Source organism: Cherax quadricarinatus, chromosome 58, assembly GCF_038502225.1.
Source record: "Cherax quadricarinatus isolate ZL_2023a chromosome 58, ASM3850222v1, whole genome shotgun sequence".
NCBI classification, from domain to species: Eukaryota; Metazoa; Arthropoda; class Malacostraca; order Decapoda; family Parastacidae; genus Cherax; species Cherax quadricarinatus.
The window spans coordinates 2,735,205-2,879,383 of record NC_091349.1 but is presented as its reverse complement, the minus strand read 5'-3'; the positions used below and the strand labels follow the sequence as shown (position 1 = coordinate 2,879,383).

General features: G+C 41.4%; 4 protein-coding genes and 1 non-coding gene across 15 annotated transcripts in view; 2 read left to right on the top strand and 3 right to left on the bottom strand.

Annotated features, from left to right (window-relative positions):
* The window catches only part of LOC128698057 (neuralized-like protein 2), a 77,110-nt gene extending 66,142 nt beyond the window's left edge, over positions 1–10,968 (bottom strand). For 2 of the 5 annotated variants that reach the window (XM_070097512.1, XM_070097514.1), the window contains exon 1: positions 10,826–10,968. In XM_070097512.1, coding sequence (XP_069953613.1) covers positions 10,826–10,844 — 19 coding nt within the window. In that variant the 5' untranslated portion in view covers positions 10,845–10,968. The other 3 variants (XM_070097515.1, XM_070097516.1, XM_070097517.1) reach the window with 3 other exon arrangements.
* Positions 10,969–33,313: 22,345 nt separating this feature from the next.
* LOC128698055 (trypsin-1) lies at positions 33,314–99,140 on the top strand. 2 transcript variants are annotated; one of them, XM_070097510.1, is made up of 8 exons: positions 33,318–33,524; positions 75,554–76,274; positions 79,873–87,325; positions 87,879–88,065; positions 94,079–94,196; positions 95,442–95,601; positions 96,682–96,839; positions 98,281–99,140. In XM_070097510.1, the coding sequence occupies exons 4-8, from the start codon at positions 87,935–87,937 to the stop codon at positions 98,464–98,466; spliced, it is 753 nt and encodes a 250-aa protein (XP_069953611.1). In that variant the 5' UTR covers positions 33,318–33,524; positions 75,554–76,274; positions 79,873–87,325; positions 87,879–87,934; the 3' UTR covers positions 98,467–99,140. The 2 variants fall into 2 exon arrangements, with proteins under 2 accessions (XP_053646092.2, XP_069953611.1); XM_053790117.2 differs by having other exon boundaries at positions 33,314–33,524; positions 79,873–88,065.
* LOC128697955 (uncharacterized) lies at positions 36,709–38,382 on the bottom strand. Its single transcript, XM_053789942.2, has 4 exons — positions 38,160–38,382; positions 37,487–37,796; positions 37,188–37,371; positions 36,709–37,106 (listed from the first exon to the last, which is right to left on the bottom strand). Exons 1-4 carry the CDS (start codon positions 38,220–38,222, stop codon positions 37,070–37,072), a joined length of 594 nt encoding a protein of 197 aa, XP_053645917.1. The 5' UTR covers positions 38,223–38,382; the 3' UTR covers positions 36,709–37,069.
* On the top strand, positions 70,737–70,808 carry TRNAQ-CUG (transfer RNA glutamine (anticodon CUG)). The gene has a single exon. It is a non-coding gene; the product is annotated as a tRNA-Gln (tRNA).
* LOC128698056 (mediator of RNA polymerase II transcription subunit 6) lies at positions 96,547–138,274 on the bottom strand. 6 transcript variants are annotated; one of them, XM_053790119.2, is made up of 7 exons: positions 134,455–134,573; positions 133,535–133,700; positions 131,641–131,815; positions 130,290–130,430; positions 125,058–125,280; positions 112,860–113,003; positions 96,547–99,503 (listed from the first exon to the last, which is right to left on the bottom strand). In XM_053790119.2, exons 1-6 carry the CDS (start codon positions 134,510–134,512, stop codon positions 112,867–112,869), a joined length of 900 nt encoding a protein of 299 aa, XP_053646094.1. In that variant the 5' UTR covers positions 134,513–134,573; the 3' UTR covers positions 96,547–99,503; positions 112,860–112,866. The 6 variants fall into 6 exon arrangements, with proteins under 6 accessions (XP_053646094.1, XP_053646096.1, XP_053646095.1 ...); XM_053790121.2 differs by lacking the exons at positions 96,547–99,503; positions 134,455–134,573 and adding an exon at positions 138,115–138,274 and having other exon boundaries at positions 107,070–113,003; positions 133,535–133,697; XM_053790120.2 differs by lacking the exons at positions 96,547–99,503; positions 134,455–134,573 and adding an exon at positions 138,115–138,268 and having other exon boundaries at positions 107,070–113,003.
* Between the last annotated feature and the right edge of the window lie 5,905 nt (positions 138,275–144,179).

Genomic DNA, 144,179 nt, shown 5'->3' with positions numbered 1-144,179 from the left:
GCCCATATGCTGCAGCAGTTATCTGGTTGACGTGTGCTTTCAAGGACATGATCGGTGTTATGCTCACCCCAAGAACTTTCTCCTTGAGTAAGTTCTTCAGTTCATCTAACACGGTTTTACCTAACACGGTGTTTTCAGGAATGTAACTACTATGTTAAATGACGGTCTACTGTATTAGATATTTAAGACTGTTTCCAAACAGCATGAAGTATGCTTTGTCTATGTTGAGAGTGGGTTTCTTGGTCATCATCCAAGTATATATTTTTAACAGCTCATTGTTTACAATATTTCTAAGTATAGCTGGGTTTGAGTGGAAGTAGACATACATAAGAACATAAGAAAGGAGGAATGCTGCAGGAGGCCTGCTGGCCCATACTAGGCAGGTCCTTTACAATTCATCCCACTAACAAAACATTTGCCCAACCCAATTTTCAATGCCACCCAAGAAATAAGCTCTGATGTGAAAGTCCCATTCAAATCCAACCCCTCCCACTCATGTACTTATCCAACCTAGATTTGAAACTACCCAAAGTCCCATCCTCAATAACCCAACTAGATAGACTGTTCCACTCATCAACTACCCTATTTCCAAACCAATACTTTCCTATGTCCTTTCTAAATCTAAACTTATCTAATTTAACTCCATTACTGCAGGAACTCTCTTGGAGAGACATCCTCAAGACCTTATTAATATCCCCTTTATTAATACCTATCTTCCACTTATACACTTCGATCAGGTCTCCCCTCATTCTTCGTCTAACAAGTGAATGTAACTTAAGAGTCTTCAATCTTTCTTCATAAGGAAGATTTCTAATGCTATGTATTAATTTAGTCATCCTACGCTGAATGTTTTCTAACGAATTTATGTCCATTTTGTAATACGGAGACCAGAACTGAGCTGCATAATCTAGGTGAGGCCTTACTAATGATGTATAAAGCTGCAGTATGACCTCTGGACTTCTGTTGCTTACACTTCTTGATATAAATCCCAGTAATCTATTTGCCTTATTACGTACGCTTAGGCATTGTTGTCTTGGTTTAAGGTTGCTGCTCACCATAACCCCCAAGTCCTTTTCGCTTGGGCACTCCCAAGCTTCAGAACCTTGCATTTATCTACATTGAACTGCATCTGCCACTTTTCTGACCAAGAATAGAGTTTGTTTAAATCCTCCTGAAGTTCCATAACATCTACGTTTGAATCAATTATCCTACCTATCTTTGTGTCATCGGCGAATTTGCTCATATCACTAGTAATTCCCTCATCAAGATCATTGATATATATTATAAACAACAACGGGCCCAAGACTGATCCCTGTGGAACGCCACTTGTTACAGATCCCCACTCGGACTTAACCCCATTTATGGACACTCTCTGCTTCCTGTCAGTGAGCCATGACTCGATCCACGAGAGCACTTTTCCCCCAATGCCATGAGCTGCCACTTTCTTTAACAGTCTATGGTGTGGAACTCTATCAAAAGCCTTACTAAAATCTAAGTAAATAATATCAAATTCTTTATTGTGGTCAACAGCCTCAAAAGCTTTACTGAAGAAAGTTAATAAATTAGTTAGACAAGACCGGCCTCTTGTGAATCCATGCTGAGTATCATTAATCAAGCTATGCTTATCGAGATGGCTTCTTATAATCTCAGCTATAATTGACTCTAGTAATTTGCCTACAATTGAGGTCAGGCTTATTGGGCGGTAATTTGACGGTAACGACTTGTCCCGTTTTAAAAATAGGAATTACATTAGCCATCTTCCACATATCAGACACTACACCTGTTTGAAGAGATAAATTAAAAATATTAGTTAATGGTTCACAGAGTTCCATTTTGCATTCCTTAAGAACCCTTGAAAAAACCTCATCAGGGCCCAGCGACTTATTTTGCTTCAGTCTGTCTATCTGCTTCACAACCATCTCACTAGTGACTGTGATGTTACATAATTTATCTTCTAGCCCACTGTAAAAATTAATTACTGGAATATTGTTAGTGTCTTCCTGTGTAAAAACTGAGAGAAAATAATTATTTAAAATCAAGCACATTTCATTCTCTTTGTCAGTAAGGTGCCCATAGTTATTTTTAAGGGGACCTATCTTATCTCTAACTTTTGTTCTATAGACCTGGAAAAAACTTTTTGGGTTAGTTTTAGAATCCCTAGCAACTTTAATTTCATAGTCCCTTTTAGCTTTTCTTATCCCCTTTTTAATGTCCCTCTTAATGTCAATATACTGATTCATAAGATGACCCTCACCTCTTTTGATACGCCTATAAATTCCTTTCTTATGCCCTAGTAGATATTTGAGCCTATTATTCATCCATTTTGGGTCATTTCTATTTGATCTAATTTCTTTATATGGGATAAACGCTTTTTGAGCAGCATGTATAGTGTTCAGAAAACTGTCATATTGATAGCTCTCTTCGTTACCCCAGTCAACAGATGATAAGTGTTCTCTAAGCCCATCGTAATCTGCTAAGCGAAAATCTGGGACTGTTACTGAGTTATCGCTACTATCGTACTTCCATTCAATGCTAAATGTAATTGATTTGTGGTCGCTAGCACCCAGTTCCTCTGAAATTTCTAAATTATTAACAAGGGATTCATTGTTTGCCATAACTAAGTCAAGCAGGTTAATAAGTAAGTCAAGCAGGTAATAACTAAGTCAAGCAGGTCATAACTAAGTCAGTGTCATCTGCAGTGTCATCTGTGTCATCTGCAAATATAAGTGGTTTAAGGAGTTGGGATGCATTGAGGAGATCATTTATGTAGATGAGAAAGAGGAGTGGGCCTAAGACACTACCCTGGGGCACTCCGACAGCTACGGGCAGATAGTGGAGTTGACTCCATTTGCATATACATGTACATATTGGTGTCTGTCGTTAAGATAAGATTTAAGGAAATCAAGGGAAATGTCCTCTGGTGCCGTAATGATTCAGTTTTAGGTGCAGGAGATTGTGGTCTACTGTATCCGATGCTTTTCTTAGGACAGTGAAGAGCCCCAAAGGATATTCATTTTTATCGAGGGCTGTATATACTAGTTCAAGCATTCGTATAGCACGATTCATAGTTTTTTTTTGGTCTAAACCCAAACTGGCAGGGGTTAAACATTGTTGCAATGGGTGGCAGCACATGTGCAGCTTTTTTTATATATGAATGGTGGCAAGTTATCTAGATCTCCTGCTCTGTCTTTTAATGATTTAATGATGAATGAGACTTCAGTATATACAGTGGACCCTCGAGTTTCGGCAGCCTCGACTTTCGTGAAATTCGACCTTCGGCAAGTTTTTTTGGAAAAATTTGGCCTAAAGTTTCGTGAAAAAACTCGTGTTTCGGCAACTGTCCAGTACCCGTCCGCCTCTCACCACACACACAAAGCCAGTCTCCCATGCCATTCATGCTCAGTATGCCATAGTTTACCAACACGTGACCATCACCCCGCGGGTTCATACGTAATAATCCATTGTTTTTTTGTGATTACAACTGCTAAATAAGTCACCATGAGCCAAAGGAAAGCTAGTGCAAGCCCTTTGGTAAAGAAAGTGAGGAACACGATCAAATTCAAGAAGGAAATCATTGAAAAATATGAGAGTGGAGTGCGTGTTACAGAACTTGCCAGGATGTATGGCAAGCCCCATCCAACCATCACTTCGATCGTGGTGAAAGGAAAGGAAATAAAGTGTGCTGTTGTTGCAAAAGGGGTGGATATGCTGACAAAAAGGAGATCACAAATCCTCGAAGAAGTGGAGAGGTTATTGTTGGTGTGGATTACCGAAAAACAGTTAGCAGGAAAGTCAGGGAAATCTTGAAGAAACGCCAGAAACAGACCTCTCTGGACAGATATTTTGTGCGACAGGGGTCCAGTGGCTCTCAAGCTGGTCCCAGTGGCATTAAAATAAGAAGGGAAGTAACCCCAGATATGGACTTCATACCTTTAGTCCTAATGGAAGGAGATTCTCCTTCCAAAAAATAGTGTACACCCTCCTATCCCCTCCTCCCGTCTTCCATCCACGCAAAGTCTTCAGTAGAGGTAAGTGTAATGTTATTATTATTTATTTTAAATGCATGTACTTGATTTCTGATTGTTTTCATTATGTAAATCTTTATTTAATTTGAAAAAAAATATTTTATTTTAATATTTTTGGGTTTCTGGAACGGATTAATTTTATTTCCATTATTTCTTATGGGGAAAATGGTTTCAAGTTTCGTGAATTTCGACCTTCGGTGGGCTCTCTGGAATGGATTAATCACAAAACTCGGGGGTCCACTGTATATATGTGTGTGTGTATATATATATACAGTGGACCCTCGGCATTCGATGGCATCGGTATACGTTAAATACAGTATACAATACATTTTAACGCAAAAATTTTTGCCTCGCCACTCGTTAAAAAACCCGCCACACGTTATTCGTCCGGGACGCGTCCACATGTGGCCTGAACTGCCCCGTGCGTGCCAGTGTTTACAAGCCAGCCAGTGTGCTCGCATCTAAGCATACATTCGGTATATTCCATATTATCTCAGTGTTTTTGGTGCTTGTTTCTGCAAAATAAGTCACCATGGGCCCCAAGAAAGTTTCTAGTGCCAACCCTGTGGTAAAAAGGGTGAGAATTAGTGTGGAAATTAAGAAAGATTTTGAAGGGTTTGGGGCTAACCCTGAGAAGCCTATACCAGTTGTGGAATCCATTGTGCCTACTTCAAAAATTAAGGAAACGTGTGCAAAGTGGGTTGAACTGCAAACCTTTATGGATGAAAATCACCCTAACACAGCTATTGCAAGCCGTGCTGGTGACTATTACAATGACAATGTTGTGGCCCATTTTAGACAAATCTTAAAGGAATGGGAGGTACAGACCTCTATGGACAGATTTGTTGTGAGACAGAGGTCCAGTGACTCTCAAGCTGGTCCTAGTGGCATTAAAAGAAAAAGGGAAGTAACTCCGGAAAAGGACTTACTACCTCAAGTCCTAATGGAAGGGGATTCCCCTTCTAAACATTAACAACTTCGACACTCTCCCCTCCTCCCATCCCATCAATCATCACCAGATCTTCATTAAAGGTAAGTGTCATGTATTCTATTGTTAGTAGAGTACTACAAACTGTGCATGTCTTGTTCAGTTTGTGTGCATTAAACTTAATATTTCATGTGTTAATTTTTTTTTTTTCATACTTTTGGGTGTCTTGCACGGATTAATTTGATTTCCATTATTTCTTATGGGGAAAATTTATTCGCTTTCCAATATTTTCGGTTTACGATGAGCTCTCGGGAACGGATTAATATCGCAAACCGGGGGTCCACTGTATATCTAACCGTATGAGAAAATTTTAGAAAGGACTTAATTTTAAACGAGTTCTTGCTAATTGACCAATTTTACCTATTCAGCAGGATTTGTTTTTATTATTAACACATCAGCCGATTCCCACCAAAGCAGGTTGGCCCGAAAAAGAAAAACTTTTATCATCATTCACTCTATCACTGTCTTGCCAGGTGCTTTACACTACAGTTATAAAACTGCAACATTAACACCCCTCCTTCAGAGTGTAGACACTGCACTTCAGCAGGATAAGTACATATACATACAGTGGAACCTCGGCTTACGAGTTTAATCCATTCCATGACCTTGCTCGTATCCCAATCTGCTCATATGCTGAGTCAATTTTCCTCATTTAAATTAATTGAAATTCCATTAATTCATTCCAGCGGAACTCCTGGGAGGCAGAAAAAAATACTTCAATATTATGCTAATATCAACTCTACGGCTTATTTATCTATCAAAATTCATCTATTATGACAAACAATATAAATAACATAGAAACCTGATATAGACTCTAGAATGAATAAAATAGTACGTCGTTATGTGACATATTATGTAGGGGTCGGCCTAGGAAAGGTTGAAGGGAGGGTGTAAAGGAGGTTTGGTGTGCGAGGGGCTTGGACTTCCAGCAAGAGTGCGTGAGCGTGTTAGACAGGAGCGAATGGAGACAAATGGCTTTTGGGACTTGATGTGCTGTTGGAGTGTAAGCAAGATAACATTTATGAAGGGATTCAGGGAAACCAGCAAGCCAAACTTGAGTCCTGGAGATGGGAAGTACAGTGTCTGCACTCTGAAGGAGGGGTGTTAATGTTGCAGTTTTATAACTATAGTGTAGGCATGCCTCTGGCAAGACAGTGATGGAGTGAATGATGATGAAAGCTTTTCTTTTTCAGGCCACCCTGCCTTGGTGGGAAACGGCCGATGTGTTAATAACAAAAAAAAAAAAATTATGTGACATGTGACGGCCATTCCCTGCCTTGTTATGGGTTAGCTGGGGAGACCTCCCACCATCCCCTGCCATCCCCCAACACTCACTCCCAACACCACCATCCCAGCTTCGTGAATACATGTTCAGTTCCACTTCTTTCCTACAAGCTAGCTGTGTTTGTGAATTGTGTTTTAATCTTTTAATTACCATATCTTGTATCTGCCAAGCAATCATGATACCCAGTAGGCATACCAGTGTTGCTGACTTACTGAATGACTTACAGACTTGACTGACTGACTGAATGACTTGACTGACTGAATAACTTGACTGACTTACTGAATGACTTAAAGTTAGACTTTTTCACTGAATAGGACTGAAACGGTGTCTAGAGCAGCTTATGCCTTACCGTCAGTTGTATAATGTGCTGCAGGGTATAATACTGTAGAACAGAAATCCATTACAGAATTTATACACACTTCAGTACAACCATCAACTTCAGTACCAGAACCTCTACCATCCACCTCAGCCCAGTAGGGCCACAACATAACTCTCCACTCTCTTCACAATCATCCACAAACACCAGCACCCACAATTTAAGGCAAGAAATACTATTATTTCTGTTGCAGTTATAGTCTTAAGCAGTAAAAACAACATAATACATCACAACAATGAACTACAATTATGTATTCACTTTTATTTTTTTTAAGATCTGGAGGTCTAAAAAAAAGTTGTTTGAGGGGAAGTTCGCATCCTGAATTTTTGCTCATATCCAGAAACAAAAAATCGACTGAGCGACTGCTCAGAAAGGTTTGTTCCTCAAGTTCCTCAAGTGAATTGCTGAATAGTAGTAAATCCTCAGTATAATATACTTTTAAAATACAGTAATAGGCAAAATCCATTGGGTAAATTGTACTTTTAACTCCCTTGTTTTCAGTGTTTATCACAATAGACAGTAACCTATCATTTAGTACACAATATATCAGAACATTTACACTACAAGATGATTGAGAACTTGAGGAATTTTTTCAATCACGACACTGTGATGCTCTTTTATGACAGTGTAAATTTAGGGAAATGCAGCTAAAAGTAGGTATAGCAAGGCTAATAACTGATAATTCAATTGTAACTACACATTTCTGTGCCTTTAACAAACATTCACTGACCCTAGGGGTATTTAAATACAAATGCAGAACATCAAAACACATCTTCCATGTCTCTGACCACAGTGCCAACCTATTCAGATCGCTCTGAATTACTCAGACAATATGCTTTGGAAGTTGTAATTTATCCTGACTTCCTGATGTTTGTAAATTTTGCTATTTTAGATTTTAGTCAGTTTATTAGGTAAAGGTACACAAATAGTTACACAATTATCATACATAGTAACATATGTGTAAATTACCTAGGATAACCAGAAAAAAAAGTCAAAATGACATTTCCATTGTAATGTTAGCCCTCTCTGAGATCATTTTCCTACAGTATGAAAGAAACTGGGCAAAAAACTAATTTCTGAGGAACTCTGCAATTAATATCTAGCCACTCAGACACCTCATGGTTCAGTGCCCCCCACCCCCTTCACTGTTTTCTATTGGTGAGGCAGTCAATAATAAATGCATAAAGTTTGTCTCCTACACCACATGTCTTTTATTTTTGCTAGCAATCCTTGAAGAAGTATTTTCTCAAATGCTTTTCAGAAATCGTAACATATTACATTTGCTGGGACTTTTTTTTATCACAGTTTTTGTACTGTAGGTACAGAATTTATGTATGTACATACAACATAATTAAAAAATTCCAGTTTGTCTGGGATGACCTTACAATATATTGTACTTCAAGGTTTAGTAAGGCTTTGCAAGCAGAACTATTCTGAGTACTAACTAACTTAATTTATTTTCAGTGAGGTTCATTTTACTTACTTATCTAAGATGTCACCCACTACAATTGACTAACACCTGGGTCTCTATTTACCATTACATCATATAAAGTAAACATTATAAGATTTGCCCAAATGTTCCAACTCATAGTGGGGTTTGATCCGACGTCATCTCAGGTGTGTTCAGTGTATCTTAGCCTTAAAGTGTGAACTGACAGGAGAACGAAGGTGTATACTAACTGGCAGTGCTATGAATGTGTGCATCTCTCAGCCACGTTAAACAGTGGTGAATCTGGCTAGTAATCAAATGAGTTGGACAAGCCTACCATGGACCAGACTAGCAACTGCATTGCTACTCTATTCAGGGCAATAGTTTACAACTACTACTTGGTGGAACTCAGTCATTAGTTCACTTTTTACAATACTGTGAATACAACCCATGTACACCATGGAATAAGTAAATATTTCTTGTGCAGATTGTTAATTTTGGAGATATTAAAATGTTACATTTACTTAGATGGTGCAGCTTGTCTGAGCCAATCAACACTATCACTCCATAACCTATGTCTAAGTCTGAGTATTCTGTAAGCATTAGAATTAGTCTTTCCAAAATGCTCATGCATGCTAGTGACTTTCTTTGTATTTAACAATGTTTTATTACTACACATCAACTACACACTATACTACACAAAGAAATAAAAATTTTGATTTTGATTTTTGATTTGTGTCATGTTCTTGTGGCAGAGGCTGAATGTACACAAAGACATATCTACCAATGGCAAAGTAAGGTTAAGTCAAATTGGGTTACTGTGGGTTGGGGTATACCTGGAGTTTACCTGGAGAGAGTTCCGGGGGTCAACGCCCCCGCGGCCCGGTCTGTGACCAGGCCTCCTGGTGGATCAGAGCCTGATCAACCAGGCTGTTGCTGCTGGCTGCATGCAAACCAACATACAAGCCACAGCCGGGCTGATCAGGAACTGACTTTAGGTGCTTGTCCAGTGCCAGCTTGAAGACTGCCAGGGGTCTGTTGGTAATCCCCCTTATGTGTGCTGGGAGGCAGTTGAACAGTCTCGGGCCCCTGACACTTATTGTATGGTCTCTTAACGTGCTAGTGACACCCCTGCTTTTCATTGGGGGATGGTGCATCGTCTGCCAAGTCTTTTGCTTTCGTAGTAAGTGATTTTCGTGTGAGGGTTTCATTAGCTTAGGTTAAGCTTTTACCATTTGTACATTACAATAATACCTCAAATGCAAAAACAACTTAATTTTGTACAATTCAAATCATAATTAATCACCAAAATCTACTAAGGAGAAGTTGTCTTATTACCAGGTTTATGGTTAAACTTTTACAGTGGTCTTATTATTATAGTTATAAACCCACAGGGGGTCATAGAGAGCCTCGGAATGGGAGGTAACCAGGTTCAATGCAAAGGATTAAGGATTTTATTCCTTTGCATAGTTTACAATGTGTAATTACAATTTTGATTTGCTAAGTACAAAGAAAGCTACTATCATGCTGGAGCATTTTGGGCAGACTAAATGTAATGCTTAACAGACTACTTAATACTAGGCATATATAACAGATGGTTTGAACGGCGAGGGCCTGGGTTCGATTCCCAGCCAGAGTAGAAACATTGGTGGCCCGGTGGCCTGGTGGCTAAAGCTCCCACTTCACACACGGAGGGCCCGGGTTCGATTCCCGGCGGGTGGAAACATTTCGACACGTTTCCTTACACCTGTTGTCCTGTTCACCTAGCAGTAAATAGGTACCTGGGTGTTAGTCGACTGGTGTGGGTCGCATCCTGGGGGACAAGATTGAGGACCCCAATGGAAATAAGTTAGACAGTCCTCGATGACGCACTGACTTTCTTGGGTTATCCTGGGTGGCTAACCCTCCGGGGTTAAAAATCCGAACAAAATCTTATCTTATCTTATATTTCAACAGAGGTAGTTGGTGGCTTAGCAGTAGTTGAATTTATAATTGAGATGAATTGATTAACATGTTACAGTATTATATTTTGGCACATTTTACAAAGGGAAGACAGGTCCAATTCTTGGATCACGAGCCCCTCACTAGCATCAATGTTTATAGCACACTACATAGAATCTACTCTGAGATAACCTAATAGTAAAAAAAAAAAAAGGTGACATTTCAATTTGGGTCTTTGATTTCCATTAGGATTCTGGAGTAGGTCTACTGGTCCATAGCAGTGCCCATGGTTTGTTCAGGGTGGACCCATGGTATATACAGAGTTGGCCCATGGTTTATACAGGGGTGGGCCCTATGGTATATACAGGGTGGGCCCTTTGTATAAACAGTGTGGGCCCCATGGTATATACAGGGGTGGGTCCATGATATATACAGGGTGGGCCCCATAGTTTGCTCACGGTAGGCTCATTTTTTCAGGGTAAGCACATGGATGGTTCAGGGTAGGCCCATAGATGGTTCTGGGTAGGCCCATGGCAGGCAGTAGTAACACTTTGCATGCCATTAAAGTTGTACCACAACATAACATTCAACAAAGCAACACAAACTAACAAAACTAAGATCTCAACAGCAGCCACTACCACTATGTGCACATCAAGGGCGCTACACAGGTGCTACATAGGTGCAGGCACTACTAACCAACACTTAGACCACAATGAAACGCTCATCTCAACGATTACTGACTCATCGGAGGAAGACAAATAATTAGGGAGTAATGTGATACCTGGGGACGTGTGAGCCATGAGTCCGTGAGTGAACTGTGTTGCTATTGTGCTGTGCTGGCCACCACTCACTCACTCAGTCAAGTGAGCGATGCGACCACTTACTCGGTCAAGTGAACGATGCGACCACTTACTCGGTCAAGCGAACGATGCGACCACTTACTTGGTCAAGTGAACGATGCGACCACTTACTTGGTCAAGTGAACGATGCGACCACTTACTCGGTCAAGTGAGCGATGCGACCACTTACTTGGTCAAGTGAGCGATGCGACCACTTACTTGGTCAAGTGAACGATGCGACCACTTGGTCAAGTGAACGATGCGACCACTTACTTGGTCAAGTGAACGATGCGACCACTTACTTGGTCAAGCGAACGATGCGACCACTTACTTGGTCAAGTGAACGATGCGACCACTTACTTGGTCAAGTGAACGATGCGACCACTTACTTGGTCAAGTGAACGATGCGACCACTTACTTGGTCAAGTGAACGATGCGACCACTTACTTGGTCAAGTGAACGATGCGACCACTTACTCGGTCATGTGAGCGATGCGACCACTTACTTGGTCAAGTGAGCGATGCGACCACTTACTCGGTCAAGTGAGCGATGCGACCACTTACTCGGTCAAGTGAACGATGCGACCACTTACTTGGTCAAGTGAGCGATGCGACCACTTACTTGGTCAAGTGAATGATGCGACCACTTACTTGGTCAAGTGAACGATGCGACCACTTACTCGGTCAAGGTCAAGTGAGCGATTACTTGGTCAAGACCGACCACTTACTTGGTCAAGTGAGCGATGCGACCACTTACTTGGTCAAGTGAATGATGCGACCACTTACTTGGTCAAGTGAACGATGCGACCACTTACTCGGTCAAGTGAGCGATGCGACCACTTACTTGGTCAAGTGAACGATGCGACCACTTACTCGGAATGATGCGAAGGTCAAGTGAACGATGCGACCACTTACTCGGTCAAGACGATGCACTTACTTGGTCAAGTGAACGATGCGACCACTTACTCGGTCAAGTGAGCGATGCGACCACTTGGTCAAGTGAACGATGCGACCACTTACTCGGTCAAGTGAGCGATGCGACCACTTACTTGGTCAAGTGAACGATGCGACCACTTACTCGGTCAAGTGAGCGATGTGACCACTTACTTGGTCAAGTGAACGATGCGACCACTTACTCGGTCAAGTGAGCAATGCAACCACTTACTTGGTCAAGTGAAAGATGCGACCACTTACTCGGTCAAGTAAGCGATGCGACCACTTACTTGGTCAAGTGAACGATGCGACCACTTACTCAGTCAAGTGAGCGATGCGACCGCTTACTTGGTCAAGTGAACGATGCGACCACTTACTCGGTCAAGTGAGCGATGCGACCACTTACTTGGTCAAGTGAATGATGCAACCACTTACTTGGTCAAGTGAACGATACAACCACTTACTTGGTCAAGTGAACGATGCGACCACTTACTCAGTCAAGTGAGCGATGCGACCACTTACTTGGTCAAGCGAACGATGCGACCACTTACTCGGTCAAGTGAACAATGCGACCACTTACTTGGTTAAGCGAACGATGCGACCACTTACTCGGTCAAGTGAACGATGCGACCACTTACTTGGTCAAGTGAACGATGCGACCACTTACTTGGTCAAGTGAACGATGCGACCACTTGGTCAAGTGAATGATCCGACCACTTACTCGGTCAAGTGAACGATGCGACCACTTACTTGGTCAAGCGAACGATGCGACCTCTTACTAGGTCAAGTGAACGATGCGACCACTTACTTGGACAAGTGAACGCTGCGACCACTTACTTGGTCAAGTGAACGACGTGACCACTTACTCGGTCAAGTGAATGATGCGACCACTTGGTCAAGTGAATGATGCGACCACTTACTTGGTCAAGTGAACGATGCGACCACTTGGTCAAGTGAATGATCCGACCACTTACTCGGTCAAGTGAACGATGCGACCACTTACTTGGTCAAGCGAACGATGCGACCTCTTACTAGGTCAAGTGAACGATGCGACCACTTACTTGGACAAGTGAACGCTGCGACCACTTACTTGGTCAAGTGAACGACGTGACCACTTACTCGGTCAAGTGAATGATGCGACCACTTGGTCAAGTGAATGATGCGACCACTTACTTGGTCAAGCGAACGATGCAACCACTTACTTGGTCAAGTGAACGACGCGACCACTTACTCGGTCAAGCGAACGATGCGACCTCTTGGTCAAGTGAACGATGCGACCACTTACTCGGTCAAGTGAATGACGCGACAACTCAGTGAACTACACGACCACTTACTCGGTCAAGTGAACGACGCGGCCTGTAGTTTACCTAGAGAGAGTTCCGGGGATCAACACCCCCGCGGCCCGGTCTGTGACCAGGCCTCATGGTGGATCAGGGCCTGGTCGACCAGGCTGTTACTGCTGGCTGCACGCAATCCAACGTACGAACCACAGCCCAGCTGGTCAGGTACCGACTTTAGGTACTTGTCCAGTGCCTGCTTGAAGACAGCCAGGGGTCTATTGGTAATCCCCCTTATGTATGCTGGGAGGCAGTTGAACAGTCTTGGGCCCCTGACACTTATTGTGTTGTCTCTGAACGTGCTAGTGGTACTCCTGCTTTTTCATTGGGGGGATGTTGCATCGTCTGCGGAGCCTTTTGCTTTTGTAGGGAGTGATTTTCGTGTGCAAGTTTCGTACTAGTCCCTCTAGGATTTTCCAGGAATATAAAATCATGTATATCTCCCGCCTGCGTTCCAGGGAGTACAAGTTCAGCAACGTCAAGCACTCCCAGTAATTGAGGTGTTTTATCTCAGTTATGCGCGCCGTGAAGGTTCTCAGTACATTTTCTAGGTCAGCAATTTCACCAGCCTTGAAAGGTGCTGTTAGTGTGCAGCAATATTCCAGCCTAGATAGAACAAACGACCTGAAGAGTGTCATCATGGGCTTGGCATCCCTAGTTTTGAAGGTTCTCATTATCTATCCTGTCATTTTTCTAGCAGATGCGATTGAAACAATGTTATGGTCCTTGAAGGTGAGATCCTCCGACATGATCACTCCCAGGTCTTTGACGTTAGTTTCTCGCTCTATTGTGTGGTTGAAATTTGTTTTATACTCTGATGAAGTTTTAATTTCCTCACGTTTATCATATCGGAGTAATTAAAATTTCTCATCGTTGAACTTCATATTGTTTTCCGCAGCCCATTGAAAGATTTGGTTAATGTCCGCCTGGAGCCTTGCAGTGTCTTCACTGGAAGACAGTGTCATGCAGATTCGGGTGTCATCTGCAAAGTAAGACACGGCACTGTGGCTTATATCCCTGTCTATGTCTGATATGAGAATGAGGAACAAGATCTGAGCGAGTACTGTGCCTTGTGGAACAGAGCTTTTCACCGTAGCCGCCTCAGACTTTACTCTGTTGACTACTACTCCTTTTTGTGTTCTATTTGTCAGGAAATTATAGATCCATCTACCAACTTTTCCTGTTATTCCTTTAGCACATATTTTGTGCGCTATTACGCCATGGTCACACTTGTCAACTCTTTTGCAAAGTCTGTGTATATTACGTCTGTATTCTTTTTGTCTTCTAGTGCATCCAGGACCTTGTCGTAGTGATCCAGTAGTTGGAACAGACAGGAGCTACCTACTCTAAACCCATGCTGCCCTAGGTTGTGTAATTGATGGGTATCTAGATGGGTGGCTCTCACCTTCAAGGACCATAACATGGTATCAGTCGCATCTGCTAGAAAAATGACAGGATGGACAATGAGAACCTTCAAAACTAGGGATGCCAAGCCCATGATGACACTCTTCAGGTCGCTTGTTCTATCTAGGCTGGAATATTGCTGCACACTAACAGCACCTTTCAAGGCAGGCGAAATTGCTCATCTAGAAAATGTACAGAGAATCTTCACGGTGCTCATAACGGAAATAAAACACCTCAATTACTGGGAGCGCTTGAAGTTCCTGAGCCTGTACTCTCTGGAACGCAGGCGGAAGGGATACATGATTATATACACCTGGAAAATCCTAGAGGGACTAGTACCGAACTTGCACACGAAAATCACTCACAACGAAAGCAAAAGACTCGGCAGACGATGCAACATCCCCCCAATGAAAAGCAGGGGTGTCACTAGCACGTTAAGAGACAATACAATAAGTGTTAGGGGCCCGAGACTGTTCAACTGCCTCCCAGCATACATAAAGGGGATTACCAAGAGACCCCTGGCTGTCTTCAAGCATTCACTGGACAAGCCCCTAAAGTCGGTACCTGACCAGCCGGGCTGTGGCTCGTACGTTGGTTTGCGTGCAGCCAGCAGTAACAGCCTGGTTGATCAGGCTCTGATCCACCATGAGGCCTGGTCACAGACCGGGCCTCGGGGGCCTTGACCCCCAGAACTCTCTCCAGGTAAACTCCAGGTATCGATCTGTAGTTCTTTGTTATTGCTTTACTGCCCCCTTTGTGGAGTGGGGCTATGTCTGTTGTTTTAAGAAACTGTGGAACGAACCCAGTGTCCATGCTCCCTCTCCATAGGACGTTAAAGGCACGTAATAGGGGCTTCTTGCAGTTCTTGATGAACACGGAGTTTCACGAGTCTGGCCCTGGGGCAGAGTGCATGGGTATGTCACTTATCGCCTGTTCGTTCATTTGGCGTCAGGATAACGTCAGATAGGCTTGTGTTTACCAAAATTCTGTGGCTCTCTCATAAAAAAATCATTTAGATCTTCGACTCTCAGTCATATTGGGACTCGAGTAGCTCATTCATTTCCTTGTAGGACCCATCTTGTTTAAGTAGGGGCCCAATACTGGATGTTGTTCTCGACTTTGATTTTCCTTAAGAAAAGAAATACTTTGGGTTTCTTTCGATTTCATTTATGACTTTTAGTTCTTCCCGCGATTTCTGACTCCTATAAGATTCCTTTAGCTTTAGTTCGATGTTTGCTATTTCTCTGACCATCGTCTCCCTACGCATTGCAGATATATTGGCCTCTTTTAGCCGCTCTGTTATTCTTTCCCTTCGCCTGTCTCTTTCTATTTTACATCTCTTTTTTCTTAAAGGAATATGCCTTGAGCATACATCGAGTGCCATAGAGTTAATCTGTTCTAGGCATAAGTTGGGGTCTGTGTTGATTAGGCTATCTTTCCAGCTTATATCATTTAGGACTTGGTTTACTTGGTCTCACTTTATGCTCTTGTTATTGAAGTTGAATTTGGTAAAGGGTCTCTCGTGACTGATCACATTTTGTCGGTCAAATAAACGACGCGACCACTTACCCGGTCGAGTGAACGACACTACTACTACTCAGTCAAGTGAACGATGCGACCACTTACTCGGTCAAGTGACTGACACGACCACTCAGTCAAGTGAACGATGCGACCACTTACTCGGTCAAGTGAATGATGCGACCACTTACTCGGTCAAGTGAATGGTGCGACCACTCAATCAAGTGAGCGATGCGACCACTTACCCGGTCAAGTGAACGATGCAACCATTCAGTCAAGTGAACGATGCGACAACTCAATCAAGTGAACGACACAACCACTTACTCGGTTAAGTGAACGATGCAACCACTCAGTCAAGTGAACGATGTGACCACTTACTCGCTCAATGAACGATGCGACCACTTACTCGCTCAATGAATGATGCGACCACTCAGTCAAGTGAACGATGCAACCACTTACTCGTGTGATGTAGCTACATCACACTCGGTCAATTAACGACGCGACCACTTACTCGGTCAATGAACGATGTGACCACTTACTCGGTCAATGAACGATGTGACCACTCAATCAAGTGAACGATGCGACCACTCAGTCACCAAAGGGCCACTATCTATAAATCAATTTAAAGCCCTACTTAGAAATTACCTCATCACCCAAAATTAACTAGACAAACACTTTACTTAATACGTACCAGTTACTCAATAATTACTCAAGCGAACTAAATAATTTAAGACTGCTCAACTATTTGATCCTTTACTTTAAACTCAAAATCTAAAATTAGCTATTAGGATGATTCACAGGGATGTAAGAAAATATTTCTTCAGCCTCAGTGAATAAAGAAGTGGAACAATCAGGGCAGCTAAGTGATACATGCAGGATCCATATATGCATTGCTTTAAGAATAGGTGTGAGAGAGCTCGTGAAGCCAGGAGAGAGTGAAACCAGTAGCAGTCTTCAAAGTGGGGCACAGAGCTGTGACACGACCCCTACAACCAGCCAAGCACATGTATACATAGAGGTGAGCACACAGGTGCATGCAGGTGACCTTGTGATCTCACACATCGGGGCTTCCCAGTTACCTCGTCAGTGTCAACAAATGATGTCATGTGTTCGCAATAAACAACCATAATAAAAATAATAAAGAAGTGAGATTTATCTCTTAACATTAATTTGTAAAGAAAAGTGGTGCATGTGTACTCACCTATATGTAACTGCAGGGGTCGATTCATAGTTCCTGGCCCAGCCTTTTAGTTAGACGCTACTAGGTCCACTCTCTCCCTGCTCCAAGCGCTTTATCGTACCTCTTCTCAAAGGTATGTAAGAATCCTGCGTGTGTACTTACCTATTTGTGGTTGAAGGGGTCAATATATAGCTCCTGGCCCCGCCTCTTCAATGACCGCTACTAGGTCTTCTCTCTTCTTGCTGCACGAGCTTTTCATACCCCGTCTTAAAACTATGTATGGTTTTCCTGCCTCCACTACATCACTTGCCAGACTGTTCCACTTTCTGACAACTCTTTTACTAAAGAAATACTTCCAAACATCTCTTTGACCCATCTGAGTCTGCAACTTCCAACTGTGACCCCTTGTTTCTGTGTCCCATCTCTGGAACATCCTGTCTCTGTCCACCTTGTCAACTGATCGCAGTATTTAATGTCGTTATTGTGTCTCTCCTAACCCTCCTGTCCTCCAGTGTCGTCAGGCCGATTTCCTTTAACCTTTCTTCATAGGACATTCCCCTTAGTTCTGGAATTAGCCTTGTTGCAAAACCTTTGCACCTTCTCTAATTTTTTGACGTGCTTGACCAGGTGTGGGTTCCAAACTGGTGTTGCATACTCCAGTACGGGCCTGACGTACACGGTGTACAGAGTCTTGAACGATTCTTTACTGAGGTACCGGAACGCTGTTCTCAGGTTTGTCAGGCGCCCCATATGCTGCAGCAGTTATTTGGTTGATGTGTGCATCAGATGTGCTCGGTATTATACTCACCCCAATATCTTTTTCCTTGAGGAGGTTTGTGTGTATGTGTGTGTGTTTAGTTTTTATGTGGTACCTACAAGGTCAGTGGAGAGGGTACAACAGAACTTGACCATCGTTGCTTCACCTGGTCATTTCCGGTCAACTATGACCAAAGAATGTACAGGTGGGATACGTAGAGGAGTGTGAGGACGAGTGGAAAAAGATGAAGGCGGAGTTGGGGGAGTGGAAGGATTTTTTTGTATTAAGTTGCATCATCATTGTTTCTCCGTACGTCTGGAGACCTGGAGTTTACCTGGAGAGAGTACGGGGGTCAACGCCCCCGCGGCCCGGTCTGTGACCAGGCCTCCTGGTGGATCAGAGCCTGATCAACCGGGCTGTTGCTGCTGGCTGCACGCAAACCAACGTACGAGCCACAGCCCAGCTGGTAAGGAACCGATTTTAGGTGCTTGTCCAGTGCCAGCTTGAAGACTGTCAGGGGTCTGTTGGTAATCCCCCTTATTCAATTCAATTCAAAGTTTATTCTCTATAAGGATTACAATGCTGAGTTTACAGAAATTCGGTTATTGTTTGGTTTACATGTAGTAAAATTGTGATTACAGAGTGTACCACTAGAACGCTTAGCATGGCTAGGCATTTCGGGCATACTTAGTTTTATTCTTAATTGTAAAATATTACAAATTATGAGGTAAGTTGGTATTATGGCTAAGTGACTAAATACTAGTTTGTGAGTTTAGCAATATGAATGCTTTTGTTTTGGCACAGTACATAGTTTCAGTATTGGAGTATCACAGGATTCATTATTTTAAGACTGAGATTAATATTTCTGTTTATGGTCAAATGAGTGAGTGAGTGTAAGTGTGAACCACCAGGTGGTATTCGTGTAGTTAGTTGATGGGGTGTATCAGGGAGATAAGATGTTTTCTAATGGTAGTTTTGAAGGTGATGAATGTGTCTGCAGTTCTAGAGTTCTCAGGTAGGGTATTCCAGATTTTAGGGCCTTTGACATACATTGAATTTTTGTAAAGGTTTAGTCGGACACGGGGAATGTCGTAGAGATGTTTGTGTCTGGTGTTATGCCTGTGGGTTCTGTCACAACTATCAAGAAAGCGTTTTAGGTCAAGGTTGATATTAGAGTTTAAGGCCCTGTAGATGTAGATTGCACAGTAGTAAGTGTGGATGTACTGAACTGGGAGTAAGTTTAGATCTATGAAGAGTGGGGGGGTGTGTTGCCAGGGATGGGATTTAGTGATTATTCTTACTGCAGCTTTTTGTTGGGTTATTATTGGCTTTAGGTGTGTTGCTGCAGTTGATCCCCAAGCACAAATAGCATAGGTGAGGTATGGATAAATAAGTGAGTGGTATAGTGTGAGAAGGGCATTTTGCGGCACGTAGTATCGTATCTTGGAGAGGATCCCAACCGTTTTGGATACTTTTTTGGCTATATGCTGGATATGGGTGCTGAAATTCAGGTTGTTGTCAAGGTATAAGCCTAGGAATTTTCCCCCATTATTTCTGGTAATTAGAGTGTTGTCAATCTTAATGTTAATTTGTGCATCTCCTGCTCTGCTACCAAACATAATATAGTAGGTTTTGTCAGTGTTAAGCGTAAGTTTATTGGCTGTCATCCAAGTCGATATTTTAATCAGCTCCTCATTCACAATGGTGTTGAGGGTGGCAAGATTAGGGTGAGAGATGACATAAGTCGTGTCATCAGCAAAGAGAATGGGTTTCAGGTGTTGGGATACATTTGGAAGGTCATTGATGTATATGAGGAAGAGCAGGGGACCAAGGACACTTCCCTGCGGAACTCCAGTATCAAGTGGCCGTGTTGCTGATGCTGTGTCTTTAATGGTGATGTACTGATACCTATTAGTAATGTAAGATTTGAAATAAGCAAGCGCATGGCCTCTTATACCATAGTGATCAAGTTTGTGGAGTAGGATGTCGTGGTCTACTGTGTCAAAAGCTTTTCTTAGGTCAATAAAAATTCCTAGTGGATATTCCTTATTTTCCAATGCTGTGTAAAGCAGATCTAGCATTTTTATGATTGCATCATTAGTGCTTTTATTTTTCCTGAATCCAAACTGGCAGGGGTTGAGTATGTTTTGAGCCGTTATAAATGAATACAGTCTCCTGTGCACGAGTTTCTCAAAGATTTTGGATAGCAATGGTAAGTTAGATATTGGCCTATAGTTGTTTAAGTCTGTAGGGTCACCACCTTTATGTATTGGTGTAACCCTTGCCATCTTGAGTAGTTTCGGGAAGGTGCTAGTCTCTATTGACTTGTTAAAAAGTAATGAAATAGCATGCGAAAGGACATGGGCCGCTCGCTTGTACAGTAATGGTGGGACATGAGACAGATTCCCTGAGTTATTTTTAAGTGACTTTATGATCTCAATGACTTCCGTGGGCTCAGTTGGTGCAAGATAGAAGGAATTAGGGAAATTTCCATCTAGGTAGTCCCCGGCATGGGCATTGGTATGTGGGATTTTACTGGCGAGATTAGATCCTATGTTTGAGAAGAAGTCGTTTATCTTGTTAGCTGTGTCAGTGGGATGTAGTGGTGTTTCATTAGGTTTAGTTAGGACAATATTCTTGGTTTTTCTAAGTTTGTGGGTCCCTAGAATCTGAGAGAGTGTTTTCCAGGTCTTTTTTATATCTCCTCTAGTGTCTGTGAATCTACTGGAGTAGTATAGTTGTTTGGCTTTTTTTATCACTTTGGTGAGAGCTGATGAATAGTGTTTAAGAGTATCTTTGTGTATTAAGCCCTGTCTATATTGCTTTTCATATTGGTGTTTCTTGTCAATGGATTTCAGAATGGTGCTGGTTAGCCATGGGCAACCAAGCCGTTTGTTTGTGATCTGTTTTGTTTTTATAGGACAATGTTTGTTGTATTACCTGGAGTTTACCTGGAGAGAGTTTCGGGGGTCAACGCCCCCGCGGCCCGGTCTGTGACCAGGCCTCCTGGTGGATCAGCGCCTGATCAACTAGGCTGTTGCTGCTGGCTGCACGCAAACCAACGTACGAGCCACAGCCCGGCTGATCAGGAACTGACTTTAGGTGCTTGTCCAGTGCCAGCTTGAAGACTGCCAGGGGTCTGTTGGTAATCCCCTTTATGTGTGCTGGGAGGCAGTTGAACAGTCTCGGGCCCCTGACACTTATTGTTTGGTCTCTTAACGTGCTAGTGACACCCCTGCTTTTCATTGGGGGGATGGTGCATCGTCTGCCAAGTCTTTTGCTTTCGTAGTGAGTGATTTTCGTGTGCAAGTTCGGTACTAGTCCCTCTAGGATTTTCCAGGTGTATATAATCATGTATCTCTCCCTCCTGCGTTCCAGGGAATACAGGTTTAGAAACCTCAAGCGCTCCCAGTAATTGAGGTGTTTTATCTCCGTTATGCGCGCCGTGAAAGTTCTCTGTACATTTTCTAGGTCGGCAATTTCACCTGCCTTGAAAGGTGCTGTTAGAGTGCAGCAATATTCCAGCCTAGATAGAACAAGTGACCTGAAGAGTGTCATCATGGGCTTGGCCTCCCTAGTTTTGAAGGTTCTCATTATCCATCCTGTCATTTTTCTAGCAGATGCGATTGATACAATGCTATGGTATAGTCTAAGTAATTTGTTAAGAAAAATGTCTGTCCAGTCATCAATACCATTGGCCTTGGAGAATTCTGTAGGCCAATCAACAGTCTCTAAGTCAGCTGTGAACTTCCTTACTGAGGCCTCGTCATGGAGTCTAAATGAGACTTTGTTGTATTCAAGTGGTGGTTTACTAATGTTTGTCAGGAGGAAGGTAGGGTAGTGGTCTGTAGTGCTATCTGTGATTATCCCTGATTTAAGGGGGGCTAGTATATTGGTCCATATGTGGTCTATTATGGTTGCACTTGTCTCAGTGAGCCTGGTTGGTTTAGTTATTGTTGGTATGAGAAGTGTGTTGTTCATATTGTTGATGAAATCAGTTACAGTCTGATCATCTAGTAAGCCAAGGTTGATGTTGAAGTCTCCAGCTAAGAGAAGGTGGTGCTTATTCATGTGTCTGTTTGTTATTAGTGACTTTAATTTCTCACTGAAATTTGGGATGTTTGTGTGAGGTATCCGGTAAATGGCACCGATTGTTATAGGCGTCTTAAGGTTTTTTACAGTAAAATTAGCAAAAATGTATTCCCCATATTCATCACTAAAGCAAGTGGTGCTAAGACAAGATAATTGGTTAGAGTAATAGATTGCAATATCACCCCCAACTTGGTTTGTTCAGCAGTTGTGAATTGTTGTGTATCCTGGTAGAGGGTAGATATCTATTGTGTCCTGCTTAAGCCAGGTCTCAGTAAGAATAATGCAGGAGAAGGGTGTCTTTAGTGATTCAAGGAGTGCTAGGAGGTCATCATAGTGTTTGCTTAAGGACCTGATGTTGTAGTTAAGTACTGATAGACTTTTAGCATTGTTTAGGATAGTGGTGGCTTGTGATGCCGTGTAATAAAGGCAGTTACTTTCCAATAGGTTTTGATTGGGTGTCAGATTATGGAGGTTTAGATCAGGGTCAACGTGATCAATCATCTTCTAGGTTTAAATTATGGTTATTTATATCCTGAGTTGTGTGTTGAGTTCTACTACTGATATCTGTAGTGGTAGGAAGGCTGGACAAGTATATAGCTAGAGTATTTTGGTCATGTAGGGTATAGTCACTACTACACATAATGAAGTTGATGTTGTCTATGTGTTGTGCTGGAGTGAACTAAAGTACAACTAGGTATAAACTAGTAATATAAAAATACAAATTAAAAATAGAACAAGACTCTCACTTGTAATTGCACTAAGGTCTAATAATGACTTTTGTGGAGTCTATGTTTTGAGCTAGAGTGAGCTAAAGTACAATAGGTTTAATCTAATAATATAAAAGTACAAATTAAAAATAGCACTAGTCTCTCACTAGTAATTGCACTATGGTCTAATATAGTGAATTTGGTATTGACTATGTCTTGAGGTAGAATGAGCTATGGTACAACTGAATTTAATCTAATAATATAAAAATACAAATTAAAAATAGCACCAGTCTCTCACTAGTAATTGCACTATGGTCTAATATAGTGAATCTGGTATTGACTATGTATTGAGCTAGAAAGAGCTATAGTACAACTAGGTTTAGTCTAATAGTATAAAAATACAAATTACAAATAGCACCAGTATCTCACTAGTAATTGCACTATGGTCTAGTATAGTGAATTTGGTATTGACTATGTATTGAGCTAGAATGAGCTAGAGTAAAACTGTGATTAATCTAATAATATAATAAAGGAACAAGACTCTCAATTGTAATTGCACTAAGGTCTTATATAAGTTGTTTACAAGAATTAGAGTATAATTAGATTTAAATTGACAGGATAAAATACACAAATTAAGGTAGCAAAATAATAATAAAAAAAATGATAAAAATAAAAATGGCAATGACTTGGTTATAATATGCTAGTAAGATGGTAGACAGGATGATATAAAAGTTGTAGTTGAAAATACTAGGTTAAAAAAGTATGGAATAAAAATGGTCAATAAAAGAAGTTTACAATAAGTTTGATCAATATAGTTTAAAGTAAAATTGGGCAATAATAGGGATTTAGAATAAAATTGGGCAATTGAGTATTTTTTAAAGTGAGGTAGAATTATTGAAGACAAGTTATGGTTAGTTTATAAAAAAATAAGATGGAACAGTGATGTGGTAAGTTGTAAAAAAGGAGATAGATTCTGTAGATATTAAATACAATTAAGACTATGAGGTAGAATGGTCGTTGAATACAACAATGACAATTAAAAGTAGTTGGAGTATTAGAATTTTAGGGGGGCACAAATTTATGACAATATAACACTAACGGTGGACTATGGGTATTATCTGCACTTTACTCTGATTCTGTTAGTCCAGCCTCACTTAGGAATGTTTTAAGGTCATGTTCTGTGGAGATGAAGTATCTCTTCCCAGTGGGCTGTTTCCTAACTGCTATTTTTCCATCCCTCACAAAGCACTGGTGGATTTTTTGGGCATAGCGCAATTTTCTTAGCCGATAAAGAAGGTTTTGTCTCGTTTTGGTAAGGCACTCATTGACGTAAACATCAGTTTTCATAGAGGAGGATAGGGAGGATAGAAGTAAGACAGGGAAACATGCACCAACAGGGAATACAGTCACAGAAACCCAAGGCAAACGGAAACCAAGCCTGTGCACATACTATGCACTCGGTATCTGCTGCCATGGGAAATCTGGAAAAACTGATGGGACGTGCAACTATGACCACCCTAGGAAATGCCATGCCCATATGACAACAGGAAAATGCAAACTCCCTTCCTGTAAGCTTTTTCACCCTGAACTGTGTACCTCTTCAGTACAGGAAAGACTGTGCTATAACTTAAATTGCCAGGCATACCATCTAAAGGGGACAAAAAGATACAAAACATCCAGGCCATGGGAAAACCTGGGTAGCCACAGCCACTCAAGAGGGAGAGGTTTTTTAGTGCCAGGAAGGAAAAAAAACTGGCAGGAAATGGCAGAAATCGTACACCAAATCCAGTCATTCCTGGAGTGGAACCACAGTCGATGGCCTCCACTCCAAACCAACAGATACAGATACTAATGCCGGAAAAAAAATCCCCCCCCAGTACCAACAATACCACCAGTCCGATAACATTCTTCTTTGCAAATATACAGGGTCTAAAGCCAGCAACAAACAACAAAATACCTTTCATCCGTGGACTGCTTGCAGAGGCAAAGGCAATGTTCGCGGCTTTCACTGAGACCCACATAAAGGATCACTTGGACAACGAAATATGGATCCCAGGTTACAACCTATACAGATGTGACAGAGTGAACAGGCAAAAGGGGGGGGGTTGGCCTGTACATTGCAGAGTCACTTGTTTGCACAGAACTGCTAAATGCCTCAAATGATGTAGTGGAAGTTTTAGCAGTAAAGGTCGAGAACCAAAACCTAGTCATTGTGATAGTCTACAAGCCTCCGGATGCAACATCCCAGCAATTCCAGGAACAGCTGTTAAAAATTGACCACTGTCTGGAAAACCTTCCAGCTCCTGCACCCAACATCTTGCTCCTGGGGGATTTCAACTTAAGGCACCTAAAATGGAGGAATATAGCAAATAATACTGTTGCAGTAATAACACCAGGAGGCACCTCTGATGAAAACTCACACTCACGCGAGCTTTTAAATCTCTGCACAAAATTCAATTTAAACCAGCAAATAATAGAGCCTACTAGACTGGAGAATACACTAGACCTCATCTTCACTAACAATGATGATCTGATAAGAAATATCACCATATCAAAAACAATATACTCAGATCACAACATAATTGAGGTTCAGTCATGTATGCGCGGAGCCCCAGACCGACATAATGAGATTAGTCACGAGGGAGCATTCACCAAATTCAACTTCAATAACAAAAACATAAAGTGGGACCAAGTAAACCAAGTCCTAACCGATATAAGCTGGGAAGATATACTAAGCAACACAGACCCCAACTTATGCCTAGAACAGATTAACTCGGTAGCACTCGATGTATGCACAAGGCTTATTCCTCTAAGAAAAAGGAGGAGTAGATGTAAAACAGAAAGAGACAGGCGCTCCCTTTACAGGCGACGGAAAAGAATAACAGAGCGGCTAAAAGAGGTCAATATATCTGAAATGCGTAGGGAGACACTGGTCAGAGAAATAGCAAGCATCGAACTTAAGCTAAAAGAATCCTTTAGGAGTCAGGAATCGCGGGAAGAACTAAAAGCCATAAATGAAATCGAAAGAAACCCAAAGTATTTCTTTTCCTATGCCAAATCAAAATCGAGAACAACGTCCAGTATTGGGCCCCTACTTAAACAAGATGGGTCCTACACAGATGACAACAAGGAAATGAGTGAGCTACTCAAGTCCCAATATGACTCAGTTTTTAGCAAGCCGCTAACCAGACTGAGAGTCGAAGATCAAAATGAATTTTTTATGAGAGAGCCACAAAATTTGATTAACACAAGCCTATCCGATGTTATCCTGACGCCAAATGACTTCGAACAGGCGATAAATGACATGCCCATGCACTCTGCCCCAGGGCCAGACTCATGGAACTCTGTGTTCATCAAGAACTGCAAGAAGCCCCTATCACGAGCCTTTTCCATCCTATGGAGAGGGAGCATGGACACGGGGGTCGTCCCACAGTTACTAAAAACAACAGACATAGCCCCACTCCACAAAGGGGGCAGTAAAGCAACAGCAAAGAACTACAGACCAATAGCACTAACATCCCATATCATAAAAATCTTTGAAAGGGTCCTAAGAAGCAAGATCACCACGCATCTAGAAACCCATCAGTTACACAACCCAGGGCAACATGGGTTTAGAACAGGTCGCTCCTGTCTGTCTCAACTATTGGACCACTACGACAAGGTCCTAAATGCACTAGAAGACAAAAAGAATGCAGATGTAATATATACAGACTTTGCAAAAGCCTTCAACAAGTGTGACCATGGCGTAATAGCGCACAAAATGCGTGCTAAAGGAATAACAGGAAAAGTCGGTCAATGGATCTATAATTTCCTCACTAACAGAACACAGAGAGTAGTCGTCAACAGAGTAAAGTCCGAGGCAGCTACGGTGAAAAGCTCTGTTCCACAAGGCACAGTACTCGCTCCCATCTTGTTCCTCATCCTTATATCCGACATAGACAAGGATGTCAGCCACAGCACCGTGTCTTCCTTTGCAGATGACACCCGAATCTGCATGACAGTGTCTTCCATTGCAGACACTGCAAAGCTCCAGGCAGACATCAACCAAATCTTTCAGTGGGCTGCAGAAAACAATATGAAGTTCAACGATGAGAAATTTCAATTACTCAGATATGGTAAACATGAGGAAATTAAATCTTCATCAGAGTACAAAACAAATTCTGGCCACAAAATAGAGCGAAACACCAACGTCAAAGACCTGGGAGTGATCATGTCGGAGGATCTCACCTTCAAGGACCATAACATTGTATCAATCGCATCTGCTAGAAAAATGACAGGATGGATAATGAGAACCTTCAAAACTAGGGAGGCCAAGCCCATGATGACACTCTTCAGGTCACTTGTTCTATCTAGGCTGGAATATTGCTGCACACTAACAGCACCTTTCAAGGCAGGTGAAATTGCCGACCTAGAAAATGTACAGAGAACTTTCACGGCGCGCATAACGGAGATAAAACACCTCAATTATTGGGAGCGCTTGAGGTTCCTAAACCTGTATTCCCTGGAACGCAGGAGGGAGAGATACATGATTATATACACCTGGAAAATCCTAGAGGGACTAGTACCGAACTTGCACACGAAAATTACCCACTACGAAAGCAAAAGACTTGGCAGACGATGCACCATCCCCCCAATGAAAAGCAGGGGTGTCACTAGCACGTTAAGAGACCATACAATAAGTGTCAGGGGCCCGAGACTGTTCAACTGCCTCCCAGCACACATAAGGGGGATTACCAACAGACCCCTGGCAGTCTTCAAGCTGGCACTGGACAAGCACCTAAAGTCAGTTCCGGATCAGCCGGGCTGTGGCTCGTATGTTGGTTTGCGTGCAGCCAGCAGCAACAGCCTGGTTGATCAGGCTCTGATCCACCAGGAGGCCTGGTCTCAGACCGGGCCGCGGGGGCGTTGACCCCCGGAACTCTCTCCAGGTCCAGGTAAACTCCAGGTTGTTTCTTTGTAAGCTAGTTTGGAATTTTAACAGCACTGTTTTTTTACCTGCTTGATAGCCCATCAGTTTGCAATCCTTTAAGTCATCACTACGTATGTTAAGGCGAAGGTGGTCCTTGATAAGCTGTAGGGTGGTCTCCATGCAGGTCTCTTGGGTGACTGTGGCTGGGAGATGTTTGCTGTTAACTACAACAGCGTCAGATAGCTGCTGTTGGTCATTATGGTCTTGGAAGTTGGTTATGACATTGGCAAGTTGTTGGTCCACTCTTGATCTTTCCTCTGTAATGTTGGTAGTAAGTAGGGTGACTTGGTCTTTTAGAGTGTTGATGGTGTCTAGGGACCGGGTGTGGGTGTTGCTTTGTTGTTCTAGAGTGTCTAGTTTATGTTCTAGAGCAGTGATCTTGTTGAGGTAATCTGCATTGCTAGCCTTTAGTTCCTGCATTTCTTGAGTTAGTTTGGTGATCGTTTGGTTCTGAATCATAAGGAGTTTAGCTATTTCTGGGTCGGTGATCTTCTTGACATCAAATACTGGGAAGGAGTTATCTTGGAATGTAGCGGCGGCCATGTTTGTTGTTGTCTGTCGTGTGTTGTGGTGATGTCGGTGGGTGATGAGGGTTGTGTCCTGGCTGGCAGTACTACAAGTTTTCCTCGTGTTATTACTGTTCTCACCTTTGATGTTAGGAGTCCTTAGCTGGTTACTGGATCTTCTTTTATTGTTCTGACCCTTGTCCATTGGCTGTGGCTTCGGGTGAATAGTAGGCGATGGGTGTTGGGTGAATGTTGTGGAGTATCACTTCAGTGGCAGCGGGGTAGGAGTTGCTAGAACGAGTCCTATTAGTTGGTAAATTTGTGAACTTTTGGGTGATTTCTGCAGTTGCTTTATATCATTCTGGGTATCCACACATGTTAGTTTTATGCGGGTCTTGATTAGGTCATCACTGGGCTGCTGGGAACCTCAGGTAGAAGTAAAAATAGAGGACAAGGTTCCTGTTGCCGCTGCCGCTGATGCTGGGAGGCAGTTGAACAGTCTCGGGCCCCTGACACTTATTGTATGGTCTCTTAACGTGCTAGTGACACCCCTGCTTTTCATTGGGGGGATGTTGCATCGTCTGCCAAGTCTTTTGCTTTCGTAGTGAGTGATTTTCGTGTGCAAGTTCGGTACTAGTCCCTCTAGGATTTTCCAGTTGTATATAATCATGTATCTCTCCCGCCTGCATTCCAGGGAATACAGGTTTAGGAACCTCAAGCGCTCCCAGTAATTGAGGTGTTTTATCTCTGTTATGCGCGCCGTGAAGGTTCTCTGTACATTTTCTAGGTCAGCAATTTCACCTGCCTTGAAAGGTGCTGTTAGTGTGCAGCAATATTCCAGCCTAGATAGGACAAGTGACCTGAAGAGTGTCATCATGGGCTTGGCCTCCCTAGTTTTGAAGGTTCTCATTATCCATCCTGTCATTTTTCTAGCAGATGCGATTGATACAATGTTATGGTCCTTGAAGGTGAGATCCTCCGACATGATCACTCCCAGGTCTTTGACGTTGGTGTTTCGCTCTATTTTGTGGCCAGAATTTGTTTTGTACTCTGATGAAGATTTAATTTCCTCGTGTTTACCATATCTGAGTAATTGAAATTTCTCATCGTTGAACTTCATATTGTTTTCTGCAGCCCACTGAAAGATTTGGTTGATGTCCGCCTGGAGCCTTGCAGTGTCTGCAATGGAAGACACTGTCATGCAGATTCGGGTGTCATCTGCAAAGGAAGACACGGTGCTGTGGCTGACATCCTTGTCTATGTCGGATATGAGGATGAGGAACAAGATGGGAGCGAGTACTGTGCCTTGTGGAACAGAGCTTTTCACCATAGCTGCCTCGGACTTTACTCTGTTGACGACTACTCTCTGTGTTCTGTTAGTGAGGAAATTATAGACCCATCGACCGACTTTTCCTGTTATTCCTTTAGCACGTATTTTGTGCGCTATTACGCCATGGTCACACTTGTCGAAGGCTTTTGCAAAGTCTGTATATATTACATCTGCATTCTTTTTGTCTTCTAGTGCATTTAGGACCTTGTCGTAGTGATCCAATAGTTGAGACAGACAGGAGCGACCTGTTCTAAACCCATGTTGCCCTGGGTTGTGTAACTGATGGGTTTCTAGATGGGTGGTGATCTTGCTTCTTAGGACCCTTTCAAAGATTTTTATGATATGGGATGTTAGTGCTATCGGTCTGTAGTTCTTTGCTGTTGCTTTACTGCCCCCTTTGTGGAGTGGGGCTATGTCTGTTGTTTTTAGTAACTGTGGGACGACCCCCGTGTCCATGCTCCCTCTCCATAGGATGGAAAAGGCTCGTGATAGGCTTCTTGCAGTTCTTGATGAACACGGAGTTCCATGAGTCTGGTCCTGGGGCAGAGTACATGGGCATGTCATTTATCGCCTGTTCGAAGTCATTTGGCGTCAGGATAACATCGGATAGGCTTGTGTTAACCAAATTCTGTGGCTCTCTCATAAAAAATTCATTTTGATCTTCGACTCTCAGTCTGGTTAGCGGCTTGCTAAAAACTGAGTCATATTGGGACTTGAGTAGCTCACTCATTTCCTTGCTGTCATCAGTGTAGGACCCATCTTGTTTAAGTAGGGGCCCAATACTGGACGTTGTTCTCGACTTTGATTTGGCATAGGAGAAGAAATACTTTGGATTTCTTTCGATTTCATTTATGGCTTTTAGTTCTTCCCGCGATTCCTGACTCCTATAAGATTCCTTTAGCTTAAGTTCGATGCTTGCTATTTCTCTGACCAGTGTCTCCCTACGCATTTCAGATATATTGACCTCTTTTAGCCGCTCTGTTATTCTTTTCCGTCGCCTGTAAAGGGAGCGCCTGTCTCTTTCTATTTTACATCTACTCCTCCTTTTTCTTAGAGGAATAAGCCTTGTGCATACATCGAGTGCCACCGAGTTAATCTGTTCTAGGCATAAGTTGGGGTCTGTGTTGCTTATATCGGTTAGGACTTGGTTTACTTGGTCCCACTTTATGTTTTTGTTATTGACTTCCTTGAGGGGCCCCTCAAGGAAGGTTCCTTGATGTTGGTGAGGGGCTCTTGATTTAGGGAATTGGATCTGTGCTCCAGTTCCCCGAATTAAGCCTGAATGCCTTCCGCATCCCCCCCATTTGCTGTATAATCCTCCGGGTTTAGCGCTTCCCCCTTGATTATAATAATAATAATTAAGCAAGCTTGTAACTTTTTGTCATTTTCAGTGTGTAATGGCGCTTTTCAGGAGAAAATGAACTATAGCAGTGGATATAAGTCAAGATATAAATGAAATAAAACAAAATGTGGCAGTAAACAAATGGTAATACCAGAAAATTAAGTTTAAAGCTATGTAATCCTGAGGACTGATTTTTTTTTTTTAAATTGTGAATGTAAACAATAGTTTAACAGAAATTCAAGCATAACAAGTGGTATATGAGGAAAACAGATCAGTAGTAAAGTTGAATAGGAGAAATTTAATAGTATGCCTACAGAGGGTTTCAGGGGTCATCGCCCCTGCGGTCCGGTCTGTGACCAGTCCTCGCTGTGGATCAGGGTCTGATCAACCAAACTGTTACTGCTGGCCGCACGTAAACTGACGTACGAACCACAGCCCGGCTGTCACGTGGGGGCTCGTAACGTGGATTGGGTAACAACACTCACTTAAGATGTACGTACGTATATTAGACGGAATGTATGGGAAGCGCCAAGCCTGACCTGAGTCTCTCCTGTCTATCCTTCAACTGACTCACAGTGCCTAGAGGGTAAGCGGCATACAAATCTTGCTAGGTCAGCTGTAACAGTGAATAACAGTCAGTGATTCACGCAGGAGCAGAGGATCAGTAACGGTCGGTGTACGAGTCATTACCACTGACACTAGTATCTGGTTACTGGTACTACTGAGATAACTGGTACTACCGAGAGCTGGTCAGGTACTGACTTTAGGTGCCTGTCCAGCGCCTTCTTAAAGACAGCCAGGGGTCTATTGGTAGTATCTCCTTATGTATGCTGGGAGGCAGTTGAACAGTCTTGGGCCCCTGACACTTACTGTGTTGTCTCTTAGCATACTCATGGCCCTCCTGCTTTTCATTGGGAGATGTTGCACCGTCTGCCGAGTGCAAATTTGGTACTAATCCCTCTAGGATTTTCCTTGGTCAGATTACTGCAGTCAACACTACTCAGATACTTCCTGTGTGTTGCAAAACGAAAATTAGGACCTTAAGTTTATTATTATTAGGGTAATTCCACGAGATATTGGAACTAAGAGATTTGTGGCTGCTTTCTCCTAGCTCTTCATTAACTTCAAGCTTATAAGAGAATCCTTCTTTGCTAGAACCAAGTCCAGCAGGTTATTTCTCTAGTTAGTTCTGATACAAACTATTTTGAAGAAAAAGGCACTTTACCATTTCAAGATAGTCACTAGACATAGATTTCCTGTCAGTTTGTCCAATCACTTTGGTTAAAGTTAAAAATCTTCCATTAAAAATTACTTTTTCATTGTTGATGCCTTATCAGTTTCGTACTTTATTTGGGAGTCTTGTAGACCACACCTAAGATTAGCTTTTAGATAAACTACAGCCAAGCAGATCACATGTCTTTCCCTTCCACCTTTATATAATTTCTGATGCAACACGTTAAATTTTCCCTAGCTCACATAGCATATGCAATTACTATATGCAGTCTTGGATAATCTTTTCTTGCACTCCGCTTATTTATATAGAAAATACTAGTTAGTTTTTGCCTGGCTTTCTTCCTGTCTCTTTGTAGAGCAATTTCTGTTTATATCAGTAACTTTTATAATTTATCCTGTTTTATGAACGTTTAATTAACATATCTTAGCAATTTTTGTTCTCTCCGTCAATAGTACAACCCTTTTTTCCCCAAACACCCTTATCTCTATTTTTTTTATAAATTTAGTCTTATTCAAAACAATTTGTTCATTAGGAAACAGACTATGAGATCTCAAAACAAATTTAACACACTGTTACGAAAATTTAAAGTTATTCACTAATGAATAAAGGTATGAAGCTCAACAGGCAAAAGGCGTAACTCTAACGTGGATAAAATATTGTTACAGAACATCAGTATTCACTAAATTAAAGAAAAATACAGGTCTGGCTGGCCACTGCAACCTTGATGTTAGTTCACAAACTACTCAATATCAGTATTACTATCAACTTAAGCGCTAAACCCATAAGTGTTATACAGTACAGTCCAGAATCAACAATATAACGCAGGCTACCTAGGGCATAATAGTGATACAAGAAACACTAGGGTAGTTATCTTTCAAAGTGATTAACCTAGATATCAACATAAATTCTGCTGCTATCTGCCTTACCCATGTACTTCCTTCGTCCTTCCCTCGGTCCATTCCTTCCCCACTTTCCCTATCAAGGACACATGGGCCAGTATGTGACGTCACTCGTAGGGGACCCTGACCTTCTAAAAAGGTACATAAACACGTGCTGCGTGTAGTTCTCCCGTATCCTCACTCCACTCCCGTCATCTATTCAGTTGTTCACCTGTTCCTTACTCGAACCCTGCCACCCTCTCACCGGATTCCCAATAACTATTTAAGTAGCCTAATTAGTCAACCAACTCGCGCCCTTGGCAAATCTCTCTAATTTAAGACGTACCTGCAATAGTAAAACTGTTCTTCGTATCGACAAACAATGGCAGCATCTCGTGTACTGATGTTCCTCGTCGGAGCATGTGTGGCGAGACAGGCAGCTAGCTTCCTCAGCGGTGAGTAATGTATTATATCACATTAAGAGTTTTGATGCTCTTAAAATGTTTTCCAGCTTGTATGTGTACACACGCTAGATTTAGTGCAACTGTGGGCTTTTCATTGTAAGACATACACAACCTACCGTTTTAATTACTACATCTTCTTGAGAAATAAGATCTTAACAGCTGCAAATGTCAGGGAGGTAGAATATCTGACGTCAGGACAAGATATATGAAACCTAAAGCATCAGAATATTTTGTGTTCCTGGAGCAATAGTTTGTCATTACTATTGCTGTCACTTAACATGATTGCTAGGTTTACCCTCAGCTGCTTCGGACCGGTATATACACAAATATATTCGCTACAAACTTTAGTCTTACGGAAAATCCTTACAGAAATAAAGAAATTCAATCTTATAAAACATTTTTACAGAAAGCAGTCCATATTAAACATTTATACGAGGCTGTGGTAGCCAGGTTCTTAACAGTTTGTAGAAAGCTAAGTACGGATATTTACCTGCTTTAAGACAACTTCAATATACAAATCTCAAGGATAAAAATGTCTGAGGCGCTTCATTACAAATATTGTCTCCAAAGACAATATAATAAAGCTAAGCCCTAAACCAGATCAAGCAGGATGGCTTAAGTTGTACAAATGCCTTAGTCACTGCACACACAAATTATACGTTGATGGCTTCGTTTTAAACCACTACAGATGTAGACCAAACTAAATATACACGTATAAACTTTCCCAGGACATTTGTAACACCTTGCGTCATTATGTGCTGGATTATAATAACCAAGCGCTAAACTCGTAAGGGTCATTATGTGTTGGAAAGCCATAAAATTATTTATCGATGAGCAAGACGTGTGCAACACTGGTAACTGTATAGAAAATGTCCCCAGCGTCAGCGTGAGGGGCTCTTGATCTAGGGAATTGGATCTGTGCTCTGGTTCTCTGAATATCTTCCACCCCTCCCCGCGTGCGCTGTATAACCCTACAGATTTAGTGCTCCCCAGGATTATAATTTATAGAAAACGTTTCACCTATACAGTAGGCTTCTTCGGTCAAATACAGAAGCATCAGGTGTAGTAGCGAAGTAAAGATGCAATCAGTCAGTCTCTGAAATGTTAAAAAACCAAAATATTTTATTCAGTGGTATATAACTTGTACCAGCCATTCGGGAAAAATACCCCGACTGCCCGTTGTAAGACAACACCTTGCTAAAATTAAGGTAAATTTTTTGTGTGTGACAATTCATGCCTGTATAAATATATTTAGATATAAACTTGTAAACTTTGCGGCCCAGTCCCTGGACCTTATCATGTGCCTCTAATCTTTGACTACCACCCACACCAATTAATTGACAATAAACAGAAATACGTAATACAACTATTACTTAATCAATCTTAACTAGTCATAAGTTTGCCTCTGATACTCCAATATAGGAGCTTCAATACCTGGAGTATACCTAGAGAGGGTTTCGGGGGTCAACGCACCCGCGACACGGTCTGAGACCAGGCCTCATGGTGGATCAGGGTCTGATCAACCAGGCTGTTACTGCTGGCCGCAATCAAGGTGACGTACGAGCCACAGCCCGGTTGATCAGGTACCGACTTTAGGAGCCTGTCCAGTGCCTTCTTGAAGACAGTCAGGGGTCTATTGGTAATCCCCCTTATGTATGCTGGGAGGCAATTGAACAGTCTTGGGCCCCGGACACTTATTTTGTTGTCTCGGTGCACCCGTGGCGCCCCTGTACTAAAATAAAACCATTCACATTGCTAAATTTACAAACTGTAATGCAGTTACTTAGCCTTAATACCAATATGCTCCATAATCTGTACCAATAGAGAGTTTTGAATTAATCTTAGTTTGCCCTAAATGCCTAGTCATACTAAATGTGATAGTGGCCCTCTCTAATTAATTAATTAGTTTTATATAAAATGTAAACCACACAATATCCTATAATATATAAACCCCACAATGTAATCTTTATAGAGAATAAACTATTTGATTTAATTTTAAGCACCAGCCCACCCCGGGCATTACCAGTGCCGCTTCATATGTGGTGTCAGCTCATTAATACCCGGTCGGGATTACTCTGGCGCATCACACTCGCTCTAGCCTCTAATAGTAAAGTTTTAGGTATAGGTACACTTATAGTTTCACAAATTATCATATATGGTAACATGTGTAAATTACCTGGAATAAGACCCCCCCAAAAAAAAAGAAAAAAAAAAAAAAATTACATTGGGGTTCACTTGACCTATGTTAACCAGATCTTTATGTAGCCTTATTGTAGCTATTAGGATTGACTATTTGGCTAAGCGCTTCCTTAATAAATGTATCTGTATAGTGTACAAATGTATCCCCATAGCAGTTCCACCATCTTGCACTGGATGTTATGAGTACTGCACTCCTACATTACAAAATTAATATTAAAGTTCATCCCGAGGCACATGGTGGGCTCTACAACCATATTTAGTCGTTAAGGAATTTATTACTGTAGTTTTGAACAATATTCATGGGGAATCCTCGCATTACAGAGGACGACGCCTGAATTTAAAGACAAAGTTACATCTGCATCTTCACCCTGGGAAAGCGATAAACGTGTAGGGTTTATGCATGGTCAGGGAGGCCCTCAAACTATATACAAGGCGGCGAGGACATGTCTTGTTCCTTCGAACAGAGGAGTGTAGAAAGGGCTAAACCCATAAGAAAGTGGGCGGGGCAGATTAGTCTACAAAGTACTAGGAAAGACTGATCAATTTTCCCCAAAGATCCCCTTACCAGCTTCCACAAAAGCTCGTCCATGGAAGTTCATTCATATGCCCCTCAACTGCATCAAGGCTCCTCTCCTGAGGTTTATATTCCTTGAGAAGCTAAAACCCTAATAGTCGTAAGAGCCTCGAAGGTTATTAGATTTGATCCCAGAAGGGAATACCTGGAAGTTAACGGCCCAAGTATAGGTGGTAGAGATTTTAAGACCCAGTTCTATTCATATACTGTATAGGAGAGTTACGCCCTTAGGGGACCATACAGCACTTTGGAGAAGTAGAGGCAGAGGTTAGCTCTAAATATTTGGATCACGAGCCATTTATCGGCGTCAAGAAGTCTTGAGGATTCCGGAAGTGCAGTACCACGCAGTAGAATCCCAGTCCGTATAGTAGTGCGCCATTATCCAGCAATAAGGCCATTAAAAAAGTTAAAATAAATTTTATTAAAATACAAGAATTACATATCAAGTTAGATTCAGCGAAGGCATAAAAGATAACCTTACTCATGACCTGTACCAGTAAATACTAAACTACAAAGTAGCTGAGAGGCTATGAATGTTTATAGTTACGGCAAAGAAAAGTTTTATTAAAAAAAAAAAAAGTTTACAAAATGCATAAACAGTACTAGCCAACAGTAAGGATAAGACATGTTACCAGTTTCCCCATCTCCCCAGGAAATCAATCCAAAACAGGAAAATTGGCCTATGTATTGTTCTTGTTTGCTGAAGATCAGTAGTATCGTAGTGTTTGGGAGAGGCTGTCACATCTGAACACTGGGACAGTTACTACGTTGTTTCCGCTTGGTAAGGTAATGTACCACATCTGAGTAAAGTAGAAATTTTTATTTAAGCTTTGAGCGTTCGTGTAGTTAAACTAAAAAAAATACACGACTAGTTTCCGTACCTATAGTTAAAACATCCGTCGCCCTCGGCAGCCTCCTTGGCCACGTGAAGTAATGACCTCATGTGTCCAGGAGTAAAGTAGTCGAGAGCAGCAAACAATATTGTTACACTAGGGGTGTACCTGCCTAATAGTTCCCCAGCCTCACATGCTGCTCGTGCACTACAGTCCTCCTCACCTTGGTACCCTGAAACATTCAAGAATTAGATAAGATTTTGCTGCACAGTAATGTGTCCGTTAATACTTTTTTTTTTTTTTGGGGGGGGGTGGGGATTGGGTAAAAAATTAGTGCCTATACTTGCCCATGTAGGCTAGTAGGCCTAGTTTGATGGAATCTTTAGCTATAATAGTGGCCTGCAGCTCAGGTAAGTCTCTCTTAAAGCGGGCGTTAGAATATTGTAGTAGAAGCCTGAGTAATTCCTGAGCCACCACTACGCCTAACTTAAGTTTGGAGTGTCTGGGAGAGTCAGCAGTAACGGGAGAGAGAGTGGTGAGGGTGATGACGCTCGAGGAGTCGGGTAATGATCTTAAAATATCATGACCATCAGTTACACACGAAGGTGTTGTAGTGGTAGTGGAAGAAGGGGTGTTCCACGAGGGCCACAAAGCAGCCTGAAACACAAGAATAAAGTTGAAAACTTCATTTTGTTTGAAGTGAATTTTTGGGACAATATTCTTTCAAATTTTAACAGATGAACCACATAAGGAAATACATTGCGTCTGAGTAAAGTCATTTCATGAAGTTTCTTCAACTAATGATTTCTATGAAAATTAAGCGCTAAACCCACAATGGTCATTACTGATTTTTTAAAACAATTACATGGAAGGACATTTTTCAGAAGTTAATGTGACAAATTTGTGTCAAATTAATTTTTTAACTTTCATACAATTCAGGTATTTACTACTTTTCATATATACAAAGAATTATAGAAAATATAAAACCAAATAGAGTGATTAAATCACCTATACTCTTACAACTGGTAAAGAGATGGAAAATGCTTGCAAAATAAGTATTAAATATGCCAAACTGTAATCCATGGTCCAGTAGCGGAAGAGACTAAGAAAAGATGCTACTACAACTGGTATATAGCAGGTGACCAGAGACAATGGCGTTGTGAGACTGGTGCCAACAGTACACTTCCTCCCTCCCTCAGCAGGTGACCAGAGACAGTGGCGTTGTGACTGTGTTAACACTACACATCCTCCCTTCCTCCTGACATTCACCCACTTACACCTAGCTTATTTACCTATCGTTACAGCTCTCGCTATAAGGGTCTTCGCTAGTTTGTCCTCAAGCGGCTCTAATGGTCGAGAATCAGATGTAATGTTTCGCAAGCTAGCCTTTAGGGTATTGACAAGTATTTTTCCTTTCATAAAGTCAAGACAACAGTGCACAAGTGTTCTAAGTTGCTAATAAAATGTTTGGCTTCATATCAAGAAGTATAAATAGCAGAAATCCAAAGGTTATGCTTCTACTTTTTGTATCATTGGTAAGGTCTCTCTCTCTCTCTTGAGTGAGGTTTGCAGACTTTGGCCATCTAAACTATATTGTGTCTGCGGTCTTCTTTGCCCTTCCCCAATCTTCATGACTTTGCATTTGGCAGGGTTAAACTCAAGGAGCCAGTTGCTGGACCAGGCTTGTAGCCTGTCCAGGTCTCTTTGTAGTCCTGCCTGATTCTCATCCGATTTGATTCTTCTCATTAACTTCACATCATGTGTGTGTGTGTGTGTGTGTGTGTGTGTGTGTGTGTGTGTGTGTGTGTGTGTGTGTGTGTGTGTGTGTCTCAACAATCAGTATTTGCACCAATAACTTATTACAGTTGTGACCGTGTGTGGAAGTGTGAATTGCTCATTACACTATAATTTGTTCATGATTGTAGCCATGTATAAACGTAAGTAACCATTCTTACAGAATTCATTACCTTTGTAACTTGTGAGCTCATTACCTTTGTACCTAGTTCAGCTATCAAAACTTTGGGGGCCCAGTCCCTGGACCCATTGTGTACCTCTGTAATCTGTAAATACCTTTGTAACTTGTCATGATTGTGACTAGACCTACCTGGAGTTCATTACCTTTGTAAATTGTGAGTTCATTACCTTTGTAAATTGTGAATTCATTACCTCTGTAACTTGCTCAGCTATCAAAACTTTGAGGCCCAGTCCCTGGACCCATTGTGTACCTCTGTAATCTTTTGACTACCGCCCACAGGATGGGTATGGGGTGCATAATAAACATATTAAACTAACTAACATATACATAAGTGTCTTTTTCCTTTACAGGAAGAATTATGTTTCTACTGCGGTTGGAATCTTGTCTGGAAATGTATAGTATTTTCTCCGTTCTCTTCCTGTAGTCATTGATAAGATGCTGTGAATAGTAAAGTTCAAGGAAAGGTACAAGTTCGGATAGGTTTGCCAGGACGGGTCCTGGTCCGGGTCTTGGTGACCCTGCAGTGGCTCCTAGATGAGTGTTGAAGTTTGTAGAAATGATGTGCTGTTTATAGTCCTATGGGAGGGGTAAGGCGAGCATTCTTGTAAGGTGGAGTACCGTTTACAGCCCTATCTACCTACCTGGAGGGTATTCCGGTATGGCGGGAAGTTTGATTAATGTCGCATTATCCTTCTAGGAATGTGGGTGATGAACAAATCCTGTGAACTCTTGGGAAGAAATCAGTAATGAGTGTTGAAGCAGTGCTGGTTACTCGGCATCAATACATGAATACAGCAACACTAGCATCGTGTTGAGAGTGTTGAAACAGTGCTGGTTACCCGGCATACACACATTAACACAGCAACACTAGCATCGTGTATGACGTAACAAGTAGGTTAAGGTCAAGCCTTGACACTACAACTGATGCATATTGCACTTCCACTCACTCATTCCCACTCATCCTCATTTCACATACACCAAAGTCAAGGTCTTTAGTAAAATGTTTACACCCTCTTATCTTTTGTTTTATTGTTGGTTTGATGATTAAGTTTACAGTCTTCCGATCACTCGAGATATTAACATATACACGTGCAAAGTGAACACATGATCATACCATAGAAAATACTTAGGGAATTGAGGAAGATAAACAAGCTGTTTAAATATGCGAGGAAAGAGATCCAGGAAACACCAAAAGGCCTTGACTAGCTGTAGGGAAGGTAGGAAGTGCTCTTTCAATAAGTACAGCGTATTAAACAAATTAAATTAAATTAAATAATTCATGTTAAGCGCTATACCCATGTGGGTCATTCAGTGCAAGACGTGGTGGAGGCTTGATCCTCCGTCTGCTGAGCGCGATACAGACGTTCTTTCTGTATGTACTCACCTAGACGAAGAGAAGACCCAGGGCAAACACAGTACACAGTTTTAAGAGTAGGAATGGTAGAGGCGTGTAGGCTAGGAATTAGTGAAACCGTTCGATAATATTTGAAAGTAAATGTCATGAGCAATGAATCAACCCCTACAAATACAAGTAAACGAGTGCACCAAATCCAGCAAACTCAGTGTGTATTGATTAATTAATAGAGTTAATTATGTTAGAGCAAAGAAGGATGTAAGTACACGTGTTTGGGTCGCTGCTTGATCCCACTCATATTCCATAAACCCGGCCTATTTCAGTAGACGCAAAGGGAATTACCTGGAGTTTACCTGGAGAGAGTTTCGGGGGTCAACGCCCCCGCGGCCCGGTCTGTGACCAGGCCTCCTGGTGGATCAGCGCCTGATCAACCAGGCTGTTGCTGCTGGCTGCACGCAAACCAACGTACGAGCCACAGCCCGGCTGATCAGGAACTGTCTTTAGGTGCTTGTCCAGTGCCAGCTTGAAGACTGCCAGGGGTCTGTTGGTAATCCCCCTTATGTGTGCTGGGAGGCAGTTGAACAGTCTCGGGCCCCTGACACTTATTGTATGGTCTCTTAACGTGCTAGTGACACCCCTGCTTTTCATTGGGGGGATGGTGCATCGTCTGCCAAGTCTTTTGCTTTCGTAGTGAGTGATTTTCGTGTGCAAGTTTGGTACTAGTCCCTCTAGGATTTTCCAGGTGTATATAATCATGTATCTCTCCCTCCTGCGTTCCAGGGAATACAGGTTTAGAAACCTCAAGCGCTCCCAGTAATTGAGGTGTTTAGATGGGTGGTGATCTTGCTTCTTAGGACCCTTTCAAAGATTTTTATGATATGGGATGTTAGTGCTATTGGTCTGTAGTTCTTTGCTGTTGCTTTACTGCCCCCTTTGTGGAGTGGGGCTATGTCTGTTGTTTTTAGTAACTGTGGGACGACCCCCGTGTCCATGCTCCCTCTCCATAGGATGGAAAAGGCTCGTGATAGGGGCTTCTTGCAGTTCTTGATGAACACAGAGTTCCATGAGTCTGGCCCTGGGGCAGAGTGCATGGGCATGTCATTTATCGCCTGTTCGAAGTCATTTGGCGTCAGGATAACATCGGATAGGCTTGTGTTAATCAAATTTTGTGGCTCTCTCATAAAAAATTCATTTTGATCTTCGACTCTCAGTCTGGTTAGCGGCTTGCTAAAAACTGAGTCATATTGGGACTTGAGTAGCTCACTCATTTCCTTGTTGTCATCTGTGTAGGACCCATCTTGTTTAAGTAGGGGCCCAATACTGGACGGGTATAGATTGCGGCATAAGTTTTTAATGCAATTAAATACCAGCACTGGAGGCGTAATGCCGATCGGATGAGCCGTTCACGAATTTTTCCATAAAATCTAGCATTTTATTTTCTCCAGGTTCTTCAATAAAAGTGGCACCTGAACAGACCACGATCTATCCAAAATTTTATCCATCTAAGATAAGAAGATTATTTTTTATTGCATGGAAATCTATTAATTTAATAAAATTGGCAAATTAAAACTTATAAAACCCAAAATCAATACGAACTGTTGTTTGAGTGCTCGTGGCTTGGTTGGTAGCGTCCTAAACTCACATAATAAGGATCTGGGATCGCTCCCCAGTATACCTGGAGAAGGTTTCGGGGGTCAACGCCCCCATAACCCGGTCTGTGACCAGGCCTCGCGGTGTACCAGAGCCTGATCAACCAGGCTATTACTGTTGGCCGACGTACGAACGACAGCCCGGCTGATCAGGTATTGACTGTAGGTGCTTGTCCAGCGCCTTCTTGAAGACAGCCAGGGGTCTATTGGTAATCCCCCTAATGTATGCTGGGAGGCATTCGCCGCTTGACCTGAGCAGAGTGCGGACGTGTGACTACTGCCCTCTGCTGGCCATTGAAGGAGACTTATATTTTCACAACATGGCGCAGTCTGTGAGAAGGCGTATGCACACGGTGTGCCTTGAATTGGTGCGTGGTGCAATAATGCCTCAGTCTGCACAAGTGCTTTTACCGCAAATTATCCATGACACTTATGGTGTTGCGGATCAAGAACTGTATGGTGTGGCGCTAAATGGTGCCTATCGTATTTTTGTCAAGTTGAGCTCAGCTGGAGTGTATGAACGGCTGGTTGACAAGTACCAGGACAGGAGCATGGACGTTAATTCAGCGATACGTGTTCGACTCATCGACGTGTCTAGGCATTACACATGGGTGAAAGTCCGAAATGTGCCATTTGAGGCGGACAGGACTGATCTGCGGAATGTATTTGAACAGTATGGACCTGTACACCTGGCTATGGCTGGTAAATGGACGGATGGGGCGTATGCCGGCTTGCCGGATGGTACGTTCATGATCAAGATGACGTTGAGGCATTCCATCCCGTCTTATGTCATACTGGACGCATTTAGGACGCAGGTAATGGTGTACTATGCTGGGCAGCAGAAGACGTGTAGGTTATGTGGTGCATATGACCATATGGCGGCCCAGTCTGGGAGATGGCAGCGGAGACAGGACCTAGGTAGTGAGATGGTGAAAGAGCCAGAACCGGAGGTGGGTCATGCTGATGAGTCACCTGTACATAGAAGTGGCACTTCCTGGAGGGAGGAAGTGGAGCGTGAGCTGCCACTGGTGGGTACCAGCCCATCACTGTCACAGTTAGTGGGAAGTGAGGCATCTGCCTTGGAGAACGGGAAGACTGTGCAGATTGGTGACGTGTGGGTAGAGGGAGGCCTACTGGTGAATGTGAAGGAAAAATCCTTTGAGAAGAAGGTTTCTGAGGATAACTTGAGTATGGTGAGGAGTACTGTTCAGATTGAAGATGAGCAACTTGGAAGATTGGCGAACATGGCAGATGACTCGCCAGGAGTGGTGGAAGTGATTGAAGTGAATGCTGAGATTCACAGGGAGGCATCCAGTGAGTTAGAAATGGATGCAGAGAGTGTCAATCGTAAGAGGGCGGCGACATATTCCGACTCGGATGATGTTTTGACCCCGGCACAGAGACCGGGGAAAAAGCCGTGGGTTGATGTGGTGCGTGGGAGCTCTAAAGGTACGCCTGGTCCGGTGTTGGATCAGGGGAAGCCACAAGTGGGCAGTGGAGAGAAAAGTGGAAGAAGCAGACACACTGGAAGCGTGTCAGTAAAAGGTGAACTGGGGCAGAGGGTGAAATCACATAAGTAGGTTTCCGGTGCATGACAGTGAATATTAATAGATTGTGTGCGAGTGAGAAGCGTCTGTGGGTAAAGGGATTTTTAAGACGTTATGCTATAGACATTGTTTTTGTGCAGGAACATAATTTCAAGCTGGGAAGGGAATTGGAGGTGGATGGGTACAGAGTGTTTGTGATGTATTCGGAGAGAATGAAGGGAGGGGTGGGTATCCTGATCCGAGAGACGAGCCCGTTTGTTGTTCTTAGGAGTGAAGGGGGGGGGGGTCGTGTGTTAAGAATAGATGGGTGGTGGAGAGGTGAGAGGATAGCAGTAGTGTGTGTATATGTGACGGCTGAGAATGATGTAAGGGTAAAGAATGAATTTGTGAATAATGTATTGGTATATTATTTGTGGTCATTACCGTCAGTGACAATAGTTGGTGGCGACTGGAACTGTGTGGTGCGAAGGAAGGATGTGGAACCGAGAGGGGCAGGGTGTTTTTTGGCAGGTTTAGGGGATCTATTGAGAGGTGTGGGATTGAGGGATGTAGTTGATGGAGGGGATTGCGAGATAGAGCACACATTTCATAGAAAGGGATATGCTGCACGATTAGATAGGTTGTATGTGACAAGGGGAGTGAGGGTGATGTGGGTGCAGACGGTGAATGTCGTTTATTCAGATCATAGGGCGGTTTATGCTGATTTAAATTGGGACGGTTTGCCTAAGAGGTATTTGGGGTACTGGAAGCTGAATGTACGACTACTGGGTGAGGGGGTGGAGGGAGGGGATTTTGAAAGTTTGTGGGAGGACTTATGGGGTGGGGGTAAGAGTGCAAGCGATTTATTGGGGTGGTGGGATGGGGTTGCGAAGAGAAGGATCAGGCAATATTATGTGCGAAGGGGAAAGAATGAGGCATGGATGACATATGGGCTTCAACAGTATTTAGAGGGGCGGTTGCAGGGTTGTTATCAGAGGGGTGCTGTGAAAGGTGTGTATCCAATGGAGGAAATTGAAGCGTTAAAGTGGCAGATAAGGGATATGCACAATGAGAGATTTGATGAGGCGAGGGTGCAAGGTGGGTTAGAGGAGGCGATTTGGGGTGACAGGCCGTCAGCCTGTGTGTTATGGAGCCAGTGGAGACGCAGGTTGGCAATGGAAATTGATAAGCTGGTAGTACACGAGAACTTAGGTGGGTACACGAAGGGTCAGGAGTTGCGAACTACTGAGGGTATGAGTGGTTTTCTGGATAGTTGGTTTGGAAAATATTTGCGGAGTGTAGGAGTGAACGGTGAGGATTTAGAGAGATTGGGAGAGAATGTATCTTGTGTGCTGAGTGGAAGTGATCGTATGGCATTGGGAGGGAATATTGAAGAGGGGGAGGTATGGAGAGCTTTGGAGAATATGGCGAGAGGTAAAGCGCCAGGTATAGATGAGTTACCTTGTGAATTCTATGTGAAGCATTGGAGTGTGTTGAAGGATTTTTTAGTGAACCTGATGAATGTGATGAAAAGTGAGGGGAGGATGGGTGAGTTGCAGCGTACCGCAGTAGTAGTTTTGATTCCGAAAGGGGAAGGCCCTACGACAGTGCAGAACTACAGGGCGTTGTCGTTGTTTTGTGCTGATTATAAGATACTCGCAAAAATCTTGGGGAACAGGCTGAAGTGCGTGATAGATAGAGTTGTTGCGAGAGGTCAGTATGGGGTGCCTGGGAGGACGATGTATGAGGGACATGGAATAATAAAAGATTTTGTGGAAAGTATGGAGGGGGAGAATAAAGGGGGGGGGGAGGTGTCTTAGCATTGGATTGGCAGGCTGCATATGATTGTGTAGAACGAGAGGCACTGTGGCATATCTTACGGAGGCAGGGTTTTGGGGAAGAGATGGTACGTTGGATTGAGACTTTGTATAATAGGGTAGGTGTACGTGTGCAGGTGAATGGGAAATTGGGTGAGTGGGTTTCAATGGGTAGAGGCATAAGGCAGGGTTGTCCTCTGTCTCAACTGTTGTTTGCTTGTATACAGGACCCTTTTTACAGGGCAGTGGGGCAATGTTTAGGGGTGGATCGTGGTGTGGAGAATGGAGGGATGGGAATAATAGGGTATGTGGATGATACAACAATTCTAATGAGCAGGGAGGAAAGTTTACATGAGGTGGAGGATGTAATTGGTGGTTTTGAAGGAGTTACAGGTTTAAAAGTGAATGTGGAGAAATCGAAATTATTGGTCTTATGGAATTGGGTAGGGAGGGCGCGATGGGAAACAGCTGTGCGTTGGTGTGTGGTGGATAGACTAAAGGTGTGTGGGATAATTTATATGGGGAATGCCGGGGAGGCACGGATGGTTAATTCTGGGAGGGCAGTGGATAGGTTGGTGGGTAGGTTAAATGTTTTGAGACCCATGCATTTGACGATACATCAATGCGTAATAGTGGTGAATGTACTGTTATATAGTATGGTCTGGCATGTGGCAGCAGTATATCCATTGGCAGGACCGGACATAACTAGAATGCTAAAAAAGGTTTTTCGTTATATATGGGGTTCTGGGTGTGACTGATGGGTAGAAGTGTTGTTATGCTACCGGTCGACAAAGGTGGATTGGGTTTAATAGATATAAGATTAAGGGTTAAGTGTATATATTTGAAGAGGGGGTTTCTCCGAGTGGACGGTCGTGTGGGGAAGGGTGTGCAAGCATTATATGAGGAGGCACGAAGGTGGTGGGTAGGATCAGAGATGAAAGAGTGTGAGGATGTGCTGCGAGCTTTATTGTATGTTAGAGATCCGTCTAGGATACGGGTAGGTGTTCTGGAGCATGCTGTAGGGGTGAGGGTGATTGCACATGTTGAGGGCATATACCCAATGTATGCATGGGGAGACATTTGGGTAAGGTTGCGGTTGGTGCGCATCAGACCAAGAGTGAGAGAGGTAATGTTTCGTTTCCTTCATGGAATATTGCCGTCTGGTGTGGTGCTTCGGGAGAGAGGGTTGATGGTGGAGGACGTATGTAGGGCGTGTGGGGATAGGGGGACAGCTTTTCATGTAGTATATTTTTGTAAAAATTTGGAGTGTATACGGGAGTGGATGGGTGGGATTTTGAGGAGGGTGGGTGGGGAAGGGATATCGGTATTTAGGGCATTGAGTTTAGATGTGGGAGGTGTGGAAGAGTCTGTGCAGCGTGCTTTGGTGTACATCATAACTGATTTTGTTTTCGTATCATGGGCCATGAGGGGTAATGGGGATTGGATGGTGCGAAAGAAGGTATTGGCTGCAACAATGTACAAAACACTTAGTCGTAATAGGGGGATATATGGAAGTAGATGGGAAAGGGCTTTTCCTGAAGGATATCGAAGTATGAATGTCAGAGGTTTGTTGGCGGAGTGAGGGGGGGGGGATGTGTTAGGAATTTCAGGGGTTACACCGGGCTCGTCTCAGAATTTGGGAATGTATGAGGAGTTCCTTGATATGGTGTGAAATGGTAGCGTAGTTGTGGAGTGTGTTTTAAGTAAGTTTGTGGTGGTTCGTAAGGGAAAAGTTGTTAAGATTTTTATGGACATGGAAATGAGCAATATCTGTGTGAATGTGAATAGTATATGGTCATACTCAGGATGGTATACTGATGTATGTTATGGATAAGTTAAATTTGGAATATGTTGTAATGTATTATCAGGATTGGTGGTTGTATTAAAGCAAAGGACATGCGGGCGTGATAAATATGTCTGTGTACCAAATGTACTGCTCATAATGAGATAATGCAATGTGTGTGATTTTTATCATACATCAAGTGTATATAGCAGTATGTAAGAGAGAATTTCATGTACTCAGTATGGGTTGTATATTAGTATTCGGTGAAGTTCAATGTATATTATTGACGAGTGATGGGTATATAAGGACGTGTTCATGTACAATGTGTTAAGTAGGGTTAGGATGGTGAGGCAAGAAATGTTGTGGTCTGTAGAATAAGAATATAGTACTTGTTTAAGTTAATGTTTAGTAGTAATGACTATGTATATTTTATTATATGGTAGAAGAAGTTTGTTACTTAAAAATGGAAATTATATTTGAAAAATATTACTAAATATACGTGATAGTGTAAGTTCGCTTGTAGGATGATGTAGTGTTTGTTCGCTTGTGGGATGAATGTAGTGTATGGAAGTGAGGTGGGACGAATCATTTGTTATATTATATTGTGTTTAGTTTTTCTGTGGTGAGGTGTGGAGATTGTTATTGTCTAACCTTTATTTGATTCGTAATTTATTGAGGTGTTATGTATTATGTATTTGATATGAAGTTTAATATACAACAATAATAAGTGTGTAAAGAATTTTGGATAATTGAGAATGTCTTCGTACATACAGTTTTATGTAAAATGTAAATACCTGTGACATTCTTTGGGTTATATTGCATATTGTGTTTATGGCTGCAATTTTGGATGTAATAAACCCACCTGTATTTGAAGCTGTGGGCTGTCTTTAGTTTAGTTCTTATGTATAAGTTTAGTGCTAAGGTAGGGAATGTGGAGTTTTCTTTTGTTATATATAATGGATACGTTTCATTGCTTACATTGTCTACATGTATAATTGTGTATTGCGTTTTTCAATAAAATATAAAAAAAATAGTCAGCCCATCCCCATTGTTGGTAGTAGTCACTCCATACCCGCCCTGTTGGTAGTAGAAAAAAAAATGTATGCTGGGAGGCAGTTGAACAGTCTTGGGCTCCTGACACTTATTGTGTGGTCTCTTAGAGTGTTCGTGGCGCTCCTGCTTTTCATTAGAGGAATGTTGCACCCCCTGCCGAGTCTTTTACTTTTGTAGGGAGTGATTTCGGTGTGTAGATTTAGGACTAGTCCTTTAAAGTATTACTGGTTGTTGTGGTATATTATTGATTGTTGTAGTGTATTACTAGTCGTTGTAGTGTATTGCTGGTTGTTGCATTGTATTATTGATTGTTGCTGTGTATTTCTGAATGTTGCAGTGTATTACTGAGTGTTGTAGTGTTATCTACACAGAGCAGTAACAATGTAGCAGTGGTACAACCTTCATGTAATGTTATCAGGACGTGTGATCTTGTTTTTGTGTCCGGGTTATAACATGCGGTGAGAAGGAATGCAGTTTATGACATACTGTTGTGGGAAGGCAGTGCCAGTCAGCTGGTGGTTTACTGAAAGGGTTTTCTTTCCATTCATCATACCCATGGTGTGGGCAGTAAGTAGTCAAAAGATTATTACAGAGGCACATAAATGGGCTCAGGAACTGGGCTGCAAAGTTTTGATAGCTAAAGAAGTTATAGTGGTAATGAGCTATTTATATGCTTATATTTGGTTACAGTCATAATGAGTTATTTATTCAGACATGAATTAGACATAAAAAAGAGGGCACAATGCATACGGTCTACTGGCCAAAGCTAGGCAGGCCTAACACCCACCCACACTTACTCATGTACTTGTCTAACCTATTTTTAAAGCTATACAAGGTTTTAGGTTCAATGACGTTGCTCGGGAGTTTGTTCTACCCATCCACGACTTCATTACTCTTTCTAAATCTATTTTTTTTCCAACTTGAAGCCATTGCTGTGAGTCCTGTCTTGGTTAGATATTTTTAGCACGTTAATTGCATCTTTATTTATTCCCATTTTCCATTCATACACCTCTGTCATATCCCCCTTAAGGAGAGCGCCCAGTAATCTTTAAGGGTCCACTGGTGTGACCCCTTCGGGATTAAAACCACCACCCTAATCGCCTGCCTCGCCCCTAAACAACCCTCCTGTTTCATCGCATTAAATAATCTGACCAAAAACCCCCTCAACAGATCCCAGTGCACCAAATAAAACTCACATGGGAGCCCATCAACACCCGGTGCCTTGCCCTGGAGTTTACCTAGCTCATACCTTCCAATGCTCTCCAAATTTTTCCCTCCTCAATGTCCCCCCCAATGCCACTCTATCCCCACCCTCTAAAGGTTTCCCTACAACAGCTCAGCTTGCACCCCTCTACTATGCCAATAATGCTCATGCCACCTGTCAGCATACATTCCCATGCCCTCCGTCGACCTGAGCACCTGCCCCGTCCAATAACCTGCCTCCCCACCACACACCTCCAGCTGCATAATGTTCGTCGCCCTCCTACGTCGTTGTTGGTCCCTCAGGACACAAGCCGATGGCCTATCCCCCCATAGCACCTCATCCATACCTTCCTGTACCCGCACCAACTCAAACCTTTCATTCTGCAACTCTCGTAACCTCTCCTTCAGGTCCTCAATCTCCCCAACCTGGTACTGTCCCTGCAAAGCGCCACTATGGTAGCCATCCCATAAGCGCTGCTCCAGACAATTCAACAATCCATATCTCATGCGATTAATTCTCTTCCCCTCCTTTATATAAAATGACTGAATCCTAGCCTTGGCAATACTATCCCACCAACTTACGACATCATCAACCACCCTCCCCTCCTCCCAAAGCTCTGCCCATAACTCCACACCCCCCCACCCCCTCCTCATCTGTGAGAACCCTCACATTCAATTTCCAGTAACCCACCTGCCTCCTAGCTAACTCCTCTCACCCCACCTCTGCTACCACAGCCTTATGATCCGAAAAAGGGGCATCCACAGTACAAACTGAGATGATATCCACTCACCTCGTGACATATAGACAATCCAATCTTGCCCCCATACCCCTCCTGCACAAACGTATGCTCCACCTCCCATGGCACACCAGGTAACAAACGGCAAAAAATAAACCAACTTATCCTTCACGAAAGCATTTTTAACCCTTACAACATTCACCGCCGGTGTGTACACACACACAAAAGCCACCTGTTTCCCTCCCCACCACCCCTCCACGTGAATAACCCGTCCCTCAACCCCCTCTCGCTCCTGAGCAACACAAACGGGCTTGCCTCCCAGATCAAGATGGTGACCTCCCTTTTAGATACTCCAAAAGTGCCACATAACTCCAGTAACCTTCCACCTCCAAAACTCTGCCTACCTTCCAATTATGCTCCTGTAAGTAAACCACGTCCACATGGTGTCTATGCAAAAGCGTACTTAGCCACACATGCTTCAATTGTCCAAACAGCCCATTAGCATTCAGCGTCATACACCTGAGGTCTGCTAATGCTTATGCCCCCTCCGTACCACAGCACCCTTCAAAAGCTCACCAGGGCCTTTCACTCCTCCCTTGCCCCTCACACTACTCATAACTCCAGGGCCATCCTTCTCTGCCTGGAGCTGTAGCTTTTCTCCCTCCCCACTTCCATCCTTCTCCATCCACACCTTCCCCGGACATTGGGCAGGCTTTAACACATCGTCAGATTTGGACATCACCACTGCCTGTTTCCTGGTGCCAGTATCTTCCTCCATCAATGAACCTGGGTCCTCCTCACGGTGCACCTCCACGACTATGGACCGCTCAACAGCCTCACCAGGCTTCCGCTCATCCGCGACTTGTGCAGCATCACTCACAGCCACCTCCCACCCAGATGTCTGCTCAGGCCCTGGACCTGGAGTTTACCTGGAGAGAGTTCCGGGGGTCAACGCTCCCACGGCCCGGTCTGTGACCAGGCCTCCTGGTGGATCAGAGCCTGATCAACCAGGCTGTTGCTGCTGGCTGCACGCAAACCAACGTACGAGCCACAGCCCGGCTGGTCAGGAACCGACTTTAGGTGTTTGTCCAGTGCCAGCTTGAAGACTGCCAGGGGTCTGTTGGTAATCCCCCTTATGTATGCTGGGAGGCAGTTGAACAGTCTCGGGCCCCTGACACTTATTGTATGGTCTCTTAACGTGCTAGTGACACCCCTGCTTTTCATTGGGGGGATGTTGCATCGTCTGTCAAGTCTTTTGCTTTCGTAGTGAGTGATTTTCATGTGCAAGTTCAGTACTAGTCCCTCTAGGATTTTCCAGGTGTATATAATCATGTATCTCTCTCGCCTGCGTTCCAGGGAATACAGGTTTAGGAACCTCAAGCGCTCCCAGTAATTGAGGTGTTTTATCTCTGTTATGCGCGCCGTGAAGGTTCTCTGTACATTTTCTAGATCAGCAATTTCACCTGCCTTGAAAGGTGCTGTTAGTGTGCAGCAATATTCCAGCCTAGATAGAACAAGTGACCTGAAGAGTGTCATCATGGGCTTGGCCTCCCTAGTTTTGAAGGTTCTCATTATCCATCCTGTCATTTTTCTAGCAGCTGCAACTGTAACCTCCTTGGCCGACTGGAATAATGACTGCATCATTGTCTCCATCGTCTCCGTGAAGGCCTCGACACCCGCAGATTCCTTCTGCTCCACCAGCAGCGCTGGCTGCTCTGGAATCAGCTCATCCAGGGTAGGCTCCACCCCCTTAGCCCCCACTATCTCACTCCATAGTCGACCACGCCCATCTTCTTCCTCCTGGGTGGGCTCAGGCACCACCTGCCCAGCTCTGGTGGGCGTAACACCAGCCGGCCTCCATGGCCACCCACGCGAGCCGCACTCAGCTGCAACATGATCATAGTCACTACAAATTACAAATTCAACACGTCCGCTTCTGCCCAGCGTACGTCACCATGACTTGAGTTCTAAAATCATCCAGTATGTTGTATGACGGGATGGGTTGTCAGTCATTTTGATGGTGTAACTTCCCCCTTGGGGTACCCGCATACGCCCCCGCAACCCACTTTCCTTGTTGGGCAACATGTATGACACCATACCTGTCAAATGCCCGGCAAATGTCCACCTCGGTCGCCTCAAAAGGCACATTCCTCACCCTCACCCACGTATACTGTCGAGAGACATCCACAAGCTGTACGCTCACTTCCGAGGACACTTCCATACTGAGATCTTAAAACTGCAACTAGACCCTCGTACGTCTGCGCATGTAGCAGTTTCATGAATATGCAGAACGATCCATTTAAAGCCACACTATACAGATCTCTGTCGTCGATGCTGTAAGTTTCTTGCAGAATCAAGGGCAACAAATCTTGGGCCATCATAGGCGTGATGGACCCATGCACGAATTCAGTACCCACAGTGTTCGCCCTTCAACGAACGCCAAAGACTGGGTTGTTTGCTATGTTGGCAGAGAGGTGCGAGGAGCGACCACTCACCCAGACAGCTAGGCGAGGAATGAGCTATACACGATTAGGGTAACTAATGACATGGTCCTCAGACAAATAGGTAAATTAAAACCTAACAAATCCCAAGGCCCTGATGAACTGTTTGCAAGGGTTTTAAAGGACTGTAAAGAAGAACTTAGCAAACCTTTGGATAATCTTTTCAGCATATCACTACAAATTGGCATAGTGCAAGACAAATGGAAAATAGTAAATGTGATACCTATTTACAAAGCAGGAGACAGGTCCTTAGCTTCGAATTATAGACTAATAAGCCTAACCTCCATAGTGGGAAAATTTGTGGAATCAATAATTGCCGAGGCAAGTCGTAGCTATCTTGAAAGGCATAAAGTGATTAATGTATCAGCACGGTTTTACAAAGGGGCGTTCTTGCCTCACGAATTTACCAACTTTTTTCACTGAGGTATTTGAGGAGGTAGATCATGGTAATAAATGTGATATTGTGTATATGGACTTCAGCAAGGCTTTTGATAGAGTTCCACATCAGGGGCAATTGAGGAAAATTAAGGCACACGGATATTGAGTGAGAATTTTTTTTCCTGGATATAGGCAAAAGACTCGGCAGGAGATGCAACATTCCCCCAATGAAAAGCAGGGGCGCAACGAGTACATTGAGAGACAACACAATAAGTGTCCGGGGTCCAAGACTGTTCAACTGCCTCCCAGCCTACATAAGGGGGATTACCAATAGACCCCTGGCTGTCTTTAAGAAGGCACTGGGCAGGCACCTAAAGTCAGTACCTGACCAACCGGGCTGTGGTTCGTACGTCAATTTGCGTGCGGCCAGTAGTAACAGCCTGGTTGATCGGACCCTGATCCACCGTGAGGCCTGGTCTCAGACCAAGCCGCGGGTGCGTTGACCCCCGAAACCCTCTCCTGGAGTTTACCTGGAGAGAGTTCCGGGGGTCAACGCCCCCGCGGCCCGGTCTGTGACCAGGCCTCCTGGTGGATCAGAGCCTGATCAACCAGGCTGTTGCTGCTGGCTGCACGCAAACCAACGTACGAGCCACAGCCCGGCTGATGCGGAACTGACTTTAGGTGCTTGTCCAGTGCCAGCTTGAAGACTGCCAGGGGTCTGTTGGTAATCCCCCTTATGTGTGCTGGGAGGCAGTTGAACAGTCTCGGGCCCCTGACACTTATTGTATGGTCTCTTAACGTGCTAGTGACACCCCTGCTTTTCATTGGGGGGATGGTGCATCGTCTGCCAAGTCTTTTGCTTTCGTAGTGAGTGATTTTCGTGTGCAAGTTCGGTACTAGTCCCTCTAGGATTTTCCAGGTGTATATAATCATGTATCTCTCCCTCCTGCATTCCAGGGAATACAGGTTTAGGAACCTCAAGCGCTCCCAATAATTGAGGTGTTTTATCTCCGTTATGCGCGCCGTGAAAGTTCTCTGTACATTTTCTAGGTCGGCAATTTCACCTGCCTTGAAAGGTGCTGTTAGTGTGCAGCAATATTCCAGCCTAGATAGAACAAGTGACCTGAAGAGTGTCATCATGGGCTTGGCCTCCCTAGTTTTGAAGGTTCTCATTATCCATCCTGTCATTTTTCTAGCAGATGCGATTGATACAATGTTATGGTCCTTGAAGGTGAGATCCTCCGACATGATCACTCCCAGGTCTTTGACGTTGGTGTTTCGCTCTATTTTGTGGCCAGAATTTGTTTTGTACTCTGATGAAGATTTAGTTTCCTCATGTTTACCATATCTGAGTAATTGAAATTTCTCATCGTTGAACTTCATATTGTTTTCTGCAGCCCACTGAAAGATTTGGTTGATGTCCGCCTGGAGCTTTGCAGTGTCTGCAATGGAAGACACTGTCATGCAGATTCGGGTGTCATCTGCAAAGGAAGACACGGTGCTGTGGCTGACATCCTTGTCTATGTCGGATATGAGGATGAGGAACAAGATGGGAGCGAGTACTGTGCCTTGTGGAACAGAGCTTTTCACCGTAGCTGCCTCGGACTTTACTCTGTTGACGACTACTCTCTGTGTTCTGTTAGTGAGGAAATTATAGATCCATCGACCGACTTTTCCTGTTATTCCTTTAGCACGCATTTTGTGCGCTATTACGCCATGGTCACACTTGTCGAAGGCTTTTGCAAAGTCTGTATATATTATATCTGCATTCTTTTTGTCTTCTGATGCATTTAGGACCTTGTCGTAGTGATCCAATAGTTGAGACAGACAGGAGCGACCTGTTCTAAACCCATGTTGCCCTGGGTTGTGTAACTGATGGGTTTCTAGATGGGTGGTGATCTTGCTTCTTAGGACCCTTTCAAAGATTTTTATGATATGGGATGTTAGTGCTATTGGTCTGTAGTTCTTTGCTGTTGCTTTACTGCCCCCTTTGTGGAGTGGGGCTATGTCTGTTGTTTTTAGTAACTGTGGGATGACCCCCGTGTCCATGCTCCCTCTCCATAGGATGGAAAAGGCTCGTGATAGGGGCTTCTTGCAGTTCTTGATGAACACGGAGTTCCATGAGTCTGGCCCTGGGGCAGAGTACATGGGCATGTCATTTATCGCCTGTTCGAAGTCATTTGGCGTCAGGATAACATCGGATAGGCTTGTGTTAATCAAATTTTGTGGCTCTCTCATAAAAAATTAATTTTGATCTTTGACTCTCAGTCTGGTTAGCGGCTTGCTAAAAACTGAGTCATATTGGGACTTGAGTAGCACGTAAGCAGGTAAACTCCAGGCATAGTTGACGTTGGATTGCGTGCAGCCAGCAGTAACAGGCTGGTTGATCAGGCTCTGATCCACCATGAGGCCTGGTCACAGACCGGGCCTCGGAGGCGTTAACCTCCGGAACTCTCTCCAGGTAAACTCCAAGTAGGCAGCAGAAAGTTTGCATAAATGTGGAGAAATCAGAGAGGCGGCGCCTCACGAGCGGTGTTCCATAGGGGTCAGTGTTGGATCCTTTGTTACTCACAGTTTACACAGATGAGGGAAGAAATGGCGACATAAGCAAATTTGCCGATGACACGAAAATAGGCCGTCGAATTCATTATGACGAGGACATTAGAGCACTCCAGGAAGATTGAATAGACTGATTCAGCGGTCAGAGAAGTGGCAGATGCAGTATAATATAGACAAATACAGAGTTCTAAGCGTTGGACGGGAAAATAACCATGCCACCACATTTCTTTCGTGAATCAGGGATACATTTTTTCCAGGTTTTGGCACCGTTACTTGGCAGTCTGGTGGTAAGAAGTATTTCCTCTCATACTCAGGAAACTTGTGAGGCTGATGCTCCACTCACCAGTGATCTTATGCAAGTCCTCAGCAAGATATATTAGAATATAAGAAGGAAGGAGCACTGCCGCAGGCCTACTGGCCCATGCTCTAGGCAGGTCCAAGTCACCTACCGGCCTAAGCTACTGTCCAAAACCAGTTAGGTGGAAGTTACTTGCACCTGACTGGCTGAAAAATTGGTTAAAGCATATAAATAATTTATACCAAATTAGCAGGAGTTTAGAACAAGACGGGTGACGTCACTCGCCCGTGTCTACATGTTAATAACTGTACATCGCACCTCACACCTTCACTACATATATACTTTTTTCGCCGGGTCGCCATCTGGAGAAGACCCGGGCCGGAAGTACCGGCAAACCAACATCAGTCAATCAATATACTTTTTTATCTCTGTGAGAAGTGATAAAGTCCCTGGTGAACGAAATATTTTTTTCAATCAGATGCCATAAATTATGTCTTATTTACAGACCTCTGTGATCTTGTTTTGCACTGTCACTGCTAGGATGATGAGCTGCGGTTGGTGTTTCAGGCAATTTATAACCTGTTGAAATATCCAAGTGTCATATAAAAAAAATATCCTCACCGTCATTTATATGTAATGGTAATTAAAAAAATAACATCTGTCTGAATTTCTTGTTTAAGGTTCTGTAAACTCATTGCAAGTGAATAATGGTGCAATATTAATCAACCAACTGTATACCTGAGGATATTCATGTTTCGTGGTCTTCTTATGGCTAGTGTGGGTGAAAATAGATCCGAATGTTTCCCTGGGACTTGGCGCTCTGACATAGCCCAGAGACTTGTGTCTATTTTAGATCCGGTTATAAATAGTCTTATATGTATATAAAAAGGCGCCTCTCTAGGAATTCTGCATAAATAGCTAATTACAATTGTAATATATAAACATGTAAATAGTCCATTACCACTGTAACTTTAGATCAAAACTTTGCGACCCAGTCCCTGGACCTGTTATATGCCTCTATAATCTTTTGTTTACCGCCGAAAGGGTGGGTATGGGGTGCATTAATAAAGATATTAAACTAAACTCTAGCGAGAGCCACTTAAATATTGACAAAACCTACTACATGATATTTGGGAACAGAGCTTCAAATATCCAACTAAACATAATGATCAACACTGAGGGTAAATTCTTAGGTGTACACATAGACTGCAACTTGAAATTTAATACCCACATCCAACACAGCCAGAGAGATCTTCAAAACAGTAGGCATCCTTTCCAAGATACATACATTACTGTGTACCTCAGACAACACTACGTACAATGTACCTGGTGGCAAAAGCTCTCGCTTCACACCTTGATGTCCGAGTTCGATTCCCGGTTGTCTATGTTCACCCATCAGTGAAATGGGTACTTGGGTATTAGTAGACTGGTGTGGGTCGCATCCCGGGACAAAATGACCTAATTTGCTGGAAATGCTCTGCATAACAAGTGGCTTTCTATATAGTAGTATGTCATTGATGTCAGCTATGGTCTATATACCTTGTACATGTACTTGTAGAAATGAAGATATTATATATACCACTCTAATCAACCCTTACCTCACCTATAGGTTTTGTGTCTGGTGATCTACTTCACCAGCTCACTTAAAACCATTAATAACCCAACAAAACGCTGCTGTGCCAGACAACACACCTCCCCACTCTTCAGAAGCTTGAACTTATTTAATATACAAAATATGCACTCGTACTTCTGTGCCATTCCAATGGATCCCATCACACATTGGATTACTCCTTCATGATAAAGTTGATATGTTAGCCAAGAAGAGTACCCAGAAGGAGAATGTAGAATATAACTTTGGTATATCTGTGTCTAGCATTAGGAATAATATTAGGAGAGAAGTAAATAAAGAAAATGATTGTTATAGGAATGCAGTTAGAAGCCTGAGTAGATCTATAACCCACTATGATAACATGAACATAGATAAGTATGTTTATGGAGCAACTTGCAATGTGAACAGACTGACTGATGTTGTAGTGGCCAGGCTTAGGCTTGGCTATAAGTACTGACTGATGTTGTAGTGGCCTGGCTTAGGCTTGGCTACAAGTACTGACTGATGTTGTAGTGGCCTGGCTTAGGCTTGGTTACAAATACTGACCGATGCTGTAGTGGCCAGGCTTAGGCTTGGTTACAAGTACTGACTGATGTTGTAGTGGCCAGGCTTAGCCTTGGTTACAAGTACTGACTGATGTTGTAGTGGCCTGGCTTAGGCTTGGTTCCAAGTACTTCTGGCAGTTTGGGAGACACAGATGATGATCAAACTAAATGCAAATTATGTGGTCAGGCATATGGTCACTGTCTTGAACACTATGTGCTTAATTGTCCACTTATTGAGGAATACAGAGATAGACAGTATAATAACCTATGTGACATGTCAAAATATCTTATTAATGAAAATAAGATACCAGATATACTAAGCTTTCCTAAATTTGCTTGTAACAGATAAGTGAACTGTAGATATGTAGATAAAAGAAAACCACATGTACACCTGTTAACCCTCTTGGGGCCTAGTTCCTAGGCCTATTGTGTATCCATATACTCTTGCGTTCCCAGTCCCTGGACCCATTACGTACCTCTGTAATCTGTAAATACCTTTGTAACTTGTCATGATTGTGACTAGACCTATCTGGAGTTCATTACCTTTGTAAATTGTGAGTTCATTACCTCTGTAACTTGCTCAGCTATCAAAACTTTGGAGTCCAGTCCCTGGACCAATTATGTACCTCTGTAATCCTTTGACTACCGCCCACAGGATGGGTATGGGGTGCATAATAAACATATTAAACTAACGTCTACATGATGGATATGGTGCACAATAAACTAGCCACTTCGGTGGCAAAATCTAAAAAAATCTCCTTCTGTGCCTAATACACACACACACACACACACACACACACACACACACACACACACACACACACACACACACACACACACACACACACACACACACACACACACACATATATATATATATATATATATATATATATATATATATATATATTATATAAATAGATATATATATATATATATATATATATATATATATATATATATATATATATATATATATATATATCACTTCTTGATAGCTGCAACAGAACAGACAGGCGTAACACAAGACACGAAACCCTGTTTGACATCTCCCATGTCCGACTCAACTTGTGGAAAAAGTCAATGCTCATAAAAGGCCCTAAGATCTGGAATTCATTGCCTGAAGCATCGAAAGATCCCCTATCTGCCAATCGATTCAGAGCTATTGTTAAAAGCACTTCATCTCCCTAACGTAATTGAAACAGCAATAACACGCTACGTAAAGCAAAACGAGCTTATCCAATTCTGTCCCTGTTCTTCCAGCCCTCCTTCCAGGGGCGTCGTATGGGGGTGAAGGCTGGCCGCCCCGGGTGACACCATTTAAAGGGTAACACCATAGAGCCTCTAAAGAAGCTAATACTAATGACCAAAACCATGCAGCAGCAACCTAAGAGAAAAATCCTTCGTTTCTATATAGCCTATTATAGGTTTACATAGTACAAATAGGCCTATATAGGGAAAATAATTGATTTTGATGATGTGATAGATGATTTTGCAGGATTGAAGGCAAGGAAATGAAATATCAGATTCTTTGTGATGTTCCTGTACTCAAGGTTAAATCGGAACTAGTGTTTTTCTTTATTTTTCAAGTTTTTTTTGTTTCATTGTCCAAGATGAATAAATGTAGGATCTGGTGCCTATACTCAAAGTGGTATTTGAGTTTATATTTCCTCAATATTACTACGATTATTTATTTTATCATTAATAAAGTTCGGTTTATGGCCTTTAAACGTTCTCATTGCTAAACGTTAGTCACTGGTCATGCAGCAGTGATGTAACTGGAGGTTACTACCCCTATCCCCCCGCCCTTGGATTTCATGGGGGTGACGCCAAAGATGCCACCCCGGGTGACGCCAAAGATGCCACCCCGGGTGACACCAAAGATGCTACCCCGTGTGACATCAACCCTAGCGACGCCTCTGCTTCCTTCAACTCTGTCCCTATTCTTCCAGTCTTCCTTCAACTGTCCCTGTTCTTCCAGTCTTCCTTCAATTGTCCCTGTTCCTCCAGCCTTCCTTCAACTGTCCCTGTTTTTTTTTTCACAGGGTTTGACAAGGTTAAGGATCCCTAGCTCTATTGACAGCTATTTACATGTTAAGGATTCCTAACTTTATTGGCAAGCTAAGAGCTGTTACCTACATCAGCTCATTTGAAAGCATTTTTATTGTTATGAGACATACAAGTAGGGAACAGGATGAAGTTGGAGCCATCTGTGGGCCAGCATTTTCATTTGATCAACTGACTTTATCTCGTTGACATCATTATGCTGTACGAATGTGTTCCATACTCGAGTCATCCTGGGTATGTATGATCTCAGATGGAGTGATGTTCTGGAGAAGGGTACAGCCAGAGTGAAGTTGGTGCTTTCTGCCCGTCTTGTGGCATAAAAGCTTGTTTCACGCTGTCCTCGAAGTGGATCCAAGTGTGGTATTTTGACAATATTGCCCTTGTACATAACAGTAAGGCCACCCACATCCCTCCTATGTTGAAGGCTCTGCTGCTGGAAAATCCTAGAGGGACTAGTACCGAACTTGCACACGAAAATCACTCACTACGAAAGCAAAAGACTTGGCAGACGATGCAACATCCCCCCAATGAAAAGCAGGGGTGTCACTAGCACGTTAAGAGACCATACAATAAGTGTCAGGGGCCCGAGACTGTTCAACTGCCTTCCAGCATACATAAGGGGGATTACCAACAGACCCCTGGCAGTCTTCAAGCTGGCACTGGACAAGCACCTAAAGTCGGTTCCTGACCAGCCGGGCTGTGGCTCGTACGTTGGTTTGCGTACAGCCAGCAGCAACAGCCTGGTTGATCAGGCTCTGATCCACCAGGAGGCCTGGTCACAGACCGGGCCGCGGGGGCGTTGACCCCCGGAACTCTCTCCAGGTAAACTCCAGGTCTATCCAGGATGGGTCCAGGCGAGAGATGAGACGTCGTGCTCTGTTCTCTACTCTGTCAAGCAGTCGCAGATGAGAGGGGGGGCAGGCAGACCAAGAAAGTGGAGCATACTCAAGGTGTGAGCGTACTTGTGCCTCGTACAGGATCTTCCAACCCCTACTGGCAAGCAGATGCGAGATACGGCGAAGTGCTGTAAGCTTCCTGGCTGCTTTGTTTGCAAGATTTACAACATGGTTCTTCATGGTTAGTTTGGAGTCAAATTTCACCCCAAGGATATCAACTTCTTCTCCAGGTGCCACACCCTCCCATTCATCCTTACTACTGCACCAGCATTACCATTATGGTGCCTAGAAACGATCATCATTTGCGTTTTCTCAGGTGCAAATGTTACTTGCCATCTATTTCCCCAAGCTGATATAGCTCTCAGCTGGTGATTGATGTAGCTTAGAGCAGCTGGCATTTCTTCTCTTGGATAAGTGAATGTCAGTACAGTCGTCTGCATATGCATGTGATTCTGGGATGAGATGAAGAAGGTCGTTGAAGTAGACATTCCATAACAATGGACCCAGCACGCTTCCTTGTGGAACACTTGCCCCAATAGGATGTCTTGCTGATTCCGTTCCATTGAGTACTACACTTAGAGATCTACCATGAAGGTAATCACTGAGGAGACATAGCGTAGAGCCTGCAATTCCCAGTGCTTGAAGTTTTGCTAAGAGGCCCTGGTGCCACACTCAGTCGAAAGCGCCAGCAATGTCCAGTGCTACCACACAGCTGACTTTGGATTCATCCAGTGACTGGTGCCATTTAGTGGAGAGGTTTAACAACAGATCAGCAGCAGAGTAACCTTTCCTGAAGCAATATTGACGATCACAAAGTAGTGAGTGGTAGTCAAAAAACTCTGTCATTTGTCTTGAGATTATTGTCTCAAGGATCTTACCAGTGATTGACAGGAGTGACACTGGTCTGTAGTTGCTGATTTCTGCTCTGCTCTTCTTTTTGTGAACAGGGACTACATTTGCCTCTTTCCATAGAGAGGGCCATTTACACTGTACTAGGCAGTGCGAGTTAGAGGTGCTGCTAGCTGGCCTGCACATCTTCTCAACAATCTTGGGCTCAACTTGTCTGGGCCCACAGCCTTTTCTTGGTCAAGCGATTTAAGAAGGAAATGCACCTCCTCCTGCCTTATTGTCACCACTTACAGTTTTGACACAGTTCTTGCAGCTAGCCAAGGAGGGTCCCTTGCTGGATCAGGAACTTGCATTTTGGTAGCAAAGTGTTCAGCAAAGAGGTCTTCCTTCAACTGTCCCTGTTCTTCCAGTCTTCCTTCAACTGTCCCTGTTCTTCCAGTCTTCCTTCAACTGTCCCTGTTCTTTCAGTCTTCCTTCAACTCTGTCCCTGTTCTTCCAGTCTTCCTTCAACTCTGTCCCTGTTCTTCCAGTCTTCCTTCAACTGTCCCTGTTCTTCCAGTCTTCCTTCAATTGTCCCTGTTCCTCCAGTCTTCCTTCAACTGTCCCTGTTCTTCCAGTCTTCCTTCAACTGTCCCTGTTCTTCCAGTCTTCCTTCAACTGTCCCTGTTCTTTCAGTCTTCCTTCAACTGTCCCTGTTCTTTCAGTCTTCCTTCAACTCTGTACCTGTTCATCCAGCCTTCCTTCAACTCTGTCCCTGTTCTTTCAGTCTTCCTTCAACTCTGTCCCTGTTCTTCCAGTCTTCCTTCAACTGTCCCTGTTCTTCCAGTCTTCCTTCAATTGTCCCTGTTCTTCCAGTCTTCCTTCAACTCTGTCCCTGTTCTTCCAGTCTTCCTTCAACTCTGTCCCTGTTCTTCCAGTCTTCCTTCAACTCTGTCCCTGTTCTTCCAGCCTTCCTTCAACTCTGCCCCTGTTCTTCCAGTCTTCCTTCAACTCTGTCCCTGTTCTTCCAGTCTTCCTTCAACTCTGTCCATGTTTACCTGGAGAGAGTTTCGGGGGTCAACGCCCCAGCGGCCCGGTCTGTGACCAGGCCTCCTGGTGGATCAGAGCCTGATCAACCAGGCTGTTACTGTTGGCTGCACGCAAACCAACGTACGAGCCACAGCCCGGCTGGTCAGGAACCGACTTTAGGTGTTTGTCCAGTGCCAGCTTGAAGACTCCCAGGGGTCTGTTGGTAATCCCCCTTACTGGGAGCGCTTGAGGTTTCTAAACCTGTATTCCCTGGAACGCAGGAGGGAGAGATACATGATTATATACACCTGGAAAATCCTAGAGGGACTAGTACCGAACTTGCACACGAAAATCACTCACTACGAAAGCAAAAGACTTGGCAGACGATGCACCATCCCCCCAATGAAAAGCAGGGGTGTCACTAGCACGTTAAGAGACCATACAATAAGTGTCAGGGGCCCGAGACTGTTCAACTGCCTCCCAGCACACATAAGGGGGATTACCAACAGACCCCTGGCAGTCTTCAAGCTGGCACTGGACAAGCACCTAAAGTCAGTTCCTGATCAGCCGGGCTGTGGCTCGTACGTTGGTTTGCGTGCAGCCAGCAGCAACAGCCTGGTTGATCAGGCGCTGATCCACCAGGAGGCCTGGTCACAGACCGGGCCGCGGGGGCGTTGACCCCCGAAACTCTCTCCAGGTAAACTCCAGGTATGTATACTGGGAGGCAGTTGAACAGTCTCGGGGCCCTAACACTTATTGTATGGTCTCTTAACGTGCTAGTGACACCCCTGCTTTTCATTGGGGGGATGTTGCATCGTCTGCCAAGTCTTTTGCTTTCGTAGTGAGTGATTTTCGTGTGCAAGTTCGGTACTAGTCCCTCTAGGATTTTCCAGGTGTATATAATCATGTATCTCTCCCGCCTGCGTTCCAGGGAATACAGGTTTAGGAACCTCAAGCGCTCCCAGTAATTGAGGTGTTTTATCTCCGTTATGCGCGCCGTGAAAGTTCTCTGTACATTTTCTAGGTCGGCAATTTCACCTGCCTTGAAAGGTGCTTTTAGTGTGCAGCAATATTCCAGCCTAGATAGAACAAGTGACCTGAAGAGTGCCATCATGGGCTTGGCCTCCCTAGTTTTGAAGGTTCTCATTATCCATCCTGTCATTTTTCTAGCAGATGCGATTGATACAATGTTATGGTCCTTGAAGGTGAGATTCTCCGACATGATCACTCCCAGGTCTTTGACGTTGGTGTTTCGCTCTATTTTGTGGCCAGAATTTGTTTTGTACTCTGATGAAGATTTAATTTCCTCGTGTTTACCATATCTGAGTAATTGAAATTTCTCATCGTTGAACTTCATATTGTTTTCTGCAGCCCACTGAAAGATTTGGTTGATGTCCACCTGGAGCCTTGCAGTGTCTGCAATGGAAGACACTGTCATGCAGATTCGGGTGTCATCTGCAAAGGAAGACACGGTGCTGTGGCTGACATCCTTGTCTATGTCGGATATGAGGATGAGGACCAAGATGGGAGCGAGTACTGTGCCTTGTGGAACAGAGCTTTTCACCGTAGCTGCCTCGGACTTTACTCTGTTGACAACTACTCTCTGTGTTCTGTTAGTGAGGAAATTATAGATCCATCGACCGACTTTTCCTGTTGTTCCTTTAGCACGCATTTTGTGCGCTATTATGCCATGGTCACACTTGCTGAAGGCTTTTGCAAAGTCTGTATATATTACATCTGCATTCTTTTTGTCTTCTAGTGCATCTAGGACCCTGTCGTAGTGTTCCAATAGTTGAGACAGACAGGAGCGACCTGTTCTAAACCCATGTTGCCCTGGGTTGTGTAACTGATGGGTTTCTAGATGGATGGTGATCTTGCTTCTTAGGACCCTTTCAAAGATTTTTATGATATGGGATGTTAGTGCTATCGGTCTGTAGTTCTTTGCTGTTGCTTTACTGCCCCGTTTGTGGAGTGGGGCTATGTCTGTTGTTTTTAGTAACTGTGGGATGACCCCCGTGTCCATGCTCCCTCTCCATAGGATGGAAAAGGCTCGTGATAGGGGCTTCTTGCAGTTCTTGATGAACACGGAGTTCCATGAGTCTGGCCCTGGGGCAGAGTGCATGGGCATGTCATTTATCGCCTGTTCGAAGTCATTTGGCGTCAGGATAACATCGGATAGGCTTGTGTTAACCAAATTCTGTGGCTCTCTCATAAAAAATTCAGTTTGATCTTCGACTCTCAGTCTGGTTAGTGGCTTGCTAAAAACTGAGTCATAATGGGACTTGAGTAGCTCACTCATTTCCTTGCTGTCATCTGTGTAGGACCCATCTTGTTTAAGTAGGGGCCCAATACTGGACGTTGTTCTCGACTTTGATTTGGCATAGGAGAAGAAATACTTTGGGTTTCTTTCGATTTCATTTATGGCTTTTAGTTCTTCCCGCGATTCCTGACTCCTATAAGATTCCTTTAGCTTAAGTTCGATGCTTGCTATTTCTCTGACCAGTGTCTCCCTACGCATTTCAGATATATTGACCTCTTTTAGCCGCTCTGTTATTCTTTTCTGTCGCCTGTAAAGGGAGCGCCTGTCACTTTCTTTTTTACATCTACTCCTCCTTTTTCTTAGAGGAATAAGCCTTGTGCATACATCGAGTGCCACCAAGTTAATCTGTTCTAGGCATAAGTTGGGGTCTGTGTTGCTTAGTATATCTTTCCAGCTTATATCGGTTAGGACTTGGTTTACTTGGTCCCACTTTATGTTTTTGTTATTGAAGTTGAATTTGGCGAATGCTCCCTCGTGACTAATCTCATTATGTCGGTCTGGGGCTCCACGCATACATGTCTGAACCTCAATTATGTTGTGATCTGAGTATATTGTTTTTGATATGGTGACATTTCTTATCAGATCATCATTGTTAGTGCAGATGAGGTCTAGTGTATTCTCCAGTCTAGTAGGCTCTATTATTTGCTGGTTTAAATTGAATTTTGTGCAGAGATTTAAAAGCTCGCGTGAGTGTGAGTTTTCATCAGAGCTGCCTCCTGGTGTTATTACTGCAACAATATTATTTGCTATATTCCTCCATTTTAGGTGCCTTAAGTTGAAATCCCCCAGGAGCAAGATGTTGGGTGCAGGAGCTGGAAGATTTTCCAGACAGTGGTCAGTTTTTAACAGCTGTTCCTGGAATTGCTGGGATGTTGCATCCGGAGGCTTGTAGACTACCACAATGACTAGGTTTTGGCTCTCGACCTTTACTGCTAAAACTTCCACTACATCATTTGAGGCATTAAGCAGTTCTGTGCAAACAAGTGACTCTGCAATGTACAGGCCAACCCCCCCCCCTTTTGCCTGTTCACTCTGTCACATCTGTATAGGTTGTAACCTGGGATCCATATTTCGTTGTCCAAGTGATCCTTTATGTGGGTCTCAGTGAAAGCCGCGAACATTGCCTTTGCCTCTGCAAGCAGTCCACGGATGAAAGGTATTTTGTTGTTTGTTGCTGGCTTTAGACCCTGTATATTTGCAAAGAAGAATGTCATCGGACTGGTGGTATTGTTGGTACTGGGGGGGGGATTTTTTTTCCGGCATTAGTATCTGTATCTGTTGGTTTGGAGTGGAGGCCATCGACTGTGGTTCCACCCCAGGAATGACTGGATTTGGTGTACGATTTCTGCCATTTCCTGCCAGTTTTTTTTCCTTCCTGGCACTAAAAAACCTCTCCCTCTTGAGTGACTGTGGCTACCCAGGTCTTCCCGTGGCCTGGATGTTTTGTATGTTTTTGTCCCCTTTAGATGGTGTGTCTGGCAATTTAAGTTATAGCACAGTCTTTCCTGTACTGAAGAGGTACACATTTCAGGGTGAAAAAGCTTACACGAAGGGAGTTTGCATTTTCCTGTTTTCATATGGGCACGGCATTTTCTAGGGTGGTCATAGTTGCACGTCCCGTCTGTTTTTCCAGATTTCCCATGTCTGCAGATACCAAGTGCATAGTATGTGCACAGGCTTGGTTTCCGTTTGCCTTGGGTTTCTGTGACTGTATTCCCTGTTGGTGCATGTTTCCCTGTCTTATTCCTATCCTCCCTAGCACCACCAATGGAGCTCCCACCAGTTGTTTTTGGTAATATATCCTCACTATTGCTAGTGGAGTCCTCTTGTTTGCTATTTCCTGTGGTATTTCTAGTTTGCAATATTGGTTTTATCTTATCTTTGACTACACTTGCTTCCCCATTTCCAGCCTTCCTTCAACTCTGTCCCTGTTCTTCCAGCCTTCCTTCAACTCTGTCCCTGTTCTTCCAGTCTTCCTTCAACTCTGTCCCTGTTCTTCCAGTCTTCCTTCAACTGTCCCTGTTCTTCCAGTCTTCCTTCAACTGTCCCTGTTCTTCCAGTCTTCCTTCAACTGTCCCTGTTCTTTCAGTCTTCCTTCAACTGTCCCTGTTCTTTCAGTCTTCCTTCAACTCTATCCCTGTTCTTCCAGCCTTCCTTCAACTCTGTCCCTGTTCTTCCAGCCTTCCTTCAACTCTGTCCCTGTTCTTCCAGTCTTCCTTCAACTGTCCCTCTTCCAGTCTTCCTTCAATTGTCCCTGTTCCTTCAGTCTTCCTTCAACTGTCCCTGTTCTTCCAGTCTTCCTTCAAGTGTCCCTGTTCTTCCAGTCTTCCTTCAACTGTACCTGATCTTTCAATCTTCCTTCAACTGTCCCTGTTCTTTCAGTCTTCCTTCAACTTTGTCCCTGTTCTTCCAACCTTCCTTCAACTCTGTCCCTGTTCTTCCAGCCTTCCTTCAACTCTGTCCCTGTTCTTCCAGTCTTCCTTCAACTGTCCCTCTTCCAGTCTTCCTTCAATTGTCCCTGTTCCTTCAGTCTTCCTTCAACTGTCCCTGTTCTTCCAGTCTTCAACTGTCCCTGTTCTTCCAGTCTTCCTTCAACTGTCCCTGTTCTTTCAGTCTTCCTTCAACTGTCCCTGTTCTTTCAGTTTTCCTTCAACTCTGTCCCTGTTCTTCCAGCCTTCCTTCAACTCTGTCCCTGTTCTTCCAGCCTTCCTTCAACTCTGTCCCTGTTCTTCCAGTCTTCCTTCAGCTGTCCCTCTTCCAGTCTTCCTTCAATTGTCCCTGTTCCTTCAGTCTTCCTTCAACTGTCCCTGTTCTTCTAGTCTTCCTTCAACTGTCCCTGTTCTTCCAGTCTTCCTTTAACTGTCCCTGTTCTTTCAGTCGTCCTTCAACTGTCCCTGTTCTTTCAGTCTTCCTTCAACTCTGTCCCTGTTCTTCCAGTCTTCAACTCTGTCCCTGTTCTTCCAGTCTTCCTTCAACTCTGTCCCTGTTCTTCCAGTCTTCCTTCAACTCTGTCCCTGTTCTTCCAGTCTTCCTTCAACTCTGTCCCTGTTCTTCCAGTCTTCCTTCAACTCTGTCACTGTTCTTATAGTCTTCCTTCAACTGTCCCTGTTCTTCCAGTCTTCCTTCAACTGTCCCTGTTCTTCCAGTCTTCCTTCAACTGTCCCTGTTCTTTCAGTCTTCCTTCAACTGTCCCTGTTCTTTCAGTCTTCCTTCAACTCTATCCCTGTTCTTCCAGCCTTCCTTCAACTCTGTCCCTGTTCTTCCAGCCTTCCTTCAACTCTGTCCCTGTTCTTCTAGTCTTCCTTCAACTGTCCCTCTTCCAGTCTTCCTTCAATTGTCCCTGTTCCTTCAGTCTTCCTTCAACTGTCCCTGTTCTTCCAGTCTTCCTTCAACTCTGTCCCTGTTCTTCCAGTCTTCCTTCAACTCTGTCCCTGTTCTTCCAGTCTTCCTTCAACTCTGTCACTGTTCTTATAGTCTTCCTTCAACTGTCCCTGTTCTTCCAGTCTTCCTTCAATTGTCCCTGTTCCTCCAGTCTTCCTTCAACTGTCCCTGTTCTTCCAGTCTTCCTTCAACTGTCCCTGTTCTTCCAGTCTTCCTTCAACTGTCCCTGTTCTTTCAGTCTTCCTTCAATTGTCCCTGCTCTTTCAGTTTTCCTTCAACTCTGTCCCTGTTCTTCCAGCCTTCCTTCAACTCTGTCCCTGTTCTTCCAGCCTTCCTTCAACTCTGTCCCTGTTCTTCCAAACTTCCTTCAACTGTCCCTCTTCCAGTCTTCCTTCAATTGTCCCTGTTCCTTCAGTCTTCCTTCAACTGTCCCTGTTCTTCCAGTCTTCCTTCAACTGTCCCTGTTCTTCCAGTCTTCCTTCAACTGTCCCTGTTCTTCCAGTCTTCCTTCAACTCTGTCACTGTTCTTATAGTCTTCCTTCAACTGTCCCTGTTCTTCCAGTCTTCCTTCAATTGTCCCTGTTCCTCCAGTCTTCCTTCAACTGTCCCTGTTCTTCCAGTCTTCCTTCAACTGTCCCTGTTCTTCCAGTCTTCCTTCAACTGTCCCTGTTCTTTCAGTCTTCCTTCAATTGTCCCTGTTCTTTCAGTCTTCCTTCAACTCTGTCCCTGTTCTTCCAGCCTTCCTTCAACTCTGTCCCTGTTCTTCCAGTCTTCCTTCAACTGTCCCTCTTCCAGTCTTCCTTCAATTGTCCCTGTTCCTTCAGTCTTCCTTCAACTGTCCCTGTTCTTCCATTCTTCCTTCAACTGTCCCTGTTCTTCCAGTCTTCCTTCAACTGTCCCTGTTCTTCCAGTCTTCCTTCAACTGTCCCTGTTCTTCCAGTCTTCCTTCAACTGTCCCTGTTCTTTCAGTCTTCCTTCAATTGTCTCTGTTCTTTCAGTCTTCCTTCAACTCTGTCCCTGTTCTTCCAGTCTTCCTTCAACTCTGTCCCTGTTCTTCCAGTCTTCCTTCAACTCTGTCCCTGTTCTTCCAGTCTTCCTTCAACTCTGTCCCTGTTCTTCCAGTCTTCCTTCAACTCTGTCCCTGTTCTTCCAATCTTCCTTCAACTCTGTCCCTGTTCTTCCAGTCTTCCTTCAACTCTGTCCCTGTTCTTCCAGCCTTCCTTCAACTCTATCCCAGTTCTTCCAGTCTTCCTTTAAGTCTATCCCTGTTCTGCCAGTCTTTCTTCAACTCTGTCCCTGTTCTTCCAGTCTTTCTTGAACTCTGTCCCTGTTCTTCCAGTCTTCCTTCAACTCTGTCCCTGTTCTTCTAGTCTTTCTTCAACTCTGTCCCTGTTCTTCCAGTCTTCCTTCAGCTCTGTCCCTGTTCTTCCAGCCTTCCTTCAACTCTGTCCCTGTTCTTCCAGTCTTCCTTCAACTCTGTCCCTGTTCTTCCAGCCTTCCTTCAACTCTATCCCAGTTCTTCCAGTCTTCCTTCAGCTCTGTCCCTGTTTTACCAGCCTTCCTCCAACTCCCATAGAGAGAAAATTGGTTACACATCTTGTCCCATTCATTGTATCTTTACTATAACTAACTCCCTGTATCTTCACCATCTCTTATTTATTCAAAATAATAAGTCATACTTTTGAAATGTATCATTTGTTCATTAGCTATTACTCATACTATTATAATCATAACTAAGTGCTAAACCCACAAGGGTCATATAACGCTGCTAGTCTAATTTATCTTAAGTAATCTTTAAAAACTTTATTTTGTACATACAGCATAAATAAATATAATTAATCATCGCTGGCTCCAGGCTGGTCCTACTAACTAACAGTGCTACATAAACACAAGTGTTGTTATATCTTCATTATCATAACTTCTTTTAATTTAATCAATGATCCCTGCCATAATACTCATGGTATCAGTGTTGTACGGGAAGATATCTCTGTACCATAGGTTATAATGAATAATAATTAACGAGTATGTTACAACGTATATTGAAAGTAAAATAAGGTCGGTGAGAGAGTCATGGCAGGCGGTCAGTATCGGTCCCATGGTGTAATGGTTAGCACTTTGGACTCTGAATCCAACAATCCGAGTTCGAGTCTCGGTGGGACCTGTGTTAGTTTTAGTTGATGAACTCATGATAATAATAGTTTATTAGGACATGATACGACATAGTTGTACAAGTTATTATAGTAGTTGGGTGTACATGTCAAAAGCCCCTTGTATACTGAGCATTATGGGCAGCTTAAAATTAATTAATGGAAAAGTTACAGTAAACAATTTACAATATCAAGCACAATTGAGTATTTTAAACAATGAAATTCGAACATTTCAATTTTGAAGCATTATAGTTTTACAATTTTGTAACATTACAGTGAATAATATAACAAAATGATCAATTTACTATATGTAGTGTACAATTTATTAATGAGATCAAATCAAATCAAATCAATGGTCTGTAGTGCAGTAACAGTTTATATGGTCATTAGGCGAGTTACAGTACATCTAAGAGAATGTATTGTTATATTAGTTAATGCTATAAAAACATAGTTTGATAAGGTTTCTCTAATTATACAACTAGGTTATACATTTATGAAATGTAAGTTATTCAATATTTGCATTAGATTAGATATGATAATTTATTAATCTTTGAGCATTTATTTATGGGGTCCTAAGGCTAGGGGAGTAACACAGTGAGTAATGATATTTTGAGGCAGTAGAAAGTGATGTGTTAACTATGTAGGTAAACTTAAATTAAGTACTGTGTATTTAGTTTTGGGTGAATAGGTGGTTTTTAGAAGTCTTGAATTGATATACAATGTTTCTTTGGTATTCACTGGTAATGAATTCCAAATTTTTGGGCCTTTTATATGCATTGAGTTTTTACATAGTGTGAGATGGACACTGGAAACATCAAAGAGTGATCTGTGTCTTGTGTTATGGTCGTGTGTTCTGTTAAGGTTGGTAAGGAGAAGTTTGAGGGGAGGGTTTATATCTGAGTTAGTGTTCTATGTATGTAGTAGGCACAATAATAAGTATGGATGCTTTGTATGGCGAGTAAGTTTAGACTTTTTAAATCCATTTTTACTGTACTAATTTCTTGGGCATATTTTTTATAGCTTCCTGATACAAAGTAATTACTATGTCCTGTTTATTGCTTTGGAGATATTTTAAGTAATGTGTGCAGATGCATAATTTTATAAGTAGGTTACTGAATACACTAAGAGAGTTTAACTGTTTGAGATAATGAATATCCAAGGTGCCTCTTAACTGAAAATCTTTTGATAATGTAGAACACGATATCCTGTTTTTAAATTAGAACATTATGAAAACAAGAGGCCATGCTCTCACATACATCAAGTCCTATCATAACAGCAGACACTAACTTGTGACAGACCTATCAACATAGGTGTACCACAAGGTAGTGTTCTAGGCCCCTCTAGTATTTCTCGTCTACTTCAGCTAGGCCTTTTGTGTATCCATATGCTCTTGTGCTACCGTCTACAGGATGGATATGGGGTGCACAATAAACTAGCCACTTCGGTGGCAAAATCTAATCCACTTAACGTCATCGTACCCCTCAAGGAAGGTTCCTTGATGTTGGTGAGGGGCTCTTGATTTAGGGAATTGGATCTGTGCTCCAGTTCCCCAAATTAAGCCTGAATGCCTTCCACATCCCCCCCAGGCGCTGTATAATCCTCCGGGTTTAGCGCTTCCCCCTTGATTATAATAATAATAATTAACGTCATCGTAAATTCAGATCCAGTTGTCCTCAAAAACTGTTAGTAAGGAACTCTTAAAAATATCTACTTGAATGACAAAACCAACAAATTCACACTCAGTATTGATAAGATGGTCTAGATAGTGTTTGGGAATAAAGCTACAAATATTCAGGTAAACATGAGGATAAATAATACACACATTGAAAGACAAGACGAATGAAAATTCTTAGGCATACTGTTTGACAGTTTTTTTTTTTTTTTTTTTAAGTTTAACAGCATTATGCACCTCATACTCATCCTGTGGGGAGTGGTCAAAGAACTGCAGAGATGCATAATGGGTCCAGGGAGTGACTGAACTGCAACGTTTGATAATTGAACAAGTTACAGTGGTAATGATCTATTTACATGTTTATATTTGGTCACATTCATGAGTTATTTATGCAAACATTAATTAGGTGAGTACACACACACACAGAGGGCCAGGAACTGTGAATTGACCCCTGCAACCACAGTTAGGTCAGTACACACAGGCAAACAAAAGTGGTAATGCTTTATTTACAGTGAGCAAAGTCAGGGTATTTTTCAAGAATGGTTTGTAATACGTATACCTTTGTGGATAAAATACTTTCACATTTCTGAATAAGTTGTCTCTGAATTCATTAATTTTATCCCATTCCAGTACATAACGATGCAAGGTGTGACAATTGTCCATCTGGCAAAGTTTACATTTCGTTTGGTCTGCATGATTATAATGCAAGACATAGAGCATTGGAAACTCAAAAATAGGTTTGACAAATATTTTTATTGGAGGCTGGATAGAGAAGGCCTGTTTCAATGTTCATTCTCTGTAATGTGCTTGTGTAGTATTAGCAGGAGAGACTATGTGACGGCATGTAGGAATGACAACTTGAGCAACACCTGCGTAAGATTTCGTTCGGATTTTTAACCCCGGAGGGTTAGCCACCCAGGATAACCAAAGAAAGTCAGTGCGTCATCGAGGACTGTCTAACTTATTTCCATTGGGGTCCTTAATCTTGTCCCCCAGGATGCGACCCACACCAGTCGACTAACACCCAGGTACCTATTTGCTGCTAGGTGAACAGGACAACAGGTGTAAAGAAACGTGTCGAAATGTTTCCACCCGCCGGGAATCGAACCCGGGCCCTCCGTGTGTGAAGCGGGAGCTTTAGCCACCAGGCCACCAATGATCTCATGAAATTCAGGGATGCCCAATTAGTGATCAAAGAAGCTAATTTCTGCAGACGCAAGTACCTTGACTCATCACTAATCGGTTTCTAATACAATTAAACAAAACAAAGGCAGCTTCACTATCTCTGAAGTCTTAGCAAGAATCCTCCTGAAAACAGTAAACCCTGCCATCACATAGTCTCTCCTGTTAATACTACACAAGCACATTACAGAGAATGAACATTGAAACAGGCCTTCTCTATCCAGCCTCCTATAAAAATATTTGTCTAACCTATTTTTATGTTACCCAAGTAATAGCTTTTATATCCTTTTACTCATGTGCAAATTAATTGTTCTACCATATTGTATTAGTACTACTACTACTACAACTTGTATCACTACTACTACTACAACTTGTATCACTACTACTACTACCACTAGTATTGCACCTCACTCTGAGCCTATATATAACCTCTGTGTCCATGTACTGTTTGTAACGGCTTGACAAAGCTCCTGGAGAGCGAAACGTTGCCACAATAAAAACGTCACATTAGTTGCACTTGTGTCCTTTTACTTTACATATTGTCAGTAATTCGTTGCTGCCATCTGTGTAAATCCCATCTCGTCTAAGCGGGTGTCCAATGCTGGATGTTTTCACCTTAGATTTGGCATAAGAAAAGAAGTATTTTGGGTTTCTTTCAATTTCATTTGTGGCTTTAAGTTCTTCATGAGACTCTTGTCTTCTGTAAGATTCCTTAAGCTAAAGTTTGATATTTGCTATTTCTCTGACCAATGCTTCTCTTCGTATTTTAGATATACTGGCTCCTCTCAGCAGCTCTGTGATTCTTTGCCTTCACCTGTACAGGGAGTGTCCCTCTCTTTCTAGGTTACATCTTCTCTTTCTTTTTCTTAAAGGAATGTGCCCTGCTCTGTGGCACTTAAAGGAAAGTGCCATAGAGTTAATTCTTTCCAGGCAAAGGTTTGGATCTGTATTGTTTAGGATATCTTCCCAGCTTGTTTCATTTAGGACATGGTTGACTTGTTTCCACTGTATGTTTTTGTTATCGAAGTTGAATTTGGTGTAGGCACCCTCATAACTGATCACATTTTGGCTGTCAGGAGCCTTGCACATACATGTCTGTACCTCTGTTATGTTATGATCTGAGTGTGTATTGTCTTTGATATGGTTATATTCTGTATCAGATCTTCATTGTTAGTGAAGATGAGGTCCAGTGTATTTTCCAGTCTTGTTGGTTCTTATCATTTGCTGGTTTAAGGTGAATTGGTGCAGAGATTTTATAGCTCTTTGTGTGTGTGAATTTTCATCTGAGCTGCCTACTGGGGTGATCTCTGCTAAATCATTATTTGCTACATTCCTCCATTTTAGGTTTCTCAAGTTGAAATCTCCCAGTAGCAAGATGTTTCGGGTGGACGTTGGGAGTTTTTCTAAGCAGTGGTCACTTTTCCACTTTTTCTACATAAATGGTGGAGCTCTTTCTCTTTTTATCTAAATTTGCTCACACTCCTAAGCAGTGACAGTGTATGTTTTATAGACACAAATTGTGTAATGTGAAAAAATAGATTTTGACTAATTTTACTTGTATTGTGATTATGATTTATGAAATATGAATGAGAATTGGTACTGACTATGTAAATTTGTAATATAATTTTAAAACAGAACATGTTTAAATCATTGGGTAACAAATAGTTTCCAGTACTCTGTTAATACAATAGAACAACCTCCATCTATTAAGAGTAATCTAGTCTGAAAAATAGGTATTAAAATAAACTCTCATTGTATATTAACTTAAGAGTTCCATGTACAATTGATGTATACATGTATATTCAAGCTTTGTTTTCTCTCATATTATTCACTATATCTTTTACATGATCTTTGTGGGTTTAGTGCTTAATTTTCATTGTAATAATAACAATATATGTTTTACAGGTAAGAGTGTGGAGGTATTATGCCAGATGCATTACTTTAGTTCTCTGCAACTGCCATAATTTAGTTTACACAAAACAGTGGTAAGGCCTGACATAATTTTTGTTCACTTATATTTATAGTGACTTAGTTCTTTATAAGGCATTTTATTCAACTTTTAATACATAATTGTTAGAAAATCATTATTATAAAGTTATGTCAAGACACTGGTAATAATCTTTTGAAAAATAACACTATTTTCATAAATTCAAACACATTATAAAATTAGTGAAAAATATATTAATACAATAAAATAAACAATAAATGGAATCTTTATTTGGTAACGAGTCTAGCAACTGTAGAAAGATACAGCATTAAACGTGTGCATTCATCTTCACTATGTATGTTACACTATACTACAGTGGACCCCTGTGTTTCATGATTATTCTGTTCCAGAGTCTGCCGAAAGTTGGAATTCACGAATGTCAAAACCATTTTCCCCATAAGAAATAATTGTAAATCCAATTAATCCATTCCAGACACCCAAAAGTATTAACAAAAGTTAATCTTTTTATAGATTAAATATAGATTTAAATACAGAAAAGAATGAGAAATCAAGAATAAAACAATAATAACATCACACGTACCTTTATTGAAGACTTTTGTTAGTGTATGGAAGACGGGAGGAGGGAAGAGGATGGAGAAGTTACACTATTGTTTGGAAGGGGAATTTCCTTCCATAAAGGTAGTAGGTTGGTAGACAGCAACCACCCAGGGAAGTACTACCATCCTGCCAGATGACTGTGAAACAAAAACCTGTAACTGTTTTGCATGATGGTAGGATTGCTGGTTTCTTTTTCTGTCTCATAAACACGCTAAGATAACAGGGATATCTTGCTACTCCTACTTACACTTTGGTCACACTTCACAGACACGCACATGCATATATATATATACATACATCTAGGTTTTTCTCCTTTTTCTAAATAGCTCTTGTTCTTTTTTATTTCTTCTATTGTCCATGGGGAAGTGGAAAAGAATCTTTCCTCCGTAAGCCATGCGTGTCGTATGAGGCGACTAAAATGCCGGGAGCAATGGGCTAGTAACCCCTTCTCCTGTATACAATTACTAAAAAAGAGAAGAAGAAAAACTTTATAAAACTGGGTTGCTTAAATGTGCGTGGATGTAGTGCGGATGACAAGAAACAGATGATTGCTGATGTTATGAATGAAAAGAAGTTGGATGTCCTGGCCCTAAGCGAAACAAAGCTGAAGGGGGTAGGAGAGTTTCAGTGGGGGGAAATAAATGGGATTAAATCTGGAGTATCTGAGAGAGTTAGAGCAAAGGAAGGGGTAGCAGTAATGTTAAATGATCAGTTATGGAAGGAGAAAAGAGAATATGAATGTGTAAATTCAAGAATTATGTGGATTAAAGTAAAGGTTGGATGCGAGAAGTGGGTCATAATAAGCGTGTATGCACCTGGAGAAGAGAGGAATGCAGAGGAGAGAGAGAGATTTTGGGAGATGTTAAGTGAATGTATAGGAGCCTTTGAACCAAGTGAAAGAGTAATTGTGGTAGGGGACTTGAATGCTAAAGTAGGAGAAACTTTTAGAGAGGGTGTGGTAGGTAAGTTTGGGGTGCCAGGTGTAAATGATAATGGGAGCCCTTTGATTGAACTTTGTATAGAAAGGGGTTTAGTTATAGGTAATACATATTTTAAGAAAAAGAGGATAAATAAGTATACACGATATGATGTAGGGCGAAATGACAGTAGTTTGTTGGATTATGTATTGGTAGATAAAAGACTGTTGAGTAGACTTCAGGATGTACATGTTTATAGAGGGGCCACAGATATATCAGATCACTTTCTAGTTGTAGCTACACTGAGAGTAAAAGGTAGATGGGATACAAGGAGAATAGAAGCATCAGGGAAGAGAGAGGTGAAGGTTTATAAACTAAAAGAGGAGGCAGTTAGGGTAAGATATAAACAGCTATTGGAGGATAGATGGGCTAATGAGAGCATAGGCAATGGGGTCGAAGAGGTATGGGGTAGGTTTAAAAATGTAGTGTTAGAGTGTTCAGCAGAAGTTTGTGGTTACAGGAAAGTGGGTGCAGGAGGGAAGAGGAGCGATTGGTGGAATGATGATGTAAAGAGAGTAGTAAGGGAGAAAAAGTTAGCATATGAGAAGTTTTTACAAAGTAGAAGTGATGCAAGAAGGGAAGAGTATATGGAGAAAAAGAGAGAAGTTAAGAGAGTGGTGAAGCAATGTAAAAAGAGAGCAAATGAGAGAGTGGGTGAGATGTTATCAACAAATTTTGTTGAAAATAAGAAAAAGTTTTGGAGTGAGATTAACAAGTTAAGAAAGCCTAGAGAACAAATGGATTTGTCAGTTAAAAATAGGAGAGGAGAGTTATTAAATGGAGAGTTAGAGGTATTGGGAAGATGGAGGGAATATTTTGAGGAATTGTTAAATGTTGATGAAGATAGGGAAGCTGTGATTTCGTGTATAGGGCAAGGAGGAATAACATCTTGTAGGAGTGAGGAAGAGCCAGTTGTGAGTGTGGGGGAAATTCGTGAGGCAGTAGGTAAAATGAAAGGGGGTAAGGCAGCCGGGATTGATGGGATAAAGATAGAAATGTTAAAAGCAGGTGGGGATATAGTTTTGGAGTGGTTGGTGCAATTATTTAATAAATGTATGGAAGAGGGTAAGGTACCTAGGGATTGGCAGAGAGCATGCATAGTTCCTTTGTATAAAGGCAAAGGGGATAAAAGAGAGTGCAAAAATTATAGGGGGATAAGTCTGTTGAGTGTACCTGGTAAAGTGTATGGTAGAGTTATAATTGAAAGAATTAAGAGTAAGACGGAGAATAGGATAGCAGATGAACAAGGAGGCTTTAGGAAAGGTAGGGGGTGTGTGGACCAGGTGTTTACAGTGAAACATATAAGTGAACAGTATTTAGATAAGGCTAAAGAGGTCTTTGTGGCATTTATGGATTTGGAAAAGGCGTATGACAGGGTGGATAGGGGGGCAATGTGGCAGATGTTGCAAGTGTATGGTGTAGGAGGTAGGTTACTGAAAGCAGTGAAGAGTTTTTACGAGGATAGTGAGGCTCAAGTTAGAGTATGTAGGAAAGAGTGAAATTTTTTCCCAGTAAAAGTAGGCCTAAGACAAGGATGTGTGATGTCACCGTGGTTGTTTAATATATTTATAGATGGGGTTGTAAGAGAAGTAAATGCGAGGGTCTTGGCAAGAGGCGTGGAGTTAAAAGATAAAGAATCACACACAAAGTGGGAGTTGTCACAGCTGCTCTTTGCTGATGACACTGTGCTCTTGGGAGATTCTGAAGAGAAGTTGCAGAGATTGGTGGATGAATTTGGAAGGGTGTGCAAAAGAAGAAAATTAAAGGTGAATACAGGAAAGAGTAAGGTTATGAGGATAACAAAAAGATTAGGTGATGAAAGATTGAATATCAGATTGGAGGGAGAGAGTATGGAGGAGGTGAACGTATTCAGATATTTGGGAGTGGACGTGTCAGCGGATGGGTCTATGAAAGATGAGGTGAATCATAGAATTGATGAGGGAAAAAGAGTGAGTGGTGCACTTAGGAGTCTGTGGAGACAAAGAACTTTGTCCTTGGAGGCAAAGAGGGGAATGTATGAGAGTATAGTTTTACCAACGCTCTTATATGGGTGTGAAGCGTGGGTGATGAATGTTGCAGCAAGGAGAAGGCTGGAGGCAGTGGAGATGTCATGTCTGAGGGCAATGTGTGGTGTGAATATAATGCAGAGAATTCGTAGTTTGGAAGTTAGGAGGAGGTGCGGGATTACCAAAACTGTTGTCCAGAGGGCTGAGGAAGGGTTGTTGAGGTGGTTCGGACATGTAGAGAGAATGGAGCGAAACAGAATGACTTCAAGAGTGTATCAGTCTGTAGTGGAAGGAAGGCGGGGTAGGGGTCGGCCTAGGAAGGGTTGGAGGGAGGGGGTAAAGGAGGTTTTGTGTGCGAGGGGCTTGGACTTCCAGCAGGCATGCGTGAGCGTGTTTGATAGGAGTGAATGGAGACAAATGGTTTTTAATACTTGACGTGCTGTTGGAGTGTGAGCAAAGTAACATTTATGAAGGGATTCAGGGAAACCGGCAGGCCGGACTTGAGTCCTGGAGATGGGAAGTACAGTGCCTGCACTCTGAAGGAGGGGTGTTAATGTTGCAGTTTAAAAACTGTAGTGTAAAGCACCCTTCTGGCAAGACAGTGATGGAGTGAATGATGGTGAAAGTTTTTCTTTTTCGGGCCACCCTGCCTTGGTGGGAATCGGCCAGTGTGATAATAAAAAAAAAAAAAAAAAGAGGAATCCCCTTCCATAAAGAGAGCTCTTGCAGCTCTACCCTCTACCACCCTCTACCACCATCACAGCCACTACCACCTTCTACCACCACCACTTTCGGATTTTTCTACAAACTTTTTGTTTTATTCTATCGTGTTTCTTTTCTTCTGTACCAACAAGCTGACACTAAAAGCTATCTTTGGGCCCATGGTGGCTTATTTAGCAGTTGCAAGCCCAATAAAGAATTGATTATTTTGAAATGTATCATATGAACGTGTGTGGTGATGGTCACTCATCCACAAACAATGCCACACTGACTCCTGAATGCAGTGTGGGAGCCTTTGTGTATGCCCGGCCACTCCCAGCAGCACGGACACATTCTGTACGACGGACAAATCACGAAGGAAATCACGAACCGCGAGGCTTTATTTTGGTGAAAAAAGTTGCCAAAAGTCAAAATTCACAAAGCGCGAGGCTCACGAAACTCGGGGGTCCACTGGACTTATTAAACCTCCTTTTATGTTGCACCATACTATGTATTATTATTTATGTTTCATTTTGTATATGTTACACTATACTGCTTAATTAATCTTGACTGTATATATATATTACACAGTACTATTAATTCTTCACTATGTATATGACATCATGCTACAGTACTGTGATTCATCATTCAATATATATGTTACACCATACTACTATTATTGAACTTTCACTATATATGTTACACGTGTGTGTATGTGTGTGTGTGTACTTTTAACACATCAACCATTTCCCACTGAGACAGGGTAACCCAAAAAGAAAGAAAAAACTTTCATCATCATTCAACACTTTCACCATCAATCATACACAATTACTGTCTTTGCAGAGATGCTCAGATACGACAGTTTAATGTCCCTCCAAACTACCAATATCCCAACCCTCTCCTTTAAAGTGCAGGCATTGTACTTCCCATTTCCAGGACTCGAGCCCGGTTAACCCAGTTTCCCCGAATCCTTTCACAAAATATTACCCTGCTCACACTCCAGCAGCTTGTGAAATCCCAAAAAACATTCGTTTCCATTCACTCCTATCTAACATGGTTGGTAGACAGCAACCACCCAGGGAGGTACTACCGTCCTGCCAAGTGAGTGTGAGACAGAAATCTGTAATTGTTTTACATGATGGTAGAATTGCTGGTGTCTTTTTTTCTGTCTCATAAACATGCAAGATTTCAGGTATGTTTTGCTGCATTAGATCACGCTACACATGCATGTACAAGTATACATGTATATATAAACACCTCTATGGGTTTTGTTCTATTTTCTTATTAGTTCTTGTTTATTTCCTCTTATCTCCATGGGGAAGTAGGACAGAATTCTTCCTCTGTAAGCCATGTGTGTCATAAGAGGCGACTCAAATGCCGGGAGCAAGAGGTTAGTAACCCCTTCCCCTGTATACATTACTAAATTTAAAAAGAGAAACTTTTGTTTTTCTTTTTAGGTATGGTGCACACGGGAGACTGATACTTATGATGATGTACATTTCAGCCTGACTTGGACCACTAATTACTTACATGACAAGTTAACGGTCCAAGTCTCATACATGCGGGTTACTTGTGTATGACAACTACACTTCTAAGACAACCTCAGTTACTATTACTGTTACCACTACCACTAATATTTCTGCTAATAACAAAACCACTCCAGTACTACTATTAATGCTACCACAGCTACTACCATTACTACTTCAAATATCACAATATCATAGACTCTACTACAGGTCGGCCATCACTAATCCGGCAATCAGTTATCCGTTTCCATCAGTAATCTGACACTAACTTTGGCTAGCATAATTTCAAATTTCATCATTATACTGACTCAGAAATTGTGCAGGTAGTTGTACATCCACAGCAGCAAGCCAGTGGAGGAGAAAGCAGGGATGAAAATGAGGAAGATATAGCAGAAAGAGTCTCTATTGGTAGGTTAATTAAGTGTTTTCTAGCCTAACCACTCAGTAATCCAGCACACTGATGCCGGATTAGTGATGGCCGACCTATAGTATTACTGTTGTTGTGGCTATTACACTACCACTGTTATTACCACTTTCGCTAAACAAATGTCACTACCAACACTGCAGCTACCACTACTCCCATTAATTAACTGAGTTTATGGTAATATTGGATGGTGTATACAGGTACAACACAGATGTTGTGCATACCTGTATAAAAGACATGCACTCGGGCACATGCATTCACAATTTTGAGGGTTTATTGTGTGTGCCATCCAAGCAGTGTCTGGGGAGATGTATATGTAAGAGAAGTGTGTAAGTTTAAATATGTGGATGAAGACAAAAAGGGACAGTGGAAGTTGAGCTGTGTTCTCTCTTATGTGTGACTATGACCATAATAAACTTTTTGATAATTACATACAGTACTAATATTTGAATCAGATAATTGTACCTAGAAGCATATTGTGGAATTAATTATTATTTAATCAAGTCTTCAAAAATGTTGACAGATTCTTGGATATCTGGATCAATTTTATAATCTACTCACTGTTGGAGGATAGATCACACCTCCCCCCCCCCCCCACACACACAATGCATACACCTGTATGCATGCATGCCTGCACACACATGCACACATTCACACACATACATACACATACACTTACACATTAATGCTTAGAAGTTAGGCAAAATAGACACATGTATTTTTCTCCTATTTGAAAATTTGTATTGTTATTGCCATATACTGTACTATGTGTGGCCTATTGCCATATGTCATATATGAGCTGTTGCCATGTACCATGACTGACCTCTCTCTCCTGAAGTTTACAGGCAGTGCGAGACGGACCTGGTCTCTTATTGACTGGGGCTCAAGATGACCACTTCTAACATAGGCCTCAGAAAAATCTCTCATAGTACGTATGTGAATGTGTCAAAGAACTGCATCATTCTCTTTTCTTTATTGGATTTTCCCTCATTGGAAAAATAATAAATAAGTAGAGTTTCCATGATTATAGTTTTATTACATAATAAGAGAGATTTCATGAATGAGAGATTTTTTTGAATTTTTGCCACAGTTCAGACAAATTGCCATGGACCAAAACTTATCAAAACTATCTAGTTCAAGCTTAAAGTGTTATGTTTCAGAAGGTAAGTAATGTCTGAGTCTTGCCAATAGATGAACAATATTCTGGCTGCTTGCTTTGTCACTTATAATCAGCTATAATTTTTATCAGTAATGTTACCAAGATAATTCAGCAAAATTTCAATATTATACAGAATTGAATGGAACATGATTGTACTATAAAGTGCAAGCACAAAGTGAAAATGTGACAGGGTTGTCAAAAGAATGATGCACCATCATTTTTCTATCTAAAGACAATTATTTTTTTCTTTATTCATTTAATATATACATACTGTATTCTATATGCAACAATGTATCAGTCATGATTCAGAAAATCATAATAACACAATTGCAAATGAATCGCAGAATGAGTGAGGTATAGACCAGGGGATAGCACACTGGCATGTGAGCTTTAAGACTCCTTTACCACGGGTTAAAATCCCACCCATTTTGTGATTTGTATGTCATCTTTTGTTATAGTGTCTTATATAGTGTTACAAATGATATAAGCTGCTAATTTGTTGTATAGATGAGTCTTCTGGGTGCTGCTAATTGGGAGTTCAAATGTGGGAATATTTCTCACTCTGGCTGCCAGGTGGGTCACATAAGTACTTACTCTTGTGGAATGGTGCAAAGAAAACAGCAAATGCATAAAAAATTATTTTCTTGGCTGTCACACAAATGCACTTCACATGATTAATGGAAATAAATTTCTAGCTACATACCTGTATATGCACTTTACATGGTGCATAAAAATATAACTAAATGAATAAAAATAACCAAAATGCAAGTAGTTTCCAATATTAATGAGAAATAGTTGAGTTCAAGCATAATGATAAAATAAATAAAATCTTTAAAATTTATGGATCTCTCACTTAAATTTAAAATTAGACACATCAAATAATTCTTTTAAGTAACTGGAAATGCTTAGCAAAATAAGTTTGATGGCGAGTCAGGTTTACCCTGGTTAATAAAGGTTCACTTTGTGATGTCCCATTTCTATAAGTATTTCTGTAAGTGCAACATACATTCATTGCATGTGATTGGTGTTGTTCACAAAATATACTATAGGTCTTATGATGTGGAATTTAAGTCTTAATGGCCTGACTGAGTTTAGTAGAGTAATATGGGTCTGGAAGACATCTATCACATAAAGAGGCACAAATTTGATAATAAATTCTTGAGTTCTTCAGTCAGTTTTTTCCATTGGCAAGGCATGGATAACTAGTCATTAGAGGAAATAGCCAAGTCACACTGGAAATATATTATCAGCAACAGGTAAGCTAAAGTACAGAAAGTCAGCAGTGTGTGACAGCAGCAGTCAACCACATGGAAGTTCACTTAAAATAAGCTAAGGTATTTTAAAAATGAGTCACTAAGTTGAACACACGGTTTTTCAGTCAGAATTGTGCCATTTGATGAATAATTTCAGTCAGGAAGGCAATGAAAAAGAGTTACTTATGATATTAGTTCATGAGTCAAACTGACTATTCATGTTGCCACCTAAATGTTAATAAAATTGTAGGTGTGACCATAAATAATGAGAAGTTTTGGTCAAGCATTACGTAAGTATATGGTCCAACAACCAGCCAGTCAGGCAGTCTTCAAATATTGTACATTACCACATAGTCAGTCATCCAGTCAGTCAACCAGCCAGTCAGTCTGTCATCAGACAAATCAGCCACTTAGTATCAGTCTATCTACTAAGGAGGGCCAGTCAAGATGTTGGTAAGTAAAAGGGTCATTATGAATAATGAAATCTTGGTAAGTAGTAAATATTCACTGAAAAGTCAACAGCTTCAGGAGACTGGATAAGACAATCAGTTACTTTCAGCAGGTCAGTCACACAATTGAGGAATTAATCAACTATGAAGCCAAGGCAGAATTTAAATACAAATTCAAAGTGTCAGTTTGCCTTGTAATAAATAACTTCACTTAAAATTACTGCCAAATCCACTGTTCAGTTGGTATATGACTAAAAGATAAATATCATTTACAGAATCCCTTGGCAGCTTAATATTTCATAATAAATCATAATTTCAGATTTAATACTTTAGACTCATTTTATAGAGGAATCTTAGAACTTTGAAAAATATACATTGGAGGAATTTGAAAAACTTTGAAATGAGTAAAAGTATTTAGGTAAACTTGGGAGAGTTACTTAGAAACAGTATCCAGTTGTTACACATATAGTGTAACCTACCAAGCTGAATCTTTTACTGTATAAATGTATGTTAAAGGTGGCATTTATCTAACAGGTTAAACAAGGTAGTGTTTGGCCTTACTGATACTTGTATTCGAGGGAGGGAAAACATGGTAGTGGCTGGCCTTCCTGATACTGTATTTGTATATAAGGTAGGGAAACGTGGTAGTGTGTAGCTTGATATTTTTTTTTTTTAAGGTTGGGAAACATAGTAGTGTATGGCCTTCATGGTGTTTGTATGTAAGAGGGGGAAGCATTGTAGTGTGGCCTTCCTGATACAAGTACTTGTATTTAACCCTTGAAGTGGCTGTCACATAGAACTACGTACATCATTGAGGCCAGGGGTCTCCTCATGTACTTCTACATCATGAGCTCGGCTCATTTCTTTCTTTTTGTTTCTCTTTCTCTTTTACTTTCTCTTTCTGTTTTTTAATTTCTTTTTCTTTTTCTTTCTCCTTCTTTTTTCTATTTCTTTTTCTCTTTCTTTCTCTTGTTCTTTCTTTTTCTCTTTTTCTTTCTCTTGTTCTTTCTTTTTCTCTTTTTCTTTCTCTTTCTGTTTCTCTCTATCTCTCTCTCTTTTGATTAAATATCAGTCACTAAAAAGGTCACTTATTGCACAATACACATGTTAGGTAAAAGGACACAAGCGCAACTATTGTGACATTATATTTTGGCAATGTTTTGTTCTAGAGGAGCCTTGTTAAGTCATTACACAATTTACAAGGAGCAGCAGTACAATAATGTAATTTACAAAGCATTTAACAAATGTTACACTGTGCTTTATTAACACTTTTATGATGTACATTCGTATAAGTTATAACTTATTGGCCATTCAAAGGAATGCAAAAGAAGGGTTCTTGAGCCTGGAAAGTGGTTCTGCTTTCCACTTCCTTGGATCAAATCGCATTGTCTGCCATTCCCTGTGTGCTGTATAATTTTTATGAGTTTAGTACTTCCTTTACAAAATAATATTGAGGCACTGTGGGTATAATAAGAGATTATTGTTTCAACATCTGTGGGCCTAGACTGTTTAATATCTTACCAGAAAATACCAAACACACTGCCAGAACAAGTGGAGAAGTCTTCAAAAGGAAACTCAGCAAGTTCTATACTTCAGTCAAGTCTCAGATAAACCAGGCTTGATGGATATGTGGGCCTGCTGGTTGCCAGCAGCAGCAACTTGGCTGATTAGGAAGGTACTAGATAAGCTTGGCCCAGGGCCAGGTTGCAGGAGTCAGAAAACTCTCAAAACCCATCAAAGGTGTATGAAAGGTAGGTTGGTTGAGGACAGTATCTTGGAGAGGCCTGCTGCAGCTGGCTACTGGTCTGCTGCAGCTGGCTACTGGTCTGTTCGCATCTTGGGTCTCTTTTGCTTTAGTTTTTTTTTTTTTAATTTACCCGGGTAGCTATTGGGACCTCAGAAATTTTAGCAGACTTAATATTAGCATCCATGTCTTAACTCTTACTTTGGGGTGGGAGGAGGGACAACTCCAGAAGTTGTATATAGGAGGGGCTCGTGAGTGGCAAGCTAGTTGGAAGATTGGCTAGGGGACTTGGCTTGAAGCAGCAGCATTATTATTATTTTTTATATTTGAGGGGCTTTGGGGAAGCTGATGGAATTTTGGATGCTGCAGCTTTCCCCTTGCCCCTCTCCCTGGGTGGGAGAATAGTGTAAGTTGCAGTATGTGTATGTACATGTGCATGAGTGAAGTACATTTTGTTACATAGGGTGCTGAATGACTTTTTTGGTCATCACTGCTCTCTTAAAGCTTATTTTCATCCTCCCAAGCTAGGCTTTTGACACTAAGTAATCCACAATTTAGTATTGGTACTGTACCATAGTATAATTCATAAATAGATTTCTGACAAATACATTACATGGTCCAGTACTAGGTTTCTCTACAATACCTTACCTATTACTAGGCTCCTTTACACAGTATTGTATCTATTATTAAGCTTCTATTAACATTACTTAATCATTACTAGACTCCTGTCCACAATAGCTGGTCCAGCACTAGACTTGTACCTATAATACTAGGGTGTGCAATGCTAGGCTCACACACTGCTCTTCAACCCTCCATGACTGGAATAACTGAAGTCTATGCAGCCAGACATGAAAGCTCAACTCCTCCTCCTGTAAGTGCAACGCTTCATACAAAGGTGAGCATTTTTTTTTTTGTTTGTTTTTCTTTTTAATTCATTATTAAAATACCTTATTGGGATTAAATTTAATGTATTTGCATTGAGCCTAGAGCAATATATTTCTTCCATGCCTATCCCCTTTTCAAAATTACCTTAAATATTACATTTCTTTGCTATATTCATAAAACTGCATAATTTTTTGTTCTTAAATATGTGATTGTTCTCCCTGAGCAGGGAGGGAAAAGTTAGTTATTGCATTACTTAGGGTGTTTGTTTCTTCAGTTTGGACATTAACATATTTGGTTAAGGCATATCTCATTCATTTGACAATGATATATTAATGTTAAGAGTTCTTAATGTCAGAGTATATTATAAACTTAATTATAAAATAAATATTTCGTGTACATGTGTGTATGTATACGTGTGTGTGTGTGCATACTATATATATTAATAGTAGAAATAAAACATAATTTTAAGGTAAATAAGCTGTTTGAGATAGAATGTAGAGTTGTAGTATTATGCAGCTTGGTGGTGGTGGTGAGCGAGCTTACCCAATGTTCTGGGGTTACAGTGGCAGGAGTGCCATGCGGCCGAGCACAGCTCAGGGTGGGCAGGATCAAGGGTGGAATGGATGCCAGCCCTGGAGAGTTCCCATGGCTTGTCTCCATCAGGGTAGCAGGCGCCACTGGTGGTCATTACTGTGGTGGAGCTCTCATACACCAGCGCTTCGTTCTCACTGCTGCACACTGTGTCCATAGGTATGACCTCATTTTTGTGTAATTTAGATTTTTAAACAGTATTTTCTTAGCAGTTGGCAGATAGTAAAGTTTTGAATCTAATGATAGATAGTTCTATATTTTTAGGCCTTTTATTTTTGAAGTTTTGAATCAGGTTATCAGGTTGTCTTGAACTCGATGGTTATCAGAGACATATTTATTTTTTGTATTGGGAATTTTGCTACAGCTTTGTAAGAGAAGCTTTAGGTCAGGGTTTGTATTTGTGTTAAGCACAATAGTAAGTATGGATGTCTGGGAATAAGAGTTTAATGGCAATTCAAGTACAGCCTCTCCTCACTTAGCAACGGAGTTCTGTTCCTAAGACCACATCGGTAAATAAATTTGTCGATAAGCAAGGAGCATACCATAAGGGTAGTGGGTTTGTGTCAGCCATCTTTGATATTGTTTTAATGTCACCTTTGTACCATTTATAACAGTATGTCGTTAAGTGAGGAGAGGCTGTAATTAAATTATGTATGGAAAAAAGTCAATGGCCAGAAATATGTTTCCACTGCATCTTTTTTGAGCACACTTGTAACTTTATCTCTTATGCTCACTGTGAATGCAGATAAACTTCTTGTTCACCGCTTTTGCCTATAAATTTTCCCTCTTAACCTCACCTTCTATTCTCCAATATATATGCTTTGTAATAACACATTTTTAGTACATATATTAAAAATAGTAAACATTGTATATAGATAATAATTTTTTCTTTCAATACACTGGCTGTCTTCCACCGAGGCAGGGTGACCCATTAAAAAGAAAAAACAGTTTCACCATCATTCACACATAATCACTCTCTTTGCAATGGCGTGCAAATATGACAGTTCAGATGTCACTCCAAACAGCAAATATCCCAAACCCCTCCTCTAAAGAGCAAGCATTGTACTTCTCTTCTCCAGGACTCGAATCTGTCTAACCAATTTCCCTGGATCCCTTCACAAAGTATTACCCTGTTCACACTCCAACAGCTCGTCAAGTTCCAAAAAACATTCATCGCCATTCACTCCTATCTAATATGCTCACACATGCATGCTGCATGTCCAACCCCCTTGCACACAAAACCCCTATTACCCTCTCCCTCCATCCTTTCCTAGGACAACTCCAGCACGTCCTCCCCTCCACTACAGATTTATACACCCTCCAAGTCATCCTATTTTGCTCCATCCTCTCTAAATGACCAAGCCGCCTCAACAATCCCTCCTCAGCCCTCTGAACAATACTTTTAGTAACTCCACACCTCCTCCTGATTCCCACACTACGAATTCTCTGCATGATATTTACACCACACATTGCTCTTAGACAAGACATCTCCACTGCCTCCAGCCTCCTCCTCGCTGTAGCATTTACAACCCATGCTTCACACTCATATAAGAGTGTTGGTACCACTATACGTACTCTCAAACATTCCCTTCTTTGCCTCCATGGATAATGTTTTTTGTCTCCACAGATATTTCACTGTACCACCCACCTTTTTTTCTTCATCATTTCTATGGTTTACTTCATCCTTCATAAACCCATCCGCTGACAAGTCTACTCCCAAATATCTGAACACATTCACCTCTTCCATACTCCCTCCCTTCAATGTGATATCCATTTTTTTCTTTATCTAAGTCATTTGATGCCCTGATCACCTTACTTTTATCTATGGTAGGTAAGACACATAGGCAACAGTTAGGCAACTTTATTCCGAAACATTTTGCCTACATAGTAGGCTTCTTCAGTTGAAGTACAGAAAGTAGGCAGGAGCAGTAGAAATGCAAAAACGATGTAATCAGTCCATCATCCTTGTAGATTGGAGGTTGTCAGTCCCTCAGCCTTGATAAGAGTTCTGTTCGATAGCCTGGAGCTATCTGAAGATCAAGCGACAGTGTGGAGACTTTTATATACTGTCGGAAGGAGAGGTGCAGAGTAGTAGTAGTGAGAATGTAGCCACTGAAAGGTCACGTCCCTCTCAGATCAAACAGTTCTCACTTGAAAAAGTTGTCCAAGGAGTTTTCTCTTCTGTACCTAGATGCCATTGTGTTGCAGTGTGTGACAGAGTGAATATCAAAATGGTATACAATACCGACAGGTTGGTAGGTAAGACACACAGGGAACAGTTAGGCAACTTTATTCCGAAACGTTTCGCCTACACAGTAGGCTTCTTCAGTCAAAGTACAGAAAGTAGGCAGGAGCAGTAAAGATGTGAAGACGATGTAATCAGTCCATCACCCTTGTAGTCGTAGATTGGAGGTTGTCAGTCCCTCAACCTGGAGAAGAGTTCTGTTCGATAGTCGGAATAAAGTTGCCTAACTGTTGCCTATGTGTCTTACCTACCAACCTGTCGGTATTGTATACCATTTTGATATTCACTCTTATCTATGTTTACTTTCAAATTTCTACCTTTACACACCCTCCCAAACTTCTCTTTAGAATCTCCCAAAAGCACAGTATCACAAGCAAAAAGTAACTGTAGCAACTCCCATTTTGTATTTGATTACTCAGAATTTAATCCCACCCCTCTCCCCAACACCCTAGCATTTGCTTTTGCAGCCCCATCTATAAATATGTTAACCATGGTGACATTACACATCCATAAATAATATATCAGTAGTAAATAGAATAATACATACTGCATACAGTAACTTTAATATCTAGACTGATGATAATAATAATAATAATAATAATAATAAAGAGATGATTGTGGATGTTATGAATGAGAAGAAACTGGATGTCCTGGCTTTAAGTGAAACAAAGCTGAAGGGGGTGGGAGAGTTTCAATGAAGAGGAATAAATGGGATTAGGTCAGGGGTTTCAAATAGAGTTAGAGCTAAAGAAGGAGTAGCAATAATGTTGAAGGATAAGCTATGGCAGGAAAAGAGGGACTATAAATGTATTAATTCAAGGATTATGTGGAGTAAAATAAAGATTGGATGTGAAAAGTGGGTTATAATAAGCGTGTATGCACCTGGAGAAGAGAGAAGTGTAGAGGAGAGAGAGAGATTTTGGGAAATGTTGAGTGAATGCGTGGGGAGTTTTGAATCAAGTGTGAGAGTAATGGTGGTTGGGGATTTCAATGCTAAAGTGGGTAAAAATGTTATGGAGGGAGTAGTAGGTAAATTTGGGGTGCCAGGGGTAAATGTAAATGGGGAGCCTTAAATTGAGCTATGTGTAGAAAGAGATTTGGTAATAAGTAATACATATTTTATGAAAAAGAGGATAAATAAATATACAAGGTATGATGTAGCACGTAATGAAAGTAGTTTATTAGATTATGTATTGGTGGATAAAAGGTTGATGGGTAGGCTCCAGGATGTACATGTTTATAGAGGGGCAACTGATATATCGGATCATTATTTAGTTGTAGCTACAGTAAGAGTAAGAGGTAGATGGGAAAAGAGGAAGGTGGCAACAACAAGTAAGAGGGAGGTGAAAGTGTATAAACTAAAGGAGGAGGAAGTTCGAGTGAGATATAAGCGACTATTGGCAGAAAGGTGGGCTAGTGCAAAGATGAGTAGTGGGGCAGTTGAAGAGGGTTGGAATAGTTTTAAAAATGCAGTATTAGAATGTGGGGCAGAAGTTTGTGGTTATAGGAGGGTGGGGGCAGGAGGAAAGAGGAGTGATTGGTAGAATGATGAAGTAAAGGGTGTGATAAAAGAGAAAAAGGTAGCTTATGAGAAGTTTTTACAAAGCAGAAGTGTTATAAGAAGAGCAGAGTATATGGAGAGTAAAAGAAAGGTAAAGAGAGTGGTGAGAGAGTGCAAAAGGAGAGCAGATGATAGAGTGGGAGAGGCACTGCCAAGAAATTTTAATGAAAATAAGAAAAAGTTTTGGAGTGAGTTAAACAAGTTAAGAAAGCCTAGGGAAAGTATGGATTTGTCAGTTAAAAACAGAGTAGGGGAGTTAGTAGATGGGGAGATGGAGGTATTAGGTAGATGGCGAGAATATTTTGAGGAACTTTTAAATGTTAAGGAAGAAAGAGAGGCAGTAATTTCATGCACTGGTCAGGGAGGTATACCATCTTTTAGGAGTGAAGAAGAGCAGAATGTAAGTGTGGGGGAGGTACGTGAGGCATTACGTAGAATGAAAGGGGGTAAAGCAGCTGGAACTGATGGGATCATGACAGAAATGTTAAAAGCAGGGGGGGGATATAGTGTTGGAGTGGTTGGTACTTTTGTTTAATAAATGTATGAAAGAGGGGAAGGTACCTAGGGATTGGCAGAGAGCATGTATAGTCCCTTTATATAAAGGGAAAGGGGACAAAAGAGACTGTAAAAATTATAGAGGAATAAGTTTACTGAGTATACCAGGAAAAGTGTACGGTAGGGTTATAATTGAAAGAATTAGAGGTAAGACAGAATGTAGGATTGCGGATGAGCAAGGAGGTTTCAGAGTGGGTAGGGAATGTGTAGATCAAGTGTTTACATTGAAGCATATATGTGAACAGTATTTAGATAAAGGTAGGGAAGTTTTTATTGCATTTATGGATTTAGAAAAGGCATATGATAGAGTGGATAGAGGAGCAATGTGGCAGATGTTGCAAGTATATGGAATAGGTGGTAAGTTATTAAATGCTGTAAAGAGTTTTTATGAGGTTAGTGAGGCTCAGGTTAGGGTGTGTAGAAGAGAGGGAGACTACTTTCCAGTAAAAGTAGGTCTTAGACAGGGATGTGTAATGTCACCATGGTTGTTTAATATATTTATAGATGGGGTTGTAAAGGAAGTAAATGCTAGGGTGTTCGGGAGAGGGGTGGGATTAAATTTTGGGGAATCAAATTCAGAATGGGAATTGACACAGTTACTTTTTGCTGATGATACTGTGCTTATGGGAGATTCTAAAGAAAAATTGCAAAGGTTAGTGGATGAGTTTGGGAATGTGTGTAAAGGTAGTTGAAAATGAACATAGAATAGAGTAAGGTGATGAGGGTATCAAATGATTTAGATAAAGAAAAATTGGATATCAAATTGGGGAGGAGGAGTATGGAAGAAGTGAATGTTTTCAGATAATTGGGAGTTGACGTGTCAGCGGATGGATTTATGAAGGATGAGGTTAATCATAGAATTGATGAGGGAAAAAAGGTGAGTGGTGCGTTGAGGTATATGTGGAGTCAAAAAACGTTATCTATGGAGGCAAAGAAGGGAATGTATGAAAGTATAGTAGTACCAACACTCTTATATGGGTGTGAAGCTTGGGTGGTAAATGCAGCAGCGAGGAGATGGTTGGAGGCAGTGGAGATGTCCTGTTTAAGGGCAATGTGTGGTGTAAATATTATGCAGAAAATTCGGAGTGTGGAAATTAGGAAAAGGTGTGGAGTTAATAAAAGTATTAGTCAGAGAGCAGAAGAGGGGTTGTTGAGGTGGTTTGGTCATTTAGAGAGAATGGATCAAAGTAGAATGACATGGAAAGCATATAAATCTATAGGGGAAGGAAGGTGGGGTAGGGGTCGTCCTCGAAAGGGTTGGAGAGAGGGGGTAAAGGAGGTTTTGTGGGCAAGAGGCTTGGACTTCCAGCAAGCGTGCACGAGCGTGTTAGATAGGAGTGAATGGAGACGAATGGTACTTGGGACCTGACGATCTGTTGGAGTGTGAGCAGGGTAATATTTAGTGAAGGGATTCAGGGAAACCGGTTATTTTCATATAGTCGGACTTGAGTCCTGGAAATGGGAAGTACAATGCCTGCACTTTAAAGGAGGGGTTTGGGATATTGGCAGTTTGGAGGGATATGTTGTGTATCTTTATATGTGTATGCTTCTAAACTGTTGTATTCTGAGCACCTCTGCAAAAACAGTGATAATGTGTGAGTGTGGTGAAAGTGTTGAATGATGCTGAAAGTATTTTCTTTTTGGGGATTTTCTTTCTCTTTTTGGGTCACCCTGCCTCGGTGGGAGACGGCCGACTTGTTGAAAAAAAAAAAAAGTCTTAGCATCTTTTCTTGATCTGTCTTGAATTTTAATTGTTCTCTTCTTTTGTCTGACCTGTGTTAACAATTTGTGACTTGTGTTGATGTCAACAGGAACAGTGCTAAGTATGTGGTTGCTGTGGCTGGAGAACATGACCTCAGTTCCCCTAATAATGGACACAGACAAGTGCTACGAGTCAAAGAAATCATCTCCCACTCTGAGTTCTCCAAGGTTAACTCAAGATTCAAATTCAAGTTTATTTACACTTTGATTTTTTTTTTTTTCAATAAACCGGCTATATCCCACCAAGGCAGGGTGGCCCAAAAAGAAAAACGAAATGGATACCTGTAATTGTTTTACATGATGGTAGGATTGCTGGTGTCTTTTTTTCTGTCTCATAAACATGCAAGATTTCAGGTACGTCTTGCTACTTCTACTTACACTTAGGCCACACTACACATACATGTACAAGTGTATATATACACACCCCTCTGGGCTTTCTTCTATTTTCTTTCTAGTTCTTGTTCTTATTTATTTCCTCTTATCTCCATGGGGAAGTGGAACAGAATTCTTCCTCCGTAAGCCATGCATGTTGTAAGAGACAACTAAAATGCCAGAAGCAAGGGCCTAGTAATCCCTTCTCCTGTATAAATTACTAAATTTAAAAAGAGAAACTTTCGTTTTTCTTGTTGGGCCACCCTGCCTTGGTGGGATATGGCCGGTTTGTTGAAAAAAAAAATAATGTTGTTTATATAGAAATGAGTGACAGTTGAATGCATGTAGAAAGCTCATGGTTATACAGAGCATTTTGGGCAAGCTTAAGACTACAAGGGCAATAAGCATTACATGTATGTGGATAACTAAAGTGTAATGAACATGTCAGTGCTTAATAATAACCCACATGGAGACACACTCAGAAGATTAATTGATCTGTATACATATTTCAGTCCCCTTCTGGGATCCTCTTCAGCAGCTGCTGAGTTTTAGGATACACTATGGGTCCAATCCCCGCCCATTCCATGTTTGTTTTTTGGGGCTATAAAACATTAACCATAGGACACCTGCACATATGAATAATTGCATGAACCTTGCCCTAGTTGCAGTACACCAGCATTGTAAATTACAAGCCGATTGGATGAGGCCTTCTCATTTTATAAATAAAATAAACTTGAAACTGGAGGAAAACAAAAATTCTGGCAACAACCTAGAGGTACTCTTTCAACAATACCAAATAGTAATTTAGTGTGTAAAGTTTTACTTTATTTTAATTTACTTGTGTTAGCTAGTATTTCATTGTGAAATAAAAAGGATTAGAAAAATTAATTGCCCCAAAAAATGTTTTACAATAAAATTTTGGTTTTAGGATTGACATGAAGATTTAAGATTGTTTCTTGATATAGGCATTGTTTTAAGTTGAATGAGATAATTACTTGATGTAGTTATTGTTTGAGACTGAAGAAGGTTGGTGTGTTGCAGCGCTACATCAACGACATAGCACTTCTGGAGCTGGTTGAGGATGCTCTCTGGAACAAGTATGTTCAACCTGTATGTCTTCCTGACCTCAACACTGATGGTGTCACTGATGCCCTTAATGTCACCGTTGCTGGATGGGGCATGACCGATGAGGCTTCTAATGGTATGCCTCCCCAAGCTTCACGTGACACACATCTCTTTTGTTTAGCCTGGATTAATTCGTTGTTAAAACTTGATTATCCCTCATTTCCCAGGCTTACCTCTTTTACATGTATATGACAGTTTTTATTGTTTTTGCTGTTTTTATATACAGGTGCTGCTTGATTTAAGATGGGGGTAACATTCTGACAAACCCTTTCTTTCTTTCTTTCAACACACCGGCCGTATCCCACCGAGGCAGGGTGGCCCAAAAGAAAAAACCAAAGTTTCTCCTTTCAAATTTAGTAATATATACAGGAGAAGGGGTTACTAGCCCCTTGCTCCCGGCATTTTAGTCGCCTCTTACAACACGCATGGCTTACGGAGGAAGAATTCTGTTCCACTTCCCCGTGGAGATAAGAGGAAATAAACAAGAACAAGAACTAGAAAGAAAATCGAAGAAAACCCAGAGGGGTATGTATATATACGCTTGTACATGTATGTGTAGTGTGACCTGAGTGTAAGTAGAAGTAGCAAGACGTACCTGAAATTTTGCATGTTCATGAGACAGAAAAAAGGACACCAGCAATCCTACCATCATGTAAAACAATTACAGGCTTTCGTGTTACACTCACTTGGCAGGACGGTAGTACCTCCCTGGGCGGTTGCTGTCTACCAACCTACTACCTAGGTCTGACAAACCCATCGTATGCTAAATAAATAACCACTGTCACTGAATTCGTAAATAAATAATTATTGTAACTAACTAAATACCAGTATTGAAAATTAAATAAATGATTACAAGTTATGGATTTGCTGTCTTCATGCTGAGTGATTATCTCAAGTTTCATCTCCAAAGTAATTGCTTTTGCACCATCATAAAGTCGAAATATCATAAGTCAAACCATCATAAGTCAAGGAGCACCTGTACGTACGTGTATTTATCTTTTTGTATGTGAAGAAAACAAAATTCAGTTTATGGTATTTATTGAGAAGATATTTTGTCTACATTTCTTTGTACCATTTAGATTTAAAGAAATAGAGCATATACATAAATCATAAAATATATCATATTGTCACAAATGAGCACTGGCCTGTTCTACAGGAGGTCATCATGCTAGCTTGCTGCAGAAGGTGGTGGTGCAAGTGCTGTCTCGGTCAGACTGTCAACAATGGTACTCCAGTCATGCTGGAACAGCTGTTGTCCTCTATGACACACACCTCTGCGCTGGCTTTGAAAATGGCGAGAAGGATGCCTGTCAGGTGAGGCTAGGTGGTGAGAGAGAGAGGGAGAGAGAGAGAGGGAGAGAGAGAGGGAGAGAGGGAGAGGGAGAGGGAGAGAGAGAGGGAGAGAGAGAGGGAGAGAGAGAGAGAGAGAGAGGGAGGGAGAGAGAGAGAGAGAGGGAGGGAGAGAGAAAGAGAGAGAGAGAGAGGGGGGGGGAGAGAGGGAGAGAGAGATGGAGAGGGGGAGAGAGATGGAGAGGGGGAGAGAGATGGAGAGAGGGAGAGAGAGAGAGAGAGAGGGAGGGAGGGAGGGAGAGGGAGGGAGGGAGGAGGGAGGGAGGGAGAGAGAGGGAGAGAGAGAGAGAGAATGAAATAAGTGAGAGTGAGTGAAAGATTGTTCGATATGGCAATAGCTTAATCAAGAGATGGTTTTATACAGCAGTGACTTAATCAAAAGATAGTTCTGTAGGTAGAAACCTGATCAGATGTTGTGTTCCAAACAGTTTATTTATTTATACAAATATAGGTGCCTTGTAAACAAGATGTATTGTGCAGACTTGAGACCAGGTCAGTCAGGTGGTATTTTAAGGAAAGGCTGGACAACACTAATCTGTCATCATGTTATAAGTTATATTGCTAAATGATAGTGATATACCTTATGAGCATGATGACAGGCTAGTGTTTTCACATCTTACAGTCTACAATAACATAACAATGTAACTACTAAACATGATGACACACTCATTACTACACACGATGTTTTAAAACAATTTATTACGCTCATAAAAGTATGAATTCTTAGTGTAAATATAAATTGTAAACACCCTAATGGTATTCATCTCTCAAAAGCTCCATCCTCGTCATTCTTTATAATCTGCTTCTAGTGTGATAAACCATCTTAGGAGATGGTAATGCCCAAGTAATAGTTACTTGGGCCCTGCAAGGAAACCTATATGCTGTTGTAGCTGCTGAACCCATAGTGGAATGTTTGATGACATCCTTATGACTATACTAAAGTATACCAGCTCAAGCTGACAGATTTCATTAGCTACTTCATATTTGAAAACTATCCCGTGACAGAAAATTACACAAAAATCATCCACTGTTATGTAGTATAGCAGGAAAAAACCATCCTGTATGTTGAATTATTATAGGAAAACCATCCTATGTAGTATGACAAGAAAAACCCATGTAGTGATGTAGTATGACATGAAAAACCCATCCTGTGTGATGGAAACCATAGCTAGTTTTTGTTCCCACTCTAATTTATATACTATTTGGTGGCAGCTCACTGTAAGTGATCCCACAATGCAGCTCATATAGAATATGATGGCTGTTAATTGTGGGTGGTCCCACAATGTAACTCAGAAAATGTGGTGGCAACACAGGTGTGAGTGATCTTATGTTGTAACTTTCATATAGATGTGATTATTTTGATAGAGAAAGCAAAATACAGTAACTGATCTTTCAACATCTCCAGGGTGACAGTGGTGGTCCCCTGATGACAGCTCCTGACAGCGAGGGACACCAGGTGACTGTGGGAGTGGTGTCAGCGGGTATTGGTTGTGGTCGTCCAAGGCTGCCTGGCCTCTATACTCGGGTGTCCCGATACATCGACTGGATTATCAATAAGCTTAAGACGAGAGGTGTGAATGTTAAGGTGTAGCCAAGTCTTCAGTAACTTTACCTTACTAGGATACTTGGATGGTTCCTCACCAAGACATTACTTCACTGGGAAGATACATCACCAAGACATTATCTTACAGGAAAGATAACTTACAAAGATGATATATTACCAGAGTACTTACAAACTACAGTATGAGTGGGGTTAGAACCTATGGCAAGCGAGTTGTAAAACTCCAAGTTAGTGTGTAAGCCACTGAGCTAGCTGGCTACTGTGGTTTGTTTGCAATCATATTATGATTTCGTGAGTCATGATGGCAACTTTGAGGGGACTAGAGCTAGAGTTCATTGCAGCCATACTGGCAGGAGATTCATCTGTAAAAACTTGCATTTGTGGTCACAGTGGGGGTCCATGCTAACTTCCCTATGGTGTATAAATATACCTACTTGGATAAATCTTACTGTAGCCTGCTGGCCCAGTGGCTTACGCACTGGCCTGCAGTTTTACAACTCGCTTGGCATGGGTTCTAACCCATATTATGGTTTGTTTGCAATTGAGTTATTATGATTTTGTAAGACCAGAATACCTCATGAGTATGCACATGCACGTGTGTACACACACACACACACACACACACACACACACACACACACACACACACACACACACACACACACACACACACACACACACACACACACACACACACACAAAAACACACACACACACACACACACACACACACACACACACACACACACACACACACACACACACACACACACACACACACACACACACACACACACACACACACAAAAAAAAAAAAAAAATTCAGAGATGGGACACAGCAGCAAGGGGTCACAGCTGGAAGTTGAAAACTCAGATGAGTCACAGGGATTTTAGGAGGTATTTCTTCAGTCATAGAGTTGTCAGGAAGTGGAACAATCTTGAGAGTGATGTAGTGGAGGCAGGATCCTGGCACAGCTTCAAGAGGAGGTTCAATAAAGCTCATGGGGAAGAGAGTGGACTTAGTAGCAACTAGTGAAGAGGCAGGGCCAGGAGCTGTGACTCAATCCCTGCAACCAAATATAGGCGAGTACAACAATCACTCATACTGTGCTGATCATTCAGTTTCACATCTGTTAGTGATTTAGGAATGCATTTATTTTAACTTCTGTTTCATTAATTCTTATGTGTTATATGGGTACATGATTTGTTCCCAAAAGTTATATAAAATATTTTTCGATATCATTATTAATTATGATCAGTAATGTCAAGGGGTCTAAGTCTGGTAATATATATATATATTTTTTTTTTATTTTATAACACATTGGCCATTTCCCACCAAAGCAGGGTGACCCAAAAATGACAAAACACTTTCATCATCATTCACTCCATCACTGTCTTGCCAGAGGTGCACTTACACTACAGTTATAAAATTGCAACATCAACACCCCTCCTTCAGAGTGCAGGCACTGTACTTCCCACCTCCACAACTCAAGTCTGGCATGCTGGTTTCTCTGAATTCCTTCATAAATGTTACTTTGATCACACTCCAACAACATGTCAAGTCATAAAATCCATTTGTTTCCACTCTTTCCTGTTTAACACACTCACGCATGCTTGCTGGAAGTCCAAGCCCCTCGTACACAAAACCTCCTTTACTCCCTCCCTCCAATATAAATGTTGCATCACAAGCAAAGAGTAGAAGTTCTCAGAAGTTGAGTAACATTTGGTAGGTGAGAAGGCAGCAGCCTAGAATGCTTCCTTGGGGACAACTAAATTCATTGGTACAATACTTGAATAAGTATCGTTTATGGTTATATGCTGTTGTCTGTTATTGTTACTGAGGTATGACTGAAAATACTTCTTCCTTAGATTCCATAGTAGCTTTAGTAGAAGAATATTGTGAAAACAGTATGAAAAGCCTTTCACATATCAGTAAAAAGTCCAGTAAGGAGAAAAAATATAACATATAGTTGTGTACATCACTGATATACACAGAGTATCTGCTGTTTGTGTTGGGACAGACTGTACCCTTAATAACCTAAGGAGGCAAGATGTTTTTCTGAAATATAACATAGACTTCATTAAAATAGCCTCCATCTCAACATTAATAGGACTAAATGTGATCCTTTCTTTTTTAAGTGATGTGGATACTCAACAAGGTACTCCAGCAGTTGCTTAATCACAAAGCAGGTCATCAAATGACTATCATATGCATCAGCAGACATTTTTCCTGACTAAGAAAATACTCGTACCATTGGATGATCTGTAAATCGCTTATCACTTAATTCTCGACCTGTTAATGTTATTCCTTTTCTCCTTCACACGAGATAATGATCTATAAGCTTTGTTGGTTATATTGAGCACAGGAGCAACTCTTGGTTCTGAGTACTTTCAGTTTACCTTCAAGGGAGGTTACTTGATGCCAGTGAAGGGCTCTTGATGCAAGGAATTCGACTCTTACTAGCTTAGTGTTTCCTCAGTAGTTTACTACTACTACTTGGCTTAGCGCTTCTTTTTGATAATAATAATACTACTACTAATAATAATATGGCAATAATAATGTAATGGTATTATGAATATATTTATTGGCTAGTATGTACATTGGTAGGTTTGGCTATATTGAAATTAAATACCTTGTGGTTTGATGTCTGAACACTGAGAAAAACTCGAACAGTACAGAAAATTTCTGATCAAAATCCCGATACTATAAAAATGTTACTCTTAGTCTGCAATTAAGATACGAATAGGTAGTTCACTAGGTTTATACAGCCTATAGCCAGCATGAGAGTCAATAATACTACAGATTATAAGCCTTACAAGTAAGAAGTTTGAAATACTTGAGACCCTTGTAGGCTTATCACTTCTTTTTGATTGTAATAAGAATTGAATGTAGTGTTCATCTTGACTGCTTTAATTAAGGTTCAGTGTTTCCTACAATGTATGATCTCATTAGTGATTACTTAAATGAAAACAAACAAATGCATATGATCTCATTAGTAGTACTTCTTTTTTATAATAATAATGATCTCATTAGTGATTAGGTAATTATGTATATAGACAAATTTACAGTATATAAAGTTAACTGGGAACATATATAGACAGATGTACAGAAGCACCGCTGTCAAAATAAAAGAAAAGGGAACTTCCAAGCCCTATTATGATTTCTCACAGTATCAAGGAACATTTCCTTGATAATGTGAGATATCACAATGCACTTGAAAGTTCACTATTCTTTTCACAGTGGTTGTTCTGCATATTGTGATATCACCTGTTTACTGTGATCTTACTGCAACATAGATAGATGTATATATGAGGATTATCTCTGATAAAATTTTACTTTTAATAAGTAAACATTGATAAGCTTTTATAAACAGCTAATTTTAAGTGATTTTTTTATAACATTACTTCTTGTCAGCTGTGTTCAAAAACTTCTACAGTATTTTTAAAGTTTCATAATAAACATGAATCTATACAAATTTTTTTTTTTTGCCTAGAATGTTAGTGGTACATATAGCAGAGGTGCTGTGTGTACCACTAACAACAATCTTCAACACTTTATCAAAACAGGGCAAGAACCTGAGGTATGGAAGACAGCAAATATATAGTCCCAATTTATAAAAAAAAGGAAACAGACATAAAGCATTAAACTACAGACCAGTGTCACTGACATGTATAATATGCTAAATCATGGAGAAGATTATAAGAAGAGTGGTGGAGCACCTAGAAAAAATGAGCTTAACGACAACCAGCATGGTTTTAGGGCTGGGAAATCCTGCGTTACAAACCTACTGGAGTTCTATGACAGCAGTAAGACGAGATAGAGGGGTGAGTAGACTACATTTTCTTGGACTGTAAGAAGGCTTTTGACACAGTTACACACAGGCAGGTATAACACAGAAGGCACTGCAATGGATCAGGGAATATCTGTCCGGAAGTCATCAGCGAGTCATGGTATGTGGCGAGGTGTTAAAGTGAGTCTGTGGCAAGCAGGGTTCCACTGGGGTCAGTCCTAGGACCAGTGCTGTTTCTAATTATTATTATAATCAAAAAGAAGCACTAAGTGCTGTTTCTAAGCATATGTGAATGACATAATGGAAGGAATAGACTCAGAAGTGTCCTTGTTTACATATGATGTGAAGTTGATGAGAAGGATTCAATCGGATGAGGACCAAGCAGAACTACAAAGGTATCTGGACAGGCTGCAGGCCTGGTCCAGAAACTGCCTCCTGGAGTTCAACCCCACCAAGTATAAAGTCATGAAGATTGGGGAAGTGCAAAGAAGACTGCAGACAGTCTAGGGAGCCACAGAATACAAACCTCACTCAAGGACAAGGATCTTGGGGTGAGTATAACACCATGCACATCTCTTGAGGCGCATATCAACCACTTAAATGCTGCAGCATGTTAGCGCCTAGCAAACCTAAGGATAGCATTCCGACATCTCAAAAACGAATTGTTCAGGATCCTGTACACTGTGACACCATGCCTATATTGGAGTATGCAGCACCAGTTTGGAACCCACACCTAGCCAAGCACGTAAGGAAATTAGAGAAAGTACACAGTGTACAGCATCTTGAACTATTCCCCATTAAGGTATCGGAATGCTGTTCTCAGGTTTGCCATGCGCCCATATGCTGCAGCAGTTATCTGGTTGAGGTGTACTTCCGGAGACGTGCTCGGTGTTATACTCGCCCCAAGATCTTTCTCCTTGAGCAAGGTTTGCAGTCTTTGGCCACCTAGCCTATACTCTGCGATCTTCTTTGCCCTTCCCCACTCTTCACAACTTTGCATTTGACAGGGTTGACTGTGTGTGTGTGTGTGTGTGTGTGTGTGTGTGTGTGTGTGTGTGTGTGTGTGTGTGTGTGTGTGTGTGTGTGTGTGTACTCACCTAGTTGTACTCACCTAGTTGAGGTTGCGGGGGTCGAGTCCGAGCTCCTGGCCCCGCCTCTTCACTGATCGCTACTAGGTCACTCTCCCCGAGCCGTGAGCTTTATCATACCTCTGCTTAAAGCTATGTATGGATCCTGCCTCCACTACATCGCTTCCCAAACTATTCCACTTACTGACTACTCTGTGGCTGAAGAAATACTTCCTAACATCCCTGTGATTCATCTGTGTCTTTAGCTTCCAACTGTGTCCCCTTGTTGCTGTGTCCAAACTCTGGAACATCCTGTCTTTGTCCACCTTGTCAATTCCCCTCAGTATTTTGTATGTCGTTATCATGTCCCCCCTATCTCTCCTGTCCTCCAGTGTCGTCAGGTTGATTTCCCTTAACCTCTCCTCGTAGGACATACCTCTTAGCTCTGGGACTAGTCTTGTTGCAAACCTTTGCACTTTCTCTAGTTTCTTTACGTGCTTGGCTAGGTGTGGGTTCCAAACTGGTGCCGCATACTCCAATATGGGCCTAACGTATACGGTGTACAGGGTCCTGAACGATTCCTTATTAAGATGTCGGAATGCTGTTCTGAGGTTTGCTAGGCGCCCATATGCTGCAGCAGTTATTTGGTTGATGTGCGCTTCAGGAGATGTGCCTGGTGTTATACTCACCCCAAGATCTTTTTCCTTGAGTGAGGTTTGTAGTCTCTGACCCCCTAGACTGTACTCCGTCTGCGGCCTTCTTTGCCCTTCCCCAATCTTCATGACTTTGCACTTGGTGGGATTGAACTCCAGGAGCCAATTGCTGGACCAGGTCTGCAGCCTGTCCAGATCCCTTTGTAGTTCTGCCTGGTCTTCGATCGAGTGTATTCTTCTCATCAACTTCACGTCATCTGCAAACAGGGACACCTCAGAGTCTATTCCTTCCGTCATGTCGTTCACAAATACCAGAAACAGCACTGGTCCTAGGACTGACCCCTGCGGGACCCCGCTGGTCACAGGTGCCCACTCTGACACCTCGCCACGTACCATGACTCGCTGCTGTCTTCCTGACAAGTATTCCCTGATCCATTGTAGTGCCTTCCCTGTTATCCCTGCTTGGTCCTCCAGTTTTTGCACCAGTCTCTTGTGGGGAACTGTGTCAAACGCCTTCTTGCAGTCCAAGAAAATGCAATCCACCCACCCCTCTCTCTCTTGTCTTACTGCTGTCACCATGTCATAGAACTCCAGTAGGTTTGTGACACAGGATTTCCCGTCCCTGAAACCATGCTGGCTGCTGTTGATGAGATCATTCCTTTCTAGGTGTTCCACCACTCTTCTCCTGATAATCTTCTCCATGATTTTGCATACTATACATGTCAGTGACACTGGTCTGTAGTTTAACGCTTCATGTCTGTCTCCTTTTTTAAAGATTGGGACTACATTTGCTGTCTTCCATGCCTCAGGCAATCTCCCTGTTTCGATAGATGTATTGAATATTGTTGTTAAGGGTACACATAGCGCCTCTGCTCCCTCTCTCAATACCCATGGGGAGATGTTATCTGGCCCCATTGCCTTTGAGGTATCTAGCTCACTCAGAAGCCTCTTCACTTCTTCCTCGGTTGTGTGCACTGTGTCCAGCACTTGGTGGTGTGCCCCACCTCTCCGTCTTTCTGGAGTCCCTTCTGTCTCCTCTGTGAACACTTCTTTGAATCTCTTGTTGAGTTCTTCACATACTTCACGGTCATTTCCTGTTGTCTCTCCTCCTTCCTTCCTTAGCCTGATTACCTGGTCCTTGACTGTTGTTTTCCTCCTGATGTGGCTGTACAACAGTTTCGGGTCAGATTTGGCTTTCGCTGCTATGTCATTTTCATATTGTCTTTGGGCCTCCCTTCTTATCTGTGCATATTCGTTTCTGGCTCTACGACTGTTCTCCTTATTCTCCTGGGTCCTTTGCCTTCTATATTTCTTCCATTCCCTAGCACACTTGGTTTTTGCCTCCCTGCACTTTTGGGTAAACCATGGGCTCATCCTGGCTTTTTCATTACTCCTGTTACCCTTGGGTACAAACCTCTCCTCAGCCTCCTTGCATTTTGTTGCTACATATTCCATCATCTCATTAACTGGCTTCCCTGCCAGTTCTCTGTCCCACTGAACCCCGTTCAGGTAGTTCCTCATTCCTGTGTAGTCCCCTTTCTTGTAGTTTGGCTTCATTCGTCCTGGCCTTCCTGCTTCTCCCTCCACTTGTAGCTCTACTGTGTATTCGAAGCTTAAAACCACATGGTCACTGGCCCCAAGGGGTCTTTCATATGTGATGTCCTCGATATCTGCACTACTGAAGGTGAATACTAAGTCCAGCCTTGCTGGTTCATCCTCTCCTCTCTCTCTTGTAGTGTCCCTTACGTGTTGGTACATGAAGTTCTCCAGTACCACCTCCATCATCTTAGCCCTCCATGTATCTTGGCCCCCATGTGGGTCCAAGTTCTCCCAATCGATCTCCTTGTGGTTAAAGTCCCCCATGATCAGGAGCTTTGCACTGCATGCATGAGCTCTTCTGGCTGCTCTAGCCAGTGTGTCAACCATCGCTCTATTGCTCTCGTCGTACTCTTGCCTTGGCCTCCTGCTGTTCTGTGGTGGGTTATACATCACTGCTATTACCACCTTGGGACCTCCAGAGTGAAGTGTTCCCACTATGTAATCACTTTCTTCTCCGCTATCTCCTCTCTCCAGCTCATCAAAATTCCAGCGATTTTTGATCAGCAACGCCACTCCTCCACCCCCCCTGTTCCCTCTGTCTTTCCTCAGGATTTGGTATCCCGTTGGAAAGATGGCATCTGTTATCATACCTGTAAGCTTGGTTTCTGTAAGAGCTATGATGTCCGGTGATGCTTCTTTGACTCTTTCGTGCCACTCCTCCCACTTATTTGTTATTCCATCAGCGTTTGTGTACCATACCTTCAGTTTCCTTTCCAACACTGTGGTTTGGGGGGCCTGTGGGGGTGGGAGACCTGGTGGCATACTGTGGGATTCTATAGCTCGATGTTGGGTGGAGGCTGTGGGTATGGATTGTAGTGTGTGTTGGGATGGTGTGATAGGTTGTATGGTTCTGAGAGTAGTTGTGTGTGTGCTTGCCCTTGCTGTTCTGTCCTGCTCTGACTGACCTCTGCTGATTCCCTCCTTGACTCTTTTCCTAGCTCCTTTCGTTTTTTTGTCCTCTCCCTCAGCTGCTGTCGTTCTGATTTTGTTCTGTCTCTGTCTAGGAACACCCTCTTGTACTCTTCCGAGTATTTCAATCGTGGTTTCTCTTGGAGGATCCTGTTCCGCACTGTTTCCGTCCTGAGAATCAGCTTGATTGGTCGGTTTCTCCCCTTCGAGTACCCCCCTATTCTCTGAAAATTTACAATCTCGTCCATCTCTTCACCTATTTCCGTGATGATTTTCTCAATCTCCTTTCCTTCTTCCTGCTTCCTTTCAGTGTGTGTCCTTTCCTCTCTCTCCTGAAGCCCATGGATAAACACTGATTTTGCTCTTTCTTCCTCCCATTGCCTCACCCTCTGTGACTCTGGATCCTGCCTGTATGTGGTCAGTTTCTCCCTTGATTTTTCCAGTGGCTCTTGATAGCCTTGTTGTGCCTCAGCATTCGACCTATCACCCTCTCCATCTGCAACCAGCTGATCTTCCCTTTCACTCCTTGGTCCTCCTTGACAGATTGATGTGACCTTAGCATAATTCATAATTCCTTCCTTCCTGTTCAGCCTCGCAGCTTCATATGCTGTGTGTGTGTGTGTGTGTGTGTGTGTGTGTGTGTGTGTGTGTGTGTGTGTGGGGAGGGATTGAGTCATAATGTGTGCAGCAAAGCCTTGATTAGTAAGAATTTGAATAGTGTGAAATTTGATTTAGTACGAATTATACAATGATACTAAGCCTTATTTAACATAAGTCAAAATTCAATTAGTATAAATTTGCTGTGCACCCCGCTTACTAAAATTGGAACAGATGTTGGAATGCATGAATCTACAGTACGTAATACAGTGGACCCTCGACATTCGATACTAATCCGTTCCTGAGAGCCATCGAATGTCGAAAATATTGAAAGTCGAATTAATTTTCCCCATGAGAAATAATGGAAATCAAATTAATCCATGCAAGACACCCAAAAGTATGAAAAAAAAAATTTACCACATGAAATATTAAGTTTAATGCAATAGAATAATTACAATAACAACAATAACAATAGAATAATTGACACTTACCTTTAATGAAGATCTGGTGATGATTGATGGGATGGGAGGAGGGGAGTGTGTGGATGGTGTTAGTGTTTAGAAGGGGAATCCCCTTCCATTAGGACTTGAACTGGCAGCCTCACCATGCCTTACCACACTGAGTATGCCACTACGATTCTTAAATCTTTCAAACCAACCTTTGCTGGCCTTAACTTCACTCACATCACCACTAGTTGCAGGCAATTTCTTTACCAAATCATCATGCACTCCGACACACGCACTCCACTTTCGTACTTTGCAATTATCTCTTTCTTCATTTCAATAGTCATTAGCACCTTTTTTCTCGAAGGGTTGGCACTAGAAGCTTTCTTGGGGCCCATGGTTACTTATTTTGCAGAAACAAGCACCAAACACAGTGATAATATGGATAATATGGAATGTACCGAATGTATCCTTAGATGCGCGCACACTGGCTGGCTTGTAAACACTGGCACACACGGGGCAGTTCAGGCCACACGTGGACACGTCTCGTACGAATCGTATCGAATGTCGGGTTTTCCATCGAATGTCGAGGCGAAATTTTTGCATTAAAATGCATCGAATGTTGATGCCTTTGAATGTCGGGGGTCCACTGTACTATTATAAAACACGCAGATGAAATAGAAGAAAAATGTACAGTTGCATCAGCTTTTTTGTGACTTGCAAACAACTATTATTAATAGATGCATTACAATCTCTTATCAAACGAGAACTTTGAGTTTCTTTATGGCTGTAACTGCTGTCAGATTTCATATGTCGCGCTCGTGCTGCTTAGGCCTCATGCTGCTGCCTGGTGGCCCAAGTTCAAGCCTACAAATGGCTGGGACAACAACTGACTTACTCCACAAACTCTGATGACAATACCTTTTGCACTCCCCTCAGCCCTTTCTACCTCAATCCCCTGCTACCCTCTACCCCTACACTATCCACTGCCCCGCTGTTCTCCGTAAGCTACTAATTATCCCTCTCCCTTTTGCCACCTGATAACCCCGCTTCCTTCCTGCCCTGCAGCGCTGTATAGCCCTTGTGGTTTAGCGCTTCTTTTTGATAATAATAATAATACAAATGGCTGGGTATGAGACCACACACATGCACACATACAAAGTTGTTCAATGATGATCCTCTACATCATAGGATGGATCTAGAGGGAGGGAAGACATACTGGACTCTGGTAAGTCTCCTTACTGATTTGTTTTAACCTTTAATGTTATACAGTAAAGTGGAAACATTAAGAGTATTGTAAGAAACTAGATCATTTGTTGTACTAATAATATAGTGTTCATTACTTAAGTGCACAGAAGACTGAAACGTCCAATTACTCAGACCAAAAGCCTCTTCAGCACTACAAGGAGCCCTCCTTGGAGAGAAAAATTGGGCTCAAAATTAGTGGAAAGATTTGATTTTGCCAATTTTCATACCCCCCTTCCAGTCTGCTAAATTACTGGGATGCCATAAACCATGACCAATCATTCCTAGTTATATCTTATTATCTGAGAAATAGGGTAACTTTAATTTTTTTTGTGAACTCAAAATGGAAGGAAAGTGTCAATATATAGGAGATGTGACTGATGACAGGAAATGTTTTAGAGCCTCAAATATGTGTGTTTATTTTGGACTTTTTAACACTTTCATTGTCCAGACCTCTGATCTGAGAGTTGCTTTATCTTCAAGACTTTAAAATATAAAAAAAAGCAGAATCTTTTTCTGAAGGTAATGAAACCAAAAGTATGAAATTTGATGGAAAACTGATGAAATTATGCTTTTGCAAATTTTGCTGTGTCAACAATATTTAGGCATCAGCAATTTTTGCTCACTTTGAGTCCTATTTTAGGCCAATTACACTGTTCCAATTGACCAAATTCTTAGCTATTTTGCTAGTATGTCTTCCATTTTATCAACTGAGCATAAGAAGCTGCCCAATCAACTATTTCAACTACTCAATAAAGTGATCAGAAATTGGTAATTTGGCCAATTTCACACAAATTTCAAAATAGAGTCCAGACTAAACAATACAGGCATTCCTAGCACTAAAATAATATTTCCTCTGTTCGTTAGTTACATTCCCAGGCTTTACACATGAATTACATTTTGAATTTTTTATTCACGCAAAAAAATAGAAAATTTATTTTTATGCAATATTGTAATAATTGTATAACTAAAATTATCACATTTGTAAATGCATATTAGGCCCACCAGCTGGATATGCATTGGATGGGTGATGTGATTTGTTTACTCTTTAATATCAGCAAAAATCGAACATTTCTGCCACTTTGAGTTCACTTTCAAGCTATTTTCATTCCTGAAACCGATCAAAATCATATCTGTTTCTGTAATATATCTTCCATTCTATGAAATGAGACCAAGAAACCAAGAATACAACCATAAAAACCATACAAAAATTCACCTCCAAGTCACTGTTTTAAACCAAAAATATGGTTGCAGTTTTTTCCTCTCATTATGCAGTGTGTGTTGCAGGATTTTTTTTTACATGGTGCACACTTATCACATAGACCCATTCTCTCATATCTAAACCCAAATTTACTGCTCACAGCTTATGTGAGTGAGCTGGGCTCATGGCAATGAAAGGGTAAAACAAATTTTTTTAATTTTGTATAAAAATGAGTCAATTTTTAACTTCTGTTCACTTTATAAGATAGTTTAGTGTATTTGAATGGGGAGTTTCTTGTGCTCAATCAATAGACTGGAAGACTTACTACTGAAATAGTATGAATTTTGTCAAACTGAGCAATGGCATTGGCTTGAAGTAGGTCAAAGTGGGCAAAACTGCCAATGCATAAAATTGCACCCAGACTGCTTTGTGTTTGTGTAAGCCTATCAGTTTTCCATCAAATTTCATATTTTTTAAGTGTCATTATTGTCAGAAAAAGATTCTACCATTTCAGATTTTTTTTCCTAAAATGTAAACACAGCACTTTTAATTTTGGGGATCTGGACAGTGAAAAGGTTTATCACCACTACAAATACCATTTCACAAATCTCTGAGTCTTTCAATAACCCTGGGGTTTAACCCCTTCAGGGTCCAAGGCCCAAATCTGAAGTGGTGCCCCAGTGTCCAAGAATTTAAAAAAAAAAAAATTGTTATTTTTTCTTATGAAATGGTAGAGAATCTTTTTGTGAAGGTAATAAAACAAAAAAGTACGAAATTTGATGGAAAATTGACGAAATTATGCTCTCGCGAATTTTGATGTGTCAGCGATATTTACGAATCGGCGATTTTGCCGACTTTGACTCCCATTTTAGGCCAATTACATTATTCCAGTCAACCAAATTCTAAGCTATTTCACTAGTATTACTTCCATTCTATCGATTGAGCACAAGAAATCGCCAAGTCAACTGTTTCAACTACAAATTAAAGTGATCAGAAATTGTTAATTTGGCCAATTTAACACAAAGTTCAAAATATTCCAATTTCAAAATAGGGTCCAGAATAAACAATGTAGGTATTCCTGAAACTAAACTAACATTTCCTCTGTTCATTAGTTATGTTTTGAGGCTTTACAAATAAATTCCATTTTGATTTTTTATTCACATAATGAATTTTTATTCACACCAAAAAATAGAAGATTTACTGTTATGCAATACTGTAATAATTGTATAAATATCATCACCATATTTGTGAATGCATATCAGACCCACCAGCTGACATGTATTAGACGTGTGAGGTCGTTTGTTTTCTCTTGAATATCGGCAAAAATTTAACATTTCTGCTACTTTGAGCTCAGTTTCAAGCCATTTCCAGTGCTAAAACCAATCAAAATCATCTCTATTTCTGTAATATGTCTTCCATTCTATCAAATGAGACCAAGAAATTGCAAATAGAACTATAAAAAACATACGAAAAAACACTGCAAAGTCGCTGTTTTAATCGAAAAATCATGATTTCAGTTTTTTTCTCTCATTATACACAGCGTGCTGCAGGATCTGTTTTATGTGGTGCACACATACCACATAGATGTATTCTCTCATATCTAGGCCCAAATGTACCACTCACAGTTTATCAGAGTGAGCTCAGCTCATGACGTAGATCTACGGTTTGGACCCTGAACGTAAAGCCGCAGATCTACGGGACGGACCCTCAAAGGGTTAAACAAAGTTGAACCTGCCAAAAACTGACTTCTCTTTAACTACTACATAACGTGTTACTTGTCTCAGTGTGAACTGATAGTCCCTGATGGATGAAGCATCTTCAAATGAGACACCATAACCCACATTATATCCTCCCCACCTTTGATGAAGGTGGTGTTTAAACTGAAGAATGGACGGGGATTTAAATTGGAGTCCTGACTGGTAACAGGATTAGAGCTTTACCACTGGGCTGTGAGGATTACAATAAGGAAAGTTCATTATTGTGTTATGTCTGAATCAATGGCCACTGTCTATGACCCAACTTCTTCTAACCACAGCCCCAGGAGCTTTCCCAGGACATCCGTTCTCATGCCCCTTAAAGCTGAATATTCTACGAACACAAGATATCCTAGAGTTTATTGAATATATGGGTCTGAGGGATGTGAGAATAGATGTACTATGAGGGCTTCTAGAAATGTGGGAAAGGACCATTCAGTCACAGATGGTGGCCACTGCTGGAGATACAACAGTGCTGTCTGTGATATCTTCCCAATTGTAAGCCCCACTGGCCAGCAGTACAGTGCTGGTTCTGCTACCAGTCATGACCACTGTTCATGTCCCTGTATACTCACTTATTCACTAACAGTTGTTCATTATGACACTTGTATGTTACAATTGATGGTTTCTCTGTGCATGAAAGCCACAGAATATTAATGCATGTATTAGCTAATATGTCTTCCAATATTAAAGTTTTGCAGAAGCATCATTCACACAGTGCTGTTATTACATTTACATGGGGATCACTGAGGTCATAGAACACTTGGATTTAATCCAAGGAATTGGAGGTCAGGATCAAGAGCCCCTCAATGACATCAATGAACCTCAATTGAAGAGCATAATCTGCTGTTTCTTTTAAAACAAATACATTTTATGATGCCTCCTTTCTCTTTGAAATCTCTCATTGTGATACACTGCCAGAACACTATGACCAGACACTGCTGTAACAGACTGTCACTGTCTCACACAGGACAATACCAACACTAGATTTTTTCACTGTAGTTAACACTCCCACATGTTTTTACAACATTAATGATATTTCATAAGTTTTAGCTATGTACGAATAAAGATTGTTGCCACATTTGTCTTACTAATACCATTAATCAAAATGGTTACATGTGTAATGTGTGTGCATTGCTTCATAAACATTGAAGAATAACCTACACATGAACTACGGTCCAGTGCGTTGTCTCTTTTCAGGGGGAGGCTTGGCCGTGCGCTGTGCAGGAGGCTGAGAGACTGGCTCGGTTTTCACCTCCACTTTTACTTCAGTCTTAATTTCAGTCTTGATGTCTGCTTTGCAATCTTCTGTGCAGGGAAAAAACATAAAAGTTGTACAGTATCATAATATTCATGGAAAGTGCTAAACCTGTAAGGGTCATTCATTGTATACAAACTGCAATAGTATAATAAATACTATCATAGATTTCAGGATATCATTTCCCTGAAGAAATAAGTAGGAATATTATGTAGGTATAACTTGCAGTCAAAGACAATAGTGCATACTACATCACCTGAAGATTCACACTCGAAGGAAAACAGTGAAAAGTTATACAAATTTATAAGCCTTTTTAATTTAACAAGAATTAATACTACATAGGAATCTGACTTGGTCTTGCTAAAATTTCTGATATATAAAAATGACTGTCACTATATATTTCTTAAAGGGGAGGGGGTAATAGATCACTGGTTATGATGTAATATATAAATTTTTAACTTTGGAAAATTACTTAATAACCCACTGAATCTATCATATATCTACAAATAATTTTAATTTGCATTTGACATGCTGTGCATAAAATTAAATGTAGACTATAGATGTAGCCTATTAGTATAGGACCTGCAGTCCTGGACAACTGGCTGCTAGGTGAGGTAACATTATAATACAGCAAAGCTTGCTCAAGTTTGGTTCCTGGATTTCAGGTTACAAGAACAATGGTAAAGAGGTTTGACTTTTTCAGAAAGAAATCAGAACTCCCAGGGAAATATTCTGCCTTAAATTTCTTAAGGTCACACAAATATATTTATTTAACCCCTTGACTGTCGCAACCCCAAATCCTGAGGTGTCTCCTGGTGTCACAAAATCTAAAAAAAAAAAAAAAAAAAAATTATTTTTTCTTATGAAATGATAGAGAATCATTTCCCGATTGTAATGACACCAAAAGAACGAAAGTTGATGGAAAACTGATGGAATTACGCTCTCGCGAAGTTAGCGACCTCGGTGATATTTACGAATCTGCGATTTCGCCCACTTTGAGACCTATTTTCGGCTAATTCCATTGTTCCAGTCGACCAAACTCATAGCTATTTCTTTAGAACTCTATTTTTTCTATCGATTGAGTACAAGAAACTGCCCATTTACCGATTTTAACTACCCATTAACGTGGTCAGAAATTTGCAATTTGGCCAATTTCACGAAAATTAAAAAATATGACAATTTGAAAATAGGGTCCAGAATGAACAATGCAGACATCCCTGGCTCTAAAATACCATTTTCTCTGTTCATCAGTCACGTCTCCAGGCCCCTCTGATATTACTCTTGCTTTCTATTTTGAATTTTTATTCAAACAAAAAATAGAAAATTTACTGTTATGCAGACTACTGCAATATTGTAATAACTCTATAAATAATGCCAACCCATTCACGACTGCATATTAGAATGGCTACTTGGACATTTATTGGAAAAAGACATCATTTGTATAGTACTTTTGAACATCGGCAAAAATCAAACATTTCCCCTACTTTGAGCTCCATTTCCAGGTTCTTTTCATAGTAAAACCAATCAAAATCACCTCTACAGTATTTCTATAATATGTTTTCCATTCTATCAAATGAGACCAAGAAAAAGAGAATACAACCATAAATACTATACGAAAATAGACCACAAAGTCGGTATTTTAATTAAAAAAACGGTCGGAGTTTTCTTTTTCTCATTATGCACTGCGTGCTGCAAGATTTTTTTTATATGGTGCACACTGACCACACAGACCCATTCTCTCACATGTGGGCCTACCAGCTTTCTCCTGCCTGATTTGAAGCCGCTAGAATTTATGAGTATACAATATATGTTAAAAACGGTGGCTCGTAAGACGTATATATACGACCAAAACAGTCAAAGGGTTAAGACAACTCATTCTGCTGAAACATGGCAAAGATTGTCATCATAATTAATTTTTTTTTCAGATTTAGGTTTATGTTTCAGAAAGTATCTCTTTTTAATACTGTTCTAACTTCATAAACTTTGATGTTCAAAAGGTATAGAAGTTAAAAAAAATTTGAGTGTAGGAAATCTAATGAGCACATTTAAAATATAAAAATATACCACTGCTTTTGAATTTAGGGCAATGCACCAACCCAAAACAGGTACTGTGCCTGGCCCAAAATTAATAGCTTGGACGACAAGACAGAAAAACAAGGCACATTAATGCATGACAGGATGTGGATTATCCCATCTTCCTAAGGGCTGGACCCCCTGATCTGAAACTTGCTCTAAGGGTCGGAGAATTTAAAAAAAAAAATGAAACCAAAAGTATGAAATTTGATGGAAAAACTTACAGAATTACACTCTCGCAAAGTTAGCCGTCTCAGCGATATATAAGCATTGGCAATTTCGCCCACTTTGAACCCTGTTTTCAGCCAATTCCATTGTTCAAGTCAACCAAACTCATAGCTATTTCTCTAGTATTCCTTCTATTCTATCGATTGAATATAAGAAACCACCTATTTACCTAATTCAACTACCCAATAAAATGATCAGAAATCAGTAATTTGGCTAATTTCATATAAAATTAAAAAATTGCCAATTTTAAAACAGGATCCAAAATAAACAATGTAGACATTCCTGGCACTAAATCAACACTTCCTCTGCTCATCACTCACGTTCTCAGACTTCTATTATGCTTGCTTTCCATTTTGAATTTTTATTCACACAAAAAAATAAAAGATTTACTGTTATGCAGACTACCGCATTATTGTAAAAATTGTATAATGTCAGCACATTTGTGGACACATATTAAACTGACCAGTTGAACGTGTATTGGATGAGTGACGTACAGTGGTACTTTGACTTACGAGTTTAATTCGTTAAGAATTAATCGAAGTCTGCCCGAAATGCCTAGCCATGCTAGGTGTCCTAGTGGCCTCTGTAATTAGTATTTTATTACATGTAAACCACACAATAACCAAAATCTGTAAACCCCACATTGTAATCCTATAGAGAATAAACTTGATTGATTTCTATTTTTCTGTAATATATCTTCCATTCTATCATATGAGACCAAGAAACCAAGAACACAACAATAAAAACCATATGAAAACAGACCACAAAGTCGCTGTTTTAAACCGAAAACACGGTCGCAGTTTTTTTTTAATTATGCACTGCTTGCCTGAGGAATTATTTTTTATATGGTGCACACTTACTGCATAGACCCAAATTTACTGCTCACAGCTTATCTGAGTGATTTCGTGTATAGGGCAAGGAGGAATAACATCTTGTAGGAGTGAGGAAGAGCCAGTTGTGAGCGTGGGGGAAGTTCGTGAGGCAGTAGGTAAAATGAAAGGGGGTAAGGCAGCCGGGATTGATGGGATAAAGATAGAAATGTTAAAAGCAGGTGGGGATATAGTTTTGGAGTGGTTGGTGCAATTATTTAATAAATGTATGGAAGAGGGTAAGGTACCTAGGGATTGGCAGAGAGCATGCATAGTTCCTTTGTATAAAGGCAAAGGGGATAAAAGAGAGTGCAAAAATTATAGGGGGATAAGTCTGTTGAGTGTACCTGGTAAGGTGTATGGTAGAGTTATAATTGAAAGAATTAAGAGTAAGACGGAGAATAGGATAGCAGATGAACAAGGAGGCTTTAGGAAAGGTAGGGGGTGTGTGGACCAGGTGTTTACAGTGAAACATATAAGTGAACAGTATTTAGATAAGGCTAAAGAGGTCTTTGTGGCATTTATGGATTTGGAAAAGGCGTATGACAGGGTGGATAGGGGGGCAATGTGGCAGATGTTGCAAGTGTATGGTGTAGGAGGTAGGTTACTGAAAGCAGTGAAGAGTTTTTACGAGGATAGTGAGGCTCAAGTTAGAGTATGTAGGAAAGAGGGAAATTTTTTCCCAGTAAAGGTAGGCCTTAGACAAGGATGTGTGATGTCACCGTGGTTGTTTAATATATTTATAGATGGGGTTGTAAGAGAAGTAAATGCGAGGGTCTTGGCAAGAGGCGTGGAGTTAAAAGATAAAGAATCACACACAAAATGGGAGTTGTCACAGCTGCTCTTTGCTGATGACACTGTGCTCTTGGGAGATTCTGAAGAGAAGTTGCAGAGATTGGTGGATGAATTTGGTAGGGTGTGCAAAAGAAGAAAATTAAAGGTGAATACAGGAAAGAGTAAGGTTATGAGGATAACAAAAAGATTAGGTGATGAAAGATTGAATATCAGATTGGAGGGAGAGAGTATGGAGGAGGTGAACGTATTCAGATATTTGGGAGTGGACGTGTCAGCGGATGGGTCTATGAAAGATGAGGTGAATCATAGAATTGATGAGGGAAAAAGAGTGAGTGGTGCACTTAGGAGTCTGTGGAGACAAAGAACTTTGTCCTTGGAGGCAAAGAGGGGAATGTATGAGAGTATAGTTTTACCAACGCTCTTATATGGGTGTGAAGCGTGGGTGATGAATGTTGCAGCGAGGAGAAGGCTGGAGGCAGTGGAGATGTCATGTCTGAGGGCAATGTGTGGTGTGAATAAAATGCAGAGAATTCGTAGTTTGGAAGTTAGGAGGAGGTGCGGGATTACCAAAACTGTTGTCCAGAGGGCTGAGGAAGGGTTGTTGAGGTGGTTCGGACATGTAGAGAGAATGGAGCGAAACAGAATGACTTCAAGAGTGTATCAGTCTGTAGTGGAAGGAAGGCGGGGTAGGGGTCGGCCTAGGAAGGGTTGGAGGGAGGGGGTAAAGGAGGTTTTGTGTGCGAGGGGCTTGGACTTCCAGCAGGCATGCGTGAGCGTGTTTGATAGGAGTGAATGGAGACAAATGGTTTTTAATACTTGACGTGCTGTTGGAGTGTGAGCAAAGTAACATTTATGAAGGGATTCAGGGAAACCGGCAGGCCGGACTTGAGTCCTGGAGATGGGAAGTACAGTGCCTGCACTCTGAAGGAGGGGTGTTAATGTTGCAGTTTAAAAACTGTAGTGTAAAGCACCCTTCTGGCAAGACAGTGATGGAGTGAATGATGGTGAAAGTTTTTCTTTTTCGGGCCACCCTGCCTTGGTGGGAATCGGCCAGTGTGATAATAAAAAAAATAAGCTTATCTGAGTGAGCTGAGCTCATGGCATAGAACTATGGGATCGACCCAGGCTTCAAAACCATAGTACAGTGGACCCCCGGTTAACGATTTTAATCCGTGCAAGAGGGGTAATTGTTATGCGAAATAATCGCTGTGAATGAATTTTCCCCATAAGAAATAATGGAAATCAAATTAATCCGTGCAAGACACCCAAAAGTATGAAAAAAAAAATTTTACCACATGAAATATACATTTTCCCACACACAAAGAGAAGGATACATACACAATAGTAGAGTAGTACATGCACAGTATATATTGTGCATGTACTAGTCTACTAAATGAAGAATAAATGACACTTACCTTTATTGAAGATGCAGCAATGACTGATGAGACACTGTGTCCTGGGAGTGCCTTTTCCTCCTGAGTACTGTAGGTCCTGTTTGGCATTTTCTTCCAGAACAGGCCTTATCACACTGTGTATGCCACTACGATTCTTAAATCTCTCAAACCAACCTTTGCTGGCTTTAAATTCACCAGTATGAGCACTAGTTCCAGGCATTTTTCCCTGTTCACCTGGGTGTTAGTCGACTTGTGTGGGTTGCATCCTGGGAGACAAGATTAAGGACCCCAATGGAAATAAGTTAGACAGTCTTCGATGACACTGACTTTTTTGGGTTATCCTGGGTGGCAAATCCTCTGGGGTTAATTGTTTCTTGGTATTCTCAATAAGCCACACCAACAACGGTGCTACAGCAGCAGCAGCAGCTGACAGTGCAGCAGCAGCAGCAGCTGTACCACCAATAGTAGCGATGGTTGATTGGGGTTTATTATACAACCTGGCCAGCTCGGAGACATGCACTCCACTTTCATACTTATCAATGATCTTTTTCTTCATCTCTATTGTAATTCTCACCCTTATTGCTGTAGGGTTGGTACTAGAAGCTTTCTTGGGGCCCATGGTCACTTATTTTCCAGAAAAAGCACCGAAAACACTGTAATAATACGAAATATTCCGATTGTATGCTTGGATGTTACCGCGGAGGCTGGCTGGTAAACAATGCCACCGGCGGAACATGTGAGCGTGGCTCAGGCCGCACATTGGACGCGTCTCGGACGAAAATCGGTAAGCGGGTTTTTAAGCGGTATGTGAGGCAAAATTTTTGCAATTAAAGTAAGCGGTATGCGAAATAATCGCTATGTGATGCCATCGTTATGCGGGGGTCCACTGTACTTTGGTACAAACCCTCAAAGGGTTAATTAAAAAATGCAATGTATTATAGCAGCTGGAGTTGCAGGCAGCTACTACTATACCTGTCTGCCACCAGGTCTTTAGGAAGGTGGAAGCTAGAGGTACTGAGGCAGGTGGAAGCTAGAGGCATGTTGTGAGGCAGGTGGAAGCTAGAGGTATATTGTGAGACAAGAGGAAGCTAACAAACAAACCAAAATTATAACATTCCACATGGCTACTGACAACCTCATCTTCATTGCTCAAAGTTTCTGTATTTTGAACATAAAATTTGCCAATCTAGGTAGTAGGTTGGTAGACAGCAACCACCCAGGGAGGCACTGCCGTCCTACCAATTTAGTGTGAAACAGAGGATTGCTGGTGTTTTTCTTTGTCTCATAAACACGCGGGATACCAGGAATGTCGTTACTTCTACTTCACTTAGGTCACACTACACTGCATGTACATGCATATACAGCAGGGATCCACTTATTCAGCAGGTTAGATTCCAGGCTACTGCCGGAAAGCAAACTTAGCTGGAAAGCAGAACTCCATTTTTTCCATTTATAAATGCATATAACTGCCAGATAACAAGTTTACACTAACATATATTAAGTTAGCAACAGAACTAGGCATTAAAAAGTCAAATACACACACAGTGCACTCATTATTTACCTCAAAATATTTGTAGTCTTAATGTAGGGCAAAAGGTGAGTAGTATTTACTCTAAGTCCTAACCGATATAAGCTGGGAAGATATACTAAGCAACACAGACCCAAACTTATGCCTAGAACAGATTAACTCGGTGGCACTCGATGTATGCACAAGGCTTATTCCTCTAAGAAAAAGGAGGAGTAGATGTAAAATAGAAAGAGACAGGCGCTCCCTTTACAGGCGACGGAAAAGAATAACAGAGCGGCTAAAAGAGGTCAATATATCTGAAATGCGCAGGGAGACACTGGTCAGAGAAATAGCAAGCATCGAACTTAAGCTAAAAGAATCCTTTAGGAGTCAGGAATCGCGGGAAGAACTAAAAGCCATAAATGAAATCGAAAGAAACCCAAAGTATTTCTTCTCCTATGCCAAATCAAAATCGAGAACAACGTCCAGTATTGGGCCCCTACTTAAACAAGATGGGTCCTACACAGATGACAGCAAGGAAATGAGTGAGCTACTCAAGTCCCAATATGACTCAGTTTTTAGCAAGCCGCTAACCAGACTGAGAGTCGAAGATCAAAATGAATTTTTTATGAGAGAGCCACAAAATTTGATTAACACAAGCCTATCCGATGTTATCCTGACGCCAAATGACTTCGAACAGGCGATAAATGACATGCCCATGCACTCTGCCCCAGGGCCAGACTCATGGAACTCTGTGTTCATCAAGAACTGCAAGAAGCCCCTATCACGAGCCTTTTCCATCCTATGGAGAGGGAGCATGGACACGGGGGTCGTCCCTCAGTTACTAAAAACAACAGACATAGCCCCACTCCACAAAGGGGGCAGTAAAGCAACAGCAAAGAACTACAGACCAATAGCACTAACATCCCATATCATAAAAATCTTTGAAAGGGTCCTAAGAAGCAAGATCACCACCCATCTAGAAACCCATCAGTTACACAACCCAGGGCAACATGGGTTTAGAACAGGTCGCTCCTGTCTGTCTCAACTACTGGATCACTACGACAAGGTCCTAAATGCACTAGAAGACAAAAAGAATGCAGATGTAATATATACAGACTTTGCAAAAGCCTTCGACAAGTGTGACCATGGCGTAATAGCGCACAAAATGCGCGCTAAAGGAATAACAGGAAAAGTCGGTCGATGGATCTATAATTTCCTCACTAACAGAACACAGAGAGTAGTCGTCAACAGAGTAAATTCCGAGGCAGCTACGGTGAAAAGCTCTGTTCCACAAGGCACAGTACTAGCTCCCATCTTGTTCCTCATCCTCATATCCGACATAGACAAGGATGTCAGCCACAGCACCGTGTCTTCCTTTGCAGATGACACCCGAATCTGCATGACAGTGTCTTCCATTGCAGACACTGCAAGGCTCCAGGCGGACATCAACCAAATCTTTCAGTGGGCTGCAGAAAACAATATGAAGTTCAACGATGAGAAATTTCAATTACTCAGATATGGTAAACATGAGGAAATTAAATCTTCATCAGAGTACAAAACAAATTCTGGCCACAAAATAGAGCGAAACACCAACGTCAAAGACCTGGGAGTGATTATGTTGGAGGATCTCACATTCAAGGACCATAACATTGTATCAATTGCATCTGCTAGAAAAATGACAGGATGGATAATGAGAACCTTCAAAACTAGGGAGGCCAAGCCCATGATGACACTCTTCAGGTCACTTGTTCTATCTAGGCTGGAATATTGCTGCACTCTAACAGCACCTTTCAAGGCAGGTGAAATTGCCGACCTAGAAAATGTACAGAGAACTTTCACGGCGCGCATAACGGAGATAAAACACCTCAATTACTGGGAGCGCTTGAGGTTTCTAAACCTGTATTCCCTGGAACGCAGGAGGGAGAGATACATGATTATATACACCTGGAAAATCCTAGAGGGACTAGTACCGAACTTGCACACGAAAATCACTCACTACGAAAGCAAAAGACTTGGCAGACGATGCACCATCCCCCCAATGAAAAGCAGGGGTGTCACTAGCACGTTAAGAGACCATACAATAAGTGTCAGGGGCCCGAGACTGTTCAACTGCCTCCCAGCACACATAAGGGGGATTACCAACAGACCCCTGGCAGTCTTCAAGCTGGCACTGGACAAGCACCTAAAGTCAGTTCCTGATCAGCCGGGCTGTGGCTCGTACGTTGGTTTGCGTGCAGCCAGCAGCAACAGCCTGGTTGATCAGGCGCTGATCCACCAGGAGGCCTGGTCACAGACCGGGCCGCGGGGGCGTTGACCCCCGAAACTCTCTCCAGGTAAACTCCAGGTAAGAAGTCAGGTGTGGTAGCCCTCCTGGCCATCCAACCCACACATACTATACTACAATGCTTAAAGCTCCCTAGAGCGATAAAATGCATATACAGTACACGCATTACTTACCTTAAAATATTTGTAGTCTTAATAGTCTTAGTGTAGGGTGAGAGGTGAAAAGAATTTATTTGAAGAAAGTCGTGTGGGAGGTATGGCATCCTGCCTGGCCACTTATACCTACTACGACATTAAGCTCCATAGAGCGATAAAATGCATGTATAGTACAATCATTAATTACCTTAAAATATTTGTAGTCTTAATGTAGGGTGAGAGGCGAGTTTTATTTGTATGGAGTCAGGTTGGGAAGTATGGATAGCTAAGAAGGGCAGCCCTCCCAACCCCACCTACATATAATGAAAAGAAACCAGACGAATGCTACCACAAGTCCTACAAGTTGCCTGGCTACCACAAGTCCTACAAGTTGCCTGGCTACCACAAGTCCTAAAAGTTGCCTGGCTACCACAAGTCTTACAAGTCACCTGGCTACCACATCTCATATTTATGTTAATTTATTCTACTGTGCGTTGTGTTTAGGTGGATTAAGCAAAATGTCTATATTAACATTTTATACGATATTTAATGCTCCTTAGAGTGATTATTATTGCTATTATTATCATTATTAATATGACATCTTCAAGACTAATAAGACACTCTTAGTGATTTTAACCCTTTCAGGGTTGGCAGGCCCTCTCCTAAACTTGTTCTCAGGGTCAGAAATTTTTGGAAAAAAAAAAAATAATAATTATTTTTTCTTATGAATGATAGAGAATCTTTTCCCAATCATAATGTCACCAGAAGTATAAAATTTGATGGAAAACTTACAGAATTATGCTCTCGCGATTTTAGCGGTCTCGACAATGTTTACGCATTGATGATTTCACCCACTTTGAGCCCTATTTTCGGCCAATTCCAATGTACCAGTTGACAAAAATCATAACTGTTTCACTAGAACTCCATTTTTTTCTATCGAATGAGTACAAGAAACCACCCATTTACCGAATTCAACTATCCAATAAAGTGGTCCGAAATTCACACAAATTTCAAAAGATGCCAATTTCCAAACAGGGTCCAGAATAAACAAGACAGACATTCCTGGCACTAAAATAACATTTCCTCTGTTCATTATTCATGTCCCCAGGCCTGTTACATTTCTTTTGCTTTCCACTTCGAATTTTTATTCTCATAAAACATTGAAGATTTACTGTTATGCAGACTACTGCATTAGTGTAGAAATGGTGTAGAAATGGTATAAATAATATCAACACACTTGTGAAAGAATATTAGACTCACCAGTTGACGTGTATTGGACTTATGGTTTGATTTATTTACTTCTGAACTTTGGCAAAAATCGAACATTTCTGCTACTTTGAGCTCAATTTCAAGGTACTTTTCATTGTAAAACCAATAAAAATCATCAATTTTCTGTAATATGCCTTCCATTCTATAAAATGAGACCAGGAAAACTAGAATACAACAATAAATAGCATATGAAAATACACTGCAAAGTTGCTGTTTTAAACCAAAAACACAAAGTTTTTTTTCTCATTATGCACTGTGTGCTGCAGGATTTTTTTTATACTGCGCAAACTGACCACATAGACCCATTCTTTCATATGTAGGCCTACCAGCTTTCTCTCGCTAGATTTGAAAGCGCTAGAATTCATGCGTACTAGTACGGCACCAACCCTGGCGTGCAAGCCGTAATAGTACGGCACCAACCCTGAAAGGGTTAATGTGTACCTGCATGCCATCACAGTGTGTAAGTTTACTTAGGTACAGGTAAACATACATATAATTATCAGTTATAATAATAATGTAGGTATGTAGTCCGCCTGGGCTACATACCTACACCTACCTACATAGCTACATGATATTTAATTTGGCCCAGAGCCATATTACCATCGATATACCTTGTTCACTGAGTTTAATCGTTTCTAACAACTACCTTTAGATACCATCATAAACAAAGGGAAAAGTAATGAATAATTCCTGCCAAGAATTGTAAACAAAAGCGTTATGTATTAAGGGAAGTGACGTAATGTTTTCCCTCCGCCCGGCTACCACACCTCCTTAGTATATAAACAAAATGTTTATATGTTATGTAACGTGTTTCTTATATAATTTTGAAGAAAATATAATAGATGGACTAATGAAAATGTCTATATTAATGTAAAATAAGACATTTAATGTGCCAAAGAGTGATTATTATTAGTATTACGTAATGTTTTCCCTCCACCCAGCAACCACACCTCCAAAGCATATAAACAGCATCTTTATATGCTATATAATGTGTTTCTTATATAATTTTGAAGAAAATATCATAGATGAATTAATGAAAATGTCCATATTGATGTAAAATTAGACATTTAATGTGCCCAAGAGTGATTATTATTACATAATAGAGAGACGTGCGCATGGAGAATGTAAACATACCGGGTGGCCCACGCCGTATTTGAAAGACCACTTGCCGTATAGAAAGTTTTGGTCATAATTTGAGATCGCCGTATTAGCGGAACGCCATGAGGCGAAACGCCATAAAGCAGGGCCCTACTGTATATACATACCCATCTGGGTATTCTTCTATTTTCTTTATAGTTCTTGTTCTTTATTTCCTCTTAACTCCATGGGGAAGTGGAACAGAATCTTACTCTGTAAGCCATGTGTGTCGTAACAGGCTACTATAATGCTGGGAGTAAGGGGCTAGTAACCCCTTCTCCTGTATAAATTACTAAATTTAGGTCACCCTGCCTCAGTAGGATACAGCCAGTTTGTTGAAAAAAAAAAATTGCCAAGAGCTATTTCAAATGTAGAAAACCTAACATCAAAATACTGTGCACACTTAAATACCTGTCTTTATTCCCTCCTGTTGCTGAGTCTGTTGTTGGGACTGCTGTGGTTGTTGCTGCTGCTGTGATTGCTGCTGTGGTTGTTGCTGTGGCTGTTGCTGTGCTGGCTGCTGTGCCTGAGTTGGGAACTTGTAAGGAAATTTGACCTGAAGATCCTCTAGCAAAGAGCCTACTCGACGGTGCTGGAACATAGATGCTGGTTCTTCCCGTTTTCCCTGACCAGCCTGGAAGGATTCCAAAATTAGTTAGAAAATACAGCAGCAAATATGGAGACTAGGTTGGATATGCCTGATGATACTTTAGAGAAGAGTGAAGAACTGCTGAAAACTGATACATATAAACATATTAGTATGTGGGGAAAATGGAGTAACATAGAATTGCATACAATGAGGACCTCAAACTGAAATAAAATATACAAAACATGTTTTTCCTGTTTTGTCTCCCTGTAGGCTCATGTCTGTTGATATTCATAACACTGTAGTGCTCCCCTATATACTTAGAATGTACACAGAGTACACAATATATATATACAAATGTAGTGAATAATAGCTTAGGATCAGAGAAGCAAATATTGTAAATAAATCAAACGCCTACAGTGCTCATCGTTAAAGTACGCTGAATGGAGGCACCCAGCACACTTTAACCCTTAAACTGCCAATGGGGGGTAAAATGAAATTGTATTGCAGTGCCAACAGGTGATGCAAGGATGCTGGGAGGCAACTGAAGAGTCTTGGGCCCCTGACACTCACTGTGTTATATCTTAGTGTACTCATAGAACTCCTACTTTTCATTAGGGAGGGGGAGGGGATGTTGCACTGCTTGGCGAGGACTTTTCACGTTCCCTCAGACAGTTGTCTCACAAAATCATAATACAGTGGACCTTCGACCAACGATATTAATCCATTCCTGAGAGCTCATCGTTAATCGAAATTATCATTAGTCGAATTAATTTTCCCCATAAGAAATAATGGAAATCAAATTAATCTGTTCCTGACACCCCAAAGTATTGAAAAAAAAATATTTTACCACATGAAATATTAATTTTAATACACACAAACTGAAGAAGACATGCACAGTTACATGACACTTACCTTTATTGAAGATCTGGTGATGATTGATGGGATGGGAGGAGGGGAGAGTGTTGATGGTGTTAGTGTTAAGAAGGGGAATCCCCTTCCATTAGGACTTGAGGTGGCAAGTCCTTTTCCGGGGTTACTTCCCTTCTTCTTTCATGCCACTAGGACCAGCTTGAGAGTCACTGGACTTCTGTCGCACAACATATCTGTCCATAGAGGCCTGTATCTCCCATTCCTTTAGAACAGTCCTAAAGTGTTTCACAACATTGTCAGTGTACAGGTTGCCAACACGGCTTGCAGTAGCTGTGTCAGGGTGATTTTCACCAAAAAAGGTTTGCACTTTAAGCCACATTGCACACATTTCCTTAATCTTTGAAGTAAGCAACTTCTTCAATTTCTCTATCCCCTCCTCCGAAGCAGTTTCCTCAGGTGAGGCCTCTGGCTGTTGAAGATGATCTAGCAGCTCATCAGTGGTTAGTTCTTCATTGTCCTCCTCCACATTCTCCACACTAACCTCCAACCCCAAGGACTTCCCCAATGCCACAATGGATTCCTCAACTGGCATAGGATTCCCAGGGTTAGCCTCAAACCCTTCAAAATCCCTTTTGTCTACACATTCTGGCCACAGTTTTTTCCAAGCAGAGTTCAAGGTCCGCTTAGTCACTTCCTCCCAAGCCTTACCTATAATGTTTACACAATTGAGGATGCTAAAGTGATCTCTTAGAGTCAAGTGAGTTTCTGAGGTCACTACAAAGCACCTTTCAAACAGAGCTTTTGTGTACAGTTTCTTGAAGTCTGCAATGACCTGCTGGTCCATGGGCTGCAGGAGAGGAGTGGTATTAGGAGGCAAAAACTTGACCTTAATGAAGCTCATGTCCGCAGACAGTCACTCTGCCAAGTCTGAAGGATGACCAGGAGTATTGTCTAATACCAGGAGGCACTTAATATCCAATTTATTTTCCAGGAGGTAATTTTTCACAGTGGGGGCAAATGCATGGTGTAACCAGTCAAAGAAAAAGTCCCTAGTGACCCATGCCTTACTGTTTGCCCTCCACAGCACACACAAATTAGCCTTGAGGACACTGTTTTTCCTGAACACTCTGGGAGTTCCAGAGTGATACACCAATAAAGGCTTCACTTTGCAATCACCACTAGCATTGGCACACATCAACAGAGTAAGCCTGTCTTTCATAGGCTTATGTCCTGGGAGTGCCTTTTCCTCCTGAGTAATGTAGGTCCTGCTTGGCATTTTCTTCCAAAATAGGCCTGTTTCGTCACAATTAAACACTTGTTCAGGTTTCAGTCCTTCACTGTCTATGTACTTCTTGAATTCCTGCACATATTTTTCACAGTTGCTCTTTGCTGATGACACTGTGCTCTTGGGAGATTCTGAAGAGAAGTTGCAGAGATTGGTGGATGAATTTGGTAGGGTGTGTAAAAGAAGAAAATTGAAAGTGAATACAGGAAAGAGTAAGGTTATGAGGATAACAAAAAGATTAGATGATGAAAGATTGGATATCAGATTGGAGGGAGAGAGTATGGAGGAGGTGAATGTATTCAGATATTTAGGAGTGGACATGTCAGCAGATGGGTCTATGAAAGATGAGGTGAATCATAGAATTGATGAGGGGAAAAGGGTGAGTGGTGCACTTAGGAGTCTGTGGAGACAAAGAACTTTGTCCTTGGAGGCAAAGAGGGGAATGTATGAGAGTATAGTTTTACCAACGCTCTTATATGGGTGTGAAGCATGGGTGATGAATGTTGCAGCGAGGAGAAAGCTGGAGGCAGTGGAGATGTCATGTCTGAGAGCAATGTGTGGTGTGAATATAATGCAGAGAATTCGTAGTTTGGAAGTTAGGAGGAGGTGCGGGATTACCAAAACTGTTGTCCAGAGGGCTGAGGAAGGGTTGTTGAGGTGGTTCGGACATGTGGAGAGAATGGAGCGAAACAGAATAACTTCAAGAGTGTATCAGTCTGTAGTGGAAGGAAGGCGGGGTAGGGGTCGGCCTAGGAAAGGTTGGAGGGAGGGGGTAAAGGAGGTTTTGTGTGCGAGGGGCTTGGACATCCAGCAGGCATGCGTGAGCGTTTTTGATAGGAGTGAATGGAGACAAATGGTTTTTAATACTTGACGTACTGTTGGAGTGTGAGCAAAGTAACATTTATGAAGGGGTTCAGGGAAACCGGCAGGCCGGACTTGAGTCCTGGAGATGGGAAGTACAGTGCCTGCACTCTGAAGGAGGGGTGTTAATGTTGCAGTTTAAAAACTGTAGTGTAAAGCACCCTTCTGGCAAGACAGTGATGGAGTGAATGATGGTGAAAGTTTTTCTTTTTCGGGCCACCCTGCCTTGGTGGGAATCGGCCAGTGTGATAATAAAAAAAAATAAAAATAATTTTTCAGCCGCTTTGTGGTCCGAACTGGCAGCCTCACCATGCCTTATCACACTATGTATGCCACTACGATTCTTAAATCTCTCAAACCAACCTTTGCTGGCCTTAAATTCACTCACATCACCACTAGTTGCTGGCATTTTTTTAATTAAATCGTCATGCAACTTCCTAGCCTTTTCACATATGATCGCTTGAGAGATGCTATCTCCTGCTATCTGCTTTTCGTTTATCCACACCAATAACAGTCTCTTAACATCTTCTATCACTTGCAATCTCAGTTTCGAAAACATAGTTGCACCTTTAGCAAGAACAGCTTCCTTGATTGCCGTTTTCTTGCCCACAATAGTAGCGATGGTTGATTGGGGTTTTGTGTACAACCTGGCTTGCTCGGAGACACACACTCCACTTTCATACTTAGCAATGATCTCTTTCTTCATATCCATAATAATTCTCACCCTTTTTGCTGTAGGGTTGGCACTAGAAGCTTTCTTGGGGCCCATGGTGACTTATTTTGCAGGCGCAATCACTACAAACGCTGTGATAATATGAAATGTTCCGATTGTACGTTTGGATGGGACCGCGGTGGCTGGCTGGCTTGTAAACACTGGCACCCACGGGACAAGTGAGGCGCGCTAAGGCCACAAGTGGACGCGTCTCGAATGGAACGAATAGCGTTGGTCGGGTTTTTTAGCCCCAGTCGAGGCAAAATTTTTGCGTTAAAATGTATCGCTAGTCGGATTTAACGTTAGACGATGCCAACGTTGGTTGAGGGTCCACTGTAATATGATTGCAAACAAACCACAGTACAAGTGGGGGTTTGAACTCACAGCAAGTGAGTTGAAAACTCCAGACCAGCGCATAAGCCACTGTGCCAGCTGGCTACAATAAGATTTATCCAACTAGGTATATTTATACACCATTTATACACACTGGCCTGGAATTTTACGACTCACCTTACAGAGATGTAAGTCATAGCTCCATGTTTTTCTTTGTGGATGACACCTGAATTGCCATGACAGTGTCCTCCATTGAAGACAATGCAAGACTCCAAGTGGACATCAACCAAATCTTTAAATGGGCCGCAGAAAACAATAGGGAGTTCAATAAAGAGAAATTTCAACTACTCAGATATGGAAAACTTGAGGAAACTAAAGCTGTATCAAGGTATAAAACAAATTCTAACCAAACAAGTGAGCAAAAAACTAATGTGAAGGACCTGGGAGTGATAATGTATGAGGATCTCAACTTCAAAGACCACAACAATGTATCTACCTCATCTGCTATAAAAATGATACGATAGATAATGAGAACCTTCAAAACTAGGGACGCCAAGCCCATGATGATCCTCTTCAAATCGCTTGTCCTCTCTAAGTTGGAATATTGCTGTACACTAACTGCCCCCTTCAACTGCCTCCCAGCATACATGAGGAGGATTACCAACAGACCCCTGGCTGTCTTCAAGAAAGCGCTGGACAGGCACCTAAAATCAGTACCTGATCAGCCAGGCTTTGGTTCATACGTTGGTTTATTAGACCCTGGTTGATTAGACCCTGGTCCACCATGAGGCCTGGTCTCAGACCAGACCATGGGGGCATTGACCCCTGAAACCCTCTCCAGGTATTGGGTTCAAACCCCACCCGTCCCATGGTTTCTTAGACAGTGGTCACTCTCTCGCTACTTTCCAGTATAAACTCAGCTATAATAATAACAATAATAATAATTAACAGAATAAAAAATCATGCATCCCAGGATGTCATTCTCAGCGTTACCTTCTTCTCTTTATCCCTCTTCTGTTGCTCAGTTTGTTCCATCTGGTTTCGAAACTGCCACCAGTAGCCTCGCGACAAATGGTAGTGGGAGAAGGACTGAAGTTCAGTGAAGGCACTGGTCAGGTTACTCACAGCAGCCAACTGCCCAAGAAAAAATGACAAAAATGAAATAATGGAACAGAGTAAGATAAACTTCAAATAGGGCAACAAAAAAATGTGAAAATTATGAAGTATTGAAACTAAAAAGTAATAATGCATTTGGTAATAAATCTGAGAAAAAATAATTACAGTGGACCCCGCTTAACGATCACCTCCAAATGCGGCCAATTATGTAAGTGTATTTATGTAAGTGCGTTTGTACGTGTATGTTTGGGGGTCTGAAATGGACTAATCTACTTCACAATATTCCTTATGGGAAAAAATTCGGTCAGTACTGGCACCTGAACATACTACTGGAATGAAAAAAGTTCATTAACCGGGGGTCCACTGTATTTCAGTTAAGTTTGTCTGAATGTTTGGATAAAGATCTCTTAGTACCTTTAACATTTATGAGATGCCATAGATTTTTTCTTTATAGAGTGGTGGAAGAATGGAATGATTCAAAAGGAGATACAGGTCAGCCATCACCAATCCAGTAATCGCAAATCCGGTTCCATCACTAATCCGGCACTAATTTCTGACTAATCCTGCTGTGAAGGATCTGTTGGGTTAAGTGTATTCTAACCTAACCACTCTGTGATCCGGCAAAATCACTAATCCAGCACGCTACAGGTCCCAATGATACTGGATTAGTGATGGTCGCTCTTATAAGTGCTATAACCATAGGATATTTTTTTATTTTTTTTTTAACAAGTCGGCCGTCCCCCACCAAGGCACTAAATTTAAAAAGGAAAACTTTCATTTTACTTTTTAGATCATCTTGCCTCAGTGGGATACAAATGGTGTGTTAAAAAAAATTACTAAGTATAACTCTGCTCTTGTAGCTACAAGTAGGTACTAGTTACAGATAGATACAGCCTCTCCTCACTTAGCGATGTACTCATTTACCAATGCCTTGGACTTACAACGGGCTCTCTGACCCGTATTCATACCTAAATACGTAATGTTCATTAGAGCTGATTTCCTCTATTCTGTTTATTTCAATATACAGTACACTACTACATAAACATTTAAAAACATACCAGAAATGGTGCAAAGATGACATTAAAACAATATCAAAGATGGGTGACACAAACTCACTACCATTATAGTATGCTCCTCACTTAGTGACGATTTCATTTAACAACGTGGTCTCAGGAACGGAACACCATTGTTAAGTGAGGAGAGGCTGTAATTACAGATGTAATCTCACCGTTCTGGAGTTGATAACAGATCCTAAATCAGGTGTCTGAAACACTTGTCCACCGATAATGTGATAGTTGGCAAGAGGATTAACCTGAGTTGGAGAAAAGCGCTGCTGTTTCCGAATGATGTAGAGAATGGGTTCTTGAGTGTGAAGCAGCATGTACTCGACTCCCTGCATGTGGCTGTTGGGGTAAGATAAAGATGCAGTGTATTTCACATTGAGTAAAATTTAATTTCTGAAATGTTAAATTTTTTCCTGATCCAGTACTTGAGCATCCTCACTTTTTTATGGGTTAAACTGAAAATGTCTAGAAATGCTACAAAATGGCTCAGTTAGGAAATCTTCTTTCAATAAACTGGCTGTATCCCACGGAGGGAGGGTGGCCCAAAAACAAAAACAAAAGTCTCTCTTTTTAACTTTAGTAATTTATACATGAGAAGGGGTTACTAGCCCCTTGCTCCCGGCATGTTAGTCACCTCTTACGACATGCATGGCTTATGGAGGAAGCATTCTGTTCCACTTCCTCATAGAGATAAGAGGAAATAAACAAGAACTAGTAGGAAAATAGAAGAAAGCCCAGATAGGTGTGTATACAAATGCATGTACATATATGTGTAGTGTGAGTAAGTAGCAAGACGTACCTGAAATCTTGAATGTTTATGAGACAGAAAAAAGACACCAGCAATCCTACCATCATATAAAACAATTACAGGCTTCCGTTTTACACTCACTTAGCATGACGGTTGTACCTCTCTGGGCAGCTGCTGTCTACCAACCTACTATCTAGGCAGTTAAGAATTTTTTTTTTTTTTCAACAAACCGGCCGTATCCCACCAAAGCAGGGTGGCCCAAAAAGAAAAACTAAAGTTTCTCTTTTTAAATTTAGTAATTTATATGGGAAAAGGGGTTACTAGCCCCTTGCTCCCGGCATTTTAGTCGCCTCTTACAACACGCATGGCTTACGGAGGAAGAATTCTGTTCCACTTCCCCATGGAGATAAGAGGAAATAAACAACAAGAACTAGAAAGAAAATAGAAGAAAACCCAGAGGGATGTGTATATATACATATATATGCTTGTACATGCATGTGTAGTGTGACCTAAGTGTAAGTAGAAGTAGCAAGACGTACCTGAAATCTTGCATGTTTATGAGACAGAAAAAAGGACACCAGCAATCCTACCATCATGTAAAACAATTACAGGCTTTCGTTTTACACTCACTTGGCAGGACGGTAGTACCTCCCTGGGCGGTTGCTGTCTACCAACCTACTATCCAGGCAGTTAAGAAATATGAACTCAAAAAGGGATGGAAAGAATAAAAAATCTCAGTGGCAGACAGATTTGTTAAATACATATAAAGTTATAAAAGAATATTATAAACAGGAAAGGAATATTTATCAGCAATATCAACATGAGAGCAATAGGTTTCAAATATAAACTAAGAAAAAAAATGAGTTGAAAGCACATGAAAAATTAATTCCTCAAACTGTTGAGACAGGATCCAAGAGGAGATGGGATGTACTACAACTACTGAAAGCTTAAAAAAATTACAGATTAATGACAAGCTAAATACTAAAGAGCTGACTATACAAACAGAACTTTGCTACAGAAACAACAAACAGGTAATGTAATCATAAAAAATAGGTAATCACATGATTTTAAAGAGTGTGAAAGGTAATATGAAAGGCCAGCTGTTATTCTGATTGTCATTAATAATTTTTTTTCGCAGTGAATGCCTCCTCATCTTATGCAAGGAGGTACTAATACTATATGTAATAACAATGAATGTGGACAATAATCATAAAAATACCCATCTAGACAAACAGATGTCCACCAAGCATACACTATCACACTTATTGTAATGTATTCTGGAAGTAAGACAAACAGCCCCAGAAACTCACGTAAGCTGGTCGACCCTTGTGTTCTGCTGCATCTTGATAAACTCATTGTTGCAGTCTCTTGAGTAGAAGGGGTTTGTCCGCTCACTGAAGTAATCCATGATGTTTGTCGAGTTGAGATGTGGTACCCACATGCTGTCATGCCATGATATATGGAGTGGATTGTCTGCTGGTGATACATACCTAATAAATACTGAACCTATTTTATGAGAGCATAATACAAAAAATACATAAATATTTAATTGAAGGGCCTGACACCCAGAAGACCCTCCAGGTATACTCCAGGTATTTTTACATAATAATTATTTACCAAAATGTCTCGGCATGACAGTGGCTATCTTTGTACTTAGCAAATCAAAATTGTAATTACACATTGTAACCTTTGCAAAGAAATAAACTATTTATTTATTTATTTATTTATAATGTAGTTATTTTACTCATGACTGCCTGCATTATTTATATCTATACACAACAATACACAGTATTAACTTATATAGTGTATCAAGCTATTAATTCTCTAAATTATATTGTAAGCCTCTCCTGTCTATCAATCTATCAGTGTTATGCTACTGAAAGTGATAGGTGTATGATACCTCAAATAAAGATTTAAAAAATTAAATCTGCAACCTGACTAATAAATTTTATTGTTGCCCTGTCATTCTAACCTCAGTAGTGGAGTAAATAGTTGAACTGGGATCAATAATAATAAATCAGTTTTAAGTCATTTTAATGAACAGAATTTGATCAGTGATTCTAAACTCAAGTCCACCAGGTATCATTCTTCCCCTACAAAAAATTCTGACTTTTTTTTTATCAAGTTATTTGAAGTTGTAGACAATGTAAAGACAATGTTCTTTATATAAGAGACTGCTGGCACAGAGTCAAGGGTTCTGAAGAACAGTTGACTGACATGTATACCTTACCTTTGAAGAGTTTTGAGAGTTTAACTACTCTCAGAGCCTGGCCATGGGCCAGGCTCATCTGGTGCTTGCCTGGTCAACCAGGCTGTAAGTGAATTTGCATAGAGAGGAATCAATATGGGGACCAGTCATAAACAGCATTCCACTAGTCAGTATGGGATCACTTGGTCATAATCTACATAATACAGTACATACTGGAATAATTATTATGGGTTTTTTGAAAATTTTATATTTTTTTACTAAGAGGTTAAATAAACCAATTTCACTGACTGCTAATAGATTTACTTTTATATATCAATACAGGTCAGCTATTTTACAGTGATTAATATTTGTTTGACCACCCCTCCATGCATCTGTAAATGCTTTAACATGTGTGGGCACCATGCCAGCCATCAAGTTTGGCATAATACCTTGCTGTCCTGTTGAGTGCACAAGGGCATTTTCTGCTTCTTATTGACTGTAATAATTCCATTAAGTGTATTTTCTGTACCTGTGCTTTCTACTAAAAGTACCTTTTGTTTTTTCTTTGCAGCTTAATGATAAGAAAGGAAGTCAGCAGAAAAGGGTAAAAATAGCAATTTAAGTCCTTGCAAAGTGAAACAGATAAGCAGTTTATTAAGTGATAGCAAACTGAAACAGAAAGAAACAGCAATAAAACTTGGTGTTTCAACTCAAACAATCAGTAAAATTAAGAAGAAATTGAATTATAATCAAGATTTAAACTCAAAATGGGTGGGAAGATGTGGTAGAAAAGGGAAACAACGAGATTATACAAAAACAATACGAATGGCTTTTAACAACAGAAAAGCATCTTGCAGGCAGATTTCCTCTGACCTAGCAGCAGCAGGTGTTAGCCTTGCAAAAAGGACAGTTAATGAGGCTTTTGGAGAGTGGATTGTAAGCATATCATCCCAGAAAGAAGCTGCGACTTACTGAACCCATGATACGGAAACGTTTAGCCTGGACTAAGAATCACACTGAATGGACTTCTGAACAATGGGAGCAGGTAAGAATTACATTTAGCTATTCAGCTCATTTGTTGTTCATAAAAGAACATTAATTATTAGTAAAACGACAATTCTATTTGAAAAAATTAAGATTACTGTTCAGCTTCTCTGGTTATTCTGCCACTTCTATTATCTTTTCTATTGTTGCAGGTGGTGTTATCTAATGAACATCAACCATTGCAGTGCTGGATGACTGTGTGCTGACTGTAAGAAGGTGGTCAGGTGAGGAATTTATGCCTGAATGTCTGAAGATGGTCAAATTTCCTCAGAAGATCATGGTGTGGGGAGCCATGTCTGTTCATGGAACAAGTCGTTTGCACACTGTTGAGGGTACCATGAACCAGGTTAAGTATATAGAAGTAAAGTAGAAACCCCATATCTGCAGATTGTTTCCATTGTTTATCCACGATTTACCGTGGCTCGAAAATAGCCCTTAATTTTGCTTAATAATGGCACCAAAGCACAAAAGTAGTGATGGTCACAGTCTAAAAAAAGTCCTGCCAGTGAAAAGGTGCTAATTCTCCACTTTTTGTGTGTAATTTATCAATTAAACTTTATCACAGGTAGGCATATAAACAAAAAATGACATGTATATAGGGTTTGCTACAATTCATGGTTTCAGGTATCCACAGTAGGTCTTGGAACATATCCCCATGGATACAGGGGGATATGTTCTGTATTACAACATCAATTACTGCCTCAAATAAGGAATTGGTATGGTGATGGATGTTGGATATTCCAACAACACTCAGCCTTATGTTACATGGCAAAATCAGTAAAGATGTGGTGTGCACAAAATGGTGTTGAGCTGCACCCATGGGCTGGAAACTCCCAACACAAACCCTACTGAGAGTTTATGGTTGGTCTGTAATGAAGGATAAAATACATGAAGTTCCCTTTACGACCAAAGTGCAACTTACAGAATGTCTTATTAAGGTTTGGTTTCATTCTGCCAGAATCAAAGGAATTATGAAAAACTTTGATCATTGGCACTGTAAAAACCACTTATGAATGCTAGAGGTGTTTAAACCAAATATTAATGAATGTAATATAGTTGACCTGTACTAGTGTATAAAAATAAATCCACTAGCAGTCAGTAAAAGTGGTTTAATTGACGTTTTAGTAGAAAAATATCGAATTCTCAAAAAAATCCATAATAATTATGCCGGTATACAGTATAAACAATCTTGATGACGGAATAAGTAGTGAAACAAGTAAGCTGATAATGATACAAATATATGGCAGTAAATAAATTCCAAGAACATTAGAGGACCTCAGGATACTCTGAACTGGTCAGTGTTGTGATTAAAGTGGTAAATGCAGTTAAATGTGACCAAATATAAATAGCTGGATGTAAAATAACTTAGCTGTTAGAGCTCTGAAGCCAAGGCTGTAGTTATGAAGTGTTCAATTTAAACTAATACAGTAGGCTGCTGGTTTTATATCATGAGATGTGAAAAACAGATTTCCCAACATCATACATACAGTACAGTGAAACTTCTCAATGGAATTTGGCAATTTCTGACAAAAAAAACTGTCTGGGCACTCCAATTATCAGAGAAAATGGACAGAAGTCTATAATTCTGCATTGTGTCCACAGATATAGTCTTCTGAAGTATGGGGCAAGTCCACTTACATCAAAGTTTCTCCAACCAGAGCTAACACCTTCAGATCAGAGTGAACACCCTCTGACCAGAGTGAACACCCTCTGACCAGAGTGAACACCCTCCAACCAGAGTGAACACCCTCTGACCAGAGTGAACACCCTCTGACCAGAGTGAACACCCTCCAACCAGAGTGAACACCCTCTGACCAGAGTGAACACCCTCTGACCAGAGTGAACACCCTCCAACCAGAGTGAACACCCTCCGACCAGAGTGAACACCCTCTGACCAGAGTGAACACCCTCCAACCAGAGTGAACACCCTCTGACCAGAGTGAACACCCTCTGACCAGAGTGAACACCCTCTGACCAGAGTGAACACCCTCCGACTAGAGTGAACACCCTCCGACCAGAGTGAACACCCTCTGACCAGAGTGAACACCCTCCAACCAGAGTGAACACCCTCTGACCAGAGTGAACACCCTCTGACCAGAGTGAACACTCTCTGACCAGAGTGAACACCCTCTGACCAGAGTGAGCAACCACTGACCAGAGTGAACACCCTCTGACCAGAGTGAGCAACCACTGACCAGAGTGAACACCCTCTGGCCAGAGTGAACACCCTCAGACCAGAGTGAACATTCCCAGCCCAAGAAGGAAAACTCCAGACCACAAAGAACAACTCTAGAGTGAAGGGTACAACACCAACACATAAGGAACAACCCCAGACCGGAACAACCATGAACCAGATGGCATCAACGACCAGAGGGAACATCTCCAGACTTGAGACTATTTCAAACCTTAGGGGACAACCTCAGACCATAAAAGACAACCTCAGACCACAGCAGACAACCTTTGCCCATAAAAACACAATCTCAGACCATAGAAAACCTCAGACCAGAGGAGACAACCTCAGGATATTGAGGATAACCTCAGACCATAGAAGGTAAGAAACCCCACACATGCTGGAACTTCATACCAGAGGGAACCTCAGAAAGCATCATAACCATTACAATATCTCCCTCATAAATATCATTTAGCAGCGATGCTCACCTTTACTCTGATCAACCATGATGTAGCAACTTTATCTTCTCTATAAATGAGCAAAAATCGTCCTAATGTTAAACCTGCTTCGTCTTGTTCTTGTTGGGTATGTAAAGGTTACTGACAGCTTACGCAGTATCAAACTCTGCTTCCCGTCTACTACTACTGTGGAAAATACTGTATATTTTCCGGAAATACGGTAATTTATAGGTAAATAGATGCCCTATATTGTATTTTTAAAAGAAGTATGTTATCGAAAATGGGAAACTGAACCTGCGCTTGGGCAGACAGGAGACTCGCCATCTTGGTTTTGAATTTGTATTAGAACGTTGGTGTAATGGGTAGAAATTTTCATGCTCTAGAGGTTAAAATAGTGTTGACACCTCTCAAATAGGAGGCGAAATTGGTGGATATGCATTCCTGCATAATTTGAGATATCAGGCGACTGGACAAGACCTCTCCAGGAACCTCAGATAAGCTCTCTAGATTTGTGTGTAATTCTGGCCAGCATTATTTTCATAGATTTAGTTAGAGTGAGGTTTTCTGAGTATGATACACATTAATCTCCAGTCAAATTGGTGAGTGATATTAAGATATATTTTCCTTCTGTTATGTAATTGTGTATATATATAACCATTTATTATTTTTAATATACAGTCCACAAAATTTATATATTTACCAGTATTCCTGGTTATACATATTTCATTGGTAATTAATAGGTCCAGAGCAACTTTCATAAAACGCAAATGTCTTGATGGTATGAAAGTACAGATGGGAGATCCCACAACTTTAAAATTATCTGGTTTTCTCTCGGATAAAAGGTCTCAATTGTATGACACTGTTTATGTAACTGTCAGGTTGGGCAATGAGAAAAAACGTGTTAATGCAGTAATTGTAGATAGACTTCCAGAGAAAATAACTACAGTACCTGGAGTTTACCTGGAGAGAGTTTCGGGGGTCAACGCCCCCGCGGCCCGGTCTGTGACCAGGCCTCCTGGTGGATCAGCGCCTGATCAACCAGGCTGTTGCTGCTGGCTGCACGCAAACCAACGTACGAGCCACAGCCCGGCCGATCCGGAACTGACTTTAGGTGCTTGTCCAGTGCCAGCTTGAAGACTGCCAGGGGTCTGTTGGTAATCCCCCTTATGTGTGCTGGGAGGCAGTTGAACAGTCTCGGGCCCCTGACACTTATTGTATGGTCTCTTAACGTGCTAGTGACACCCCTAGGGCTTAGTAAAGCTACAGAAAGACTTTCACATAATGTAAATTTAGCGCCTTCAGGTGTAAGTGATGATTCTGTAGGCCTAATAAATATTTTGATAGGTAGTGACTATTATGCCTCCTTTGTAAAGGGTATGGTAAACAAATGTGGTGTCACCCTTTTGAAGACTGCAGGAGGCCATGTAATGTATGGTAGGATTCCTCGTAATAATAATTCATGACTAGAGGAAACTACAAATACCATAACTGTGTGTCTTACTCATGAAGTTGTACCCCAGTATAATTCTTCCATAGAGGATGGTGTTGAGCCAGTGCATAAATTGTGGGAATTAGACAGCATTGGAATAAATGTAAATGAAGAAAGTCCAGACGATTCTTTTACTCAGGAGCAATACCTGAGAGATGTAAAATTTGAATCTGGACAATACTGGGTACGACTTCCGTGGAGACTGAACCATCCAGAATTGCCCACTAATTACAGAATGGCATATGGACAATTAAAGGCTCAGCTCCGCGAACTGAGTAAGACACCAGAATTGTTAACTGCCTATAATGATATAATTGCTGAGCAGTTAATTAATAAATTTATAGAAGAGGTACCTCCTGAGCAAGCCAAAATTTATGGTCACTATTTACCCCATCACGGAGTGACGAAGGATTCTAAGACCACTCCTTTGAGGATTGTGTTTAATTGTAGTGCCAGGAGTAACAAAAATGTACCTAGTTTAAATGACTGTTTGATGACAGGTCCGTCATTGACGGAAAAATTAGGAGATATCTCATTAAATTTCAGAGTGAAGCATTATGCCTTTACGGCTGACATAAGTAAAGCTTTCCTAAGAGTGGGTTTACAAGAGGCTGACCGGGATTGTACCCGCTTCTTATGGCCTGAAAATCCTAATGACCCACTTAGCCCTCTGAAAACCTTCTGCTTTAGGAGCGTATTATTTGGTGCTACATCCAGTCCGTTCCTACTTCAAGTGACGATAAATGCACACCTTAAAAGTACGGAAAGTCTACTGAGTAAAGTAATGAGCAAACAATTTTATGTGGACAATTTCCTGGGTGTGACGTCAACTGAAGAGGAACTGTTAATGACTTATGGAGAGGCTAATAAAATAATGCAAAGTGCAAATATGCCTCTGAGGGAATGGAATAGTAATTCGTCCAAATTAAAGGACAAAATAAGTAAAGATTACCCTGGAGATGAAGTGCCAAAATGTAGTAATGTATTGGGTTTAACTTGGGATACTGAGGGAGATTTGTTAATGTTAAAACCTAATAATTACAGTATGCCCAATAAATTAACTAAGAGAGTTTTGCTTGCTGAAGTTTCCAAATGTTTTGATCCACTAGGTTTAGTGTTACCCCTTACTATAAGAGGGAAATTATTAATTCAGGAAGCATGGAAACTTAAATGTGCTTGGGATGAAATTCTACCTGAGGAATTCATTAACAGGTGGGATGAATTAATTGGTGATTATGAGAAAATTCCAGTGTTGGAGTTCCCACGCCAGGTGGCCAATCCAAATGGGAAAAATGTACTCCACATTTTTTGTGATGCTTCAAAATTGTCATATGGAGCAGTTGCTTACCTTCAATGTAATAGTGTTATTTCTCTTGTTATGTCTAAGGCTAAAGTGTCTCCTGGAGTTTACCTGGAGAGAGTTCCGGGGGTCAACGCCCCCGCGGCCCGGTCTGTGACCAGGCCTCCTGGTTGATCAGAGTCTGATCAACCAGGCTGTTACTGCTAGCTGCACGCAAACCAATGTACGAGCCACAGCCCAGCTGGTCAGGAACCGACTTTAGGTGCTTGTCCAGTGCCAGCTTGAAGACTGCCAGGGGACTGTTGGTAATCCCCCTTATGTATGCTGGGAGGCAGTTGAACAGTCTCAGGCCCCTGACACTTATTGTATGGTCTCTTAACGTGCTAGTGACACCCCTGCTTTTCATTGGGGGGATGTTGCATCATCTGCCAAGTCTTTTGCTTTCGTAGTGAGTGATTTTCGTGTGCAAGTTCGGTACTAGTCCCTCTAGGATTTTCCAGGTGTATATAATCATGTATCTCTCCCTGCCTTCCAGAGAATACAGGTTTAGGAACCTCAAGTGCTCCTAGTAATTGAGGTGTTTTATCTCCGTTATGCGCGCCGTGAAGGTTCTCTGTACATTTTCTAGGTCAGCAATTAAATCATGTACCTTACCTCAGTTGGAATTAACAGCCATTTATGTAGGTGTCAAATTAGCTAATTATATAAGAAATAAGTTGCAGGAGATAAATATTAGTGACACTGTAATTTGGTCTGATAATGAGGTATCCTTACAATGGATTCATAATGGAAACAGTAAAATTGTGTACGTACAAAACAGAGTCGCTGAAATTAATCAGATGCAAGAGAAGTATAATAGTTTGGGTCAGCATGTGTTAACATTTAATCATATACCTGGTGAGGAGAATCCAGCTGATTTCTTGTCTCGAGGTTTACCTTATGCTAAATTTGTAAATGCTGTATCAAAGTTTAAAGGACCGAGCTGGTTGGTAAATAAAGCTAATTGGCCTGTACAAAAGGCGTATATTGCTCCTGTTGAAATTACTGTGACCACCACTCCAATAGTTTGTCCTCCCTTAGCCATTGATATAAATAGCTATTCTTCTTTACCCAAACTAATCAATGTAACTAAGTTGGTGTTTAAATTTCTAAATAAGATGAATATTTCATTTAAGTTTTCACATCCTCTTGAATATTGGATAAAGAGGGTACAGGAGGAAATCTATGGAAATGAGATTAAATTGATGATGGAAAGAAAAATTGAAAGGTTCCATAATAGAGAAATTGGGGCTGTAATTAGAGAACAATGTAATTAGGTGCAGAGGTAGGTTACAAAATGCTGAATTGGGTGATTATGCTAGACACCCTATCTTACTGCCCAAAACTCATCATCTAACAAATTTAATTGTGCTAAATGCCCATAAAAATGTAATGCATGGTGGGGTACAAGATACCTTAAATTGTATTAGGGAAACTTTCTGGATTCCACAAGGATGGCAAAGTGTAAAAAGGGTGATTAAATCTTGTGTAATATGTCGCCGTGTGGATGCCAGATCCTATATGTACCCATGTCCTCCACCATTGCCAAATCAGCAATTTGAGTCATTTTGCAACGACCTCCGCCTGGCCGCAGTGTGGAAAATACTGAATATTTTCCGGAAATACGGTAATTTATAGGTAAATAGATGCCCTATATTGTATTTTTAAAAGAAATATGTTATCAAAAATGGGAAACTGAACCTGCGCTTGGGCAGACAGGAGACTCGCCATCTTGGTTTTGAATTTGTATTAGAACGTTGGTGTAATGGGTAGAAATTTTCATGCTCTAGAGGTTAAAATTGTGTTGACACCTCTCAAATAGGAGGCGAAATTGGTGGATATGCATTCCTGCATAATTTGAGATATCAGGCGACTGGACAAGACCTCTCCAGGAACCTCAGATAAGCTCTCTAGATTTGTGTGTAATTCTGGCCAGCATTATTTTCATAGATTTAGTTAGAGTGAGGTTTTCTGAGTATGATACACATTAATCTCCAGTCAAATTGGTGAGTGATATTAAGATATATTTTCCTTCTGTTATGTAATTGTGTATATATATAACCATTTATTATTTTTAATATACAGTCCACAAAATTTATATATTTACCAGTATTCCTGGTTATACAGATTTCATTGGTAATTAATAGGTCCAGAGCAACTTGTGGATATGACAGTGGTAGGTATCGAAGGGGGACATTTTTGCGACCTAGGTGTCCCAAATTCCTACTTGTCTAACTGATAAATAATAATTATCTTTGTTCATTTACTGTTATGTATATAATGATACATTCAGCTAAATGCAATTTTTCACAACTACTACTAATACTTACTACTACTACTAATTACTGCTACTACTACTAATTGCTACTACTACTAATTACTACTACTACTAATTACTACTACTACTAATTACTACTACTACTAATTACTACTACTACTACTACTACTAATAATAATAATAATACTGCTACAACTTACTACTACTACTTATTACTGCTACTACTTACTACTACTACTACTAATATTTACTACTACTACTTACTACTGCTACTACTAATACTACTGCTACTACTTACTACTGCTACTGCTAATACTTGCTACTGCTACTAATACTTCTGCTACTACTTACTACTACTAGTACCAATATTGCTACTACTTACTACTGTTACTACTAATACTTACTACTGCTACTACTAATACTTACTACTGCTACTACTTACTACTGCTACTACTACTACCTAGTACTACTACTGCTACTACTGCTATTATTATACAAGGTATATTGGCCTAGCTGATATCAATGATGTACTACTATATAGAAATCCGCTTGTTATGCAGAGTATTTTAACATAAGAAAGAAGGAGCACTGCAGCAGGCCTACTGACCCATTCGAAACAGGTCCATGTCCCCCTCCCCCGGATTAGCCCAATGACCCCCCAAGTCAGGTCACTTCCACTTAAGGAAGGAGCACGGCATCAGACCTAGTAGCACAAGCTAGTCAGGTCCAACTCACACACACCCACACCCATTCATGTATTTATCTAACCTATTTTTTAAATTATACAACGTTTTAGCCTCTATAACTGTACTCGGGAGTCTGTTCCACTCATCCACAACTCTGTTACCAAAATAGTGCTTTCCTATATCCTTCCTGAATCTGAATTTTTCCAACTTGAAACCAATGATGCGAGTCCTGCCTTGGCTGGAAATTTTCAGCACGCTATTTACATCCCCTTTATTTATTTCTGTTTTCCATTTATACACCCC

Bases quoted from the DNA above. Each gene is read 5' to 3' on its own strand.
- LOC128698055 (XM_053790117.2), top strand. From the start codon at position 87,713: ATGTGTGTATGTATACGTGTGTGTGTGTGCATACTATATATATTAATA. The intron at 88,066-94,078 runs GTATGACCTCAT...TGATGTCAACAG, and splicing joins GCTGCACACTGTGTCCATAG to GAACAGTGCTAAGTATGTGG. The intron at 95,602-96,681 runs GTATGCCTCCCC...CCTGTTCTACAG, and splicing joins GACCGATGAGGCTTCTAATG to GAGGTCATCATGCTAGCTTG.
- LOC128698056 (XM_053790119.2), bottom strand. From the start codon at position 134,512: ATGAGCCTGGCCCATGGCCAGGCTCTGAGAGTAGTTAAACTCTCAAAA. The intron at 125,281-130,289 runs GTAACGCTGAGA...GAATCCTTCCAG, and splicing joins AGAGGGATAAAGAGAAGAAG to GCTGGTCAGGGAAAACGGGA. The intron at 113,004-125,057 runs GTATTTAAGTGT...TTCCCTGCACAG, and splicing joins ACAGGAGGGAATAAAGACAG to AAGATTGCAAAGCAGACATC.
- LOC128697955 (XM_053789942.2), bottom strand. From the start codon at position 38,222: ATGGATTACAGTTTGGCATATTTAATACTTATTTTGCAAGCATTTTCC. The intron at 37,797-38,159 runs GTAAGAGTATAG...CTTGTGTTTCAG, and splicing joins TTTCCATCTCTTTACCAGTT to GCTGCTTTGTGGCCCTCGTG. The intron at 37,107-37,187 runs GTACGGAAACTA...TACTTTACTCAG, and splicing joins GACGGATGTTTTAACTATAG to ATGTGGTACATTACCTTACC.